The following is a 111812-nucleotide window of genomic DNA, read 5'->3' as shown; positions in this document are numbered from 1 at the left end:
ATATTTTGGGTTTGTGAGTTATCGTAAAGGTCCTACGAGATTGAAGATGCCCGATCAATGAAACTATAAAGTGAAAATAAAAATTGGGTATAAAAATGTAATTTACTACGCCTGAAAACAAGAGTAAATCGCATAGACCGTAATAGCAAGTCGATTTCGATATAAGCTATTGCCGTATAAATGCGAGTGATCACACAAATTTCCATGTCTAATGGCAAATTCGATGTAAGTTTCGATAATGAAAAAAGAGAATGATTGAAGAGCTAGGAGACTTGACGTGAAATGACTCATATTTGTTGTAAAATATCTCTCGAAAATTTATTTATTTTCTTATTTTATACCGTACAATCGAATCGTCGACGGGTTCATTAATACTGAATTAATATTGAAACTGTAATTGTTTCAAGTGCAAACAAAAATATCTATATGACAATTGTATAATATCATACATGTGACATTATTGATTGATCACATTTCAGAATCCTTTTCCTTGGTTAAATTTTCTTTCTGAAATTTTTTCCACTTTTCTCGATTTTTCAAGACTTTATTTTTTGTATGTTTTTCTTTTTAATTTTCCAAGATTTTTCTTCTTTCACATTGTAATGTATTCATAGTTAATTAATTTTTGAAGTAGATTCACTTCTGCTGCCTGTCCACAGGCAACCAACCTAATAATTTAGATTTACTTTTTCAAATTTATCAAATATTTTTTTTGTTTTTTAACAATAGGTATAACACAATATACCGAAGGTTATAAAAATGTTGATATATTATACCTATTGAAATGATCGATATAGATCGGATTATAGCGTCGACATAGACATTTCATCATAAGGTGTTCGGCCACAATTAAGTTCATGAAAGCTTTTATTCATAAAATAACATTGCGATTCCCGCCACATACTTTCAACGGACTTCTACACTCTTGCCAAACTTAGTTGCGTCGACAACTTAAAAGATGGATTGAAAAAAATGCTCGCATTTTATCACATTGAAATTGGTACGAATACAACTAGGTAATACCCATTGAATCGTACTTGTCGGTTGAACTCTTGAAATTCCATACCGGCTTTTTCTTTGTTGGCGAATTCAGACATAGGCGACAGCCACCCCGACATATTCGATAGCAATCGCGTGTTTTCTTGGATCGTCGTTCGAGTCGATTCCCAGAAGCAACATTTTAACGTGCTGTGCGGCAGTCTTGAAGTTTCCAGTCCACCGCACGCATGCATACATACGTACTCAAGTGACTCGACAACGCATTTGGCCTACATAACTCATCGAGTCAGACAAAGGCAATTCGGGCTTTTTCTAGACTAACGATAAGTCACCAACGAGCATTATTAAGAGCGTTTTGGCTTGAAGTTTCGAGAGAGCAGTTTTTGACTGGAAGTCGAAGGGCGAAGCCGTCGAGATCTTTCTCCATAGTTTGCGCGCAACGTTTGCAGTGTAAGTGTGACACCCGTGCCAAATTCAGTAACTGTATAGACAACCGCAGGGATTCATTAAGAAATTTGTTCGATTTTCGACGTGTGATATACATATCCATACAATCTGACTAAACAATATAGGTGAATTTGCGGTTTTATACTCAAGATTTGATACCAGGCTTTCTCTATTGGCTTAGTCACACTGCAATTCTCGTCACGATCATTGTTCTGCAGTTTTTGGATTACGATTGCAAAGCAGGTTTGCATTTACAAATTTTTAATTTCTCAAAGTGTAACTATAAAGTTTTTCATACTTAATTTTTTTTTTAGTCAGTCATATTGCTATAAGCAACATCTTTTAGAGCTATTCAAACTTGCACCATTGACTTATATTATTTGCTTGCAATATGAATCAAGTTGTTACTTCACTAAGTCATTCGTATTGTGAATGGCACATACAGAAGGAAATTATAAACGCAAACGGTATAATTGAATCTCCGATTTTTTTATGTTCACGGAAGAAACAGTGGCAATTTGATTTGGATTGGAATTACCATTCTTACTCAAAAAATTTTATGAGATTAAAGCTAAAACGTATTAATGAAAATGATACAGAGGATAAAGTGGATAATAATAAAAGTTACATATGCGTCATTAGTAAATTAAACAATGAGAAAGAGAAACGGTCACTTTTTGAAAATACGTATCACGAGTTTTCTAATATCTGTCAAGAAAATCTAGGAGAATATTTATGTAATGGGCTGTTAAAAATTCGTTTTTTAATTGTTACTAAACTAAAAAACAAAAGGGGTACACTCTCCGACTTGCCTTCTTCAACTCTTTACAACAATTCTTACTTTTCGGATGTTCAACTTTTTGTTGGTGATAAATCATATTACGCTCATAAAGCTATTTTGGCTAATTGCAGTCAAGTATTTGCGACAATGTTTAAAATTGATATGAAAGAAAAGAAGGACAATATAGTAAAAATTGATGATCTTAATGCTGAGACTGTTGAGTGCATGTTACAGTTTGTTTATACTGGTAAAGTAAATACATTAGATGACAATGTAGTGTTTAGTTTGTTAATGGCTTCTGACAAGTATCAAATGGAGCATTTAAAAGATTTTTGTAAAAATTATTTGTACGACTCAATGAATTTGGACAATTGTATTGAAATTGCTGAGTTTGCAGATCGATACAAAATGGATTTACTTAAGTTTTGGGCAAAAAATTTCATTGCTGTAAATATAAAACAAATATCAAAATCCAAAAAATTTACAGAACTAGCAAAAACTAATAATGACTTACTTTTGGAAATTGTTAGCTATTCTTTCGATTACAATTTGTAATCATGATAAAACATTTAATTAATTCACAAGTTTAATTTTATACTTCATTATGTGATTATTCATGTAATTTGCAATATTATGTTTGATGTTTAAAGTAATTCAAAAGTGTCATATGTATCAAGCTTATTCGTTCAGTCCGTTGCCCATGTGTCACTTAATAGAATCAAAGAGTTAATTAATCAACATATTTTTGCATAAAAACATAGATGTTTCAGCTATTGAAAAAAAATGTTATTAAAGATAAGATTTATAAGAACTAATTTTGATATTCAAAAGTATATATTGATTGCTTCTCTTTTGTTCAGAATTGTTAATGAATATTTTTATGAAAAGATAAATAAAGTTTTGCAGCCTAAGGAGTTTAATCGTTATTTTTGAATTTTAATAAATAAAACATGTATTGTGCATCATTATTGAAATTTGATCAATTACATGGTTACAATATATCATTCATTCATTCAATCAACAATTTGTTGAAAACTTTTATATTATTGAAGAATTATATACCATCCAAATTATGAATATAGAACTGGTTAAATTGTGTTAAACGTTATACACTTTACGTGTAACTTGCAGAAGAACTCATTCAATATCTAACTTATTCAATACACTAATAAGAAAACAGCTTCAAGATGATAAATATTTTTATAAAGACAAACTGAGAATTCATTTTGCGTTTGTTACAAAAGTACAAGATGAAATGAATTTTACTTTGATATCGGATTTACTTTCTTCAACTATTTTCACCAATTCTGACTTTTCTGACATCAATATTTCTGTTGGTCATGAATAATTTTATGTTCATGAAACCCATTTAATATATAGATAATATACTTTGACAAGAACGACAAAAATATTGTTTGTACTAAATGTTCAATTATTTACAACAATATAAAAGTTTTTGAAAAAAGCATTAAAGTTCTGTAAACTTTTTCAATTTTTATTCAGTTTTGATCAGCGTCATCTCATTCTCTTGAGAAATTAGTTGTCTGAAAACGTAAAAAATTGATAATTTGAAATCACAATTGTAGACAATTGATTTCTTGGAAAATGAGGGATCACTGATCAAAATCGAATAAAAAAAATTGAAAAAGTTTACAGAAATTTAGCAAATTTGTCAAAAATTGCTACATTATCGTAAAAAATTGAGCCTTTAGTACACAAAATATTTTTTCTAATTCTTGCCAAAGTATATTATTAATACATATTAATATTAGTATCAACGGATTTTAACGCAAAAGCGGTAGCCATAAGAGTCTCAAACTATTACCAAATTCAGAACCAGAGTCCAAAACGAGTTTTTGAACCACAAGTTGCAAGATAATTTGGTTCACATAATCGTAAACTACGTTGAATTCTCAACAAATGTGTGTAGATGTGGGTGTTTTTTTGTCATAAGATGTATCGATTTATTTTGTTTTAGAAGTTTACATTAATTATAGCAACCCTTCTCATTTTTTTTTTATTTTGATATTCTGTCTTCGCGGGACTGCCTTTAGGCATTACTTCGCGAGGAAAGGGTTGAAGCATCATGTGTGCTTATCCCTATAAAGACTTGGGAAGCGTCTTCTTCTTACCTTCCTCTGCGACTCTTAGCCCTGTTACGACAAACCGGGCGAAGGAGCTCGACTCGCTCGCGAGCATGAGTCCGATAGCGTTTTTAAATAATTTTCGATGATTATGAAAATTACTTTTTGTCGACATCGTAAAAATTATAATTTGAGTTTAATAGAACGAGAGAAAAATAAAACGTGTTATATATAAAATTGATATTTCAAAAATCAAGTTGTTTTTAACATATTAACTTAATGAGCGTAACGAGGGCCGTTTTTATACAGATACTAAATAAGTTCGTCAAAACTTCATTATATTTTACATTTACAGCATGGGGCAGTAGAAGTGGAAAATAATTCACAAGGTTCCAAGTTATTTAGTTCTATGTGGTCTCGGTTTTTTTCTTTGAACCATTTTTCCTTTATTTATGTATATTTCATTTAATAATAAAAAGTTTTATTATTCGTTTCATTTAGCCACAGATGAAAACGCCAACTAAGCATACAATTGGCTTTAACTCTTGGTACTAGCATTAAGTAGAATGTGTCGTACATAATTTTTTGATCGTTTTTAAGAAATTCATTATACTTAAGTCTACATGCAGTCAAGCAGTTATAGGTCTCTATCGCGCTCACTTGCCACGACATGCCATGTGCTTTCAGTGTCATCGTGGCTCGATCAGATGGATATGCTTGCGCATCGCGTAGTTTTTCGAGCATCGTCCACGTCACACGTACTCGGTACATCGTATTATATAGTGCAGTACAAGTTACGACGCCGCAGCGTAAAGAACGAAGGAAAATCTCGTCGATTGCAACTAGTAATTCTGGTGAAAGGATAAATAATTTTCAATTATAAACAGTAGCCTTTCGTGCGTGAGTGATCAGAAAAATGTCCGACGTAAGTCTCGATGACGAAAAAAGATCAGAAAAATTATTAGAACAAAGAAAGATGTTGAGGTACCTACGCGGACATGCCAATTGGGAGATCGAAGGTTTCAAGCACGAATACAGACAGGTCAATTGGGCGATCGAAAAAGAGCGACGTGAATATCTTCGTTCATTTTATATTACGGTCAAGCTTTGGAGAGGCCAACTTCCAAATCTCCGGGAAATTCTTCGGGCCGAAGAAATCGATTGGCTTCTCTTGGAGGCTGTAAGAGACAATTACAAATACGAGGATAAAACAGGATTCGTCCAGTTTGTGGCTCGCACCGGCTACAAGGACGAGCCCAAAGTCGATAAAGACGGCAAGCCATTGTTGAATCGCACCACACCAATTCATCTCGCGGGTAGAATGACAAATTATGATTATATGGTTCATGTGCTTTTTGAAATATTCAATAGTGACGTGAACTACATCGACGAGTTGGGCATGACCCATTTTCATGTGGCCTGTCAAACTTACTGTTTCGATGAAATGAAGAAATTTCTCGATTTAGGACAAGATTCCAATTGCCAGCCTCCACCGCTGCACTTGGCTGCAGCCGCTGACCAATGCATGGCGATCAATTATCTACTGAAACGCGGGGCCGATCCGAATTTGGCCGATGCCGAAGGACTAACTGCTTTACATGTAATATGTAAGAGGTTCACCTCCGGAATCACCTCGGCAAATATCTTATTCAGGCTTAGCGACGAGAAAAATCAGTTGGTGAATGTTAATGCTCTGGACAAGTTCGGTCGGACACCACTACACTATGCTCTGATGATTACATGCTACCAAAAAGCCATTGTCCGAGTGCTGCTGGATAGAGACGCCAACCCGAATTTGGCTGATATCGATGGATTCACATCTTTGCATTTAATTTGCCAAAAAAAATACGACGAGGACTTGGTGGCGCTATTTTTCAAGATCTGTGACGAAAAACATCATCTGGCGCCGATCGACCCCCAAGATAATCGGGGTCGAACACCACTATATTACGCTGTGGCGAATCTTTTTCCAATTAATGTAGATTTTCTTTTGAATCGAGGGGCTGATTTATCTAAATTCGTTTTCCCTACTGAGAGTGACTTCGACGAGGAAATAAAAGTGTGGCTAAAGCAAGATGGGTATAAATTGAGAATAGCATCTGGCGCTATGGGTGTCGTGGAAAATCTCGAGAAAGGAGGATACAAGCTTGACCGAAGCGACGCTCTGATGATCATGAAATGGTACGCCAAGTATGGATTGTTCGAAAAGTCGGAGGAGCTTGAAAAATGTTTCGAAGACGAGGAGTTCATGAACTTCGCAAGAAGTAAAGCGAAACATATGATGATTCGTACGGGTGTGTCGCCTTACGACAAATGTTGCGTTGTTGATGATGATGACGAGATGGCAAGTCCTAGGCTGTCGCTCTGCGACCTGATTCAGTTACAACCCGAAGAAATCGAAAAACTATTCTCTTATTGGGACTACGGCCATTTCGCGCACACTTGTAGCAGTATGGCAAGTAGGTGGGGACTCGCTGATAGGGCCATTCAAGCTTGTGTTGTTCATCTGTGTGAGATGATGTCCAGGAGATTTTTTCGACGATGGGCAGTCTATCCTTTCTGGGATCTTATTCACAGACGTCTTCCGCTTGAGGTCTGTGAGATGATCATAGTGCATCTGACGAACAAGGATTTATATCATATTTGCTTGGCAGCTCAGGACCAAAGCTCGTGATGCCCCATTCATTTTTGTAAATATATCATAACTTTGAATGAGAAAAAATGTGTAAAACAGTTTAAGAAGTAAATATAAAAACTCGAGCTTTGATGATTTGTATTACTATCAGAAAACAATAATAATAACATTTGATGCCTTTATATTACTATCAGAAAACAATAATAACATTTAATTTACAACCGAAATAAATATAAAATAAAAATTTAATTCGTTTATTTTTTTTTTTTTTTTCATTTCAACTTTTCTGAGTTCCAATTGTTTTACATTTCATATGAAGCAAACATCTTGGATTTGTGAGTTATTGTAAAGGATTGAAGGTGTCTGATCAATACAATGAAATTATAAAATTAGTGTGTAAGTATAGTGAATAGTAAAGAAATTATTTTTTGTGTAGATGTAAGCAGAGGAGAGCTTGTGAATATTTGTTGTAAAATATCTCGTGAAAATTTATTTCTTTTCTTATTTTATACTGTACAATCGAACTCGTCGACGAGTTCATCAATACAGAACTTGTACTTTTTTTAAATACAAACGAAAATATCTATATGACAGTTGTATATCTTTTATTCATCTACAATATTTTTTTTTATTGATTTATCATCAATCATCATGAGATTCCTGAGCAAAAACTAATTTGTCGTCATTTTACAACTCATTCAAGTACAAAATTATTACTAATTTTATTTTTAACCTACTGTTGTAACTTAATCGGTAGTAACTTATTTTACAAATAAATATTTCTAATTCTAGGTAATCAAGTGTTAATAATTACTCCTCAATTAGTCTTCAAGTTAATTAGCGAGTAACTGCACGCCATTAAATTTATAATACATGATTGTCACTGATTTGATAAAATTCATTCACATACTGGACAATGTATAAAATAACTATCACAGTAAATAAAGTACTGTTTAGATGTTTAGATATCAACAAACTTTAACATCATTTTAGTCTTGTTTTTAGATTCAGTCATTATTTCTAAACACTCATATCGCGATTCCATCTCCAAACAGTGGCATCATCGCAGACGCACAGTAGTACCTTTCCATCTCTACTCAAACTGGTCTGTCTGATTGCAGATGTGCACTTTGGGTGTTGTAAAATAAAACATCTTGCTTGACTGGGCTCTTCGACGTCTAGATCCCAGATGTATGTGCGACCTGCCTGATTGCCCATGGCTAGAATCTTTTGATTGAAGTCCATGGAAAACCGAATGAACCAGATGTCACATTGGCTAAATTCAAATCTATGCAATACAGTGGCACTAGTCTCATTTGGGCGCAATTTTGTTTCACCCAGCCTTCCTGGTTTCCAGCAAACGATGCAATTTTCACAACTTTTGCTAAGAATAAAATCCCCAAGCCATTTGACACAGTCGACATAATTGCGATGAACATCCCGAGTCGTGAAGTCAGGGAAATGTTGAAGTACAGAGTCAAAAGGGCGACGATTAGAACTCCAAGTATAGGACCGCTTAATGGCGTCAAGCATTTCAGACTTGTCAAGGTTCCACTGCTTTAAAGCGTGATCCATACCACATGAGATGATGCGAAATCCTTCAATGTCAAAATCAGCACTAAGGACTTCATCACGATGACCCTCAACTCCTCCAAATATTGCAACACACACATCTGATTTTATATTCCATAGGCGTAAAGCATGATCTTTGGAAGCAGATAAAAGGAGATTTGGATCACGTGGGTGAACTTTAAGTTCATTGATAGAATGACCATGCCCAATGTAATGTTTAACACAAGTCATAGTAACTGGGCTGATAATACGTATGACACCTCTAGAACCAGCTACAGCTAGTAACGGCTTTCCAGAATCATCGTGGGTCCATGCACATGTGTAAAAGTTTTCTTCTGCATCAGGATCAGCGTAGCATTGTCGTAATTTCACTCCACCTTCTTCGGGGCATTCATAAATGCTAACACGATTACTCCCTACTGTGGCAAACACCATGGGTTCACCTTCCTTTAGGTGATGATTAAACTGTACACTAAAAAGAGGTTGATTGTGATCCTCTTTCACAAAGTGACAAAATTTATACAAAGATTTTTCTACAACTGGTTTGAGCTTTGAAGGTTTGCTGCTGCGTCTACGTCCTTTTCTTCTGCCTTTACCACGACTGGTAGGTGTATCACTGCGCTGAGTGCATCCTGTAGAGTTACTACCAATGCTGCCTTCAGTCTCATCAGACTCATTTTCACTATCTTCATGACTCGAACTGTAAGATTGTGGTTTTGCATTATTCCTCTTCATGATGATGGTTCGATTATTGAGAGCTTCACCAATTAATAGTTTACAAAGAGGTCAACACGTTCAAGTCCACAATTCCACTGTGTACTCCCATTAATGCTTCAGCCAAGCACAAAACCCTGCTACCAATCGATTCAAGGCCTTCTTTTTTCTAAAATAATCAAATAAATGCATGTACTTCGATGACAATTGGTCGTCGTTCGAGCGTCAACAAAAGTGTACTTACATGCACATCGGCAGAGAAGAGCCGCACACAATACTTCTCGCGTACTTTTTGGGCCGCGTGACAGTTCAAGTCCGTGCCGTTGCTGCCGCCGATGCAATTCACAAGGCACACGCGTCCAGAAATGATGAAAAATTCATCCAACAGGCCGATGTTCCTCTCTACCTGCGCAACATAAACAAGAAACCAACGACGTTTTTTAAACCGCATAACCTATAACTTGATCGCCGGCTTCGACTCAACGACGCGACGAGCGTTGGTATATATATACGTCGGCGTCCCAATGTATATACAAAAGTATAAAAAAAAAGAACCCACCTCGTGTATCTGATGAGCGATACGGCCGTTGAACGCGAATACGACAAAGTCCACCTGGAGATTGGGCTTGAAGTGCAGAATGTCATCGATGCTCTCGGACTTGTGGATCGTGATGCGGTAGCCACGCTCCTTCACCGACGCACGCAGCTGCTCGTAGATCAGATCGCACAGGTCGCCGGGCGCCACGATCTACATGCGAAAACAAGCGAGAAAGAGAGAGACAGACAGTGCAGACAGCGCGGCACGCAACCTGACAGATCGTGAGGATTGGCCGAAGCCGCCGCCGCGGCGACAGCGACAGCGACAACAACAACAGTAGCACGTGATGGTTTCGTTACATACGTTATATCGTTATGAGAATTGCAATTAACGAATCGTGTATTAGTCAATCTAAATGAAGAACTTACGAGCACCGAAATGATGGCGTTGACGTTCCAATTGCCGCTACATCGCAGAATTCCCGCCATTATTCGACACGACGTATGATGCGACGACGTTTATTATTGTCGGGATAGCCGAGCCGAGAGACTACGCCACAAACGGACACTGCGCAAAGACAGCAGCAGGGGCCAGCAGAGCCGAGAAACTGCACACGAGCGAATTTGTCACTCGACGATTGGCAACATTGAGGTCGGTAACCGCGTACAATTAATCGAATATTTTGGACGATTTTTAAAAAGCACCAACGAAGACGTTGATGTTGCGTCCTCCTCGTCGCAGCCGTCGTCGACTGGGAAGAAATGATTTTCTATGTTACTTAAATCGATGAAAATTTCGAATTTGCGCACATCGTCGGCCAATGAGTCTCCAGTACATGTACATACCTGTCACGTGTGGCAACAATGCGCGAAAATCTCATGGTGGGGTATTCGAATTTGTATTTATTTGGGTATATGTATAGTTCGAAAACTCTTTGTAACTTTCATCCGAAGAGAAAAAAGAGAAATATGTCAAAAACACCGAGGCTTATTTGTTTGATTCGTGGGAGTACTTACGTACGTTGGATAGCGAAATTTTTCGGGATGGTGAGTTATGGAGAAAAAAGGGAATCGAATGATAATTTTTATGATTTCGCGGATGATGAAAATTTTATAAATTTCATTTTATTTACAGACTTTCACAATGCAAAGAGATTAGTAAATCTATACAGTCATTTCTGGCTGTCCATTAGTAATTTCAAAATTATTCATTGCAAGTTCAGAACGAAAACTTCGATCTTTTGAAGAAATATCCGCAATTATTTGCAATCTTACCATAAACTATTTCAGTAAAACAATTAACAGTTCTGAGTGCTTATAAATAATTTTAAACTGATTTCCTTTGTCAGTAGTAAGATCATAGTTCTATTAAATTCTTTAGACTATTCATTGAATGACTATTGTATGTTTGTTATCAAGAATAATAAAAAATGGCCTAGTTCGGTTAACGACATTTCCAATGATTTTCACAAAGATATGAAATTGATAGAAAGTATAAAAAACTAATTAGTGACAGATTTATTATAATCGAAACTTGATCACAACGTTTTTTTTAACATTTATAAACTCTAATGACCATGAATGGTGCAAAATGTGGATGCTATGAATGAAAAATTATATTAAAATGATATATTGAAGAATACAATGAAATGATGAAAGATAACTTCAATAAAACTTTTTTTAACACACAATGATGTAAAATAAAAAAAAAGGATCATTTATTTAATTATTGTTTTCTCGGAATGTAATGCCTTACTCCCCATTTAATATTTGCATCTTTGTCCGTTTTTACAAAAGAATATACTGGGCCGTTGATTCCAACATTATTTAGCTTAATTTTCCAGTCTGGTGGAGACGCTAAAAAAGATGATTAATGTAAAATGCAGAAATAGAAAAATTAAGATTACTCACCCTCTAACAAAACAGAGCACGATACTATTAAAATGAAACAAATTATCGAAAACGTGGAAAAATTCATGGCGAACATAACATTGATCGTTCAAAGTCTAGAGAATACTGACTCAGAGAAAGCGGTATTGTGGATTTATAAAATATTTTTGTATTACTTGAGTGAATTAGTAACAGTAGTTTCATGTCGTATGCAGTCTATTAGTTTCGGCAACTTTCACTTTAGAAACGAGGTCAATTTAACGAAGTGTTAAATACACCTGGACTTAAAACTAGATTAAGAAATTCAAATTGAAACAAAAAGAAATGACTAAACATTTTTATATAAATAAACAATTTAATTAAAAAGTAAGGAATATTTAGAAAAAATTTATTCATTTTGAATCAAATATAAGACAATTGTTAATTTATATATATAATATATATATTTTTAGACAGTTTCACTTCTATATGAAAAAGTTGTGCCACACATTCTCTCTTTATCTTATTTTGAAAAAACGTTATAGATAATAGATGCTTCAAGTAACAATATCAACATAAACATCTAAATCTTTTACACTTTAAGTGCTAAATTCTTCAACATGTATTCCTTGTACTCTATTTTCCATCGTCTTTTTCGTACGTTCATACTCTTTTACATTATTCAGGAAAGTTACTTTTTATTTTTCGTTATTTTAAATTCATTATTGCGCTATTACATAATAGTTACAATTAATAATTAAAACCCCCATTTAAATTCGATGTGTGTCCACACAAACAAAAACATACATCTGCTATGCATACAATTTAATACAATAAATATATTTTCACGTTACAAAAAACACCCATAATCCAGTCTATTACAATTTCATTTGTTTTGCGTTGTAAATCGCAGGAGACATAAGTATTTATTTAGTTTCACCATTAAAGTGGTAAATCTTACAGAAAATGCAACAGGCGCGAGAAACATAATCGCGAGCCCTTTGCATTTTCAACACATTTATTATGCTAATAAAATAAATTAAGCTTTCCAAGAGCTTTAGTAATGTTCATGTACACTCCACATTCTATTTATCATTGACGGTACTTAGCGATTTTATTGCAACTTCGAGCCTTTTAACGCTCTAATCGCTGACATCCTCGTCAGTAGTAAATTCTGACTGATCATCTCCGCCTTCTCCATCAGCAGCGGACTCTTCGTCAGACATTTCCCACTGAGGATGATCTACAGGAATCGCTGCAGCTTCTTTCACATCGAGCTGTAAAGTGAAAAAATATGATTAGTTTTACTTTTTTTTTTAAATAACTAGAAATAAAAATTGAACTCTACCTTTAGATCATACAGTTGATCGAAACCCATGTAGGAGTCACTCCTCAGGCAAACAGTAAAAGTGTAAACATTAGGCCACATAGGTGCGGTAAACTTGAGTTGAACTTCTTCAGTGTCAACAAGCGAGGTAACGTGCACCGGTGCTGCAAGCAGAGTCAAACCTTTTCTATCGCAAATATAAACCCACCAGTACTCTTGTTTAACATCGGGAAAATATGGACAATGTACGCGATGAGATTGATTGGTGCGGCCATCAAGGAAACGATCGCGCTTCGACAGTCGCTGTTGGAATTTGTTCCATTCGTGATCGTCGTCGTCGTTGCCTTCCGAACTTTTGTTCTTTTTATTAGTTTCTGGTGAACTATCTTCGTCATCACTACTGTCGCTCTTGTCACCGTCAGTTCCAGAATCAGAATCTAGGGATCGAGACGCAATTGTAATTACACAAACGTTTGTTGGAAAAAAATGTATTGAATAAAATTAATTCGATTACAAACCTTGAATTTTTTCTTCTTTATCTTTAGCATCTTCTTTCTTTTCTTTCTTAACTTTTGGAGATGGGTTGACTTGTTGGCCAGGACCACCATTTTCAGTCGCGGCTGAGGTAGCTGTTTTATCAGCTACTGTAGGTTTCACAGCAGGACCTTTTTTAGGTCCTTTTTTGTTGTGGGCTTTTTTACCTCCCTTCTTTTGCTTCATCCATGCAGGCTTTTTAGCTGCTTGGGAAGCAGCAGATTTTTCTTCTTCTTTTTCACCCTCACGATTTTCATCCTCGACAACAGATTTCTGTTCCACAGTTTCATCACCAAAAAGTTCGGACATATTTTTACGTTCTAAAGTCACTGTCACTGTAACGATGGCACCAGCTGTGATTACAGTAGAATTTTCATCGTCCATGACTTCTGATCTCACTTTGAACTCTACATAAGGCATATTTCCTAAAACTGTCATCACATCCTCAAATTCACTATCAGATAAACCACGTAAAATGGATCTTCTATCTTCACGCTTCAGTTGAGCATACTCTTGAAGAGTTTTTACCTAAAATAAATTTAAATTAGTCATACTGCATCATAAATTGAAGTAAAAAGGAGCAGATCATTTTACAACTGAATTCCAAAAAAAAAACTCATTAGTTTTAAGACACCAATATATCGTTAAAATAAGAAAACCTAAACACACCATGATTAATAACTTTAACTACCTTTTTGGCTTTGAAGTACTTGAGATGATCTTCAGTAAGATGTGGCAATTGCAATAGTGGGTTTCTAAATTCCCAAGATGCTTGAACAATCATTGTACATAATTTCATACAATTTTCAATAGTTGTGATGGTTGGTAAGTGTTGTACTGTAAAATAAAAGTACTGTAAATAAGAAGTTTTTCAATTTATTGATGAAATTTCAAATAATAAACTAACCTTGTCGAGCGTAAGCTAAAACAATCAACTGATTAACACAAGTGATCATTTCTTGGATCAAATAAGGACATTTTTTTACAATATACTGTCTATCTTTTTCTAATGTTTGAGGATTCAGATCAAGTCTTGACAGATGTGCATGAATAATAGCTCTTGCTTTGATTGAGTACATATAACAAAGTGGATATTCTCTATTTTTTTCACTTAAATAGGGCAACTGGCGAATAAGCTGCGGAATATAATTTTTATGCTTACAACCATGTTGAAACATTTTAAATATCTATCAAGAATTTAAAAAATACTCACTGCAGGAACTTCGTCATTATCCGATTCTCTTTCAACAATATCGGCATTATGTTTCTTTTCAAATTCATATGATGCTGCAAGAACCATGATTATTCTTTTCACCATCATAGTTGGAGTATTATGGAAGAAAGCATAGTACATTTTTGTTGTTGCCAATAATACCTGAATTTGAATTATGAGAAAATGAAATTTATTAATATCGTGATACACAAATATTAAAAAATTATATAAAAAATTTTAGGTCTTACCTGATCACCAGTATATTTAATGCTACGATACCACCACATTCCTACAGCTGTGGGTAAAGCTAACATGAAAACAAGGGCATATGCACCTAATACCAACACTGAATTTTCTTTTTCAACGATCCATGACGGTAAGGCAATTCCAAAGCCCATGGCCCCTGGGCCATCAGGATTACCATACTTTTCCCAATTTGACATAGCTTCTTTATCAGTAAGAGCTTGATAAGCTGAAAATTTCAAATTATTGATTGAGATATGGGCAATTGATAAAAACTTAAACTTTTGTAATAAGTAAATGAAAAAGATTAAAAGAATTATTTACTAACCTTTTGTTAATCTCATAAAAGCTTTTTCGTTTCCAGTCTCTTTGTCAGGATGGAGAATAAGAGAAAGTTGTCTGTAAGCTTTTTTAATAGAGGAAGCAGAAGCACCCTATGGAAATATAAAGACACAAAACTCAACATTTTTTCTGTACTAGATAACTTGATTTGTATGAAAAAAAAATTATATATATTTCTACTTACAGGCGATACACCCAAAATTTCATAAGGATCAAAATTGGACATTTCATAATCGAATTGAGATACTTTGTAAGCTAATAGTGCAAGAATCAGCCACCCAGTGACGATGATGCTTTTCCTGTACAATTGTCAAAAGTTAATTTTATGAGAAACAATATGGAGCGTCAAAGCAAAATGAGAAAATGCAGCAACCAAGTTTTACCTGAGAAAGCATTTGGTATTCTTCCACGGATCAATCTTCTGCAAGATGATCTTCTTCTTCTTACACCCATCGCAATTGCACTCTGCTTGTTCTTTCTCAGCGGGATCTGAAATTGCAAAATTTTCGATCGAATTACTGGTCACGCTTTCGTTCGATCAACTGCACACGCACACACGGTCACGACATTCGCGACTCATCATCGCGTTAATGCGACACGTGTGAGAACGTGCATTATATACCACATAGGCAGAGCGCTCGATAATGAAAATAAAATAAAATTATCACAGGAGCACGTAAAAAGCACGGACGATGAGAAAGAGAAATTTGGCTGTTTTTTTTTGTACCTGGTTTGGGCGCTCTCGGCCAGAGGTAGTAGGTGCCCGGCACGAGCAGCAGGGCCAGGAACGAGAGCAGAAAGTAAAAAAAGGTCCCGCCGCTCTCGTCGTACTGGAACTTTTGTCCGCTCATCGTTGTCGATTATTCATCAAGTCGATGATGTTGTGTTGGCGATGCCTCGGCCGTGTGCCGTGTGATATGTAATATCAATTATGCTGCCACTATCAAGCGCAGCGCACGGCATACAGGCGGACTGGCTGTCTGGCTGCTGCTGCTGCTGCTATATACGACGAGGTAGAGCAGTACCCTATGTATATACTCGATACATAAATCGCAAACAGCTTTGGCGATCGTCGTCGCGTGTACACCTTATAAACTGTACGTAATGTATGAATACGCACGCAGTCGACGGAGACTCCGCCGCGCGCTAGCAAGAGAGAGAGAGAGAGAGAGAGAGAGAGAGTGAGAGAGAGCTCGCAACCACGTCAGCTCTTCTTCGCAGACTTACTCTTCTCTCTTTCTCGCGCGACGTTGTTATGTGTGTTGACGTTTGGGAAAAAAAGTCTCTCGCTGCTTCGCCGCGAGAACTGACAATGTTGCTGCTCGGAACACGGTACGCACGCACACTTTTTCGCGTATTACAATGATTAAAGATACAATAATGTAATGTATTATAATACGCACACGCCACGCACCGGAGCGCGTTTAATACGCGATTCGGTGAGACGAGCGTACTTATATTATATACACACGATGTGCCACACTACGCGATGTGCAGTTGAAAAGGTTAAATTCGCGGCGCACTGTGTGCCGGAATTATTCGAGCACACATGTATATTATAGACAGAATGTGTGTGTTTGCGTGTGTACACTTGACACCCCCGATGTCACTGACACAGTATAGGTGTGTGTGTGTGTGTATGCTTCGATGCCGCCGCGCTTGCTTGCTTGTTGCTGCTGTTGAGCGTCTGCAGCCAACTCGGAGCTCTGTGCGCGTTCTGCTGCGTTGATTTCTTTTCTTTTCCTTTTTTTTTTTTTTTTTTTTCAAGCTCTCGTGACTCGTGTCTTACATATAATGACAAACGGCCGCCCGCGCGCGCGAGCTCCGTATACCGAGTACTGACTGTGTGCCTCTGGTTTTGTAAAATAATGCCACTTCGTTGTCTGTGCGTATCGTATAAATGTATATGTGTAACCTGTCAGTGGTCGGCGGCGTGTCGTTTTCCGTTAGGAATGCCGCCTATGGAGCGCGATTTCAAAGACGCGCACTGGTGCACTCGTCGCGTATATTAAAAATTCGGCGATTCCTCCTTTTTCTTGTTTTTTTNTTTTTTTTTTTTTTTTTTTTTTTTTTTTTTTTTTTTTTTTTTGGAGTTCGCGTGCTAAACTTGCTTACTTGAAAACAGCAATTTTGATGGAAAAAAAGAAGTAGTGTCAATTCTGTCGATCGGAGAAAAGAACGCGGTGTATACCGAGTTGTGTACGGATTCGCAATTATTGTCGTCTACTCCGCCTTTTTTTTTACCGTTAAAACGTTAGACGACGACTTTATCGCACGCACGCAATACAAAATGACGAGCGTTTATAGAACGTCATGCCGCGTCGTGCGCAAAATATCGAATGCAGATTTTGCAACGTTGGTACGTCTCGTGCCTCGTTACGATTAATGATTATTATATATGTTAATCCGCGAATGCTCATATGCTATCGCTCACATGGCCTAGTTCGATGTGCTTTTAGCTTTATTGTATACACAGTCGATCATCGCGTATCACTCTTACTGTCTTTGGTCGATTGCGTGCGTATCTGTATGGTTTTTTTCGCGTCTGCTCAAGACAATTTTGTTTAATAAAAGCGAAAAGATCGGGCGTAATTGAACATTATTATTCCATAAGAAAAAAATTAAATACAAGCAAACGATTTAGCTGCAACTTTGACAAAGTTTCTTAAAGTACTCTCACGCTCACCATCGTCTAGAATTGGATGAGTTTTTTCGTCGCGAGCGTTTTTCAACCATAAAATCAAGACGGTTATTTATTTGTCAATTAATTTTATTAATCAAGTAAAAAATTCAATTACATTCCATAGCATCAGACATTGAAAAATGTTCACTGGATGCTTTCCTCTTGTTTCCATTCTTCTCGTGACGGACAAAACGATTGCAATGATCGCTTCACAGTCCATCCTCAGTTCCAGCGGCCAAGCAAACGTGCCATAAATCTTCGTTCATCAATTTGCCAATGATCACTTCGCAGCAGAGAATGGGCAGTTGGTAGCGCGTCAGCTCTACCAAAGGATCAAGCGCCCATCGCTGGAAAAATCCTCTCGACAGTTTCTCGCACAGATTCACGGCGCAAACCTCGCGATACCGTTCGGGAAGCTGCCACAATTTATTCGAGCGCGCCAAATCGAAGTAGTCTCTGTACGTGAGCAATTTTTCCAGCCGTTCGGGTCGCGACCGCATCAGGTCGAGAAACGACAGACTCGGAAGTATCATCAATTTTTTCGCTTCCCTCGCGAACTTCTCGTCGCCGTATCGAAGTTTTTCGTCGTCGGCCGATTTCGCGAACAATCTTCGCTCGGCAAAAAATTCCATGACGGTCATAGCGTCGTTTCGGTCCAATTCGTATCCTTTCTTCTCGAGACTGTCGACGACCGCCATGGCGCCAGAGCCTAGTCTCAAGAGAAAATCGAACGTAGAGTCGAATCGCCACTTCTCCAATCCCAATCCGAAATAATCGTTGGGAAAAACGAAGCTGGACAGATCAGCCCCGCGAGCCAAGAGTACATCGACGGTAATCGGCATGCATCTCGCTACTGCACATTGAAGAGGTGTTGCGTACAATCCGTTCCGGGCATCAACCTGTACCGTTTGCCGGAGATCGTCGTTGGTCTCGAAAAATACCTCCGCTAAATCATCGTCGAAGTTGTCGCTCGTGCAAATAACGCGCAGAGGAGATTCTCCGTGCTTGCTGGCTAAATTTGGATCCGAACCTCTTCTCAGCAACAATTCGACCAGTTTCTTCTTGATATTTTCGTCCCTTTGGTATTTCCAGTGCGCGACCCACTGCAGCGGCGTCCAATCTCTATTCTTTTCCCGGGCATCGACCCGCACCACCTGCCCAAGGTCGTCGTTGAACCTCATGAAAGATTCCACCAGGCCCTCCGTGTACTCTTCGCCCTCTAGGCAGGCGGTGTGCAGAGGAGTCATTCCCTGGGCGTTGGCCAGGTTCGGGTCCGCGCCGTGTCTCAGCAGCAGCTCGACCACCCGCCTGTTGCCGCGCGTCATGGCCGAGTTCAGCGGCGAATCGCCGCTCTCCGTGGCGAGCAGATTCGGATCCTGCCGCCCGATCACGAGGAACCTCTCGGCGATCTCGTAGCATCCCGACTCGCAGGCCGCGTGGAAGTGGGTATATCCGCAATCGTCGACGTAGTTCGCGTCGTATCTGTCGTAAATGCGAAACAGATTGCCGACTATGCGCTCGGTGTGCCACTGCGAGGGACAGAAATTCGCCGCGAGATGCACCGGTGTTGGGCGTCGCAAGATCACCTCGCCGTTCTCGTCTAATTTAGGCCGGTCCTTGTAACCGGTGCGTGCCACGAACCTGACGAACGGTTCCTCGACGTAATTATCCGCGTTGCCAGCTCGGTACTTGAGAGAATCGAAGAGAAGACGCTCGAACACCTCCTCGCGAAAAACGTCGCGAAGATTTGGAAGTCGGCCCGTCCATCGTTCGATTATGGGTTCCAGTTGGCGGAGAAATTCGTGTCGCTCGTCCTCCAGCTCCCAGTTGACGTTGTCTCGTAGGCTCGTCAATTTTGCCAAGTTGAGCCGACCGAGATGATCGAATTCGTCGTCGTCGAGGGACATCGTACTGCGCCGCCCACTGCGCTCGAACGCACAATCGCTTAAAATGTATAAGAACCTGCGTTTGAACGACTTTTTCGAGAATCACTCGCGATTCGCAACGGTCGATGCGATTTTTCTTCGTCGTCTGTGCGCGTTGCGGCGTCGTAAAGAGAACTGAACAACTGCGGATAATCGACATGCTGCTCGGTAACGCCAACTATACAAATACACGAGTCGTTCTTTAATGACCGCCGCATTCTCGAAACAAGTCGAGTCAAGCAAGCGCTAACGGCTAAACATGTATAAACAAGATGTGACGTTTTGGAACGCTTCGAACAACGGCCATCGCTTGATTTTATTTTGCTGTTGAATTTATTTCATGCTCAATAATATGTTCAAGTATAAGTCCATTGTAAGTAGGTGCTGCCAAGAGGGATTTATCGCATAATTCATTTCACAATTCTACTGAAGTAAAAATATTATAATTTTAGGATGAAGAAAATCTACAAAGGCCAGTCATGGACTATGTTTGAGCAGTCAATCACTTGTACAGGCAAGAAGGAGAGAGAGAAAGCGAGTCGATTTCTCGCGTTGCTAAGGGGGATAAATTTGTTTACGCCGGCCGGCTCGCGATCTACTCACTTCTGTTCTCGTCTTTGAACATCTCGCTTCGCTTTCTCTCTCTCTCTCGATCTTTTTCTTGCCTTCAATAAAAGCTCAGAGCTTTTTTTCCTTTTTCACATCTCTACTCACAATAAATTGGGTTTTTTATGCCTTTATGGCTTTTTCCCATAATTAATCGTTTTTATTTATTTATTATTAATAATATCATAGTATAATAAAATCGTTAACCTCGGAACTTCGGCACGAAGCCGAAGTTTTCGACTAAACAGACTATGGTAGATATAAATCTTATAAAGAAAGGATATTTTTAATAATTAAGTGCGGCTATCTATTATCTCTGAAAGAAAAATATTAAAAAAGTGGAATGATTTTAATCTGTCAAAATTTCATTGTGATTTCTGTTAAACTAAATAACAGCTCACAGTGGCCCTCGAAACTTAAGATTTTTTAGGTTCAAGATCACTAATAAAATCATAGCTAATTTAAAATTTTTTTTATTCATATTGATATTAAAAACGTGCAGAATTACATAAGACATTGATAGGTTTTTAATATATAATTATAATCTTATTGATTCATTTTATACATTATCTTTGAGACTATAATTATTTCCAACATATTTATCGTAACTTAATCTTAAATAAATAATAAACTAAATAATAAACAAAATAAACTATTCGGCTTCTTTTAATAATTTTATTACACAAATGAAAGAAATATTCACAATCTTCACTATACAAAATCTTGTAGCTGTTTTGAAGCTTTCTTAGCCCTCGTGGATCTTTTGTCTTTTGTTGTTACATTTTATTAAATTTGTGATTACATTATTTTCATTGGTTTTATTACTTTGGTCCTGAGCCGCCAAGCAAATGTGATATAAATCCTCGTTCGTCAGATTCACTACGATCATCTCACAGATCTCAAGTGGAAGACGTTTGTGAATAAGATCCCAGAAAGGATAGACTGCCCATCGTCGGAAAAATCTTCTGGACCTCATCTCACACAGATGAACAACACAAGCCAGCCTGGCCTTATCAGTGAGTCCCCACTTAGTGCATGTGTGCTCAAAATGGTCGTAGTCCCAGTAAGTGAATAGTTTTTCGATTTCTTCGGCTCTTAACTGGATCAGATCGTAGAGCGACAGAATTGGACCTTCCAATGATTCTTCAGCTTTTTTCACTACTTTTTTCGCTCGATCCTCGTCCTCCATCTCATCATCTTCATCGTCATCATAGTAATCATCATCATCACCAACGCCATAATAATTATTACAACATTTGTTGTAAGGCGGCACACCCGTGCGAATCATCTGATTTTTCGCTTTGTTAACAAACTCCTCGTCTTCGAGACATTTTTCAAGTTCCTCCGACTTTTCGAACAATCCATACTTGGCGTACCATTTCATGATCATGAGAACGTTGTTTTGCTCTAGCTCGTATCCTCTTTCCTCGAGATTTTCCACGACACCCATAGCACCAGACGCTAATTTCAGTTTGAAATCATAATAATAACAAAACCATATTTTAAATCTCTCGTCGAAGTCACTCTCAGTAGGGAAAACGAATTTCGATAAATCAGCCCCTCGATTCAAAAGAAAAGCTACGGTATTAGGCAAAAGACTCGTCACAGCATAATGAAGTGGTGTTCGACCTCGATTATCTAGCGGGTCGACCGGCACCAGATGATGTTTTTCGTCACACATCTCGAAAAATAACTCCACCAAGTCCTCTTCCTCGCAATATCTTTGACATATTAAATGCAAAGGTGTCAATCCATCCATGTCGGCCAAATTCGGGCTTGCGCCCTTAATTTTTATCAGCACTTGGAGCATCATGTTTTTATACGATTTACTCATCAGAGCATAGTGTAGAGGTGTCCGGCCGAACTTGTCCAGAGGATCAACTTTCACCAATTGATGTTTCTCGTCGCTGATCATGAATAACATACTTACCGGGTTAATTACGGAGGTTAAATGTTTACATATGAGATGTAAAGGAGTGAGTCCGTCAGAATCGGCCAGATTCGGATCGGCACCGCCTTTCAGTAGATAAAGAATCACCCTAGTATTGTAAGTAATTATAGCCTTGTGTAAAGGCGGAGGATGGCAATTAGGATCTTGCCCAAATTCGAGAAATTTCTTTACTTCGAAGCATGTATACATGCAGGCTATATGAAAATGTGTTAGGCCTAACTCGTCGACGTAATTCACATCGAATCTATTGTATATTGGAAAAAGTTCACGCACGAGCTCATGATATTTGTTTCTCGCCGCTCTATGAACTAGCGTGGTGCGACGCGGTGATATATTTCCGTTCTCATCGACGTCAGGCTCGTCTTTGTAGCCGGTTCGTCGCAAAAAAGTTACGAATGAAAAAAGCCCTGTCATGTAATTATCGTACGTTGCGGAATTGAAAGACTCTGTGAGTAGCCAATCGATTTCTTCGGCCCGAAAAATGTCCCGGAGATTCGGAAGTTGGTCCGTCCAATCTTTGACCAAGGGATAAAGTTGATTGAGCAGTTCACGTCGCTCGTCTTCGATTTCCCAATTGACATTTTTTCGTAGTCTCTTCAAAGTTTCTAATTTTTGTTGGTTATCCAAACTTTCAATGGATTTGTCATTGGACGTGGCCATTTTTCTACGCACAAACTGACAAACACAATCACTTTTAAATTAAGATTTTTCCACAAAAATCACTTGTCTATGAAATTTTTCTTCCTTCTTTACACGGCGGCGTCGTAACTCGTACTGCAACTTTGTAAAACGTACAGAACACTTAACACGTGGATGAATCTGAAAAAAATGAGAGATGCGCGAGGCATGCGTATGATGCATCGTTTGACCGAGCCATCCACCACGAGCCACGAGGTGGCATATCGAGTCAAATAAAACGATAGAGAAAGTAAATTTGAAAATTTTGAAAGTAAAAAATATTAAATACAGTTTTTATTGAGATTATTTTTAGGATTTATCATAAAAATAAATGATGAGTGAAAGTTAAAGTTTCAAAATTATTCCCGCGAAAGAACAAAAACGTTTGAAATGAATAGACATCGGCGTTCGTTCATTCAATTTAAGAAGGCGCGCGCAGAAACTAACCGGCGTGACTGTGCCGGTGTGTGCTATACATGCATGTGTGTGTGTGTCTATAACGTGTGTTCGTTCATGCATGTTTTCAGCCGTCCAATAAACACGAACTATATAGGTAATTCAAACGTCCACGACGAGAGCCGGTGGCGCTTGGCCCACTACACAGTGCACTGCTGCTGCTGCTGCTTCAGCTTGACGTTATTCTTCTTTGGTTACGGAAACGCGCGCGCGTTAGTTTGCTTGCGCTGCTGTTCAATTTGTTTGGCAATCAACTCTACAGCTTTGCCCGTTGAATCGTTGAAAAGTACGCCGGATAGCTGGTGAATCTCGACTCGATCGAGTCAACGACGCTCTTGGTTAACGATATCGCACATCTTCTCTTCGGATTAATCCGCAACAAACATGGATTTCTTGGAGTATCCCGATATAACCGCTGAGGTTAAGGGCGCCATGGTAAGTGTTCTTAAGGTTTTTTTAATCTGAATGATGATGTATATTTCTTGGTACAATTGTATTAGATGGGAATGGTAGATTTCCAACATATGTTTTTTACAATAAAGCAGCACTAAGTAACAATTTTGATTTTGTGGCTTGAAATGGCAATGTTACTTTTGTTTGCAACAACAATCCTATGTACATTCAGACTATCAAAAATATGAGTTTTAATGCAAGTGTTGAATACACATGCTTTAAAACTGATGCATTACTATCATGATCATTATGATTGTTCAATATCATAAATTGTCATGTAATATCTCTTTTGATTGGTCTTAAGAATAGTCAACTATATGATTAAATATACTGATTAATTTTTACTTTTTAGACGCCTGGAAGATTGAAGCTGACCGATCAGCACTTGATCTTCAAAAACTTGAAAACTGGAAAAGTTGAGCAAATTCCAGGCTCTGATATGGAAATGGTCAATTTCCAAAAGTTTGTGGGTACTTGGGGACTCAGGATATTCTTGAAGAATGGAACTTTGCACAGATTTCGAGGATTCAAAGATAGTGTATGTAATTTTTTTATTGTTTTATTTCTTTATTATTACCATCAAATAATAGAAGTAAAAATTATAATTTCAGGACCAGGAAAAAATTGCCAAGTTTTTCAAAACCAACTACAAAAAAGATATGTTGGAAAAAGAGCTGAGTTTGAAGGGTTGGAACTGGGGCACAGCTAAATTCTGTGGTTCAGTATTGAGTTTTGATGTTGGTCATCATACTGCTTTTGAAATTCCTCTTTATGACGTTTCACAATGCACTACTGGCAAAAATGAAGTTACACTGGAATTTCATCAAAATGATGATGCCCCTGTTAGTTTAATGGAGATGCGATTCCATATTCCAGTTAGTGATAATAGTGAGAAAGATCCTGTTGAAGAGTTTCATAAAGAAGTTATGGAGAAAGCGTCTGTCATCAGTGTTAGTGGTGATGCAATTGCTATCTTTAGAGAAATTCAATGCCTTACACCTCGGTAAACAAATTCCCAACTTTGATATAGTTTTTACAACCTAAGAAGTATATTTAATTGTTTTTTAATTATTTCAGTGGTCGCTACGATATTAAGATTTTCAATTCATTCTTCCAACTTCATGGAAAAACCTTCGACTACAAAATCCCCATGTCTACTGTTCTCAGGCTCTTTTTGCTGCCACATAAAGATAGCAGACAGATGTTCTTTGTCGTAAGTATATTGTTCTATGTAAAAAAATTAATCAGTATTTTAAATTTTCATTTAAGAAATATGTAAATTTTTCAATAAGAATATCTTCTCTAATTCATTTTTACATTATTTCCTATACTACAGGTAAGTTTAGATCCACCAATCAAACAGGGTCAAACAAGGTATCATTACTTGGTTATTCTTTTTAATCAAGAAGAAGAGACATCCATTGAACTACCTTTCACAGAGTAATTATCCCTTTTAACTAAAGATACATGTTTCACGTTTCAATTTCTAATTTTATAATGTTATTTGCAGGAAAGAGTTGTCTGAAAAATATGAAGATAAGCTTACTAAAGAAATTTCAGGACCTACTTATGAAGTTTTAGGGAAAGTTATGAAAGTCATTATTAATCGAAAACTTACTGGTCCTGGATCATTTGTTGGGTAGGATGAATGTGCATCACATACTAGATATAATTTTTACAATTAAATCAATATATTTTTCCATTTCAGTCATTCTGGAACTCCAGCAATTGGCTGTTCATTCAAAGCTGCTGCAGGTTACTTATATCCATTGGAAAGAGGATTTATTTATGTTCACAAACCCCCTATTCATATTCGATTTGATGAAATTGCATCAGTGAACTTTGCCAGAGGAGGTGGTTCCACTAGATCTTTCGATTTCGAAATTGAACTGACTACTGGAGTTATTCACACATTCAGCAGCATAGAAAAAGAAGAATATGGAAAACTTTTTGATTTTATTAATAATAAAAAACTTCGCGTTAAAAATAGAGGCAAAAGTGTAAGTGACTTTTGTGAACCATGTTATTTTTCAATTTTAATTTTCAATTTAATTCTAATTTATTTTTTAATTGATTTTGCAGGATAAACCAAGCTATAATGATGACTTTGGTGGTAGCGATCAAGAAGATGAGCCTGATGCTTATCTAGCTAGAGTCAAAGCTGAAGCTAAAGAAAGAGATGATGATGACGATGACGATGATGAATCTACTGATGAAGATTTCAAACCTACTAATGTAATTAATTTTTTTATAATGATGCATGATTTGCAACATCTCAATTTGACTGATTATAATTTGAATTTTAGGAAGAAAGTGATGTAGCTGAAGAATATGACAGTAATCCTAATGATACATCAGATAACAGTGATGCTTCAGATGCATCTGGCGGAAGTGGCAAGAAAGAAAAAGAAAAGAAGAAGAAGAAAGAAAAATCTGCCAAGACAGTGGTAAGAATCAAATAAACTTTCAAATTCAAATTGTTATGTATTGCTTCTTTATATTCAAAACGAAATAAAATCAAATTATGTATTTTTAGTCAGAGAAGCCTAGAAAATCTAGAAAATCTAAGAAAGAAAAAGATGAGAACAAACCAAAACGACCTCTGAGTGCTTACATGATATATATGAATAGTGTAAGGGATGAAATCAAAGCAAAATATCCTGACAAGAGCATGATAGAAATTACCAAGAAGGGTGGTGAAATGTGGAAAGAATTAAAAGATAAATCAAAATGGGAAGAAAAAGCAAAAGAAGCAAAAGAAGATTATCTCAAAGCCATGGAAGAATACAAAGCCAATGGAGGAAGTAGTAGTTCAAAGAGTGCAGAAACTAAGAGTAAACCAGCCAAGAAATCATCATCGTCATCATCATCTAAGAAGAAAGACACGAAAAAAGATTCCCCAAAAGTTTCATCATCTACTGGCTTTAAGAGTAAAGAATTCATCAGTGATGGTGACAGCAGCAGCGATGATGATGACCCCAAACAAGTATGTAATTTTATATCAAAAAAATTTGCTGTATAGATTTTCCTTTTATTAAAATGTATTTTAAAATTTTTAGAAAAGAAAACATTCTTCCAGTGAAGCAGACAGTGAAGAAGATAAAAAAGCTGTAAGTATAACTACTTATTGTATATTATTCAAAAAATGATCAATCATTTTATTTTTATTCAATGAAATTATGTTTTTATACATTAAAAATTGAGTGGTTACACGATTCTAGTTATAATTTACAATATGTGCATTTTGATTATAGGCAAAGAAGGTGACGAAAAAAGCGAAGAAAGAAAGTGAATCTGAAGCTAGTGAAGAAGAATCTGAAGCCAGCAGTGGAGCTGACAGTGACTAAGACTTTCTTTATATGCTGGATGTATAATCAGAGTATTAGTATAACTATTATCATAATGTACAAAGTTGTGATTTAAATTTGAAATATTTTGATTTCAAATTGTAAAAATCTTCAGTTTTTTTACCTAATTTACGTATTTGTGTATTTAAAATACTTGTGTATTATTAAGTTCAATTTCAATTTTAATTTTCCACAGTTAAAATGGAGTCTTTTCATAGGGTTAATAAATGTTAAAAATCGGACATAATATGGTTTCTTATTACAATATATTTTATAACAAAGCAATTCTGAAATTTGTCTACAAAAAATTACTATTCTACTGTTTATGTGATAAAAGTAATATACACGAAAATATGTACAAATGTCTCATCTCATTAGCACCAATTTTTACATTAAACTCAAAATTAACACAAATTAACGTTTTAAAAGTATTTGTATGAGCACAGAAGTTCTTTGATAATTAAATTATTATCACATTTTTATGTAAAGGAGAGACACATGAAATATTTTGCTGCCAATAAAACATGATGATTCATATTTATAGTGGGTTTTGAAAAGCCAAATTGCAATTGCGAATGTCAGCTTTGGGGCACCTTTTCTTTATCTGTCTCCAAATGATTGATCTGCGCATCATGTAATTCAATATTATGTTCTTTCATGGCTTTCTGAAATGAAAAAACAAAAGAGCTCAGATTGTGTATCGAGATACTACAATGAAAAGTAAATTGAATCTAAATCCAAGTGAATATCAGTGCTTTACATTGTCTGCATCTGTCTTACCTCAACACATTGCTTATATACTTTTAGTAAGTACGAGCATTGAGAGTCATTTTGATTGCCTTTAAGAAATTTATCTTTGAACCAACTATTGAAACAATCGTCATACGTTTGTTTTAACTCTTTGCAGGCCTCCATTGCGATTGCACTTACAAAATTTGATTCATAAAAAACCTAAGGACAAGAAAAAGAAACAATAGTATACCTTTATGCATTGCTGGTAGACACTGTAAAAAGAAGCGCACATGGAGTCATTCGTGTCACCTTTCAGGAATTTGGTAGAAAACCATGTGTTAAAGCACTTGTCATACTGGTTCTTGAGCTCATTGCACGTGTCATTGAGACTATTCATGTGTTCTCTGTGATCCATTATTACTGGAAGAAGACATAAGACTCCAGTGGCAGTAACATTGAAATTATAATTATTGCAACTATGGGATGGATCAATTAAAAGTATTTCATCGGTGGCGACAACTCAAATTTATCAGATAGAAAAAACAATACGACTCTGTTCATCGGCGATCAGTCAATACTTAAAATTAATCCATCGGCAACAAAAAATCATATGAGTAAATATAAACAAGAAAAAAAGTCTCAGAATGGTGGAGCAAGTAAGCAAAAATGAGGTTAGATCCCCTCGATATAGTGCACACCACAAGTGTTTCTCGGTACTCACTGATATGTTTCCGTCAACTCCGAGAGTAAAAAGAGGGGAAAAAATAAAACTCGACGATCGCCGATCGAACCTTCACGCGGTCTTGCGTGTACACAGCAGTTGCCTTAACTAATTAACTATGTGTGTATATCAAAGCGAGACTTTTATACGCGCGTCAAGATCGACTCGATATATACAGCGATGAGCCCTATGTATAAAACGCGGAGGCGCAGTCCGTAATGTGTTTCACCTACTTGTCATCGGTCGCGAGAGAAGCGCGTGCTCAGCACGCATACACCCACACACACACACGAACACGAAATATATATTATACCTAGTTAAAGTACGTACATTGGCCTCTAGTGCGATACATACGTGTGTATGTATATTAACACACCCACGCGATACCCACAGCTCGTATACAGAGAGAGCTCTTACGGTGATTAATTCGAGGCGATGATCCGCCGTCTGCTGTATGTGTGCCCAATTGTGCTATTACGCGACCTGCTTTTGGAATTTTACGTTTGGACACAACAGTCTTGCGATCGCATCGACGCGAATGCCATTTTTATTTTTTTTATGGCGCAGGAAAATGTCGAAGGGAGAAAAAAATCCAAGCGATCTCATTCACTCGTATACGATATTTCGTTTGCTCCGAGTCCAAATGTTCATTTTGCCTTTACTCAAATTCGGTCATCGCTCCCGCGCGTCAGCGGGGATCTCTTTATACAAATAAAAAGCCGATCGAAAACGCGGATCTCGTCTCTCGGCGCGCGCAGTTTTCTTATATACATTATATACAGGCCCTTATCTATTTTGACAGGAGCTGCTGCTGCTGCTGATACCCCCCTTCGAAAAACAGCTCGCTCCGAAGCTGCTGCTAACTGCCTAGCAGAAGACAGCTCGCGCGCTCGACGCGACTGTTGTACTCCTTTTTACTGGATATATATATACCGAATTGTTGTACGCACGTTTCTATACGTTGTCGCGAGTATATCATAGCGATTTGCATCGGAAAAGCTGCTGCACCTTCGAGTAATAATAAGGCGAGTGCCGTTCGAGTGCACGCAAACCCAACGAGTCGAGTGCGGAGACTGGGTATAGAGTAACCGCAAAGTATGTGCCTGCGCCGCCGCCGTATACATAGCACAACACGATCAGCATAAAACTGCTGCTGCTGCTGCACGACCAAGACTCGGCCGCGGGTCGAGCGCCGAGGAGAGGGCTTCTTATATAACGCGTGTGTATATACTCGTCGTCCTGCCTGTGTGTGTGTATATATACCTATATAGCGAAAGCAGCCATTGGCTGCATCATGCGGTATTATTACTTTTTTTTCTCGCGTGCGTAATAATAGCCATTATAGACGCGCCGATGCCGCGACTGGAAGGTACATACGCCTCGTATTGTATATAGTATTGCTGCACCGCCGCTCGTCTCGTTTATATATACCCGTCCATCGTCGTCGGCTATTGCGAGCGATGCAGCTTTTATAATGATAATCGACGTTGTTGCGCTACAACGACGACGACGACGACGACGACGACGTCGACACCACATTCACCATCACCATCGTCATCATCGTCGAATGGATGCAGCAGCAGCAGCAGCATCGCAGCTGAATAAGAATATTATAGATGCAAAAAAGGCGTCGTCCGGATTTTGTACTGGTGATATTCTCTTGTAAATAAAAACAATCGTGTGGGTGCTTTTGTGCGTGTGTGTGTATTTACAACAGCAAAACAACAACAAAACGACTGCGTTTTTTCCAGTGTTTCGATGATCGCGTATACTAACTGTGCTACTCCTCGTCTTTGACAGCTCTCTCTCTCTTTCGGTTCTGTAATCGAAAAACTGCCTGGAGCTGTTCAACGCAATTAATAGAATCAATTTTGAGAAGCGACACTGCGACTACTGCTCTCGCGATGGCTTGCAAGTGAGTAACGATAAACGACGATATATCGTATTTTGTTACATGCTATATACTGTGATAATGTGTACGGAGCACGACGAACCCACGACTCACGTACGCGGGCGTTGAACATTGGTATCGACCCTACACATGCATTAATTGCATTTTATCTATAATTCGATTACATATGCGCAGTTTCGCGTGGGGGGGTAAAGTAGTGCAGTATAAAGTATAGAGAGTGGAAAAAGTCCACTTTACATAAACAGTGTGCCTTTATGAGTTTGGGCCGAGAAAAGTCGATACCAGTGAAGTTTTACGAGTCACGTCGACGGGTCGTTAATTTTTTGTTTTCAACCAATTTACCGTTGCAATATTATTATATACTACACCCACGCGCGATTCACGCGGACGACCGTGAACGCATTCGATATAATACTGCATAACATCAGAATGTGGACGACGGACGATGCCTCGATTTTCAAGCGCGATAAAAGTACCGATTACAAGATTGCGTGAGTTCTCGACTTTATATCACTTTCTCACTCCGCTGGATATCGATAAGAAGACAATCAATTCTCGCGATATACGTGCGTGCGTCATTGATTCGAGCTTGTGACATTGCATATGGTTGATTCTCCCGAAATCTGCTTTTTCGGGTATGGAAAACGAAAAAATGGTGAAAATTTTTTTGTCATATTGAACGGCGCGAACTAGTTTACCCTTTTTTAAACCATAAAATATGAATAATTATTGAATCTGGGGCTTTGAGATTTCGTTTTACGAAAACTATGTCCGATTTTATGCTTAAAATCGACTATTTTCGGTTACGGAGGTGACACACACGGAGGTGACAAATCGCTGCTTTGATCAACTATGTAAGAAAAATAAGAAACGCACAAAATTTTCCGCACAACCCGAAATTTGGTCATGAAAAACGAGTCTTTTGACGGGGCGAGCGGTTAAAAAGAATGATCATAGCTCGAGATATTCATGTCCACGGAGGTGACCGTTTTTTTGACACACGTGAATTTTTCAATAGAATAATTATCGCAGCATCGATAAAATGTAAAATTTGAACCCGCAACCTACACCAATCGAAAGCTGGGCTATAATACTTGACATTTACGTATCTAGCGACATCAAAAATGAGTTAGCGACCCAAAGCAGGCGGTATGTTTGAAATTATTCAGAAGCATGATTAAAATCCGAGACATTTTTCAATTGCGTGGGAAATTTTTTTAAAACATTTTTCAAAGCCCTATAATAGACTTAAACTTTATTCTGGATGTATAGAAGCTGGTCTCATAGTTATTATAGGGTCAGGTGCTAATGAGAATGCATGGTACATGCAAATAGAGTTGATTTTGAGATGTAGACATGCCACGGAGGTGACATTTGGCATGTATATCTTCACGGCAAATTTAACTGACCCTAAAAAATTGAAATATTTATGTCCTATCATGAAGAATACAACAATATTGAATGAATGACCGAGCCAGTTTTGGCTCATCTTCACTAGTTTAAGAATATGGCATAAAGACATGCAAAAAGCAGATTTCAGGAGAATCAACCATATATATAGGGTGTTGTAGTATCCGCACGAGCCGGCGCCTACATGTAAGCTTCCAATGCACACCGATCGTTTCGTATTGTTGTACTTTTTTTCGGCATTCAGCTGGCTCAAGCCGGTTTAATCATTGCAAATATATATGTGTATCTGTCATGGCTTTTATTGACGCGATGCCCGCCGAACGCTATCGCCTACTGTATTACTATTGCGCGGCGAATTTATGCGGATGACATTCTAATTCTTGTGAATGAAAATGTATGTATGTAACAATGTTGTTTGCTCGATTAATCGCGTTTGATTAGCGCAATGTTTATCAACAGTCGCGAAGCCAAAGCCAATTATGCAATTGCGCATGCAATTACGAGTCAGGTTCATTGATTTCGCATTGTGAGCTGAAGTCGAACTTTGGATGAAAGTTTCTGTAAAGGGTTTTTGGAGCTCGACTGATCTAGACATAGAGTCAAAAATTACTGTGGAAATTTTATTCAAAGAGCATACATTGAATATTTTTCTATTTATTCAATAGTGATTGGGACCTAGCTTATTGATTAACAGATATTATCTAAATCTTATCTAAAAGTATTTCTTCGTATCAATAATTTCTCAAGATTACCGACCATTCTCAGACCATAAACTTCAGTCGATTATTACTTACTTACTTCTTGTATGACGTTGAGAATGGCAGATTAATTGTTTGACGCACTACGTTTTCTTTTGTTTTCTATAAATAAAGCTTAAATAATGCTAACAAAATCATTAATATTGTATATTATCAAGGAGACATATGTTTTAAATTATATCCTGAACTATATCATAGTTATTCTGGGTAATATAAAAGATAACTCGAGTGATTTTCATGACATAATTAATTAAGACGTTGTACACATGGTTTGAAGCTATGAATCTAAAGTGCTTATTGAATTTTTTGCAGGGAGATGATGATAGTGTTCGTTTACGACACCGCAAGGTGTTGTAAAGAAGAAGATGATCCAGCCGATGCTCTTGTGTACTTTCATCCAGCATGGGTTTCTCCGACACAAAGATTGGCATTGGCTAGTCAGTTGATGGGCGTGCAACAATTCTTATCCACAAATTTCTCTCCACCGTCTATGATTACATTGCAAGGAGGAAAATTTGTTCTGAGGAGGTTTAAGAGCTACACATTGGTGAGTAACTTGGATACTCTTTTGATTTAAAAATTAGCTCTTTGGTAATACTTATAGTTTTTATTATTTAAATGGTATTTATTTGTTGTCAATGTTGTAGGCAGTAGGAACGGATAGAAACATACAAGACTGGATTCTGAAGCGGCGTGCTGTCATATTAGATTCATTGCTCAAATTTTTCCACTGTGATTTTGATACGATATCAGCATCATTCAATAACGATAGAAATAAATTTACAGAAAAGTTGTATCAAATATTTGAAACGTACTTGCCAATTTTGCAATATAGTGCCAATTTATTTGCAAATCTTCCACTGCTAAAACTTCCTAGGGTGTGTTCTTTTTTTCATTCAATCATTATGATTAAAAGCAGACATTAGAATTTTCATAGCATTAGAATTTCATTAGCGTAGCTAAACGAGTCTCATCAATTATTCATATCACGTTTGTAATTTCAATGTTTCAGTATTTAGCTACAATATCCATTAACTTGCTATGCAATAATTTCATTGTCTGTTTTTAAAGTCGTCGCAATATCTTTGACAGCTGATCGTCACGTTCTTCTCTCGTTTTAGAGCGCGAGCAATGTATTTTTGGAGGCAATGCAGATCATTCAGTACTGCCAGGAGACTAACGGTATTCTCGGTGGTGCTCTTTTTTACAACAACAAGTAATTGCCAAGAATTTTTCTCAAAACGCATGTCTTGTGCATTTAACGACAACTGCATTAAACGAACTATTTGTAATTCCAGAGTCGTCGCTTCGCAATTAAATACCGCGTTGGCCAAGCAGTTAGTCATAACCGATCCTTACAGAATAAAGGTAATTTATCTCTCGCCGTACGAGCCACGCACGCCTACTACATATATATTATCTCTCGTCGACCGATCAATTCGTTATTTATACATATGTAATATAATTTTTTTTTTCTCCATACAGGCACCAGCGGACAGGGTGGCGACGAATTTTCAGCTGCCCGCCGGCGTCCAGTTGCTGCGCGTCTTCATCGAGCAGAAGCAGCTGTCGCGCATGATCGTCGACGCGAATCTGGAGCGCGGCCACAGCGCGAATCTCGACTCGGCGACGACGAGGAAAGCCAACAACACGAAAAAGGTATACGCGCCCCCGCCCGTATACACTTTTATAATATTGCATGTACGCGGGGACTTACGCAACGCACTAAAAACACGATTTCCATCGTTAAAGGAAAAACGTGCAGCGCGCGAAACTTACGTAACCGCGGTGATCGAGTGCCGCGCAGGTGCCGCACTCGTGCATTTTGCATCTCGTTAAGCTATATATACCACTACTCGTTTGCTTTTTTTTTTTTACGAAACGATATATGGAGTTTTTCACGCGTGTATATGAAAATTGATCATTACAGAAAGCTGGATCGAAGGAAGCCCAGCAACAGCAACAATCCTCGCAACAGCAGCAGCAGCAACAGCCGCCACCGCCCATCTCGATGATGAAGAGGGACACGTCGAGGATCTTCACCGTGCCCGAGGACGCCGAGCTCGACGCGACCCACTACAACATGACGCAATGCATACCGTCGTTGCATCACGCCGCGTCGTACAATTCGCCCTCGAAGCGCGCCAAAGAGAGCACCAACAGCGGTAGCGGTAGCGGCGGCAGCGGAACCGAGCCCGCGAGCAACGGCAAGCCCAAGTACGTTCACCCGCTGACGCCGAGCGTCTGCTCGACCCCGCTCAAGGACGTGAATCGGGTGCTGCACGACTTCGTCGTGTCGATATGCGCCACCAGCGAGGAGAACGAGAATCCGGAGGCCACGACGACGACGACGACGACGACGACGACAGGTCACGCGGACGAAGCCGATGCTGCCCAGGGAAAGTGTAGCGACGTCGACGATATACCGGACGTGGTGAAGGAGGCGCTGCGACAGAAGCGCATGAACAAGCTGCGCCAGACCCAGCCGAGGGAGCAGCTGATGCTCCGAGCCAGAGAGCGAAACGTCGTGAGCCTGAGCCTGACGAATCTCGTCGAGCAGCAGCAGCTGCACCACGACGGCCGCGAGACGGCGGCAAAGTCGACGAGAAACATGTCGTCGTGCCCGGTCGTGCTGAGGAGCTACGGCATCGGTATGCCGAAGATGAATTTCGACGAGGACGACGACGAGACGGCAGCGTCGCGCTCCACGAAGAAACAACGAGGAGGAGGCAGACGCAGGGTTTACAACACGATCGCCGATCCGTTTCATTTGGTCTTTCGCAGTGACGGGCTGCCGGTGTCGCGCGCCCTCTACGACGACTACATAGCCAGCCATTACAAAGAGCTCGATCGAACGGCTTGCCGATCGGAGTTGGCAGCGACGAGCAGCAGCGGTGCTCCTCCCGCCACGACCACCCGCATCATCGCATCGACGGCGTCGTCGTTGCCGAATCCAAAGTCCGTCGCCGAGAGCGACAGCGAGAAGGATAAATCGGCCAAATCGGCGGCGGCGGCGGCTCTCGACGCGAAGAAGAGCCGACAGGAGTCGTGCAAGCGCTCGATGAGTCTGCCACTCAAACCGCTGAGCAGCCTGACCGCCGATCAGGACGACGACGACGCCTCCGCCGGCAATCCGAGGCGCAAATCCGCCTGCTCGTCCGAGAGCAGCGGCGTGTTCGAGCTGGGGGGTGGGCCGCCGACGGGCGGTGGTCGGCGAGCCAAGCTCGAGGGCCTCCAGCTGACGCCGCTCATGTCGAAGCTCAGCCTGCTGGCCGACGAGCGCACCAGCGGCTTTTGCAGTCGCGACACGACCCCGAGCGAGTTTCGCGATCCTCTCTCGTCCACGTACTCGCTGGTGAGCAGCAGCGCGGCCCAGCAGGCGGTGCGCTCGAGGCTCGAGGCGCTGCACAAGGAGTGCTGCAGCGACAACGACGACGACGACGAGGAAGAGGAGTCGACGGACAACAACGCCCAGGAGCAGCAGCAGGACGCCGTGTACGAGCGAGCCGAGCTCTTCCTGTGCGGCTATCAGAACATGGTCATGTTTTTGCTGATGGAAGACGGCACGGGCAACGACGCCGACTTGATACACGGACTCGTAAGTCGTTTTTTTTAATATTGTTATATAGCTCGCGTGCAAATTGAATTGCGTGTTTATCCCCTTGTTCTCGCGCAGTGGGAGACTTGCGCGGCCTTGCTGAGTACCCTGGAATTGAGACTGCAGCAGTGCCTGGAGCAGCCCCTGCCCGCCAACGAGAGCAAGGAATTGTACAGCGTGCTGAGCGTCGACTCCGAGTGGGACACGACCTACCGATCGGGCCTGTGGGGCGTCACCGAGCTCGATCTCGTCTCGTCGATTCACGACCGTTTCAAGCGCAACAACAACGTCACCGACGTGACCATCAGAACCGAGGACACGGTCGTCTACGGCAACCGGTGCGGCAATCACGAGGTGTTTTATCAGCAAGCCGTGCCGCACAATACGCTGGGCGGACTGCCGACGCCGGCCGACCTCATGGGAATAGTGCCTCTGAAAGCCAAGCGACGCCTCGAGAGAGATCACTCGATCGTCATGCTGTAAACGCGATGCGCGATCGATTCTTTTTTTTTTTTGCTTTTTTTTACAAGGGTGCGTGCAATATTTTTCTAGGATTTTCGTCCTGCTTGCGTACGACAAATCGAGCAACGGTGTATTAATAATTGATTAAGGAGGACGATTGTTGTTTTAATGCAAAAAGTCCGATGATGAATAACGAGTCTGTCCTTTGTTGTGCAATTGAAACGTCCTCAGTGTAGTATGTATAACGTCCAAGGAAAGTACTTATTGTATTGTGTATATAGATGTTCGTTGTGAATGTAATATGATGTAATGAGAAAAGAACGTTTTTTAATTATGTATCGCGACGGTATATATTTTTACTTCTCATTGTTTGGATATCGCGCAAATCGTAGCGTATAATGATATATTATTAGAAAAATAAGTGGTCGTTCCGTTATAACGATAAAATTGTTTGTTATTGTGCTATTGTTTAATGAATTCTCGATGTTAGCGATGTTTTTTAATCATTCCGATTTGTAATAGATTATAATTAATTATTCTTTTTTATGTATTTTTAATATAGGACGTAATTTAAAAATAAATAAGCAGCGGCGAACGTAGATTTAAAATTTATTAGGGCTAAGCATTTTATCATTTGTTATATTTTTATTGAAATTAACGTTACTTTGGTTAATCAAACGATTAACGATTTGCCATAAATTTCACTGAAACTCATGTGTTTTGAGTTTTAGATGTAGAATTGATCAAAATCAATAAATCTCAATGTATGAATTTTCTAAAAATGTTTAGCAATCTTTAAAAAAATACAAACTAGATGAAAATTTGCTTTAAAAAAACAGATAATATGTTGAGCATTCAAACTGCTGAATTTATTTGAAGATAAACTATGAAAATTACAATAGCGAAAAATTGAGAAAACGCTTTAAGTAACGAAATAGATGCGTTCTTGAATATAATATAATAGTTCAAACTAATTCAATACACTTTATGTGGACCAGCGCAGACGATTCATTCTGTGATCACATCGACTATTGTTATCGTCAAAAATTGCCAAAATAGTCGTGCATCTCACTATCACGTGTACTTACGCTTGCTTCTTTGCAATAAAAATATTTTTGCCATTTCTCGTATTTTTAATAAAGCCGAAGAACGAGTTTATGCCGATCGTTACGGACGAAGTGAGAAACATTTGATAAAAAAAAAAAAAAAAAAAAAAACAGATCGAATAAATAATTGATGAAGCATTTTGAATTCACTTGCATTTCGTATTTATACGATGATTTCGCATTTCGACAAAATCATATCACGTGTAATAAAGTGTAAATTTTTTCAACGATAGAAATCTCATGTGGTATTTACATATTAAATAACAAATCGTCATATCCAGTAATATAAAAATAAAAGTAACGTAAACACTAATGTTCTTAAAGTAAAGTAATAGACTAATCAAGTGTACATAAGAAAAAGTAACGATCTATTTTTGTTGAAAATATTTCTCCATACTTCAATTGGACAGCCGTCACGTATTGTCATTCCACTGATCAGTATTGTATAAGAAATCGCTGTTATTTTTAATTTTTTCGTACGTTGCGAGCCATGAACCAACGAAATTATATTGTAATTGTCCAACGGATAAAAAAAACTTCATCGTCGTTTGTATCACAGCAACAATAAAAGAAAAATTGAAACAAGTCGATTTTAAAACGAAACTAATTTTATTTCCCTGCAATTAATTGTAAATCAATTGAAAAGTCGCGTTTATTATCCCAGAAACATCCAGATCCGATTCAATGACAACTGCGATCCGATGGCGAATAAATAAAACGAGCGAGAGGCGAGCCTCCCAGTCCGACGGGCTGATTATCATAATATTCGCATAATAGTCGACGCTCGACGAGATAAATATATTTTTCACCGAAAGGATTTTATTTTATTTTTTCCCTCCCTCCCCGCCGCCTCCCCGACGTCGCGTGACTTATGGGTATTATATATTTATTCAACGTTTTGCCATACGAGTCGCTATTTTTAGAATTCAGAAATAGTCGTAACTGATAAAAGATTGTCAAAGTCCAATTAGCCTTTCGTGCGAGTGATTTCCCTTTGCATATACGGAGAATCGTTCGGAAAGTTTCACGAGCGAATTAAACTGGATATACCATTTTTTATCCAAAAAGTAAAAATCGCTGGCCCATTACCTCGAGAGACGCAAAATTTCCACGGGGACGAGCCTCCATCGCGCGATCACGCTCCGATGTCATGATGTCGCTCTTGCCCAACCCACCAAGCCGATCGGTAAACATACGAGATATAGAGAGAGAAAGAGCGAGAAAAATAAAACGTCGACTTTACGTTCGTACCAGTCCTGTTTCGAGTCGAGAACGAGAAGAAGAAAAAGAAAAAAAAAACAGGAGAAAAATTATGCAAAATCAAAAGCATCGCCGCGATAATAAACAAGCCTCCGTGGCTTCGGCCAATCGGCGCGAGCCCGACGTCGCGTTAGAGCCGAGTTTATTTAAAGGCGAATCCAGCGTCTCGATCGCAATAGTATCGAATCGATTTTCACTGGAAGGCAAAGAAGAGCATCGAGAGGAGGATCATCGAAGCTCCTCCGTTGGACAGAGAGAGAAGAAAAAAAAATGGTAAATACACGTTAACGCACCACCCACGCGCGCAAACAACGCAGGAACGAACCGATTTTTCCTATTTCCAGACGACGTACACCGACAAGGGCCCCAAGCCGATCGCCGGGAAATTCTTGTGCTTCGACCATCTGACGTTCTGGGTCGGAAATGCTAAACAAGTAAGTGAAATCGTAAAATGTTTTCAAATTTTTTCAAAAATTTTTCAACGATCTTTCTAAGGCTGCCAGCTACTACTGCGCGAGGATGGGGTTCGAGCCCCTGGGCTACCGTGGTCTGGAGACTGGTTCGCGGCGTAAAGCATCACACGCTGTTAGACAGAATCAGATTGTATTCGTATTCGAGTCGGCTTACGAGCCTGACGACGAGGAGATGGCGCTTCAGCTTGGTAGACACGGCGACGGTGTGCGCGACATCGCCCTCGGGGTGCTCGACATCGAGGCGATCCTCGACCACGCCAAGTCCCGCGGCGCGGAGGTCGTGCGCGACCTGTGGCACGAGGAGGACGAGCACGGCCGCGTCAAGTTCGCCACCATCAGGACGTACGGCGACACGCGGCACACCCTCGTGGATCGCAGCGAGTATCGGGGATTCTTTCTGCCAGGTTACAAGAGGCAGGCAGAGGACGCCATCGTCGAGCTTTTGTAAGGGCGAAAACGACAAAAAAACATTTATCGTAACCAACGGTAGTAGCGTTGTATACAATTGCCCGCATTTACCACAGGCCGAAGGTCGACTTGAAATTCATCGATCACATCGTGGGCAACCAGCCGGATGGGCGGATGGAGCCGGTGGCCGAGTGGTACGAGCGCGTGCTGCAGTTCCATCGCTACTGGTCGGTGGACGACGAGCAGCTGCACACCGAGTTCTCGGCGCTGCGCTCGATCGTCGTGGCCAACTGGGAGGAGACCGTGAAGATGCCGATCAACGAGCCGGCCCCGGGCAAGAAGCGATCCCAGATCCAGGAGTACGTCGAGTACTACGGCGGCGCCGGTGTCCAGCACATCGCCCTCAATACCGACGACATCGTCGCGGCGGTGAGAGACGCTCCGCTTGTATCTTTTCTACTCCATATACATTTGTGACTCGTTGTGTCGTTATTACGCTTCATAGATCACGAATCTGCGCAAACGTGGCGTGGAGTTTCTCGACGTGCCCGACACCTATTACGAGGCGTTGAGGAAAAAATTGCAGGGCAGCCAGGTGCGAGTTGTCGAGGATCTCGACGTGCTGCAGAAGCTGAAGATTCTCATCGATTACGACGAGCAGGGCTACCTGCTGCAGATCTTCACGAGAAACATGCAGGACAGGCCGACCTTGTTCATCGAGGTCATACAGAGGCGCAATCACAACGTGAGTGTCGTTTGGTTCAATTTGATACTCGGAGGAGCGCAAATATTATTATCTTGTATCCTTTGCAGGGCTTCGGCGCGGGCAATTTCCAAGCTCTGTTCGAGGCCATCGAGATGGAGCAAGCGAAGAGGGGTAATTTGTAGAAGCGCGAATGAAAGCGTCAATGTGAATTTGCTCATTGAAAAAAAAAACAAAAAAAAAACAAAAAACCCAAGAATAAATTATTGTTAAACTTATTTATTTTTATATCCTCTTAGCGCTGTTACGTAAGCAGCATCGTATAAAAAACAGTGTTATCTAAACAGGGATGCAAACATTACAATAATATGTACTCGACATTGAAAGATCGGCGTTTTTCTTTTCTTATTTTTTTTTTTTCCTCTTTTTTACAATGAAAGAATTAACTTGCTCATCCACAATTACTTATTATTTTTTCTTTAATAATTCATCTGCTATCACTTAATATCAGTAACTGGTCTCCCTTTGTTTTTTTTTTTTTTTATCAAGAGCTCGGCGCTGAAATTAATTAGCTCACATTGTGTTGTGAATGCCCAGGCGGAAAATGTCGTGTCCGCAGAAAAACGAATTTGCTAATGGTTTCAGCACAAAAGTTTGCGAGAAGGCGTGTGGTGGATCATCATCTGCCTATAAATGAGAAAAGAAATCACGATTAGTCGAGTTACAACTTGCTAAAATTTTAATTCATTAATGAATGTTATTAATAAATTTAAATTTTGCTTTCAAGGGAAATAGAACATTAATAGTATTTATAATGTTGGACATTTTACGTGGAAATACATTAGTAACATTAGTATCGTAGTGTCAGGTTTTAGGTTCAGGCATACAGTATTCTGAATTTCAATTTAAAAAAAAATCCTAATAGTCAAAAACCAAGGTAAATTTCAATATTTTCAAAACAATTGATCACATGCAATCGCACATTCTATCTTCTCCTTTTCATAGAAATTCAAAAAAAGCTGACTTAATATTCATTGGGTGTGGCCATTCACGCGAGACAAAAAATTATTTTAGCTAAGCAAGTGGGTTGTACTGATAAGCAAAATACAATCAGCAGATAATTTTTTTTTCTGCGTTTACCACAGTGTGAAGATTAGCAGACGATCAAACATTGTTGTCTATATTGAGTCGTGCAGCGCGAGCCTGAAGATATCGTGCTGCACGAAAAAGCTGGTGCCAATTGGCGTCAGGACAAATGTCTGGATGTAAGCATGAGGCTGATCATCGTCAGTCTATCCAACCATGAATGAGCACTCAGTTTTCCATTATTGATGAAGATTTAAAGAGAGATAGTCGCTGGACACTTGTCAATCAGCTCTACTCAACATAAGAAAGTATACAGCAATCAAATTGACTATTTTTTTTGGTGTCTTGATGACATGATAAGAATTATAGAAGAATAAAAATAAAAAAAAACTATTTGATGGCTGTATGCAAGTTTCTGCGACAAAATCTCCCATAAATCTTATAGATCTCTATATTATAATATTAGTCTTGCTTTGTAGCATGTATAATAATTTACCTGCAGCCTTCCTAATACATTAATGAGTACGCCACCGTCGAACATTGGCTGTGAATCTATAGCTGTTATTATCCTGTTGATTTTTTGGAAAGTCAGACTCTGCACAAATAACAACAAAACCATCGGTTTAATCATGAGAATTTCAAAAAACTCTTGTGTCGCTCGCGTTGAAGTGTACTCACGTTAAGTTTCTCCATAATTTTGATAGCACCCTGAATTTGCTGTCCTTCGAACGTCATAAACGAAGATTCAGTCTGTAAAAATCAATGCATAAATGAGAAATTCATCGAGTACATCAACGGCCGATGCAAAAGTCAGCCGAACCGGCGCGTTCGGCGTCGTACGTGCACCAGTTAGTCCGGTACGACCCGCACGAACAACACACACTTACGTTGTACATATTGATGAGGTTCGGCCTCTGGGCAGGATCGTCGAACATGGCATAATATTGCTGAACGAAACCCTTGCCGATGGCTTCGTACGAGGGATTGAGCGCCATTTTTTAACACAGTGTTCGTTCGCGCAACGGGCAACAACAACAACAACAACAACAACAGAGGAAAAAAAAAAGGAACGAGGTGTGTGTGCGCGAGAGAAGGCCACGGCCAAGTAACCCCAGTGCACGAGCGAGGTTATGGCTGCACGAGACGTGTTTTAACGCCGCGGAATCGCGCACGAATAGCACACCGAAACTGTGAACTATTGATACTCGTACCAGCCGAGAACCGTTGCCGTTTCACACACTTTTTTTGCTCTATTACAAAAAAAAAGAGGCAAAAGTAAAACAAAAATACGATAGGAGCTTTAAAAAAAGAAACGTTGATCTCGCACACGGCGCACAACACTTGGCTGACGATATCTATATATATGTATATATTACGGACTTCTTAATTCTACGTGCGTGTACAGAAATCCAAATAGCAGCAGCAGCAGCAGCAGTAACTATGCGCGCGCGCGCTAACTCACGGCATTCGTTGGATACACACGATATACATATGAAATATAGTCTTATTTGGGAAGTCGCGCGGTGAGCCGCTCGGTACTCGCTCCGTCTCTTTTTAGCTCGTGGACAAGCCTATATATATAAGCAAACAGCAGCAGCAGCTGGAGAGCAGCCGCCCGAATATCGGAGCCGCCCGAGAGACCGCGAGAAAACCCTAGAATAAACGCGTAATTACTATATATATACACGCGGCGGCACGCGGTACCATTCTGGAATTCGCGCGTTTTATTTCGCACTGCTGCTGCTGCTATAACCGCTGTTGCATTATACACATAGCGACTCGAGGTCGGTAACGTTACCCTGTGAATTCATTTTATAACAAGCGCGCAGATACGAGTTAGATTTGGTTTTTGAACTGATTTATGAGTAAAATTTCTCGCTGAATCAAAAATCATCATTTTCAAAATGTTGTTCGGATGAGTTTTTTTAGTTTTGTATCAAAGTAACATTAAAAATGAGCAAATTTTTATTAATTCTTAAATAATTGCTTGATGCTTCTTTCGGGCCACATATCAAGCTCGGAGAAATCGATTATATCATGCTTATATCGCGTATAGCGAGCAGATCTTATCATTGGCTCGTAAAATTGCAATTACACTATTAATGCGTTGACACATAAATAATGCCGGTGTATAATTACCCTCGGAAGCTTCCCGCACAAATCGATGAATCGTAAAAAGAGGCCATTTCTTATACGTCAATCAAAAGCCCTACATGCGTGCCTACAAACGTTTTCGCTCGTCTAGCAGTAGGATCAGTGACGCGATGGCTTTTGGCAGGATCGGAGCGTCACTGCTGGCCTACTGCGAGAAATCGAACGTTCACGGCTTGAAGTACGTCGTCGCCAAACATCATCACTGGTCCGAGCGGTATATACACAAGTCGTTCGAAAATTTTCCCAACTGTATAAAGATCTACAATTATGTATCGAAAACAGATCGTTGTGGTGGCTGCTCTGCACGGCGAGCTGGTCGGCGGCTCTGGTGGCGCTCGCCAGCACGATCGGTTTCTACGCCATCATTTCATCACCGTCGACACGGCCGATCGCGACTGGATCACGCCGTATCCGGCGATCGGCATCTGCAGATTAGCACGTGCACGTGAGGCTTTCTTTTTTCCCGGTATATAGGCCGGTATACGATTTTACATACCCCGGGGCCCGAAAATAGCAATATCTTGTTTAGCGCATCGGCCGGGAAATGCTACTTTCGGGCCGCTGGTAAGTACGTAAAAATTAATACGCAGGTAAAGCCAAAGTGCGACGAATCGTTGACGAGCCGCAAATGGCTGGGCGTCGAGTTCGATTGTTGCGCGGAATTTTACCAAACAATTTCATCAAAAAAAGGCTTATTATTTCCAGTCTCGACTCGTCGGCTCTCAATGTTGAATGCACATGCATCTGATCCTGAAATTTTTGTAATAATATCTATAGGGTGTTGTTATCATATCTATGAGTGCCGACCAGTCGCTGCTCTCTCAGTTCAGCTGCGTCGAGTTACTTATGCCTTTGTCACGCCCTCACGATATGTAGTATTTGTCTCGCTCTTGTACAACTGCGCATGTGTTGGACGTTGGTATGAGTTGCTCGGGTGACTCGGGTCAATTTCCTAACTTTCTCTTCGCCCACATGTTCGGTGTTCAGTGCGTTTGATATATTCAGTACGAATTACGACGTGGCAGCGTAAAGAAGGAAGAAAATAATCTCCTAGACAAGTGATTTTTGTGGAAAAATCTTGATTTAAAAGTGATTGTGTGTTGTGAGTTTGTGAGTAGAAAAATGGCCACGTCCAATGACAAATCCATTGAAAGTTTGGATAACCAACAAAAATTAAAAACTTTGAAGAGACTACGAGAAAATGTCAATTGGGAAATCGAAGAGGAGCGACGTGAACTGCTCAATCAACTTTATCCCTTGGTCAAAGATTGGACGGACCAACTTCCGAATCTCCGGGACATTTTTCGGGCCGAAGAAATGGATTGGTTTATTATAGAGTCTATCAAGTCCGTGGATTTTAAGAATTTCAGGGTTTACATAGTACCATTCGTAAATTTCCTGCGCAGAACCGGCTATAAGGACGAGCCTAAATTAGACGAAGATGGCACGCCACTTTGGCGGCACACCACACCACTAAGCAGTTATTATACCAGACGCGTCATCTTTGAACTCTTTAAAATATACGAAAGATATATAGGCTGCAATGACTACCATTTCATTTCCGTTCGAAGATTCCTCGAGCTCGGTCAGGATCCCCATTGTCTCGTACGAAAAACAGGCCGATCGACGCTACACATGGCCCTGGCAGATGACAACAGATTATTATCCTCATTGCTACTAACAGAAGGCGCTGATCCTTTATTAGCAGACGAGGATGGATTAACGCCTCTTCATATTGCTTGCACGGTACTCCGCACTGAGTTAATAATCAAAAGACTCCTCGAATATCCGATGGTACAAGTCGATGCTCTGGACAAGTTCGGCCGGACACCTCTACATTATACTGTGATGGTCGAGTATAAAGTAGTACAAGTACATATCCAAATGTTGCTTGAAAATGGTGCTAATCCGAACTTAGCCGACTTGGATGGATTAACACCTTTGCATTTAATTTGCCAGAGAAAATACGATGTCGAATTGATAGAGCCATTTTTTAAGATCTGTGACAAAAATCATCAACTAGTGCAGGTCGACCCTCAAGATAATCGGGGTCGAACACCACTATATTACGCTGTGGCGAATCTTTTTCCAAATAATGTAGATTGTCTTTTGAATCGAGGGGCTGATTTATCGAAATTCGTTTTCCCAACTGAAAGTGACTTCGAAGAGGGAATGAAAGTGTGGCTAGGGCGACATTATGATTATAAATTGAGAATAGCGTCTGGGGCTATGGGTGTCCTGGACAATCTTGAGGAAAGAGGATACGAGCTAGAGCAAAACAACGTTCTCATGATCATGAAATGGTACGCCAAGTATGGATTGTTCGAAAAGTCGGAGGAACTTGAAAAATGTCTCGAAGACGAGGAGTTTGTGAGCAAAGCGAAAAATCAGATGATTCGCACGGGTGTGCCACCTTACCTCAGATGTTGCTATGCTGAATGTTTTTATTATTATAATGAAGTTGATGATGATGATGATGATGATGATGATGATGATGATGACGACGACGACGACGACGACGACGACGACGACGATGATGACGATGATGATGATGAGGAGGAGGAAATGGTGGATGAAGATCGAGCAGAAAAAGTAGTGAAAAAAGCTAAAGAATCATTGGAAGGTCCAATTCTGTCGCTCTACGATCTGATCCAGTTACGAGCCGAAGAAATCGAAAAACTATTCACTTACTGGGACTACGAACATTTCGCTCACATACGCATGCGTAAACTCACTGATAGGGCCATTCAAGCTTGTGTTGTTCATCTGTGTGAGATGATGTCCAGGAGATTTTTTCGACGATGGGCAGTCTATCCTTTCTGGGATCTTATTCACAAACGTCTTCCACTTGAGGTCTGTGAGATGATCGTAGAGAATCTGACGAACGAGGATTTATATCACATTTTCTTGGCGGCTCAGGGCCAATGCTCGTGATGGACTTTTTTTTGACCATTCAATTGCATAGACATGACATACTTCCTATATTAGAGCTTTCTTTTCCTTGCCAGATAACAAAACATTTTCAAGTACGTATCAAGAACTAGAAAATTGGAAATGACATCAATTGAAAAGTTAAAATTACGATACATACTACATAAATAAAACTAGAATAACGTTAATAAAAACATATCAATATTTCACACTTTATTATTTCTCAATTTCTGATGTTATTCTGTAGAGTTTAAACACGATAAAAATTAATAAATACATTTCAAAAATGAGCTCTGATTTTTATTCAAACGCACCACGATCATGAATGTAAAAGAGCTAAAGTTTTTTAATGCACTCGTACGTCACCCCAGATATTATTACAAAAATTTCAGGATCAGATGCATATGCATTCAACATTGAGAGCCGACGAGTCGAGACTGGAAATAATAAGCCTTTTTTTGATGAAATTGTTTGGTATTGTTACTGAATGTGTCGTTATTTTTTGGAAGGATTCTAAATTCAAGATAAGCGCTACGCATGCATACTATATCGACTACTCAGGCAGAAAATATTCACAATTATTCAGACGAAAGTTATCGGTAAGAAAACATTCATAAGCGTCATACAATCATAAAACTATGCCAGGCTTAACGTACGGAACTGTTTCATAAAGACTACTATGCCAGTAACGCGCCGCGATGAGTTTTTTTCCAGGATACAAGACTTTACACAAATGTCAATTTTTCAAACGGAATCAAGTCGAATCTTGAGAAGGATCGTTCGAAGAATCTTGAAGCTCAAGCAGCTTGCTGGAGGAGAAGGCATCGCTGCATCCAAACCTCTGTGAAAGTAACGCGAGATGGCCAAAGCTGAAGTTTCGAAAAATTCAATGGAAAGGGGACAAAAAATCTCATTCCCAAAATGAGATAAAATTTTTTTTTCATACCAGTGACCCGAAAGTGACTACTGCTGCGCAAAACGGAATCGAGAGCTATTTTCGGGCCACGCGGTATGAAAAATAGTATACAGGCCTGGGGGCACGTGTTTATCGTTTATTGGCACCAATTACACGCACCCTGAGACTTTTTGGTTTTTCGCGGCCTAGGGCATTAATAAACTATTCGATTTTAAGGTGTCTTTCTCCCCTCAAGTCACATGAGAAAATTAAAAAAAAAAAAAAAGTGTAAATCTGAGTTACAGACAATATTTTAAATTTTATATCAGCATGGCCCATGTCAATTTATAATGATAGTTGTATACAGTATAATTCGTTGGCTACAATGTTTATTTACATTATATCCATTTTACTGCCGAAAAAATTCGGCTTTCTATTCAAAATTTCACATAGAATAATCCTGTACTTACATGTATATTATATTTATTAGGATTACTAAAAATAAGCAAAACGTATGATATTTATCTTTTCACGTCATAAGATGCGTTTATTTATAAATCATTGCACATACATATCTATCGGTGCACATTATCCATCAAAGACAATCACCGCCGAGCAATTATACGTTATAAAAAATTTTATTCGTTCGATAAAAGTCCCATAATCATCGTGACTTGGAACGAAGGCGCATATTAATACAATTATTCAAGATCACTAGACTCATTATATCCTACAATTACATTTGTCGTCCCTCGATTAGTAGATAAAAACAATCAGATTGCGTCATCGATACTGCACAATTACATCATAATGATAAAAAACGCATTCAACAACAACAACTATAACAACAAATTATCTATAAATTCCTTCTCGGTATCTATCTCGGTGCAAATCGACCGATTAACAAAAATAGTAAAAAAAAAAATAATAATAATAACACTAACAACAAAATAACGCTATTTACAATTTTACGTAACGAGATTTCGAGACACAGACACATACACTAATGCATTGCAGATAACAGAGAGAGAGACACCTGTCGAGCGCTCTCGCACACGTGTTGCGTTGTGCATTAAAATCGAAAAACGCTGCGTCTCGCGCTCGCGCGCGGAAGGAAAATCGCGAGAGATCGGTAGAATTTTTTCCTCAATTATCCGAACGTCACGCAGCTATAATAATACGCGCGCGCGTGTAAGTGTGCGCCTGTGTATGTGTGTGTTGTTTTTTCTTCGCGCGACGTGCATTACATAAGGTAACGCACATTTATCATCGTCGTCGTCGGAGAATTCCACGGGTTGTGTTCACTGCTGCTGCTGTTGATCGTCGTCGTCGTCCGGCAAGACGATGGGCTCGTACTCCTTGGGCAAGTCGATCCTCTCGAGATAATCGATGTACTCGCCGAGTACGTCGTCGATGCGGGCCGCGTACAGCGGGTCGCTCTCGTAGATCTTGACGATCTCGTCGTTGCTCTGCCTGAAGACGATCCGGTCGTTGATCTCCTGGGCCGTGTAGCTCGACATGATCCTCTTGTCGATGCAGATCACGGGCAGATACATCAGGGCGAGATACATGGCGGTGAGCCGCAGCTCCTCGTACTCGGCGCGGACGTCCTCGAGGCTCGGCTTGGCCGCAGCTGGGCCCAGGCATCGCGTCAGCTCCCGATGATAGACCTCGAGCACTTGGCTCTCGTGCGCCTGGCGGGTCTCGCGTCGCGTCGACAGGTAAACGAGCTCGGCCAGGTCGATGGTGCGCGGCCCGTAGCGGCACAGCTGAAAGTCCACGAGGCAGACTCGGTCCGGCGATCCCTGCTTCACGAGCATATTGTTGGGCCAGGGATCGCCGTGGGTGACGCAGCGCTTCATCGGCCTCGCCTCGTCGCTCCAGCGATAGGCCACGGCGAAGCCCCGATGCACCGCCGACCTGACGCGGCTCGGATCGCGGCCCAGCTTCACGGCCAGCCGCTCGATCAGGTCCGCGGCGAGATCCAGCCGCTTGGTCTTGATGGCGGCCTCGGTAAAGAGGATCTCGGCGAAGGCCCGGGGATAGAGCTCGCGCAGCGGCCTCGAGCCGCGCAGATCGGCCAGCAGCCCGGAGGCGTGCAATCGGGCCAGAGCCCGGGCCGCGGCCTCGAGCTCGCCACGGCCGAACAGCTTGCTCTCGCGCATGGCGTAGCCGCGATCGCGCAGATCCTCCAGCACGAGGATCTGGCCGTTGGCCAGGTAGCAGCGCGGACAGAAGTCGTCGTCGTCGTCCTTGATGCCCCCTGCCTCGCGCAGACTGCGCCTCAGCAGGGGCGCCACCCGATTGAAGAACTCGGCCTCGTGATCGAACAGGCCGCCCTCCACCACCAGGTCCGGGGCGTTGGCCGAGGTGTCGTCGCGCGCCGGCAGCGTCTTCAGGAAGAAGCTCTTGGACTCGACGCTCGGACTGTCCGCCGAGCGACGAAACTCCACGACGAGATTGCGATGATCGCCCATGAAGCCGACCTTGCTCGACGAGTGCGCCGCCAGCGACGAGGACACCACCACGAAGTCGTCCGTAGCCGTGCCGAGGTAATTCCTCACGATCGCGCGGATCTCTTCCGGGCTGAACTCGTACATGATATTGGGCCTGCGGGACACTTTTGGCACACGGAAACGCACACGAAGACAAGACAAAAGAACGAAAAATCGAATAGGATCGGTCTCGCTGCTTTGCGCGTACTATCTACAATCAACTACTCACTACTGCGACGAGCACCACCACTGCAATATGCCTCGCACTACACTCGCGGCGGCCTCTTATATATACATATATCGCGCGTCTGTCTCTTTATTAAATAATATACCCGCGCTACGGAGTGTTGTACGAGCGAGATTTTTATTGCACACCAGGAATGACTCGGCTCGATCGTACTCTGTATGGTAGTGAGTAATGAGCAAAGTGAGACGCGACGTCCCGTGAGCTCTAACGTGTCGTCTAATCGCTCGATTTTTGTGGCCTTTTTCTTCGTCATTGTCAGTTCGATTAATCGTAATTATCGCGTGAACGATGAAAAAGATAAGAGAGGAGGAAGGTTCGGAGGCTCAGCGACTCGTCGAAAGAACATCTACGCGCGAAATTCACGATAAGACAATCGATCGTGATTTTTTGTTCTTTTTAATGGTGCGCAAAGATTCGTCTATATACGCGAGTCTCGATTCAGGCGTGGCGCGTTGATGTAATACACTTTGTTACTGGCGAGTCGATAATTGCAGTATATACGTTGTATCAGCGCGAGGAAGTATATCGTAAGTCATCGTGACGAGTTGGATTATTTAGTTCTTTTTTTTTATTGTTGTTTTTTGGGGTTTCGTCTAATTACTCGCTCAATAAAGTCATTCAGATTTATGGTAGAATTCTTATTCTCTCGTGTTTTCGTTCTCTGTCTCTTTGTTTTTACAATTAATTTTAACAAAATTCTAGCTATATCGAATCCAGTTGACTACGTACAATACATAGATTTACAAATATTACACAACACAGATATGTAAAGATCAATTAATAAACAATTACGGGCAGGTTTCTTGAATTTTCCCACCCTCCTGCGACTCGTTCTTCCTCTCTATCTTTTATCAAGATTCGATTCAATCAGGCCGACCTCTGGCCCTGCCACCTCTTCTTCAAGCAGCAGCAGCAGCAGCAGCAGCTGGGCGAGGCCCCGGGCAAGTTCTTGCCCTCGTGCCGCTTCGTCCCGGGTGGCTTCAATCTCGTGCCGCACGTGTCGCGTCTGCTCGACGTCGCCGAGCTCGTCCAGCTGAGCACGTCGCGCAATCAGCGCCGCTGCTACGAGTCCGCCATGCTCGAGGACTACCACCGGACTCTGTGTCGGGCCCTCGAGGAGAATCAACGGGAGGACTCGACGCCGCTGCCCACCCTCGAGGACGTCCTGGCCGAGTACGAGGCGGTGCGCGTCGCGGGCCTCTACCTGGCCGCGATGCACATGTCTCTGCCGCGTCGCTGGAGCAGTTGGAGCCGTCGGGAGCCCATCGGCGGCCACCAGAGGGTCGAGCATCCCAACGTCTATCTGTGCCTCGGGGTGTTCCATAAAAATTTTTATAACGTATAATGTAAATAAACATTGTCGCTATCGTACCATATTATACTACTTTCAAATTCTTTGTTGACGTTCTATACAATAGAAATATCCACGATTAGCCGAGAACGGTTACAATTTTGATAAACTCGGTAATAAAATTCGCTTCCTTTTTAAAGCGATAATTAAAAGGTTATTGACAAATTTATTGTTCATAACTTATAAAATTCATGAATTATCATTTTTAAATATACTTTTTAGTATACTTAATTAGTTTTTATTTTTTCACTTTCACGGTTGACGCGATGTAACTCAGTATACAAAACGATCTGATACACGTATATAATATTTATTTATTTTTACAAAGAAACCCGATGAACGCTCGAAAGATACAACATTCAGCGTCCGTCGCGAAGTTTGAACTTTTGAGCTTTCGAACGCTTTGAACTTTTTGAAATTCTAAACTATAAAGTCGAGAAGAAATTATTGTTTTTTTTTTCTTTTCGAATCAATCCCAACGAAATCTCCCGATCAACGAACAGTTTTTAGGGACGTTCTGGAGATTAAAACAAAAAAAATCTTTCCCAACCATCGCGGTCCATGATGTAATGAAAAAAGTCTTCGCTATCTTGTTACTCGCGAGCTTTAATCACGCGGACTCGTAATACGCGAATGACGCGTCGACCTCCAAATTAGACGCAGCTATATGACAAGCGTATTATTTTATACATAATCCGACGAAATATTGTCTTTCTCGCTGCTGTATTATTTTTCCGCGCTCGCTATCGCGCGAATCGATCCGTCGATTCGTCGTATTTAACGATACGAGCAAAAAGTCGGGAATCCCATGTGTCGGATGCCTCCAAAAAAAAAAAAAAAAAAAAATAAAAGAAAAGAAAAACACGCAATAATATGCCGAGTTCTAGAAAACAAGACATTCGCATTGAAAACACGACACGTTGTATATTGAATCCACTGCGTACATCTTGTCCGTGTGTGTGTGCGTGCGTGCAGCATCTCTCGTCCGTCTCTTTCGAGCTCCTATATATATTACGCGTTGCAACATCATGATATATATATTTAACGAGGGATCGTAGCGCGCGGGGTTCACCAGTGCGACTTCAGTGCGCGGCCGAGCCTCTTCCCTGCGTCTATGTGGGCTATCCTATAGATATATATACATCGTTCCACTCGTGTAATGCCTTCGAGTGCGTCGCTCTTTTGAGAAAAAAAAGGAGGGCGAGAGAGACAGAGAACGACATTTTTTCGCTCTTCTCGTGTGATTTCGTCGTCGTTGAAAAAAAAATAAATAAATAAAAGAAGAAAAAGAAGAAAAATTGCCAAAAAAATCGTTACTGATCGGGGATGAAGCTCATTAATATCGGCTTGCTGATGCTCATTTTCGTTAGCCTGATCAGCGTGGCCGCTCTGGCAACTGCTCATCCAGCTGGTGATCCCGAGGCCGTGAGTATTATTATTTTTTTTTTCATAAAAATAAAAGACCAAAAAAAAAAAAGAAAGAAAGAAACACGAGGCCTCGCGTTCTTCGAACGCGATTTATCGTCGGGGCCACCGACCTCTCTCCGTCATCGATCACTTTTTTTTGTTGTTGTCGGGGGTAATGATATACACACAGTATCCGCATACCGATCTTTGATTTTGGCCCGCGAGGCCGAGCTCGGGTACGACGCAGCCTTCTACGTACGGCGTCGAGACTCGAGCGAATTTTTCGTTTTTGTTTATTGTTACACATTTATACGATCGCATTATTATTATCGTCGTCGACGTCGTCGAGCGATAAACTACTATATAACGTCCGTTTGCCGATCTTCTTCTTCTTCTTCATCTTCTCTACGGCTATCATCTCGCGCGCGAAATCTGGGTCATTCGCAATTTAGCGCGTTACAATAATAACGATATTCTTATCGTCGTACGCGTGTCAAACGCGCTCTCGGGTATATTATACGTTCGCGAAACTTCGCCCGCGATCGTCGTCGCAAGCTCTTCTCCGAGCCGCGTGTGTGCTCGAGTTGCGCGCAATTACGTAATTAGGCTTTTACCTAGAAAATAATAAGGAGAGAGAGAGAAAACTCGAGACCGGACGCGCGACGCATAATAACCGAGACGATGTGTTTTTCGCGCGCCCGTTATGATGAATCCAGTCGTAACCGGTATATCTGAAATGCGATTGCGACTCGAGCCGCAAGCTCTCGAGAAACAGCCGTATCTGACTCGTGAATAAACGCTCTGTTATACTTGTACACTTGGAAAGATAATCAGTCCAGTTCGATGGGTTCATCGATCCGGAGATTTTATTGAAGCACATTTCGGTTTTGTTTCATCGTAAACGCAATTATCCAAGCTCAAATATCTAAAAGTACATCTCAAGGGTTTTTCGTCGGACAGATCGTTTCTAGGATAGGTGCTCCGAAGGCCTATACACACATACACACGCGCGTGCAAGTGGCGATTTGGAAATTCGCGCTCGAGAGCGCCTGACCCCTTATTAATAGTTAATATTGACACAGTTTCGCGGTCACGCGTATAGCTTGCATCCGATCGAGCTCGGCGAGCAGCTCCGCGCTTAAAAAATAATCGCGCCGTTGCGAATGTGCGTCGTCGTGACGAAAAAATGTTCAATTCAACTTATTTTGTCTATATAAAAAGCTCTACTATACCAGCGAGCCGATCGCTTTCGGTTTTCGGAAATACGGGAATTGATACATTGAATTTTTTTTCCTGGCTTCACCCCATCCCCCTTACTCAAAAATAAGTATAGCTATATGAACGAATCGAATATTTATTGTTTTTTTTCTGGTTGCAGGCGATCGAAAACATGAGACAGATACCGCAGTGGCACTGCAAGCGCTACAGGAAGTTCGATCTCGTGCGACGCTGTCGGAATTATCGCAACGGACGCAAGCACTGACACACGAGCTCGCTAGAGCGTATGCATATCATATGTGTATCATCGAATCGTGTATGGGACGTCATTGACGTCGTGCCCCGTTTTTCTCCCCCCCGCCGGCTAGGCAACGGAGAGAGAGACCACATATAGATTATAACGAAAAAAAAAGGGTCAGGCAGATCTCTCTGCCGTTATGCCGCGGTGGCTTCGTCCGGGCGGAGGCGTCCGCGAAGAGACGCGATTACTTATTTTAGGCGAGACTGCACAACAACAATTAGCATCGTCATCGGTTCGATCCTTCTTCGAACGATTGTTTGGATTTTTTTTTCACGTAACATATTTATTGTGTTTTATAATGTATATCAGTATTCAGTATTTATAAATATTCGTCGCTGTATCGGACATCGCATTGTATCGATTGCTAATTTTTTTTTTTTTTTTCTTTTTGACGTTGACATGTTTTTCCATTGTTTGTCGTTAGGCGTACGAAAAAAAATATTTATCTAGTGTACGGCTCGTCAGCCTGAAAATACTTCGTGCATTGCATTTCAAGATGATAATTATCTAGAATTGTTTTTACTTTATACGGTTTAATTAAGTGCATTGTATTGTATATTTAAAGTTATAATAAAGATTTACATTGGAAATATTTAAATTTATTATCTCGAAAGAAATTCGTCATCCTGAAAACCTTCAACCATATGTCATCTTCTAAGGTTTTTCATACTTGACTTCTGATCCGTTGATAACTCCTATTTTTTTTCAAGAAATTGCACTGCATTCTATTCCCAACAAAAGGATCGTTGTATAGGTAACACTGAAGGACTTACAAGGAGCTTATGAAATAGTTTGACTTTAATTTTTTTTAGAAAAAAATTTGCTGAGTAATATCTTTATATATAAACGTTATAACACATCAACATTGTTTTATAAACATAACTTTATTACATTATACAAAAATGATTTTCTTATAAAATTCACAGTGCTTTCATGAATGACATCACATGCCGCATTTTGTTAAATAAATATTGGACATTTTTAAAGAATAATATAATTTATTTGTATTAGTTGATACGTAAAAAATATTTAATTACAACCATTTTTACGAAAGAAATTACGTATATTCGTTCTCTCGATTATCACGTTCAAAACTTAAGAAAAGCCACGATCAATTCAAATCGGCCGCTCGAATTCAAGTTGGCAGTCGTGCCGCATCAGCTGTCGTCGTCTCCGCAGCCATGTGCACACGCCGCGAGGCCTCCCGATTCACGAGTCTGCATCTCTCAGGCTGCAACAGAAGAAACATCACTATTTCGAGTCGATACATTCATTTCTCACCGGGTGTATCGCGTAGTTTACACGTCGTGTGGATAAAGCTTATGCAAAATGGAAACGGCCGGAGAAGGAGCGCAAGTGCAAATTCGCTTTGTCACGAAACAACAGCAGTAAGTGAAAATCATAGGCAATTTTGTTTACAATGTTTACACGCGTAGGTTATGTGAAGTGCATGAGTATTTAATTCAATAAAAATCTGTTGTCAGTGCGATAAGAGCACGTTGAACGTTGCAGCACGTGTTCTTACCTATAGTTGGCTTGGTTTAACGTTGTGTCATTTATTAAACGTCATTTTTCAGATATGCTGTTCCTAATTTTCCATTGTCAGTTCCAAGTGAGTCTCCAGTGACAGAGCTGAACGCCCTTGTCAATGAATTACTGAAGGGTAAGTCTATTATTTCAGCGTTACTTTTTATGGAATGAGAATTGCCATTAATGAACGTTTAATTTTTTATGCAGAATCTAATGATCAGAAAAAGACCGTAGAGTTTGACTTCCTTGTCAATTCAGAGTTTCTTCGGACAACTTTGAAAGAACACATAGCAGAGAGAGAAATCTCTTGTGAAAATGTTATCGATATTGAATACATTGAAAAGCACCCACCACCAGAGCCACAAGATTGTCTTATACACGATGATTGGGTATCAGCCGTTGCTATGCAAGACAAATGGATTCTTTCCGGTTGTTATGATAATACACTTCATATATGGACGGCAAAAGGAGCCCATCATTTAAATATTCCAGTTTATCATACAGCAGCAATTAAAAGTGTAGCATGGATATCGATGGATAATGAATCTGCTACATTTGTCAGTGCATCACAAGATCAAACGGCTGTTATTTGGAAGTGGGATATTTCAAGTAATTCAGTTGAGATCGTTGCTGTTTGTAAAGGACACGAAAGAGGTTTAGAAAGAGTAGGTGTAAACGCTTCAAACAATCTTATGGCTACTGGAGCGTGGGACACAATGTTAAAAATATGGTCATCATGTAAGTACACTTATAAAGTTGATATAATATTGTAAAAATTGAGTTTTATGTAACAATCTATATATTTGTTTGGTGTATCAACAGCCCTACATGATGATCAAGAAAATGGTGAGCCTCCATCAAAAAGATCCAAATCAGATCCCAGTAAAACAAGGGTAAGTTTTTTCTTTACTTGTGCATTGAGTATTTAAACTGTTTTATCTCATTTCAAATGGATACAGTCAGCTAATTTAATTTAAAATCATTGATCATTATTTAATGATTGATTTTTAATTCCTTTTTCTAATAATGGGTAAATTATAATTTATAATTTTTTTATTAGATGCCAATTAGAACTATCAAGGCTCACAGAGAAGCTGTAAGCGGTGTAGTCTGGTCAGACAAAGCAGAGCTCATCACAGGCTCATGGGATCATTCCATTAAAATTTGGGATGCCGAATTAGGAGGGATGAAACATGAAATTCCAGGAAACAAAAGTTTCTTTGACATTGATTATTCTCCTCTGAACAGAACAATTATTGCTGGATCAGCTGATAGACATGTTCGGTTATTTGATCCTAGATCTACAGGTTTGTGCTATATTTAATAATTTTTTATCCAAATTCTGTTGAATCAGTTGGATGACAATTGATAGAAACATTTTTACTGATAAAAGCTTTTATATGATGAAAGTCACCCGAATTCCATAGCTCACCCATTGTTTAAAAAGAGACAATGGTACATGATAAATCATATTTGCCCTCCGTTAAGGTTTTCTATACTTGATACAGTTTCCTTAAATGGACTACATTAAAGTTGATAATTATTAACAAAGTTTCTCAAAATTGATAAGTTTAATCTACATCTTTGGATTTAAGTTCTCATTAGTTTAACAATATGTGTCTTTGTTTCAACAGATACTGTAGTTAAAACACAGTTCACATCCCATTCCTCGTGGGTCTCCGCTGTTTCATGGTCGGCCACGGATGAACATCTATTTTTATCAGGAGCCTATGACAATCAAGTCAAGTTATGGGACACAAGAAGGTGAGTCAGCCGTGTCACCCTACATCAATCATCTCGTGAATTCTTCAAAAATTAACGTATTTTTATTTCATCTTTTTTTTCTAACAGTTCAAAAGCGCCACTGTTCGACCTATCTGGACACGAAGACAAAGTATTATGCTGCAACTGGTCGAATCCCAAATATCTGATATCCGGTGGAGCGGATAACACAGTCAGGATATTCAAATCCAAACACGCTGTGCATTAATTCTAAGTATTTTGTTACAAAGTTTTTAATCGCTGCAAAGGATTTTGCAGAAAATAACACAATGATGTATAGATAATTTTTATATATAAAAAATCAACTGTTATATTAAGTCGAGAGCGATCCTTCTTCTTTCCTCCCCTCGATTGTCCTCGGTAAATAAGTTCGACTTCCATTTCTTTTTCTCTCTTACATTTTTATAGGGAGTCACGCGTAACGAGCGTGAAACACCAGCGAATCGGAAAGGAATTTCTCGTCCGTTGAGCTTGCAAGATTATTTGCCGCCTTAAAAAGCCGTGACCTCGAGAGGCCCGGCCAATGAATGTGTCTAGAAACGAATGACGCATATAATATAATAAATGGCTCCATGTCCGTCTCTCCCTCTCTATCTATCTCTTTCTCGATTTAAATGCCTTCGAAGCGAGCAAGCAGCAAAAAAAAAGGGCGTGCGACATTGCAAACAGAGAAAGTTCAAATGAGCACACACACACACACACATCGTGCGTATAATCGGCGCGGTCAGTGTCACCTTGACACTAATCCCATATTTTATGCGCGCCGCAGAAATTGACCAGACGCACACACGGGGACACACACGCACACGTGCGAAATAAATGCTGGAAGAAAAAAATTTCGCTAAAGACGTGAATTATGCAGGGACACGAGTAAGAAGCAAGTATGAATCAAATGAGAAATTTCCCCACGTGCGCACTACGGGCCTATATATATAATATACCGATAGCGCCCAATCGTTACAGATACATGATATTAATAAATATTTACATTATTCATGCGATACGGTATTTTAAAAAGCAAAAGATCGCCTCGCGATTCTCTCTCTCTCATCGATCGATTGTCCGATATCGCTGAAATAATAACGGTCGCGTCTGAGTCTCGTCTCTTAGTAGTTAACGCGCGCGTGGATCGAATTACCCGCGCGGGAGTCGTGTACGTATAACGTTATGCATATATATATAGTAACTATATAGTAAAGCTGCGCTGCGTGCGCGAGAGACGGAGACGGTAAATAAAATTTAAAAATTTGAAAGCTGCACCTCCACCACCGCCGCACGCGCAGAACGACGATCGCTGCGGACGACGGCCGTTTGCCAAGCGAACCGTTTGAACGTATAGGCAGCAGATTCGGAGCGCGTTTCATACGGCGCCGTACGCACTGTGTGTATATGTATAGTTTAGCGAATCGACGCGCGAACCAATAACGAGCGCCGGACATCTCGGCGAGGAAAAAAGGGAAGGAGAGTGGGAATTATATACAGGGATAGTAATATAATAGCGCGGGCCGCGTATCTATATGTGTATATAGGCACGTATTGTAGAGTAGACGTATACACGAGCATTAAGCAACAGGCACAACACATTTCGTATACGGATTTATATACATATAGGACGAGCAGCATCAGCAGCAGCAACAGCTAAGCGGCCGAGGCGCAGAAGGCAGTTGGTTCGCGCGCGCTCTCTCGTCGACGCTTTCGCACACACACGCACATAGACATGCTATATAACCTTTCGCTTTTCGCGTTGCGTTAACGTTCCCAAAGAAGAGTCTCGTTCCGTATATATGCGCGTATAGCCGCCGCCGCCGCCGCATTATACATGTAAAGCTCGAGCTTCTTCGGGGGTATATAACAGTTTGCAGTTTTTAGTTGATACCCGAAAATCGCGCACGTAGCGCGCGCCGAGCTCGCTCTCTCGCAAAAACGTTGATCGAGTTTTTCAAACTGCTCTGCCTAACGTCTGGCAGTCTGCAGGAGCGAGCGAGATAGAGACGTTGTCGTATGTAGCAGCAGCGCCACCCCGTATATACATACATAAAGCTGCACAAATTATTATTTATATATACGCGTGAAAAAAATTAGCGAGTATATAGTGTGCACCGTGACCATTCGGCAATTCGACTCTCAAAGTTCGCAGTGCAGTGCTAATTGTGTGTCAGTGTGTGTATCGTTGGTGCAGCGTGTGTATATATAAATACATGCGCATGTCGTTATAAACGTTATACGTTGAAGCGAGTCGACAGAACTCGCGCGCGCGATGCTGCGCTGCGCCGTGCAGCGCGCACACACGATAAAACGATTCAAGTAAGTAGTGCTAGCGTGAAACAATAATAAAAAAAAACAAGAGTAAATCCCGCGAGTGCAGTGTGCAACGCAACGCGACGCGACGCGCCGAGCAGCAACAGTCTCGTTAACTATATACATAGTACACATTATTATTATTAACGTATATACAGCAGCAGAGACAGAGAGAGAGAGAGAGATAGACCTTCTCTCTCGTTCGTTCGCGCGCTCGCACGGGGTATAACATATACACGATACACATTATTGTGTGTATCCGCACACGCGAGAGAGAAAAAGAGCTGTGCTGTTGTGTGTGCCCGCGTCTCTGGTGGAAAACTCTCGGAGAGGCCTTTTGTCAGCAAAAAAAAAAAAAACTGATATACGCGCGAGGCGTATGATATAGTTGGTCGTATTATATATACAACGTCCAGGTATATATATAACGAGTGCAGCAGCATATCGTCGTGAGGTGCGCGCGTGTTGTGAAACTGCAGTTACGAGAGGCATATATCGCGAGAGCAGCAGAGTCGCTTGGTCCTCTCTCGCACTCTCGTCGAGTCGTGTCGTCGTCGTGTGTTCAAAACCGTCGCTTTTATATTTATATACATATATAATCCAGTGGTGTGTGTGCGTGCGTATATATACGTGTGCGCGGCGCGCTTCGGTTCTCTCTGTGTTGTATTATATGTGTGTGAGTGTCCGTGTCTCTCTGTGCATCTCTCGCTCTCTCAACGAAAAAAGAAACTCGAGAGCTGAAAATTCCGTTGAAGACACGAGCGGCAGGCGTCAGCGGTGGCAGCTGTACTTGTATACCGTGTAACGCACAACTTAAAATATACCAAAATAATAATAATAATCGTACGCGACGACGAAGACGAGCAGTACTTGGTCCTGTATAAAAGTGCGCGCGTGCGAAAGTGGTGTAAAATCCCCGTGTGAATTTATCAACCAACGATTCCGAAAGTGTACAAAAAGTGAGGTGTCAAATGTTGATGATCAGGACGGCGGCGCAGCAGCAGCAGCAGCAGCAGCAGCAGCAGCAGTTGTTATTATTACCGAGATCATCGATGCCGAGAGGCGAATTTTTTCGATGCGACTCGCAGCGCGTCGGCCGCACCATTGTGGACTGCAACGACTACTCCGTATCATTATCTGCCCCGACGGATCGTCGTCAGCATCCTCGTCGTCGTCAGTAGAGATAAGCAGCGAACTACAGCGAGGCGAGGCCGCTGCCTTAGCCGCCGCCGATTTCGCCCGCACGAGCTGACCTTAAACGTAAGCGTGTTTTTTTTTACAAGGCGATGATTTTCTTTATTTTATAATGAAAAAAATGCATTGTGCACTCACGCGCGCGCATGTGTGTGTGTGTACATTGTTATCGTTACCATCGTTCGTTGCGTATTTACATTATACATATCGTATGCATTCGCACGCACTGTATGCGTGTATTATATTTAGTCCTATTACACTCGAGTACACTCACGCACACAAACTATACCTACATGTCCGTGCGTGCGTGTGTGTGTGTGTGTGTCTGTTTTGCACTGCACTATACACATACAATACATGTATATATATTTCGTATACGCGCGAGAAAGAAAGAGAGAGAGAAGCGAAACGTTGTACGTTTGATCTGTGTGACCGTCAGCCTTTTGCAATGATTGGTTATATGCCATCTAACGTCGAGATCTTCCGTTGCTATTATACATACGGCTCGACTCGCAGATTTTTTTCTTCATTCATTCGCACGGACGACTTTTCCTACGTATAGAACACGTAAAGCAATCCTCTAGCGCCTATTATTTTTTATTTTTTTACCGTACACGCGCGCGTCCGAGATACAGTTTCGTTGCAGAGAGAAGAGAAAATCGGAGCGCGCGTTACGTCTCGCAGGCCGCGGGCTCGGCTGCTGCTGCTGTTGCTGGCGCCTTTTTTTTTCGAGGGAGAGGTATTATATATACATACGCTATGTTAAAAACGTTTAACGAACGCAGCAGCAGCGGCATAGCAAGAGCACACAATGTCTCGCAGGATACGAGACACACGCACCGGCGCGTTCGATATACATATTATAATAGGAAAACACCCGACAGGTTTTTCAACATTCGTTCGTGTGCCTTTATACACGCGCGGGCGCGTGTAGTATAGCCATAGTTTGTATAACGTACAGTGGAGCAATTTTTGAACGTGATGTCATAATGCCCGCGCTGTGTGTGTACGTATCGCGCAAACACACGCGCTCGCTCGCTTGCTTCTTCTTCTCGCGAATCTTCTCTCTCTCTGTATCTATGCGAGATGGCAGTATTTCGTTACACGATATAGAAGCAGAAAAAAATAAAGAGAAAAAAAAAAGATTCGAACCTTGAGAGATGAAAAGAAAAGAATAATTATTGTGCGTGGCACGCGGAGATAAATGTACGTATAGTATTCCGGGGGCCTCGAATGTGACTTTTATTGATGTGCCTTTTTTTCTCTCGCTCTCTTTTTCTCTTGATTTTTTTTCTTCTTTATTTTATTACCCTCGGCGAGATCGCGTTGCTGCCGGTACGGGTTGCTCGTGATATTAGGAATGTTGGCGCGCGAACGCATTATATTTGTTAACGTTATACGTTGTGACACGCGGGCGGCGCGCGGTTCGATTAAATATATACAGAACTATACGTAGAGGCGCCTGCATGCTTTTTCCCGCTTTAATATCGACCTATACAGAGAGACGACCAGATGCTTCTCGAGCCGGGCCTGTATAATAACGTGCGCGGGACACGTTTTCGGAGTCGCTTTAAATGCCGCAGTATGCGCGATGCTTATCGAACGTAATGTTATTTACCTCCAGAGAAAAAGAGAGAACTGTCACCTGCCGCAGCATCACGCAAGGCACACTTCGGATAGATTCACTGATATTACAACACGCCGATGATACAGAGACGATGTATAAAAACGCACTCTTGCAATTATTTTATCGTCTTGGTTATTGACGAAAATCGCACAGCTTGGCGTGACACTTGACCGGTCAAATCCGCGCATTTATAATAAATGCAGTATAATCGCGACACGTTGTCTGCTCGCCACCGAAGCTCGTCGAGCACTGCGGATCGCGATCCTCGTCGGCTGCGGTCAACGTTTTATCGCAACAATGTATAATAAACAACATTATAATATTATTATAAGATAACCGAAACAATGTTTCGAAATAACAAATTTTGTTGATCGAATCTCGGAGCAATCAACGATCTCTCACGTTTCTACCGTTGCCCTCGTTCAGTGTCATCAAGATGTGACATATTATTACAGAAATCGAGAGAGGTACTCCTTGCCCGGACTTTAATCGGACACAGACGCACACACACTTACTCCTCGTTCATTTGTTGTGCCGTCTTTTTTTTGCGATTAAAAAGCTTAAAGATTACCGCACGATTGTTATCACTCCGAGTGCCTGTTGACATTTGTCGTGTGCCGCCGCGCATATTCATTGTAATTCGGCATAATACATTGCACATTCTTGGCAGAAATTTCTCGCGTTCCATTACTGGGTATTATCATTTGTTCCCGTGACTTTATAATGCACACACACACACAGACACGCGACGACGATAAGCGATCGGCGCGCGACACCTCTTTTTATGTATTTTCATTGGAATTACACTTGACTCGGTCGGGCGCTCTTATTAGGAATTAGCAATAACAATAAAGAGCGAGAGAGAGAGAAAAAAACTGGGAATACCGAGTACTAATGTGAATATTATTTTGTTTACCTCGAGTCAATAAAATAACATTGTTCGAGAAAACATACGACTCTTTTTTTTACACAATCCCAGAATGAAACGTTTGCTACTGTTATTATTGGAAATGACCATAGTGCTGTCGCGATCGTGACATACCGACTTGCGATTTTCGATGGAAATTTTTTGCCCAGGATGCCTATGGATGCGAGGCCCTTTATATATTATCGGTAATAGAACTCAATAAGCTATGTGGAGTGTATTAAAATAGAGACAATTTTTCTTCTTAAGTGGGAAGCGTCGCTTAATATACTTATCGATGTCAGCAGAAATGATCGATTGTTCGATAAATCAACGTTCGATTTTCGAGTACTTCCGTGAAACATCTTTCCAGTTTCCGGAAATAAGTGGCGTTATTTATAAATATTTTACCTGCGTACGTGCATCATTACATAGACCCGCTGAATTTCTTCTTTTTTTCGAGAGAGAGAGAGAGAGAAAAAAAGAAGCAAAAATACCGACTCCACTGTCAGCGACTGTGTACGTGCGCCCACTAGCCTCGTTGTTATCACCTTTTTCTTCTTTCTCACTCTTCATATTTATAACGTGGGCCGCGGGGGAGACATTGAACTTGTTTCCACGCGTGAGATGGCGCGGAAAAATTTTGAATGACTGCCAGTAATGTGTCGCCCGCGCGAACGAGGGATAGTGTCCAAAACGCTTTTCTGCATTATATGTCATTTAATACGCGTGTATATAAACAATAAACAAAACTTCTGGAATTTTTCATATTCATAAAAAAAATAAAAAAATAAAAAAAAAAATGTGCGCTCTAATTCCTCTGTACTCATCTCGCTCGCTCGTAAATATTTTCGGCTCTTCGCTCTCGATGCGCGCAAAACAATTTTGTGCAGCACATCGGGGGATTTTATGGCCGAGAGAGAGATGCGGTATCGAGATCGGTGCGCTCTATATTTGAGTATATTATTGTTGCGGATAACAAGAATGTCATCCGCATCGTTGTGCATGCCTGATGCACGCACCTATATATCGCGCGAGACTACAATTACTGTGTAAGCCGCGCGCGTCCTTCACTTTGTTGTCTTTTTTTGTTATTGTTGTTACGCTCGCGAAAGAACGATATCTGCTCGATTTTGGCGCGTAGCTTTCGCGCCAATTGGTTTGTATACAAATTTCACGCGATGCGCGTAAAAACACATGCTCTCACTCGATTCATTAAGCATTCATTCATGGATGCAGAATTACGAGCTAGAGAGGGGCCCACGATTCGAGCTTATCGGAATCTAATCGCGCCGCGAAATCGTACGAAATTTTAATGAACGAGTGCATTGGCCCCTTATTACGCCCGAGCTACTTACTACGCGCGATCGCGGCGAGGAAGGAGAAGTAGCGCATCGAAGCTACACAATGTGCATCAGATGCCGGGCGCGCGCGAGATTTAATCTAATAATTAATGTAAACATTAGCCTAATATCTGTGATTTTTTCACCATTGCCTGCAGTCTCTCATCGCGAATTGACGAGCGGTCCTGCGCTCGTGCACATTACACAATATTAGATATACTAAAGTTTCGGGTCTTGAGTTATCTCGAGCTGCAACGATCCATGTATCGAGATTTGTCGGGAAGCTGTGCAGCAGCACGTAAGTGTTTTTTTTTTTTTGATCTCCGGTGAATGAAATTTTTTTTCTGAATCACGCGGCGAATGCTGAGATATTACCGTTTCACTTTCATCTTCTTCCTCCTCGGTCGGATTTGTTCTCTTTCTCTTGGAATTTCGGAGTTTATGTAGATTTTTTCTTCGCTTTCACTACTTTCTGGTCGGATGCGCGAAAGAAGCGCAATACAAACAGCCGCCGCCGCTTATACACATGTCTTTATGACGCAGATGCATTAGAAGAAAAATATGAAACAAATTCAATCGGGACTTGTGTAGCACACTCCCTCTCCCTCTCTCTCTCGCTATGCGAAGTCGTGAGCACGCACCGGACGCCGTGCCCTTATAAGCTCGGACTTCGCAATTCTTCTTCACGGATAAACCGAACACTTGTACGTTGAGCAGAAAATAACACAATGACGTCGAAGAGATTTGAAAAGAAAAATGTTCAAAAAGAAAAGCTGTCGCGCGGACACCACACGACGAATAGAGGATGTCTCGCTAATCCGGCATTTACTCAACATCAACTTCAACAACGCTTAGCGAATATGATATATTTTTTCGATCTCTCTCTCTCTCTCTCGCTTTTACACCGTTTCGCCAAATATCGAAAAACAGAATGTATGTAAAGTTTTGTTAACGCCTCGGTGGCGACGAAGCTTGTCAGCGTATGTATATGGCCGGCTTAGTGCTAAGATAAATATACGAAAATTTGTCATCGACGACCATGGCGAGAACGACGCGTGCATGTGTGCTCAAAGCATTAGAGCAATACCAAGAGCAAAGCAAGAGCAAAAAAAAAGAAGCTTTCTGGAGCTTTTTTTGAGCTTTTTTAATGTCTGTCAAGATTATTATCTTATCACAAGATCGCGCATCGTTGAGTTTATTGTGTAATAATTCTATTACGCGACAAAAATACTCTTGATCGTTGATTAATTTTGATCGATCTTAATGGCTATCACAAGGGTCATTAAGGAAATGAATCGTTTATTTTTAGAGGGTTCGATTTTTGAAAATATTAAATTTCTTCTTTACATTTCGAAATAAAAAAAAACTGCTCGATATCAAATTATTTCTCCCGATTACTCTATAAACACTCTCATACACATACGCGAATTCTCGGAAAATTTCATGGAAGTTTTCTATCGTTCTCCAAGACTAGACATCAAAAGTATATCTTCGAAAAATGACGAAAAACATTAGTGTGTCGAAGCGATCAAAGTGCGTAATATAAGTCGCCGCGCATTATTAAAACCCACCTTGTATCTCATTATCAAATCGTCATCGTAAAAAACGATTTAAAAGTCTTGTATAAAAAACGATTCACATGCTTTCGATTATCTCCACATCCTCCCCTTTTTTCTTTAATTGCGCAATCGCACCATAAACATAATTGATTTCTGTTTTTGCTAATTTTCTTCTCGTCGTTTTCTTTTTCCAGACTCGTGCCAGGTGTCAAGTGTAAACACGACGACGACGTCGTCGTCGCGCGCAACAAACCGCCTACGGGCGAGAAAGAAGAAGAAAAGTTAGCCGGTGGGTCCGTCGCCACCGACTTCTGGATTTCCGTCGTCGTCCAGCAGCAGCAGCAGCCGCGACATGACGAGCCACAACGACACGGCGATGGACATCGGTGGAGGAAGCTGTGCCAGCTCTACCACCGACGAGGGACACTATTATTACACCAACAATTGTAAGTTGAGTCCATCGATCGATCGACGTTATGTACATTTGACCGGTAGCGTCTAGCAACGAGAGAGGTATAAATTCCACGGGTTTAGAGTCATGGCTTGTCTATAACGTGGATGGCGGAATTGGTATGGTTCTCGCCTGAAACATAGAGGTGGCTCCGGGTTCGAATCCCCGTGCAGGCCGGCTGACTTTTCTAAACAAAGTGTTGCGTGGACTCTCCAATATGATCAACCGAGTTTCATGAACTATTCAATGTTTCAGGTGAAACTTTGGTACTTGAAGCTCGGAATATAAAAGGTCATATTTGCCCTGCGTTAGAGCCCTCAGTATCTAATGCAGTTTCCAAGTTGACAACATTCTTTTTTTTTCAATAATAAATTGCGTACAGGCTCTCTTGGATTGTTAATGAAACGTTACGTTAGAAGCTAAAAAATCTATGTTGTTACGAAATATATTTAACAGTGAATTTCAAAAACGACATTTAAATGGAGAATAGAATTTTTGACAGCTGTATCCATTTTTTCAGCTGTCACGCTTAATTCGTGTCTTATCTTCATGTAGGTTTCTCTCGTAAATCGAAACGATCGACTGATCGGACGGAATTCATACGATTTTTGAGAAATCCTCGATATGCAGATGTGCTACTGCTGCTGCTCCGGGGCTCTCGATTTCTCTTCATTATTTTTCCGTGCGACGGATTATACGCATATTTTTATTTTGTCGGAGCAGCAGCGTATTTACTGCGTCTCGCTCGTGCACGAGGTGTATCGCGTGACTCTTATACTCGTGAGTCTAATGCACACATGTGTCGGTGTGTGTGTGTTAGCTGCTGCTCCGATTTAGCGCTTACGAGCAGGTATAGATACAAACGCTGCCGCAATGATGAGTTGAGAAAACACGACTACGGATGAGATTTTGATTTTATTCTTTTCATTTTTTTTCCAAAAAATTCACTGGTTCGAGTCTGCACGTGTATAGGCCACACAACAACAACGACAATATATATACAACGCGCCCGTGTGAGTGTAGCAGTCAAAGCAGCAGCAGAAGTGAAGAATATCGGTTTGTTTATTTTAGGAGGAGAGCTATTCTTTATATGCATGTTCAAATCTATATATTCACTCTCTCTCTCTCTCTTACTCTCTCCCTCTAAAATGGAACACCAAGTTTATTTTGGATAGTTGCAGGCGCGACTTTGAATATATATCTCTATATCTATATTGTGTGTGCCGAAGCTTTCGTCAGAAAAAAAGAACAACAAAAAACAAAAGGAAAAACAGAGCGATGTACATTCATTGAGCTGATCTATTGGAAAAATGTTCCAACTCCGCTCTTTACAATCCTAACAAATTATGTCATACGATATGATCGTACATCCGGTCGTGCACACATAGCGTACGTGCGCTACTCCGCGCCAATCGCTGATACTAAATTTGAAATAACGCGCCCGAAGTTGCGTAATAATAATCGCGCTTACGAGCAAATTCAAATTTTTAACTCGCCGCGCGCCGTTGGCGACGCGCGTGCTTTTCGTAGCTCTCATCTCGAGATTCGTGCCTCGTTATAACGAGTACCTGCGCGTCGTACATTATTATTATCACGACGAGCCACAAATTATTACGTCGAGCTTATTTATATTATCTCGTACAACGAGAGACGTTTATCAGCTCGTCGCCTCTCGACATTATTATATATACAATGTGTATTACAGCACGCGTATATATGTCATATATACCCGTTTATCAAAAGATAAAATGTATGTGTACAACGCGAATCGCGCGCCGCGTTCCTTCCGAGCACATGCGTCGCGAGAAAACATAGATCGCTGATAAACGGTGCGCGGCAAAAGATGAGCAGCAGCAGCAGCAGCCGGCAAAATGCGGTACAGACGACTCTTTGTTTTTGCTGTTTGGCCGGTGGTGACCTTGACGGCTGCGCCGGGCGTACAAACGCGAGCCCGCACGCATCTAACTGTTATCCTCGTCGCGCGTTTAGTGTACGACGACCGATGTGAAGTTATACGGGGTGGGGTCATCGTCGCCGCACATCTATCTCTCGATATTAAGTTAGTTTATTCGTGGGGCGCCGCCGGGGGTATACGGCACTCACACACACACGCACGCACTCGATGCATTGACGCAGTTTCGCGCGCGCGGCCGCCGAGGATCATCAAAAGCTCCAAAAATTTTCGTTCAGTGCGTGTTTGTGTTTCTGCACGAAACACACGCACCGACTGCCTTTGATCAATTATGATCTAAAAGCGAGAGGAGACATCCGCTCGTTTAAAACAATCTCGTCGTCTGTGTCTCGTGCGTGTCGTGTATAGTTGTATTTGTGTCTGCTCGTTTATTTATACGTTTGTGTGTGTGCACGCGAAACTATAATTGCCAATATCCGCCATCGTCATGCTGTAGTAAACGTAAAATTAAAAATTGTACGCTATACAGTGTAGTGGGCAATTAGCAGTTTTGAAAGTATTAACTGTACCCCCCTCTTCAGGGTTTTCATGTTAATACTTGTGATATTCCGTCTGAGAGGTAACTCGTTTCAAACAGCCTTACTTGTCATTTGCTTTCCAATGTTTATACTGCTGGAAATTACTTGTAATAAATACAACAAATTCGTTAATTTTTAAATTATTCAAATAACTGAGATCGACTGATAGTCATTAGTTCGCACTCATTGGATAAAAGTTTTGTGATGTAGCGTAAAAAGAAATGTGCCTCATTGTTGCTGTTTGTTTTGCAGATTCTACGATACCTCGTAAAAAGCGGATATGTCTGGTTGGTGTAGCTAACGATAATCCTGCTCTGGGTGCTGCAGCTCATCATTTTGATGTCCCTGTTCTTAAATCTGAGACTGGAGTGGAGCTCGTAGATGATACCACATACTGCACCTATTTTATTCTCACAGAATTTGAGACTCCGATATTCGATGTATTATATAAAAGTGCACACCGGTTAGTAGATTTGGTTCTTTTCTGTTATTGTTTTCAAATGTTCTTCTGAAAGATTGCAAAAACTAATTAATTTCTTTCAGGATATTGGGTCCAACGGCTCTGTTGCAGCTGGAACAGAAAAAAGAACCACTACCCAGCAACAATAGACCAATGTACACTCGCTCCATGTTTGGTACAGCAATTGTTTTTACAGGATTTAGGGAAAAAGAAGAATTGGTAATTTATTTATTGCATCATCATAATAACAAAATATAAATACTCATTGATATAAATATCTTAATTTTATCACAGACCAAACTTATTAAAATAATCCACTTCATGGGAGGTAGTGTAAAAAGAGACATGGGCACAAAAACAACACATTTGATAGCAAAGACTTGTGGTGGTGAAAAATGTAGATATGCAGATACGTTTAGAGTTCCCATCTTGAAACCAGGTTTTATTGAAGAATTATGGGCTGACCGGGACAATCTAGATAGCCATTATGATCAGGAAGAGTTGGCAAGTTTTAAAACATATAATAATTTAACTTTATGATTATCAATGAAGTTAATTGGCTATTCCATTATAGATAGTCAAATATCAAATGTTACCATTTACTGGTGCACGGATCTGTTTTCATGGTTTCACAGCAGATGAAACGAAGCATATGGGTGATATGCTTAAACAATATGGAGGGCAAGTGGTTGATTTAACAGATTCAAATGTCACTCACGTGGTAAGGATCTTTATCTTCAATGATATTGTAGTAACTTTTGCTTTTTTTTAAATTTGGCTTTTCTGTTTTTCTTTTCATTTTTGATATGCACTATATCCATTGGTACAAATTGTTTGCACATCTAATACAAGGTTTCTGATGACCCTATTCGCTCCTCTCTTTGTTTACCCAAAGTTCCTAAAATAACTCTACCTCGCTTGATTATACCACCACCTCCAAGATATTTGGAAGGATCTCTAACAGTGCCAACTCCAAAACAACGCAGTTCTATGCTACATTCATTTGCCTCTTACAATCCTTCTTACTCTAACACAACTGTATCGTCGGAAAACTCAATTCTCATGGAAGACATTAGTGAAGATTCTGCTATTTTTATGGACATATCAAATGATCTAGCAAGCAACTCATCTATCAACTCACCCTACTCTAACAGTGTTAACGAGAATGACTCCATGGACATTGATTCTTATTTCGAGCCGGTTTTGCGCAAAAAGCACAAAAAATTCGAGGATCATCGTGTTAACCGCAGCATGTGTGAAACACCAACCAGCCATAATCGCTCCTGTGGAAGTAAAGGCAAAATATCAACGCCCAAACGTTACATGCGATGGCGACGATCGGTAGGATCCTGGACCTCGCCCCCGATGGTTCATCAACCGCGTTTTTCCTATCAGTCGAGGAGCAATGCCAGTGAACGAAGTTTCAGTGAAACACGCAAACGCTTGGGCAGGTGCTTGCGACGTAGCTCTCAGCTGTTTTCAAAAATCAGCGAAATAGTTTTTCCATCGAATTTCAAGCAGTACACACCGGTATCTCCGGGGGGCAGACGCGATCACCATCAGGACGAGACACCTACTAATGCCAAGCAAAAGTATACTCCACTGCCAAGCCCTATTCTTGGGCCTGCTAGGACAGCTCGCTTTAGAGATAATAAAAATAATGCGAAACCATATAGGTGTCAGAGAAGACCGAGTTTACTGGAAAGAAGGATAGCTAAAAGATGTCAAGAAAATTCTTTTTTGGTAGTACACATTAATGCTACTTTTGATAAAATGTTGGGTTACCCAAGGTTTCCATTTTTCATCGTGGAAGAATGATCGTATTATGGTCTTGTGAACTCGTTCATGAGTGTTTTTCATGACTGTTATGTCTATTTCAATCGGTGTTATCGTCGTTTATGAATGAAAATCCTAAACCTAATCGTTTTTTACATTGACATCATCTAATCTATACCTTGCAGAGCTTGCGTTTGGAGTGAAACTGTTCATTTTACCTTCTAACTTTTCCCTGATCTTGTGTTGTACATTTATTGTTTTAATTTTATAACTTGCACGTTTATTTTAACAATTTTTATAAAGGATAAAATATGTCCTTATAAATGACATAATGATGGAAAGCTATTATAATCTTGATGTATTTTTCATCCATAGGTTGTGGACGAAACTCAAAAGAAGATGCCTGACGTTATTTCGGAAAGAGCTTGCGTTGTCAAGTCAGAGTGGTTTTGGGCTTCCATACAGAATCTCGTCGTAGCTGATGAAAGAGAATACCTTTTCGCAAATGTATGTGCACTTTTTTTAATTAAAATTGTTTACTATATTACTGATATTATAATATTTGCTCAATGAACTATTTTAGCATTTGGAAATCACAAAATCAACACCATTAGTAAATCGTGAAATTCCAACACCAGATACGGGTACACCGTCATCTGCGTCGAAAAGGAAGAGAAAACGTCTGGCAGAAACACTAAATTACAATAATGGTCAAGCTCCTCCAACACCTACAAGCGTTAATAAACGCCGATCGAGCCTTAGCGATGTCCTGAGCTTAAATGGTAGCTATCTTGACCGAACAGTCAGTCCGGATAAAAAGTATCTTGATGGTAATTTATTATTTTTTAACAGATATTATGGCTTTTTGGGTATTATTTGAAATCTAATTTAATTAAAATGAATATTTATTAATTGATAGATATTTCAGAAGTTGAAACGTCCAATACAGATGCTGTGATAAAAAATTTGTCCCCTAGACATCAAGTGTTTCTTGAACTCCTTCAAACAGAATCCAATTATGTTGGCATTTTAAGCACAATTATGACGGTATTTTATTGAATTTTTATTGAAAGCATACACTTTTTCAGTATATTTTATTATCACACAATTGCTTGCAGATGTTCAAGTCGCCATTGGAAGCCCTCATAGATAGTAAAAATGAATTATTAAATGGTACGGAAGCTAAAATAATTTTCGGCAATTTTCCGCCGATTTACGAAGTTCACAAAAATATGTTGGATGAACTAAGACACTGCGCAAATCACTGGACCGAAGATACTTGCATAGGCGTTATTTTTCTCAAATATGTACCGGATTTGATCAAAGCTTATCCGCCATATGTGAATTTCTTTGAAAACACAAAGGAAATGCTCGATCAGTGCGATCAAAATAAGCCTCGGTTTCATGCCTTTTTAAAGGTTTGCCAGACAAAGCCAGATTGTGGCAGACAGAGTTTGAAGGAATTACTTATAAAGCCCGTTCAACGACTTCCCAGTATTAGCTTATTATTAAACGGTATATTTTCAATTTTCACAATCACGTTTTTATCCTTTATTTGGAAGTTTTATAATCGTTGTATTTTTTTCAGATATACTTAAGCATACAAGTAAGAGTAATCCAGATCATAGTGCCTTGGAGAAGTCATTAAATAGCATTAAGGAAGTAATGACGTATATTAACGAAGATAAACGTAAGACTGAGGGTCAGTTGGCTATGTTCGACATATTCAACGAGATCGATAACTGCCCACCACATCTCGTATCATCACATCGTTCATTCATCGGCAAATGCGATGTAACAGAAGTGCACGAAGAGCTAAGCCGTCGTGGAGACCATCTCGTTTTATTTTTGTTTACCGATACTTTGGAAATCTGCAAAAAACGATCAAAAGGCATTGAAAAGATGAAAAGTCCAAATTCTACGGTTCACAGTGGTTTTCACACGGTAAAAGTCGACAAGGGCAAACCTTACAAGCATATCAGGATGCTTCCGTTGAGCGCCATCAAAAGGGTCGTTGACATTCGCGAAACTGATGGTAAATGAATCCCAAGTGATTATAATATTTCTTTTAAAATGAGGGATTAATTTCATTTGTTTGTTTTCTTAGATTGTCGTAAAGTATTCGCTCTTATGGTTCGCAATAATCAAGAGCTTAAAGATAAATTCTACACGTTCGCTCTACTTGACGAAGAGGTGGACAAAACCAAGTACCTTAAATCGTTGTGTCGACAAATGGCCAATACTATTTGCAAAGCTGATTCAGTAAGTTATCATGTCTGTGCAACTAAAACGATTTTATATGCTACTAGCTGTTGCGCATAAAACTAGACCAACTTTGTTAACAATTATGAAAAATCACTAATTGTAAGATTTTCTTAATGAAAAAATGTTAACTTTTACATTTTCCATATAACTTTTTTCAGGACTCGTTCCTCATCGAGCTTGACTTTAATCAACTTGAAGGTAGCAATAGTGAGGTATCAGTAGGGACACTGAGCAAAGCATTTAAGTGAGTATCGATTTATTTCATTATTAATTAATTTTATTAACTACTACTTTTATAATTCAATTTTTACATGCATTGTTCAAACTTCTTATTTCTATTCTTACATTTTATCAGTCTACGATTATTTTAGAATTAGTTAAAATTTTCATTATAAAAGACAAGATTTCTTCTTTTTCAATAATTTCAAGTTTTTTTACACCTTGATCACTGCGTCAATATTATTCAATCAATTGTTTTTCTTTTTCTCGCTGATTGCATGTAAACTGTCAACAATAATGGGCCATCCATGCGATTGATTACAGGAATCTATTTCGTAATTTTAACCTGGATGATACGGATTCGTACGTGTTTCTACTGAATTGCATGTTTATAACTACATTAGATGTCCCACTACAGTCAGTTTTCACACTAAGCATTTACAAAACTTTCTTTCTGTACCTGCTTTTGTCCTCAGTCCTCATCACATATGCTTATGACTTCATTCATTTTTTTTTGTTTAGAAATAAGTTCTAATAAGTTAATTCGACAATAATTTTAGTATAATTTATATTTATTGGTTTTTATTAAATAATTCTAAAATTTTTAACATAATCAAGAATTAAATGCTCGTTCGTTGTTTGAAAAAAATGAGACCAAATATTTCATGAGCAAACATGTTCTTGTTAAAAAAAAAGAGGAATTCTATCTTTTTAACCATTGAAGTATGTCTCACTTTGGCAGAGACATTGTTTATGTTTGCAAATTGCATTTAAGCCATCAGCGTTTAATAAAAAAAGAATAAATTAAATTGAAACCTACTAATATTTTTTTTTGCATTTATTGCAGGTTTGCAACTCGTACTAGAATGAAAGTAGGTAGGGCATTTAGCTTCAACAAGACTCCCAACAAGCTGAAACGAGCCATGTCGACGATGATGTCTCCATTTGGCTCGACTACTAGTCTCACTCCAGCGAGTCGTCAACTAGCACAAATGCGACTAGCCAGCTGCAACAACCTAAACGTTAGTGAACCATAATCCTGATATGCCAAGCATGAAAACTCTTCTTTTTTGTAGTAACCTTTTATAATCGTCTAAAGAAATGCTTTATTTAACATTGTCAAACTCTTGGATTGCAAATGGTAACATTCCTATCTTTTTTGCTTCTTGCTTATTTACATGAAGTTTAACTCGAGCAATGCAGAATGCATGTCATTGAAAGAAAATGTTAAAACTTTAATCTTAAACATATTGCATATTGAGCAAAATATCCAATCAAATATTTTGTTCGCGTATGTTTCATTGTTATTTCAAAATTGATTGTAATTAGATTTTGTAATGTCATCATTTCTACCAAAGTGAATTCGAGATTTTTTTCCTTGTAGTTAAAACTTTACTAACAAGCAATGTTTTTACGGTTATCACACTGTATCATTGTTATGAAACGTTTTTCTTGAAGCAAAGGAGGACATAAATAATCACTTACGTTTTTCTTTGCGAAGAAGTAACTTTCAAAGAGCCGATGATTACGATCATCGTTGAGTGTTGATAATACTTTACATTATTATTGTTTAAATGTAAATTTGCCAATAATTGAATAATTAATGGATATTTTAAAATAAATACTGTTTTCGTGTGCTTTTTTCTTTCTATTTTGTTTGTTTTGTTTTGTATTTTGTTTGTTCTATTTTTGTTGTTGTTGTTTTCATCTTGATTAATATTATTTAAAATGTTGTCTGTATCTAATTTCAATTATTGCATGTTGCATGACCAGAAAAAAAGAAAACTTAATATGTAGAAAGGTAAAATAATGATCTTGACTAATGATGAAGAAATTTGAGAATTTTCCGTTACTCATGATTTTTGTATATGTGTATTACAGGAACTAGGATCGAGTACTCAGTCGACACGCGACGATCTCCTCGTTGCGCCAATGTCAGTGCAGCCAACGCGGAAAGCCAAATGCAACACACTCTCCGTGGCTGCGATTCGCAGGTGTTGATTATATTCATACATTCATCGTAATCCTTTAGCTGCAATGTTCCCGAAACCAATCATCATCTTCATCGTCATCTTTACACACGTTGGCTTCGTCGTCATCCTTACTAATAAATAACGAAAAATAATAATATTGTTAATGATAATATTAATAATAGTTAGTACAAGCTTAATGCGTAATGTAAGTTTAATCGGCAAACGATGTACTATTGTATGCGTTCAATACAATACGATCAAAGCTTTTATACAGGCTTTATCATGAGAATCTCCTTGATGATATATTAGTCGTGTATAATTATTAACAAGTACAACACAGTATGAAGATTTTGAACGATGAAATTTACGTTCAATAATTAAGCAGTGTTTGTTGTAATACTAAAAAAAGCTTCATTTTTTAAAAAATGTATCGATTCAATTAATACCCGCTTTTACTGCAAGTTTAAGAAGAATAATAAAACTACTTGAATCAAGTATTCGATTCAATAATTATTATTACGAGTACTTCACTCCAGTTGATGGATAAAATTAATCTTTGTAAACTTGCAGTATGCTGCCATAATAATAGCGTTTCAGTTGTTTGTGGCTGATGAATTATAAAATTAATCATGGATTTGAATTTAATGCATATTAAAGGCTTTCTTTCTGCTGGAATATTAACAATTTTACACGACTAAAAAATTCACTCGATAGTTAAGCATCAATACTTATAAGTAAATAATAAGTTTAAAACTTGAAGTTACTTTTTGAAATTAATCATAAGTATGATAATATATAGCCAAAATTTATTAAACGTATAAGCATACATGACTGACAGCGAATACACTTCCTATAATATTTTTTATAATAATTGGTTTAAATTCGCTGAAGATTTATATAGTAAAACCTTAGTTTATGAAACTTAAATAATTGGATAAAATCGATCCCTTCCATGATTTTCACGAGCTTCGTGAGCTACGTGAAATACATGTTGAGTAAAAATTATTAAATATGTTCATTATCGACATTTTTTCCCCCTATATTCTTTGAATATAAGATATTGTTAAAAAGAATCTTGTTTGTTATATAAATTGCGCAACAATTTTTTATCGGCAAAATAAAAGTTATTTATCCAAGATAAAATTTAAACACAAACATGTCAGTTGTCGATTTTTAAAAAATAAAATTTTCTTCTCACCCGCAAAATCATGTTAATCAAATCATAATTTTTTGCTTGTCACATTGATAAATTTTATAACATAATTATTAAGCTCCGAGTAATTCACTGACCGTTTCAATCATCAAGGCTGAATTAATTACATCAATGGCTTTTGCTTTTTTATCTTTCATTTTAGAAATGGTTCGGACGAGGCCATAGAACGCAATGCCAGAAATGGTTCGGAAGAGGCCAAAGACCACAGCGCCGATTCGGATTGAGTTAAAGCCCTATCTATCGATAACAAGCTTGTGAGACGCTCACGTTTCCTAGGATCTTAAATATTGGGTATAATGTCCCGAGAAACGGATAGTGGGACCAATTATTCAAGTTCTTAAACTTCAATGTGCCTCACGATGTTAACTATTTTTTTATGGATATTAAATGCAAGTTCTGCGTAGTGTAAAACGTTCTTGAAGACAGTGGTGATGACTCTTACTTCGAATTAAAAAGAGCCTACATACGCAAGATGAACGATTCATTACTCTTCGAGTTTCGTCGCCTTTGAAGATTTTCAACCAAAACTGTAAAACTTATGCATAAATGTACTTCCATTAATCTTGCGTTTAAAAAGAATTATACGCACGGAAATGTGACTGATAAACTTAAAAATTGCTTAATGCGAGATAAGTTGTAAAGGCCTGTATTTTTTCAATTATAATTCGAAGCGACATCATTAATAAGTTTGAAGTGAAAAATTTTCAAAGTTCTATGTGACTGTGATTGTTGCTGTGCCAATGAGTTCGTATACAACTTTGATGGTTACAATTGATCCAAAGCCTTGAGACTGTAACTTCGAAAGTTGTTGCATAATTTAATATCATAATCAATAAAAAATAGTATTAAGCCCCGATACTAAAAGAAAGTTGATTCTTCATGAAACAGGATGACAAGCTTATATGGTTGTGTATTTTGATTTTTGAACTGCTTTATATACTGCGAAATAGTTAAGAATTATTTTTTTATAAGTGCGTACATTTCTTGCTCTAATTTCTCCCGAAAACTTGTAAATAAATTGTTGAAACTTTTTTTTTGTTTTGCACGCGAGTTTGCCAGTGCTTAATATAGCAAACACGATCAAAATCATTTCTAACCATCAGAATTGTAAAAGTACAACGAACAATGGAAAAAGAAAAGAGAACAAAAATCGAATAGAGTTTGATTAATTATTGCCTGTAAATAGACACGTTGTTATTATTCCTATTAAGCCCCACATTTGTTTTTGTAACTGACGAAAAGTTTTTAATTCAAAATTAAAACAAAACTGATGAAAGACAAAAAATAAAAATTAAGAGAGTCCGATTTAAGGATATATTATTTATTGTAATTATTTTTAACTAAGCTTAAGTTATCGTAATAAAAAATTAGCTAAGAGCTTTAATATGCAAACGTTACAAAGAAACTTCTACGAATTTTTTCATTCACACATCCCCCGACTTATATTCACGCAATCATAACTAAATCAATGTTTTAAATTTACATAATATGTCATTTTGAATTATACTTTTTAGCTGCGCAACTATCGACATCGAGACAGAGATGGTGTCGCCATGCAGTTCGTACTCTATTTTTTTTAATATATTCTCGCGCACACGCACGTATACGATAACGTGCAACCATGGTAGACCTGAAAACACGCACTTGGACCGTAGCCAATTTCATGAAATATGCATTCGATATACATTTTGAAATGTTGAACGACAAGCCGCAAAAGCCGCTTGTATGTTACACATACTCGCGCGCGCATTATTCATTTTCCTTGACTCGCTCGTCTTTGCGGGCCCTTACTGCATCGGAGGTGCGCAGATTGTCGAGTGAAACGCAATGAAAAGTTACGCCGATCTATACACGAATACGGAATCAAAAATTGCTCTTGGATTTGAATTTTATTTTTTCCTGTCCGTCGAATCTAGATTCGTAGTCAAAATGCATTGAAAAAGGATCTCGAAAGCGCACGCAGGAGCACGGACGCAAATTCGCCCATGCTAAATTATTCCTGCCCTTTTTCGGCGCGTAGAGTATAGTCGAGCCAACGCGATCGTTAGTGCACCACTACTGTACGCGATGATATTTCGCTATACGTACGAGTAGCCCAGGCGATCTTTAATTAAAATATTTTTCGGCGCCGTATAGTACACGTACCCCTTTTGAAGCGTTTACATGTGCGAAGCACAACATAGCTCGCAGCGTCCGTGCGAGTGCATTAACGCTCGAGCGCGATACATTAGTCATTCTCTCTTTTTCCGACTTTATAACTTCGTTCTTTTTCACGAGCGAAAAAACTCGTAGGTACGTCGTCGTATATATGGTCGGCTGCCCTTTTCTATTTTGGGTAATTTTTACAAAATTATAAAGCTCGCAGCCGCGCGAGAAAATGAGAGAGAGCTGGTTAGATTCTTTGATCAACGCATACTGCAGAGTGCGGAACACGTGTGCGGAGAGCGAGAAGGGCTAATCTCCGGACGCTGCCCTTATCATTATATTCTATATAGGCTACGCAGAGTTGCGCGCGTTTTCCTCGACCGTCCGGAAAAATTCTCTGTGAGCGATGCGAATGGCGCTGTGCCCACCGACAGCTGCAAAAAAATAAATAAATAGAAAACAATCGCTTCGGGAGGGGGAGAAAAAAAAGACGGCTTTAAAAATATGCACGAACGAAAAAAAGATTCGTCGTCGCGTTATGTACCAGAAGTTGCGAAGGGAGGGTTGTTTACGTGCCCAATAAACATTGATTAGCGTCTCGTTTACGCCGATACGATTTATAACCGCGTGATTTCGTTCGGAGAAAAAGCGCCGCCCCCCGTGCGTAAATTTTCATTCTCACGCAGTTCGAAGATCATTGACGTAATATTTTAGATTGAGAAAAGTACTAAGATGAGGATAAAACAGTCGTGATCAGAGAGCTCTTACTAACAATTTTTGGCTTAAATTAAATTATTAAATGGTTTCACTTTAGTTTTTTCGGTTCGTCAGCATATTCATGAAAATCTTTCACTAACGCGCGTTTGATCGATTCAGGATCATATGCCATTTCGTGAGATTTATCTGAAATCCAGTAGCCAACTAAATGATCGCCCCATTCGAAGTTTTGAAGAGGACGTTAAAAATCTCTGGAAACCAAAAAAATGCACCGGCGGAAGTTATAAAGGTAAAAACTAAAAGAAACAAAACAAAAATGTACAAAGGTATATTAAAAGTTGATATGATGTAAGACTCGATCATTTTGGCACAATTTGTATTAACATTTTAAAAATATATATTTAGAAATATCTATCTATAGATGTTTAAACTTGTCCATTATTATTTCTACTCGCTTGTTTCAAACTTGTTCCTTGTGACCTTCGTGTACAGTTATTTGGTGGTAGAGCAAATTAATTTTCTCCAAATGCCTTCTCGCATTTGTCACGTACGTAATATTGACGACCTTAATGGACTGTTATTTGGTGCTTCAACAAATGCGCTTTATGTCCAAATTTTTTCTTGCATTTGTCACATGCGAAATTTTTACAGCCTTCATGAATTATTTTTTGGTGAACGAGCAAATTCGATATTCGTCCAAATTTCTTGTCGCATTTGTCGCAAGCAAAATCTTTTCGACCTTCATGAACTGTCTTTTGGTGCAAAAGCAAAGTCGATTTTAGTCCAAACTTCTTGTCGCATTTGTCACATGCGAAATCTTTGCGACCTTCGTGTACCGTCTTTAGGTGGGTGAGTAAAGTCGGTTTTTGCGTAAATTTTTTCTCGCACTTGTCACATGCGAAATTTTTCCGACCCTCGTGGACTGTCTTTTGATGCTGAAGCAAAACCCATTTTAGTCCAAACATCTTGTCACATTTGTCGCAAGCGAAATCTTTCTGGCCTTCATTATCGCATGCGAAATCTTTGTGACCCACATGGACTGATTTTTGGTGGATGAGCAAATTCGTTTTTTGTGTAAATTTTTTCTCGCAAATGTTACATGCAAAATCTTTCCGACCTTCGTGTATTGTTTTTATGTGGAGGGCCAAAGTACATTTGTATCCAAATTTCTGCTCGCATTTTTTGCATGTAAAATCTTTGCGACGTTCGTGAACTGTTTTTTGGTGCAAGCACAAATCTGATTTCCTTCCAAATTTCTTCTCGCATTGGGCACATTCGAAATCTTTACGACCTTCATGAACTGTTTTTTGGTGTCTGAGCAAACTGACTTTATGTCCAAATTTGTTCTCACATTTGTCACATACAAAATCTCTCCGAGCTTCGTGTACAGTCTTTAAATGGATTAGCAAATCTGATTTTTTTCCAAATTTTTTCTGGCATTTGTCACATGCGAAATCTTTCCGACCTTCGTGGACAATCTTTTGATGCGAAACTAAAGTCCATTTTTGTGTAAATTTTTTCTCGCACTTGTCGCATATGTGATCTTTGCGACTTTCGTGGGCTGTTTCTCGACGCTCCAGCATATACGATTTACTCCCTAATTTATTATCGCACTTGTCAAATGCAAAATCTTTTTGACCTTCATGCACTTTCTCTTGATGGACAGGGAAATGTGATTTTTTCCCAAATTTCTTTTGACATTTTTCGCATGCATGATCTTTGCCACTCGTTTGAACTGTTGTTATATGCATGCGAGAATTCCGTTCATTTACAACTTTCTTCCCGCAATGATCACATAAGTAATCTTTGAAGATGTTGTGTCTTGTCTTTAGGTGAAAGAGTAAATGCGATTTTTTTCTAAATTTCTCTCCACACTTGTCGCACAAGTAATTATTGAAATCTTCATGAATTGTTTTTATGTGCAAAAGCAAACTGTTTTTATTCCCAAATCTTTTCGCGCATTTTTCACATAAATAATCTTTAAAAACTTCGTGGAATATCTTATTGTGTTTGAGTAGAGTTGATTTATTTTCAAATTTTCTCTCACATTTCTTACATGAGAAATCTTCGCGATTTTTGTGTACTAATTTTTGGTGCGTGAACAAACTTGATTTTTGCACATATTTTTTCTCGCACTGGTCGCATGAAAAATCTTTCCGGCTTTTGTGAGCTGATATTTGGTGTCTACTCAAATGACTTCGGAACTCAAATTTCATTTCGCACTCGTCACATGCGAAATTTTTTTTATCATGGTGAATTGTGTCTCGGTGTGCTATCATACTTGATTCTAGTATAAATGCCTCCTGGCAAATATCACAAACGTATTGTTTGTCGTCAGAAAAAACAATATCTTGTTTAATTAAATTGTCTCTTGAGGCAACTTCATTGAAATTCTTTTCGTTTTCATCCATTTTGGTGCCTAATATCAATGTTTCACTTCTATTTATTGCCACAGAAATTTAACGAATAACATTTATCTGTTTAGTTTTATAGCTAGTTTGATCGGAAAATACGTTTAAACTAATTTGTTTTTACTGTAAACATGATCAGTGTGTCAAACGACATTATACAAGTCGTTTACGATCATATTGTATACAATTATAAGGTACCAATTAATCTGTTTATGCAAATTCTTACAATATTTGAAACAACGAAGTGCTTCCATTAGAATTCATCCTAGAATTCATTTTTTTTAATTTATATATTTGAATTATACATAAAATTTGCAAAATGAAATAACACCAGAAATTAAATTCTTAATATGCTTCTCGCATTCGTGTGCTTTAATTCGTAGTAGCCAAGCAAATGTAAACCATAAGATATAAACTTTTTCACTCCTTTTTTTATTTTCACAACAAGACTAAAAAAACCAATTATCACCAAAAATAATACCAGAATAATCCTCTGATTATTCTGGTCGAATCGAAAACGATTACGAGAGCTTTTACTAATTTTGGAGAAATTGAAAGAAATATTTTTTGGTTTCAATTAAATTATTAAATGATTTCACTTTAATTTTTTCGGTTCTTTAGCATATTTATGATAATATTTCACTAATGCATGTTTGATCAATTGTGAATGTTTGAGCAAATGGGGCCATGTGCCATTTCATGAGGTTTATCAAAAATCCAGTAGCCAACTAAATGATCGCCCCATTCGGAGTTTTGAAAAGGACGTTAAAAAACTCTGGAAACCAAGTAGCCAAAAAATGCACCGACGGAAGTTGTAAACGTAAAATCTAAAAGCAACACAACGAAAATGTACAAAGGTATATTAAAAGTTGATTGCTTTCGGCACAATTTATATTAAAATTAAAAAAAAAACATATTTAGAAATATCTATAGATCTTTAAAATTGTCAATTAATGTCGCATAATCTGTGCGACCTTTGTGGATTTTCTTTTGGTGTCTGATTAATTTTGATTTTTCTCCGAATTTCTGCTCACACTCGTCGCATGCGAAATCTTTTCGACCCTCGTGAACTATCTTTTGGTGTTTGTATAAATGCGGTTTATGTCCAAATTTCTTCTCGCAAATGTCACAAGCGAAATCTTTGCGACCTTCGTGTACTACCTTTTGGTGCTTTATCAAATATGATTTTTGTCCAAATTTCTTTTCGCACTTGTCGCATGCGAAATCTTGGCGACCTTCGTGGACTGTAATTTGGTGGTTGAGTAAATGATGTTTGTGTCCAAATTTTTTCTCGCATTTGTCGCATGAGTAGTCTTTCCGACCTTCATGGACTGCTTTTTGGTGTTTTATCAAATTGCCTCGTTCCCCAAATTTCTTTTCGCACTTGTCGCATGCGAAATCTTTGCTACCCTCGTGGACTGTTTCTTTGTGAAAGAGCATATTCCATTTTAGTCCAAATTTTAGCTTGCACTTATCGCATTCATAAACTTTCAGACCTTCGTGTACTGCCTTTTGATGCCTTAGCAAATCTGATTTACTTCCAAATTTCTGTTGGCACTTGTCACATGCAAAGTCTTTGCGACCTTCATGAGTTATTTTTCGGTGTACAAGCAAATTCGATTTTCGTCCAAATTTCTTGTCGCATTTGTCGCAAGTGAAATCTTTTAGACCTTCATGGACTGTCTTGTGGTGTAAGAACAAAGTTGATTTTCGTGTAAATTTTTTCTTGCATTTGTCACATCCATATTCTTGGCAATTTTCGTGTACTGCCTTTTGGTGTCTTAGCAAATCCGATTTACTTCCGAATTTTTTCTCGCATTTATTGCATGCGAAATCTTTGCGACCTTCGTGGACTGTAATTTGGTGGTTGAGTAAATGATGTTTCTGTCCAAATTTTTTCTCGCATTTGTCGCAAGAGTAGTCTTTCCGACCTTCATGGACTGCTTTTTGGTGTTTTATCAAATTGCCTCGTTCCCCAAATATCTTGTTGCACTTGTCACATCCGTAATCTTTACGACCTTCGTGTATTATCTTTTGATGCTTTATGAAATTGCTTTTATCCCCAAATTTCTTCTCGCACTTGTCGCACGCAAAATATTTGTCACGTTGTGTGCGGTCTTTAAATACGTCGTGTAATGTCTTCAGGTGAAAAAGTAAGTACGATTTTTTTTTAAATTTCTCTTCGCATTTGTCGCATGCATAATCTTGGCAACCTTCATGTACAGTCCTTATGTGCACAAGCAAACTCCATTTATTTCCAAATCTCTTCGCGCACCTTTCGCATAAGTAATCTTTGAAAACTTCGTGGAATATCTTATTGTGTTTGAGTAAAGTTGATTTATTTTCAAATTTCCTCTCGCATTTCTTACATGAGAAATCTTCGCGATTCTTGTGTACTAATTTTTGGTGCGTGAACAAACTCGATTGTTTCACAAATTTATCTTTGCGGCTTTTGTGAGCTGATATTTGGTGTCTACTCAAATGATTTCGGAACTCAAATTTTTGATCGCACTTGTCACATTTATAATTTTTCTGATTATTGTGAATTGTGTCTTGGTGTGCTATCATACTTGATTCTAGTGTAAATGCCTCCTGGCAAATATCACAAACGTGTTGTTTGTCGTCAGAAAAAACAATATCTTGTTTACTTAAATTATCTCTTGAGGCAACTTCATTGAAATTCTTTTCGTTTTCATCCATTTTGGTGCCGAATATCAATGTTGGGTCCTTCTATTTATTACCACAGAAATTGAACGAATAACATTTATCTGTTTGGTTTTATAACTAGTTTGATAGGAAAATACAACATTTAAACTAATTTGTTTTTACTGTAAACATGATCAAAGCGCCAAGAGACATTGTAGAGATCGTTTATAATCATATTGTATACAATTATAAGGTACCAATTAATCTGTTTATGCAAATTCTTACGATATTTGAAAGAACGAAGTGCTTCCAAACCAAATCACAACAGGCAATATAGAGTTCACACAGAAAACATGGAATAAATAGATCCTTATACACATTCATAATAAAAAATTTTGGTGATCCCCTTGCTACTGAAAATTGTTCATAGGTGTGAATATTGCTTATTTTGATTTTTTTCTTCCGAAAACTAAGCAGGTTAGTAAGTAAATACGGATACTTGAAAATTATGTATCAGGTCGGGTTTTTCCTTCGAGTTCGAATTGAGTTTTGGGCTGACCCGAAAATTCTGAAATTCAGGCGGTAAAGAAAATAAATAAAATTTTAAGCAATTGTAGAATTCATTTTTTTAATTTATATATTTGAATGATACATGAAATTTGCAAAATGAAATACCACCAGAACATTTTGAAAAAACATATTTAGGAATATTTATAGATGTTTGAAATTGTCCATTAATGTCGCATAATCTGTGCGACTTTTGTGGATTTTCTTTTGGTGTCTGATTAATTTTGATTTTTCTCCGAATTTCTGCTCACACTCGTCGCATGCGAAATCTTTTCGACCCTCGTGAACTATCTTTTGGTGTTTGTATAAATGATGTTTATGTCCAAATTTCTTCTCGCAAATGTCACATGCGAAATCTTTGCGACCTTCGTGTACTACCTTTTGATGCTGTATCAAATACGATTTTTGTCCAAATTTCTTCTCGCACTTGTCGCATGTGAAATCTTTGCGACCCTCGTGGACTGTTCCTTTGTGAAAGAGCATATTCCATTTTAGTCCAAATTTTAGCTTGCACTTATCGCATTCATAAACTTTCCGACCTTCGTGTACTGCCTTTTGATGCCTTAGCAAATCTGATTTACTTCCAAATTTCTGTTCGCACTTGTCACATGCAAAGTCTTTGCAACCTTCGTGTATTATCTTTTTGTGGGTGAGCAAATTCTGTTTTTTCGTGAATTTTTTCTCGCACTTGTTACATGCGAAATCTTTGCGACCTTCGTGGACTGTCTTTTGGTGTAAGAACAAAGTTGATTTTCGTGTAAATTTTTTCTCACATTTGTCACATTCATATCCTTGGCAATTGTCGTGTACTGCCTTCTGATGCCTTAGCAAATCTGATTTACTTCCGAATTTCCTCTCGCATTTATCGCATGCATAATCTTTGCGACCATCGTGTATAAGTTTTTGGTGCCTCAACAAATCTGATTTTTGTCCAAATTTGTTCTCGCACTTGTCACATCTGTTATCTTTGCAACCTTCGTGTACTGTTTTTTGGTGTTTGATGAAATTGCTTTGAACCCCAAATTTCTTGTCGCAAGTGGGGCATGCGTAATCTTTCCGACCTTCGTGGACTGTCCTTTGGTGATTCAACAAATCTGTTTTTCTTCCAAATTTCTTCTCGCAATTGTCGCATGCAAAATCTTTGCGACCTTCATGGACTGCTTTTTGGTGTTTTATCAAATTGCCTCGTTCCCCGAATTTCTTCTCGCACTTGTCACATCCGTAATCTTTACGACCTTCGTGAACTGTCCAGTCGTGCTTTGACAAATCTCGTTTAGTTCCAAATTTCTTCTCGCAAATATTGCATGCAAAATCTTTACGACCTTCGTGGACCGTCCTTTGGTGCTTTAATAAATCCGATTTTTTTCCAAATTTCTTCTCACATTTGTCACATGCATAATCTTCGCAACCATCATGTACAGTCTTTATGTGCACAAGCAAACTCCGTTTATTTCCAAATCTCTTGGCGCACCTTTCACATGAGTAATCTTTGAAAACTTCGTGGAATATTTTCTTGTGCTTGAGTAAAGTTGATTTATTTTCAAATTTTTTCTCACACTTGTTGCACGTCAAATCTTCGCCATTTTTATGTACTAATTTTTGATGCGTAAACAAACTCGATTTATTTTCAAATTTCCTCTCACACTTGTTGCATGCAAAATCGTTGCAGTTTTTGTGTACTGATATTTGATGTCTACTCAAATGACTTCGGAACTCGAATTTCTCGTCACACTGATCACATACGTACTTTTTTTGTCCATTGTGAATTGTGTTTCGGTGCGTTATCATGCTCGATTCCAGTGTAAATTTCTCCTGACAAATATCACAGATGTATTGCTTGTCGTCTGAAACGACACTGTCGTGTTTACTTGAGTTATTCATTGGAACGATTTCCTCAGATTTTTTATCACTCTTATCCATTTTGGCGCTTAAAATAAACGATGGATCCATGTGCCAGGAATATTGAATGACTAAAATTTATCTTTCGTTATTATGGATTGTTTCATCAAGAAAGACAACATTCAAACTAATTTGCTTTCGCTATAAATATGATCAGTGTGTCGAGGAAAGATGTCGAAATCGCTTATGATCATATAACAAATAATACGGGGAAAATAGTCCAAAAATTACAAAGCGTACTTGAGTTACTTACTCCCAGTTGAAAATAGTTTCCTGAATTTCCACGTCGAATCAATGATAATCGGTCACGGATTAATCTGCGTGAAAACAGCCTGGATATTACTGATTGAGGAGGTTCGGGGGTCTCAGAGGGGAACTATGAAGTTTCTGAGAGTCCAGTTTGGAGCAGACCAGGCGTTGGTTTCTTCGGTAAAAACTGATTGTCATTATCGATCTTATCTCTCTTAGCCGAGAGTAAGTTCATCAAAATCGTTCATTTGTAGATGTTTAATTAGTTCCGCATATCTTCGCGTGAGGTTTATCAAAAATCAAGTATCCCACTAAAAGTTTGATCCTTTCACCGCTCCTAACGAGACATAAACAAAACTATTTCGACTGATCTCGTTGCGTGAACAGTCGCAAAAACCAAAAGACCAAATAATAAAAAGAGAGTAGTAATTAGCAGCATGGGAAATTTCGTCTAGTACAAAAATAAAGCACCACCACGACAGCGAACAAAGGTGTAATGATCGTAATTATGAATGCACAAAATTAAGATAACATTTATTTATATTGGCACAATTTATAATGACATTTTAGAATAACATATGTATAAGTTCATACACATTTACAATTGTCAATCGTCATTTCGACCTGCATGAGCTGCCATTTGGTGGGCAAGTAGATGCGGTTTTTGTCCAAATTTCTTCTCGCACTTGTCACACCCGAAATCTTTCCGACCATCGTGGACTGTCCTTTGGTGGACAAGTAAATTCGATTTCTTTCCAAATACCTTCTCGCAATTGGCGCATGCAAAATCTTTCCGGCCTTCGTGCACTGTTTTTTGATGGAAAAACAAATGTGATTTTCTACCAAATTTCTTCTCGCAATTATCACAAGCGTAATCTTTGCGACCTTCGTGTACCGTCTTTAGATGCATGAGTAAACTCGGTTTTTGTGTGAATTTCTTAGCACACTTGTAACATGCGTAATCCTTTCGACCTTCATGAACTGTCTTTTGATGCTGAAACAAAATCCATTTGTGTCCAAACTTCTTCTCGCATTTGTCGCATGCATGATCTTTATGACCTCCATGTATCGTCTTTAGATGGGTGAGTAAACTCGGTTTTTGTGAAAATTTTTTCTCGCATTTGTCACATGCGAAATCTTTCCGGCCCTCGTGGACTGTTTTTTGGTGTACAAGCAAAGACTGGTGTTGTCCGAATTTTTTCTCACACTTATTACATCCGAAATCTTTTCGACCTTCGTGTACTGTCTTTTGGTGTTTATTCAATTTCGATTTTTGTGCAAATTTCTTCTCGCACTTGTCACATACGAACTTTTTGCGACCTTCATGGACCGTCATTTGATGGAAAAGTAAAGTCGATTTTTGTCCAAATTTCGTCTGACAAATGTCGCATGCGTAATCCTTACGACCTTCGTGGACTGTCTTTTGATGCTGAAGCAAAATCCATTTTTGTCCAAACTTCTTCTCACACTTGTCACATTCGTAATCTTTCCGACCTTCATGGACTGTTGTTATGTGCGAGACTAACTTCGTTTTATTTCCAAATTTCTTACCACAATTGTCACATAAGTAAACTTTGTTGACTTTCAAGGTGGAAATATTTTGACCGTCGTGTACTATCTTTTTGTGTCTTAACAATTTCAAATTTTGTTCGAATTTCTTATCACACTTATCGTGCGCTGTCTTTACATGTAAGAGCAAACTTCGTTTATTTCCAAATCTCTTCGCGCACTTTTCGCATAAATAATCTTTGAAAACTTCGTGGAATATTTTGTTGTGCTTGAGTAAAGTTGATTTATTTTCAAATTTCCTCTCACATTTGCTACATGAAAAATCTTTGCAGTTTTTGTGTACCGATATTTGGTGTCTACTTAAATGACTTCGGAACTGAAATGTCTTTTCACATTTGTTACATACGAAATCTTTGTTTTCACTATGAATTGTGTCTCGGTGTGTTGTCATGCTTGATTCTAGGCTAAATACCTCCTGACAAATATCACAAACGTATTTTTTGTCGTCTGAAAAAACATTGTCGTTTTTACTTGAGTTATCTTTTGAAACGATATCCTCCGGTTTCTTCTCCGTTTTAACCATATTGGTGCCTAAAATCAACGATGGATCTTTTTACTTTGTTTATTGATTGAATAAAATTGATCTTTGGTTATAATGGATTGTTTCATCGAGAAAGACAACATTCAAACTAATTTGTTTTTGTTATAAACACGATCAGTGTGTCGAGGAACGATGTCGAAATCGCTTATGATCATGTGACCAATAACCCGGGGAAAATTGTCCTAAAATTACACAGCGTACTTGAGTTACTTACTCCCAGTGAAAAATAATTGCCTGGATTTTTACGTGGATCAGCAACGTCGAGTCAATGATATAATCGGTCATGGATTCTGCGTGGAAATAGCCTGGATATTACTGATTTAGGAGGTTCGGGGGTCCCAGAGGGGGACGAAGTGTGACCGGATGGGCTCCTCGGCGAGTCCGGTCGGAGAAGACCAGGCGTTGGTTTCTTCGGTAAAAGCTGATTGTCATTATCGATCTTGTCTCTCTTAGACGACAGCAAGTTCATCAAAATCGTTCATTTGTGGATGTTTAATCAGTTCAGCATATCTTCCCGTGAGGTTTATCAAAAATCAAGTATCCCACCAAAAGTTTGACCTTTTACAGCTCCAAACGAGACATGAAAAAAACTATTTCGAATGATTTCGTCGCATGAACAGTCGCAAAAACCAAAAGACCAAATAATAAAAAGAGAGTAGTAATTAGCAGCATGCGAAATTTCGTCTAGTACAAAAATAAAGCACCACCACGACAGCGAACAAAGGTGTAATGATCGTTATGAATGCACAAAATTAAGATAACGTTCAATTATATTGGCACAATTTTTAATGACATTTTAGAAAAACATATGTATAAGTACATACACATTTACAATTGTCAATCGTCATTTCTATTTGCATTTGTCTCAAGCAAAATCTTTGCGATCTTCATGGAATTTCTTTTGATGACGGAAAAAACTTGATTTTTGAGTAAATGTTTTCTCGCATTGATCGCATGCGTAGTCTTTGCGACCTTCATGGACTGTCTTTTGGTGCAAGAGCAGAGTCGATCTCAATCCAAATTTCCTGTCACACTTGTCACATGCAAAATCTTTCCGGCCTTCGTGTACTGTTTTTTTATGGAGAAGCAAATGTGATTTTATACCAAATTTCTTCTCGCAATAATCACAAGTGTAGTCTTTGCGACTTTCATGTACCGTCTTTAGATGGATGAGTAAACTCGGATTTTGCGTAAATTTCTTAGCACACTTGTCACATGCGTAATCCTTACGACCCTCGTGAACTGTCTTTTGATGCTGACGCAAAACCCATTTCATTCCAAACATCTTGTCGCATTTGTCGCAAGCTAAATCTTTTCGACCTTCATGGACTGTCTTATGGTGCCTAAGCAAAGTCGATTTCAATCCAAATTTCTTCTCGCAATTGGCGCACGCGTAATCTCTCCGACCCTCATGGACTGTCTTTTGGTGCAAAAGCAAAGTCGATTTTATTCCAAATACCTTCTCGCACTTGTCGCATGCGAACTCTTTGAGACCTTCGTGGACTGTTTTTTGGTGTCTGATCAATTTCGATTTTTCTCCAAATTTCTTCTCGCATTTGTCACATGCGTAATCTTTGCGACCCTCGTGGACTGTACTTTGGTGAACAAGCATTTGCTGTTTAAATCCAAATTTTGTCTCGCACTTGTCACATGCAAAATCTCTCCGGCCTTCGTGTACTGTTTTTTTATGGAAAAGCAAATGTGATTTTTTACCAAATTTCTTCTCGCAATTATCACAAGCGTAATCTTTGCGACTTTCATGTATCGTCTTTAGATGCATGAGTAAACTCGATTTTTGTGTAAATTTCTTAGCACACTTGTCACATGCGTAATCCTTACGACCTTCGTGAACTGTCTTTTGATGCAGAAGCAAAACCCATTTTAGTGCAAACATCTTGTCACATTTATCGCAAGCGAAATCTTTTCGACCTTCATGGTCTGTCCTTCGGTGACTGTACAAATGCCCACTTTGTGCGAATTTCTTCTCGCACTTATCGCATGCAAAATCTTTGCGACCTTCATGTATTGTTTTTTGGTGTCTGATTAAATCAGTTTTTAGACCAAATTTCCTCTCACACTCGTCGCATGTGTAATCTTTGCGACCCTCGTGGACTCTTTTTTGGTGTTGGAGTAAATTTTGTTTATACCCAAATTTCTTTTCACACTTTTCACATTCGTAATCTTTCCGACCTTCATGGACTGTTGTTATGTGCACGAGCAAACTCGGGTTTTGTGTAAATTTCTTCTCGCACTTGTCACATTCAAAATCTTTCTGACTTTCGTGGACTATCTTTTGATGTTTTAACAATTTCAAATTTCGTTCGAATGTCTTATCGTCCTTATCGTGCACTGTCTTTACATGTAAGAGCAAACTTCGTTTATTTCCAAATCTCTTCGCGCACTTTTCGCATAAATAATCTTTGAAAACTACATGGAATATTTTGTTGTGCTTGAGTAAAGTTGATTTATTTTCAAATTTCCTCTCGCATTTGCTACATGAAAAATCTTTGCGGCTTTTGTGTACTGATATTTGGTGTCTACTCAAATGACTTCGGAACTCGAATTTTTGTTCGCACTTGTCACATTTATAATTTTTCTGATTATTGTGAATTGTGTCTGAGGGTGCTATCATACTTGATTCTTGTATAAATACCTCCTGGTTCATATCACCAACGTGTTGTTTGTCGTCAAAGAAAACACTGTCATGTTTACTTGAGTTATCTTTCGAGACAATATCTTCGGATTTATTCTCACTTTTATCCATTTTTTATTCTAAATTGAACGATGAATTTTTCTATTTAGTACTACGGAAATTATATCAAGAAAATTATATTTTGATGTTATGGCTTGTTTCATCGGGAAAGACCACATTGAAACTAATTTGTTTTTACTATAAATATAATCATTGGGTCAAGGGAAAGTGTGAAGATCGTTTATGACTATTTTGCTTACATTTAAGGTACTGATTTATCTGTTGTTCTTACAGCATTTGAAACAATTTAAAATTTTATCTTGGTGATGATTTCTTCGAGAATTTTTTTTGCTTTACAAGAACGAATTTCTCAAAACAAAAACTACTGACAGACTACATCGAATTCGCGTAAAGAACATCGAATAAATTTATATGACGATATAAATCCAACACCACTCGGACGTCGATAAATCATCTCTTCTCTCTACTCGATCGAATTTTTCAACTTTCGCACCTCGCGCACAGCTAGCCAAATAAAGACGCTCAAGGTACAGGGAATCTTATACGCATAAGTACATATAGATAGGAAAGCTCGACTAATGAATTTCATTTAGTTTCGCGAGATCCGGTGCATAGCGCACGTGAACCATGTGCAGCTAGCAGAATCTCAGGCTCTGGTCTCCTTCGCGCGCACGAGTGGATCGGCCGAGAGTGTAGTTAGGTGCAGCTGTATATATATGTTCCACGTGTATCAGCGAAAGTTTCCGCCGTGAAAACTTGCCCGAGGAATTAATCATCAGCGCGTCGAGTTTCAAAAGGAGAGAATATGGATTGATTCGCTCGTACAGCAGTACGAGTTAGGTTTGATGAAATCGTCGCAGGAATATGTATACGCGCGAGCATAAGTATACGGAAGCCGTCGAGTAGTACAATTCATTCGCTTAGTTTATTATTCCATTTTTTCGAAAAATCAACGACGGTAAAATCAGCCTAGATCGTTAAATATTATAATATGTAATATCGACAACTCGATGTGCGACTGATTTTTTCCTCTCTCCTCCCACGTCGTAACTTAATTTACGCATTATATGGCTCGTAATCAGGAAAACTCTGTGGTGCATGGTAATAATTCATGTATACACAACTCGATGCACGGGTGGGTTTCCCGCGTGTACTACATGCGATACGTTGTGCGGCATTTTTCACTCGAGATTATTTTTTGAACGAGGGACAGCAGCGAGGGATGCATATATAAACATAATGCTGATTTATTGGGCACGTGATATATTTAACGCCGGTCCAGAGAGCCCTCGTGTGCATTGCATTAAACGTTTTATGTATTACGAAGGAGACGGAGCGTCGATCGAGGGTTTACGCGATTTTTTGGCACACTTCCGAGTTCATGCTATATTGGAACGCTGTACAGGCCACGATTATTAGTATTTTTTTCAAGTCTAATATGATGTCGAATTAGTCGAGTGCGAGCGATGATGCTGCGGAGTAATTTTTAATTTTCAACAGAAAAGCGCGATAAATCTATGATTGAATAATCCGTAAATAAATTGAGTTTTTCATATCAGGGGCCCGAAAGTGACTACTTCCCGCGGCAGCTGCGCAAAACGGTAAGAGCTATTTTCGGGCCACGGGGTTAAAAAAGATAGTATACGTAAAGGGTCACTTATAGCCCTTGTATCGTGAAGATACTATATTACACATGTGTCTATTCACTCGATATTTTTTTGCGAACTTGATGTTATTTGTCAGGAATATGATTTGAGTACTTACATAGTTTTAAAATACCTGTTTTGTAATTATTTTGAATGTTGTAAGAATAACGTATAAACAAATAAATCAGTACTTGAATTGTAAACAATATGATCATAAGCGATTTGGACATTGTTCCTTGACACACTGATCATGTTTATAGTCAAAACAAATTAGTTTGAATGTTGTCTTTCCCAATGAAACAATCCATAAAATCAAAAGATAAAATTTACTTGTTTAACTTCCGTAGTGCTAAATAGAAGGATCTATCTTTTAATTTAGGCATGAAAATGGATGAAAATGAAAAGAAATCCAATGAAGTTGCCTCAAGTGATAATTTAAGTGAACATTACGTTGTTGTTTCAGGCGACAAAAAATATGTTTGTGATATTTGTCAGGAGGCATTTACACTAGAATCAAGCATGTCAACACACCGAGACACAATTCATAATAATCAGAAAAATTATAAATGCGAAAAGTGCGATCAGAAATTTGAGTTCCGAAGTCATTTGAGTAGACACCAAATATCAGTACACAAAAGCCGCAAAGATTTTTCATGTAGCAAATGTGAGAGGAAATTTGAAAATAAATCAACTTTACTCAAGCACAACAAAATATTCCACGAAGTTTTCAAAGATTATTTATGCGAAAGGTGCGCGAAGAGATTTGGAAATAAACGAAGTTTGCTCTTACATGTGAAGACAGTGCACGATAAAGGCGATAAGACATTCGAACAAAATTTGAAATTGTTAAGACATCAAAAGACATTACACGAGGATCGCAAAGATTACACATGCGACGATCGTAAGAGGAAATCTGGTCTAAAAACTGATTTAATCAGACACCAAAAAACACATGAAGGTCGCAAAGATTTTGCATGTGACATTTGCGAGAAGAAATTTACACAAAAACAGGGTTTGTTTAAACATCGGAAGACTGTACACGAACACCGCAGAGATTTTGCATGCGATCAATGCGAAAAGAAATTTGGACAAAAAGCGGATTTGCTAAAACACCAAAGAACAATTCATGAAGGTCGGAAAGATTTCGCATGCAACAAATGCGAGCAAAAATTTGGATACAAATGTGCTTGGATTTTGCACCAAAAGACAGTACACGAGGGTCGTAGAGATTATGCATGCGACAAATGCGTAAAGGAATTTGGACAAAAAGGACATTTGCTCTTACACCAAAAGACAGTACACGAAGGTCACAAAGATTACGTATGTGACAAGTGTGCTAAGAAATTTACACAAAAGCCGAGTTTACTCTACCACCAAAGAGCAATCCATGAAGGTCGCAAAGATTACGCGTGCAACAAGTGTGAGAAAAAATTTGGAAAAAAATCACATTTGTATTTCCATCAAAAGACAGTACACGAGGGCCGCAAAGATTTCGCATGCGATGAGTGTGAGAGGAAATTTGGATTAAAATCGGCTTTGCTTGTACACCAAAAAGCAGTCCACGAAGGTCGCAAAGATTATGCATGTGACAAGTGTGCTAAAAAATTTACACAAAAGCCGAGTTTACTCTACCACCAAAAGACAGTACATCAAAGTCGCAAAGATTTCGCATGCAACAAGTGTGAGAAAAAATTTGGAAAAAAATCACATTTGTATTACCATCAAAAGACAGTGCACGAAGGCCGCAAAGATTTCGCATGCGATGAGTGTGAGACAAAATTTGAATTTAAATCGGCTTTACTTGTACACCAAAAGACAGTTCATGAAGGTCACAAAGATTACGCATGCGATCAATGCGAGAAGAAATTTGGCCGAAAACAAAATTTCCTCCGTCATCAAAAGACAGTTCACGAAAACCTCAAAGATTTCGCATGCGCCAATTGCGAGAAGGTATTTGGAATGAAATCGAATTTACTTGTCCACCAAAGGACAGTTCATGAAGGTCGCAAAGATTTCCCATGTGACAAGTGCGACAAGAAATTTGGATTGAGATCGACTCTGCTCTTACACCAAAAGACAGTCCATGAAGGTCGCAAAGATTTTGCATGTGACAAGTGTGAAAAGAAATTTGGATTGAAATCGGCTTTGATCGTACACCAAAAGTCAGTCCATGAAGGTCGCAAAGATTTTGCATGTGACAAGTGTGAGAAAAAATTTGGACAAACATCTAATTTGAATACACATAAAAAAACAGCACACTAGGGTCGCAAAGATTATGCATGCGACAAATGCGAGAAGGAATATTCACAAAAATTTAATTTGCTCTTCCACCTAAAGATGGTACACGAAGGTCGAAAAGATTTTGCTTGAGACAAATGCAAAAAGAAATGACAATTGACAATTGCAAATATATATGTACTTATACATATGTTTTTTCAAAATTTCATTAAAAATTGTGGCAATATAATTGAATGTTATCTTCATTTTATGCATTCATAATTACGATCATTACACCTTTGTTCGCTGTCGTGGTGGTGCTTTATTTTTGTATTAGATGAAAATTCGCATGCTGCTAATTACTACTCTCTTTTCATTTTTTGATCTCTTGGTTTTTGCGACTGTTCATGCAACGAGATCAGTCGAAATGGTTTTGTTCATGTCTCGTTTGGAGCTGTGAAAGGTTCAAACTTTTAGTGGGATACTTGATTTTTGATAAACCTCACGCGAAGATATGATGAACTAATTAAACATCCACAAATGAACGATTTTGATGAACTTACTCTCGGCTAAGAGAGACAAGATCGATAATGACAATCAGTTTTTACCGAAGAAACCAACGCCTGGTCTGCTCCAAACTGGACTCGCAGAAACTTCATAGTCCCCCTCTGAGACCCCGAACTTCCTCAATCAGTAATATCCAGGCTGTTTTCAGACAGATAATCCATGACCGATTATCATTGATTCGACGTTGCTGATCCACGTGGAAATCTAGGCAACTATTTTCAACTGGGAGTAAGTAACTCAAGTACGCTGTGTAATTTTAGGACAATTTCCCCGGTTTATTTGTCATATGATCATAAGCGATTTCGACATCGTTCCTCGACACACTGATCATGTTTATAGCGAAAGCAAATTAGTTTGAATGTTGTCTTTCTCGTTGAAACAATCCATAATACCAAAAGATAAATTTCAGTTATTCGATTTCCGTGACGCTAAATAGAAAAATTCATCGTTTAATTTAGTCTAAAAAATGGATAAAAGTGAGAAAACATCCGAGGAGATCGATCCAAAAAATAACTCAAGTAAACATGACAGTGTTTTCTTTGACGACAAACAACACGTTGGTGATATGAACCAGGAGGTATTTACACAAGAATCAAGTATGATAGCACCCCCAGACACAATTCACCATCATCAAAAAAATTATAAATGTGACAAGTGCGAACAAAAATTCGAGTTCCGTAGTCATTTGAGTAGACACCAAATATCAGTACACAAAAGCCGCAAAGATTTTTCATGTAACAAATGCGAGAGGAAATTTGAAAATAAATCAACTTTACTCAAGCACAACAAAATATTCCACGAAGTTTTCAAAGATTATTTATGCGAAAGGTGCGCGAAGAGATTTGGAAATAAACGAAGTTTGCTCTTACATGTAAAGACAGTGCACAATAAGTGCGATAAGAAATTCGAACGAAATTTGAAATTGTTAAGACATCAAAAGACATTACACGACGGTCAGAAAGATTTTGAATGTGACAAGTGCGAGAAGAAATTTACACAAAAACCGAGTTTGCTCATGCACATAACAACAGTCCACGAAGGTCGGAAAAATTACGAATGTGAAAAGTGTGAAAAGAAATTTGGGTATAAACATCATTTACTCGAACACCAAAGAACAGTCCACGAGGGTCACAAAGATTATGCATGTGACAAATGCGAGAAAAAATTTGGACAAAAGTCAAATTTGATCAGACATCAAGAAATAGTCCATGAAGGTCGTAAAGATCTCGTATGTGACAAGTGCGAGAAGAAATTTGCACTAAAACATCATTTGCTCTTTCACCAAAAAACAGTCCATGAGGGCCGGAAAGATTTCGCATGTGACAAGTGCGACAAGAAATTTGGATTGAGATCGTCTCTGCTCATACACCAAAAGACAGTCCATGAAGGTCGCAAAGATTACGAATGCGCCAATTGCGAGAAGGTATTTGGAATAAAATCGAATTTGCTTGTCCACCAAAAGACAGTCCATGAGGTTTGCAAAGATTTTGCATGTTACAATTGCGAAAAGAACTTTGGGTATAAACAGCATTTGCTTGTCCATCAAAGGACAGTCCACGAAGGTCGCAAAGACTACGGATGCGACAAGTGCGAGAAAAAATTTACACAAAAGCCGAGTTTGCTCAAACACCAAAAAACTGTACACGACGGTCGTAAAGATTTTGCTTGAGACAGATGCAAGAAAAAATGACAATTGACAATTTTAAATATGTCTGCACTTATACATATGTTTTCCTAAATTGTCATTAAAAATTGTGCCAATATAATTGAACGTTATCTTAATTTTGTGAATTCATAACGATCATTACACCTTTGTTCGCTGTCGTGGTGGTACTTTATTTTGGTAATAAACGAAATTTCGCATGCTACTAATTACTACTCTCTTTTCATTTTTATCCTCGAAATTGGGCGACTCCTTCTTGGGATCGTACTTTTTGCGCTGAGCCAGCTTGGCATTGAGCTATTTGGCGCTGATCATGACGATGCTGTGATCGCTCGAGTCGTTCGACAGGCTATACCGTTGCTCATGCTCGAGTTCTGAAAAGAGGCAACATTTTTTTATCCCGTTCGATTGGGTCTCCCGAGTGAAATCAAAATTGATCGATCAGGCCCGAATCAGGACCGTACACTGAGAAAAAAAATTCATTGATTCAATGAAAATTTAATTAAATACAATCTATGAAATTATTTCAATATTTAGTTGTTTTTACCAAAATTTCATGAAACTAAGGAAAAAAAATTATTGCAATGAAATTATTTCATAGATTGTATTTAATTAAATTTTCATTGAATCAATGAATTTTTTTTCTCATTGTTGTACTACACGCCAAGTCAGAGCCAGATAATCCGCTCAGATTTAGTTTTCATAGTCAGGCAGTTACCACACACAACACCAGCTGGTTTATTTTTTTTATCCCATTCGACAGACAAATCATATAGTAAAGTGACTATAGTAGCGATGACTGTGAAAAAGGCCAAGCCGCGGGCCATTCGGCGCACTCAAAAACAGAACCCTCCAGTGTGCGCGTAATTCTAATTTTCATGAAGATGTAATTTTAAATATCTATTTATAAAAATAAAAATATAATTACCACTCTAAATATTGTGTCAGCAATTGTATTTTTAATTTAATAAATGTCAAAAAAATGTTACAATAGATATTTAAGATTGTATCTTTACGAGAATTTGAATTTCGCGCTTACCGGCGAGTTGATTCTGTCGGCTCAGATTCTGTCCGAATTCCGATGGAACGCCGGAATTTCACACATGCGCACCATGATGCCACCGGCCACGTGATCTAAATGCCATATGAATCGTCCGCTTCCACAGTTTCACCGTTCACGGCGTCAATGAAACACGTGTTTAAATTCGCTTGTCAAAAGTCAAAACGTCGCTGAAGTATATAATAAAAACAGATCTTGCTACATTACAGTAAAACATGACTATCAACGAATCCACGGCACCGGTTCTGTTTTCAGACCTACAATTGTCCGCAAGCACATTAGAAGGGTTGAACGAGTGCAATTATCGCCAGCTAACTGAAATTCAACGTAGGACAATCGATCATGCACTCCAAGGACATGACATTGTTGCTGCAGCTAAAACTGGAAGTGGAAAAACTTTGGCTTTTTTGGTGCCTGTAAGTGTATCCATCGATTGTCCTGACTTTTAAATTGTAAACAATATTAAAATTTTCAATTTTTCAAAGATTATAGAACATTTACACAATGAAAAGTGGGAGAAGGATCATGGACTCCGAGCGTTGATCATTGCTCCTGTTCGAGAACTGGCCCAACAAATATATGATGTAATTGGTAAGGTGGCCAAATACCATGACGTTTCAATAGGATTGATCATCGGTGGAAAAGATTTGCGCAAAGAGAAGAAAAACATTGATCGGTGCAACATTCTAATTGGTACACCAGGTCGTATTCTACAACACATGGATGAAACTTTTATATTTAATTGTGATAATTTAAAGGTACGTTAGAATTTTAAACTTAGACATTTATTTTGTGTAAACAACATTTTTTTTTATCATAGTACTTAGTTTTGGATGAAGCAGATCGATGTTTGGATATGGGCTTTAAGCAACAGATGGATTCTATTATAGAAAATTTACCAGCTGAACGTCAAACACTATTATTCTCTGCCACTCAAACCAAGTATGTATTAAGAGACAAAATTGAAAAAAAAATTTTAAATTTTATTTGTTGATAATTAAATTTTATACGTTTTTGAATTGAAAAATGATTAGATCTGTTCGAGATTTAGCTAGACTCAGCTTAAAAAAGAATGCTAAGTACATCTATGCTCATGAACATGCAACTAACGCTACACCAGATGGCTTGCAACAATTGTACATGATTTGTAATTTGGGTGACAAACTTTCTTTATTATGGTCTTTTCTAAGAACACATCAAAAACACAAAATTGTTGTATTTTTTACAACCTGCCATCAGGTATGTACTTTTTAAAATCTCCAATGAAATAAATATATCTTCTCAAGTCTTTTTAAAAAATATCATATTTAATTGTTTTCTAAGGTCAAATTTGTGTATGAAGCTTTTCGACAAATGAAACCTAGATTGAATTTGAGTTTATTGGCTCTGTATGGAAAACGTCATCAGGACAAAAGATCAAAAACGTGTGCAGAGTTTGGTAGAAAGCAACATGCAGTTATGTTTGCTACAGATGTTGCAGCTAGAGGACTTGGTAAATATTAGTGTTGACTACGTATCAACTTTTACATATTAATGTAATATATTGGTGTTAAACTTTTCTATATTGATGTATTGTATTGATACTAATTTTATTTAGATTTTTCAAATGTGACCTGGATTGTACAGATGGATTGTCCAGAAGATGTCAAAGCCTACATTCATCGAGCTGGAAGAAGTGCTAGGATGAATAAAGGTGGAGAATCATTATTAGTTCTTTTACCTAGTGAAATAAAAATAATTGAAAAATTGCAAAGCAGTAATATTCCCATCAAACAATCTAAGTACGAAACACACCTCATTGAATGTTTCTATGAATATTTATATTTTTTTTAAATATCTAATGACAATTTTAAACTTTTAGAATCAACCATAAAGAATTACAACCTATTCAAAAACAGTTAGAAGCATGGATTGGAAAATATCCAAATCACAAAGAATCTGCTCAACGAGCTCTACAAACCTATGTTAAGTCAATGATCAAACAGAAGGATAAAAATATTTTGAAAAATTTAGATACTGATTCATTTGCAAGGTGATTTGAAATAATTTACATAAATTATTAAATGACAGTTTTGATAGAAAATAGAACTATTTCTTAAAAAATATTATCTCGACATTTTCACAGATCTCTTGGCCTATCAGAAACTCCGAGAATCCGAGCTTTAAAAAGAAAAGAAAAAGAGGAAGCAAAAATAGAGAAATCCAAAAATGAAGATGTTGAATCAAGCGACGAAGATGTGAAAAAGATTGATATCAATCATAAAAACAAAATTTCAACATGTAAGTATACTATTTATATAAAATCAGCACTCTCTATGAAACTTGTTTTCAATTTAAAGTCAATATTTTATTGATCAATATAAGCAACTTTTGAAATATTCAGCAATAATTTTTTCTAAAAATACATTCTGAAACAGCTAATTATGAATAATTTATTTCAGTCCACGATGACGACGATGACAGTGATGATTGCCTTACCATCAAAAGGAAAAATGTCCAAATTGATGATAATGAAGATTTAGAACTGAAAAGTACTAGTGTTTCTAGAAAAGTTCTCACCAAAGCTGCTGCAGCTAAAAAAACTTTGAGAAAGAACATAATTCCTAATAAAAAAATTAACTTTGACGAAGAAGGACAGGTAAAAAATCATACTAAAAATTTACATCATTGTTTTCTTACAATAATAAATGATTTAAAATTTTAGGAAATAATCGATCCTGCTAAATCAAAAGTGTCAAATTTAGGAAAAGAATATGAGAATGAAGAGACTTCTGGTATTAATATTAAAGTAGCAAAAGAAATTCTCAAAGAAGAAGACAAAGTAGATAAATTAAGATATCAACAAAAAATTAGAGAAAAGCATAGAGAAGAAAAAATGAAACGCAAAGCTTTGAAAAAAGGACAAAAAGATGAAGAAGATAATGATCATGCTGATGGATCTTACGACTCTGGAGAAGAGATCAGTGAGTCTGAATCTCTAAACCAATTGATAAGTGATTTACCAGATCCTGATAAGATTTATGGTAAAAAAGAAAATGCTTCAGATGACGAGAGTGATGATGATGATGAAGATGTAATTCACAGGTATCTATGAGGCTTCAATTTTATTAATATTATTCATAATTTGAGAAGACTTATTATTCTGTATTTTCATTAGCTCAAAACGAAAACTTATCACACTGGATGAAATCAAAAATAAAAGACGAAAAACAGATTCGTCGGATGACGAAGATAATGACGAAGTTCAGCACAGTTTAAAAACGGACGAAGAGCTTGCTTGGCAGCTTATGCGGGGATGAACGATTTTTTTTTTTGATAAAATAATTATTAAATAAGTATTCAATGAATTATTTAAAATATATTTAAGAGAGGATATTTGTATAATATAATCGTCAAAAAAAAAAGTAGAAAGGTATATACATTCAATGTATATGTGTAATTATTACTATATGTATGTAAATATAAAATGTTGTTTTAATAAAAAAATTTGAAAAATCTATAGGTTTTTTTGTGTTACATCACTCATTATATATACCACTAGTATGTTTCAAACGCGCTCCGCGCGTGTTAATTTTTTCACTCGTTTTTTGAGGTTATAGTGACTTTCTGGCACGCTTCGCGCGCGTACATCTTTCAGTCAGTTTCGAAAAAGTTGCTATTTTGACCGTAGATGTCACTTTATTACGTTTCGACTCGAGTCAAAAGTCAGTCGACCAATCAGAGGCCGAATAGATTGGCTTCACTTTTAGGTCCATCTCTTTTTTATAAGTTAGATTAGATTAGATTAGATAGATTAAGATTAGATCATTTCTACACTTCTTGTAGGTTCTAAGCTTAGTTTTATAATTAATACAATCTCGATTAATATTCGGGACAGCAACGAGGGATGCATATATAAACATAATGCTGATTTATTGGGCACGTGATATATTTAACGCCGATCTAGAGAGCCCTCGTGTGCATTGCATTAAACGTTTTATGTATTACGAAGGAGACGGAGCGTCGATCGAGGGTTTACGCGATTTTCTGGCACAGTTCCGAGATAAACTGTGAACTTTTCATCCAATATTGGAACGTTGTACTGGCCACGATTATTAGTATTTTTTTCAAGTCAAATATCATGTCGAATTAGTCAAGTGCGAGCGATGATGCTGCGGAGAAATTTTAAATTTTCAACAGAAAAGCGCGATAAACCTGAGTTTTTCTCAAAATGTATAATATACAAGCCTATATTTCTCCCTTTGGTTTGGGTCAGATTGTAGAACATTAGAAAAATATCAAAAGATGTAGTTCCAGTGCTCGAAATATTATAAGTTCTTTTTACAGAGAACTTTTTGACTTTGCTGTAATTTATTATACTTTTATTCTAAGAGTAATTCAAAATAAGCAGAATGTTTCGTTTTACACTCAAAAATTCATTGACTTTTTTTAAAACTTAGACTCTAGTTTTACGCATTGAAATTTCATAGGTATACTTCTTAGCATCTTAACAGATAAAAATTTTTAAATTAATTTACTAAACAAATCGTTTTTGATACAATTAAATAGTTTATAAATTTGTCAGTTTTTAATGTGCGAGCGACACGCCACATCCATGTGCGCATGTTGAGTGAGACTAGTTTTATTTCTCTATTTTTTTTTTTTTTTTTTCATATACATCGAATCCGTGAACGATACCAATATGGGCTGCATCAATGTGGATTTTGAGATTTTAGCCACTATTGGAAAAATTACGCTTAATCGTCGCGTGCGCGCGACTGACGCAAGTGCCAATACGATACAGAGGCTCATCTGTCATTCCCGCTATATAATAGGTGTACCGCAATGCGCTCGAATTCTCTTTCGCTTTTTTCTTTCCTGCCTTTCGTCGTGTCTTCGCGCTCGCCGACACACACACACACACACACACACACACACACACACACACACACACACACACACACACACACTGCACTGCACCTGGGGCATTGCGCGAGAGACGATATAGGTAGTTTGTATGAGGGTCGCGGCTGTAAAGGCACGTTTTCAGCAGTATCGCGACGAAGAGAGTCGCGAAACGTTATTATCGAAGAGCATATTTTTCTTATTCTTTGTTCGTTTCCGTATGGCTCGATTGTACCTGAGTATTTGTCCAAATTGACAAATAGCTCAAGCTGTAATATTGACTGATTGAGTATGTCTATGTTATTTTTCACTGGCCTCAAAGATACCCACAAACACATTCTGATTTACAACAGTCTTTTTTGCCTTTTTGTTCAAAATTTCGGAATCTCTATATGTTTATAAATCCAAATTTAAATATTTTTTTTTTTAAGCGAAAAATCACCGCTATTGCGATGGCAAGAGATGTTTTGATACATATACGTATTATATACCATAATAATTTCCGTACTTTTTATATTGTACTCACGTGTGTAGGGTATTGTTTGAAAGCTATTAACATATTCTTTAATTTTCAAAAAAAAAATTTGAAGTATTTTCAATTGTTATTATTTTTGTTACAACTTTGTAAATGGTTTTTTGAATAAAATTATTTATTAAAATTAAGTATTTTTTCAATTTGTTTGTCTCATTCCTTTAAAATAAAGATGAAAAAATAATTTTGGAAAACTCTTACGTAATTTGTGAATGATTTTAAAGATTTAATAAGTTAGCTCTCACCAAAAGTTATACGATTTTAAAGTCTAGCCTTAGTCCTAGTCCTAGTGGATTTTGGGCATGTGATTTATGTCTTAAAAAGAAAAGAAGAGTTAGAAAAGAATTTCGAACTATTTTGGCACTATTAAAATACGGAATGAGTAGTCATATTACGGTGAAAACATAAATTATCTTTTTTAAAAACTGAATGGCTATAGCAAATATATCCATGAAATTTTCTATAATTCACAAAATTTTCAATTTGGTACAATTTTCGCCGAGCTTTTTTACATTATTTTCTTGTAATTTAGAATAATTTAGAAAAAGTCAGAATCTACTATTATATACTTATGAAAAATATGCAACACAAGGCCATAATAGCGCATTTTGATGCATCTATAAAAACATTTTACCGATCAACCCATGACACCCAACTAAACATTAATAGTTAAAAAAATTTCCCTTCAAATTGTATTTAAAGAAATGAAAATTATGAGTCTTTGAACATAGACTTGACATTGTTAAAATGGTCTTCGTAAGGTTTAGCTTGAACATGTAAAAATTCATTCTAGAGGTCGCAAACCAAAAGCTACGAAGAGGCGAAAACCGCAAACGCTGAAACCGCGAATATCGTAGTTCACCTGTATCATAAAGTGAGTCGTGTATAATGGAAAAATAAGAATAATTTCCGGCGAGAGAAGCGATCTTCACTGAGATGGGAGATGAGTACGATTCTGGCTTTCGTAAAGTAATTAAATTCGAACACATGTTATCCGACCACGTGTTTCGATCTAAGCGCTCGCCGCAGCTATTGTTGTTGACACTTACACTCGAGAAATTACCGTAGCTCTGGTTAGACGCTCCGCACTCGTTAACGTGAATCAACTGTCGCTACGTCTATTCTCTTTTAATTTTCTTTTCTCACTCACATCGGCTGCAGCGGACTGCACATGGTTGCCTAGTCAGTTTTGATTGGGACAGCGCAGGACTCGCATCGATCGCAGCGAGTGATTTTCGTGAAAATAGTGAAAAAATATTTCATATTACAAGTGACCGTGTGCTGTGTACGCCTGTAATAAATTGCAGTGTAATAAACTAAAAACATGCTGTCAAATGTTACAATTTTGAAGCGCTTACGCGAGAAAATCAAGTGGGACGATAAAAACTCACTGGATAAGTTTGTGCTTCAAGTTCAGGATACAATCAAGAATTGGAGTGGAAATCTACCCACTTTGGAATTTTTTTGGCCCAAAGATATCGACCAGCTTCTTTTGGCTTGCGTTGAGCAAGGCGACGCCGAGGAAACCACTCCGGGAAGAGAATTCATCCTGTTTGTCGCCGCCACCGGTTACCAGCATGTGCTCGAGCCCGAGGACGACGGCAGTCCACGCGGGCCTTACACCACGGCGATTCATCGCGCGGCTAGACTGATCGGCACTCGTCGGTACTCGACAGAAACCATACAAGCTTTATTCCGCATTTACGGAAATTTTGATGTTATTTACGAAGATGAGTCGGGCTTGGATCACTTTCACGCGGCTTGTATACTCGGTTGCGATTTCGCAGTGACGGAATATCTTCGACGAGGTAGAGATCCCGATCTTCTGTGGCAGGAAGGAGCTAAAGCTCCGATTCATTTAGCTGCGCAGTACAATCACGTGCTCGTATTGGAATCGCTGTTGTATTACGGCGCCTGTCCAAATATTCAAACGTGCGACGATTTCGAAACTCCGCTGCACGTGATTTGCAAGCTTTACGGTGACCATGTAGAATTATTGGCGAAGAAATTTTTCGAAATCAATAAAATGTATGATCTCCAGTACGTGGATATGAACGTCCGAGACCGGAGAGGCAACACTCCACTCGTCTGGGCGCTGATACGCGAGAGTTGGCCGATGGTCGAGCTGCTGCTGAGAGAAGGCGCCGACCCCAACGCCGACGGCCAAGATGGATGGACACCACTTCGTGTCCTTTGTGAGTCCTGGAGCCAGAACAAATTATTGGTGCCTTTCATCGAGTTGAACAAGGAGCTGGGCAATCGATTGCTGATGGACGCCAAAGACGATATAGGCAGCGCACCGCTGCATTTGGCCCTGTCTCGCTGCGACAGACACGCCATACGAGTCCTGATAGAGAACGGTGCCGACCCCAATCTGCCCAATCGCCTCAATCGTACCCCCCTGCACATAATAGCTATGAAAAGGAAGGACGACGATTTTTTGGATTTCTTCCTGTCTCTCTGTAAGGGGAAAAAAGTCGAGGTGAACGCGATAGAGAGCAAATGTGGAAAAAGTCCATTGCATTTCGCTGTGCAAGATGGTCTCAGGGAGGTCGCGGTCAAGCTGCTGAGACTCGGCGCGGATCCGAACATGCCCAACGCCTACGGAGCGACGGCCCTGCACTACATTTGCAAGAGTCGTCAACAAGAGCGCGACGTCGTCGAATTTCTCAAGATATTTTTCCGCGTCTGCGACGAAATGGGACACGAACTGCTGATCGATGCCGAAACGGATGAACGAGAGTCAGCCCTGCACTTGGCCGTCGCGTACCTGTTGCTGGAGCCGATCGACCTGCTACTGGAACGCGGAGCCGACGCGTCCAAACTCGTTTTTCCCAAGTCTCTCCTTTCTCGCGAGGATATCGACTTTAACAGAAAACGCCATCTCACCGAGCCATTGAGGAAAGCATCTCTCGTGCTCGCCATCCTCGAACGACTCGAAGAAAGGGGATACAAGCAGACTGTAGAATGCGCCCAGACGATCGTGACATTTTTCGAGCGAAACTCGTTGTTCGAGGATGGCAATAAACCGAAAGTCGAATCGCTACGCGGCGAAGAAATTAAGTGCAATGCATCGAGATACGACGATGCAGAGGACGGTTACAATGACGATCGGATGGAGTACGATGAAGAAGTGGATATCGATGAATTGTTGAGATATGATTCAGAATTCATCGATCTGACGCAGCAGATAAAGTTCGCTTCGAGTAAGCCACTCGACGATTACGACAAGCAGGTGGAGAGCACGATGCAAGATGTGCAAGGAGAAAGTCGATCAATGCGCAAGAAGCAAAAGTCGAAAGATGATGCGGAGAATGAAATGTGGTCACTTTACGACGTTCTCCGTATGCCAGCAGTAAAAGCTGAAAGACTGTTCACCTGTCAAGACTACCTCGAGTTCGCTCGATCGGACAAGTGGATCTTCCTGGATGAGGAACAGAAGACAGCTTGCGTCAAGCGCTTGACGGAGAAGATGGCCCGAGGATATTTCAAGCATTTAGCCATGTTTGCTCTCATTAGGATGATTCCGTTGGAAGAATTGGACATCTGCGAGGTAATTTTTGAACCCCTAAGCAACAAAGATTTAAGCTCGCTTTTCTTGGCTTTCTATCCACCAGAACCAAAAATAGACTATGCAGAATCAGAGACATAACAAATACCGGAACAATTATTAATTTTTTTTTTCGTAATCGTTGCCTCCGATACGAATAATTTACTATACAAAAATAAGTATTAAAAGGTTCGATATTTGTATTATTATGCCAACGATAATAGCAATGACGATCGAACTGACGCTCCGAAATTTCTTTGTTAAATTAAGTAGGGAGCATATTTTAAATGATTTTCTTCTAATGGTAATTATGCAAATTTTAAACAGTTTTATGATGCGTATATAAATTTATATATTTCTAATTTTATGCACACGATCTGCGGTTTACAAAACTTTATCATTTTTATTTTTAAAGTTTTAAAGAAATAAAAAGTCATCGAAATGTATCATCTGTAATCTTTTTTTTTTTGTTTCTTTTCTTTCCCCAACCCAATCAGATATTTACGTATACTTGCATCATTTCTGTGTCAATTTCTCAAGTACAACATTGTTTTTGCCTATTAAGTTAAAGTCTATAATATACAATTGTTGGATCAACGACAGAGGCCAACGAACTCCGAATCACAACATATTTTTGCGCGAGCTGCGGGACTCACAATGATACAGGCTTGCTTACGATAAACTCGATTTACAATTAAATATCTCGCGTGACAATTAACTTACACGAGATGCTGAGGGAAGGATCTCTGCGTCCTTCGACAATGACAACACTTTATTTCAACATAAATGAAAATCATGTTACATTGTATCGTAGATAAAATATTTTATCTATTCAATTGCAAAGCAAATAGTTATGATTATCGGGCCTCGTTGAATAAGTAGGCAGAATCAAACTAAGGCATAGTAAGCGAAGAAAAATTTAATGACGAGCTCGGGTAGTCGAGAAAAAGGGGCAGAGTTCATTCATATTCTGGTTAAACATAATTTTTACACTTTTCATCTTAGGTATTCTAATGAAGTTTCTCTGCAGAGATGTGCCTCTGCATATGGTTTGCAGTTTCCCCACTCTCAGTTGTGGGCAGCGACGTTGAAAAAATAAACAAGCAAAACAAAAGTATCAATTATTATTTTTTACACTTTTTTCAGAGTAGTGTATTTTTTTTTCTCTTTCTACTGGATTTGTTTTTATTTCCAAAAAAGCGCCACCACACGTGCTATTATTTGTTTGTTTTTTTTTTCATGAACTAGGTTCACATATCAGCTAACGAGATAGCGGTGCGTTTAATATCGTGCAAGATAATTACTTGACACCACAAAACTCTGACGCTGGTGTAAGTAATAAGGTATAGGTAATAAGTAACCCAAGTAAGCAAATTTTCCCTTAAATTGTTCTATTATGAGCATTAATAACATACATTTCAACACATTGCATTAAAAGTGCATATAATTGCATTGCGCAGAGAAGACGCTTGGTTCAGCATAACTACAAAAGAGACACCCAACCATCAATTAGATTTAGAATTTAAATGGTTCTATTATTTATAATGAAAAGTATTTTCTATGATCACGAGCTTGACTCGCAGACGTTATTCCTGAATACTTGGTTTTGCGCGCGTGAAGCGAGCGAATCAAAATTAGCTTTCATACGTGCACGACGCTGCACATTATTATACGCGTGGAAAACTTTTGGAGGTGGCGATGCGGAGATGTGTGTGCCAGCCGCGCGATCGTCTATACGACATGCAAGTGTGCGTAATACATGGCTGATTCTCTGTGAAATGGATTGATCGGAAAATTAATTTCACGACTTTCGTGAAAAACTTGACATTGTTTGATTTCATTATTATAAGTTCAACTAAATTTTACTCGACGATAAAAAGATAACTTCGGGACTCTGAGAAAGAGAGATGGTAAAAAAAATATTGATAAAATTTAGGCACGCGTGCGATATGAACATCAACCACATTTTTACAGCAGCAAAAACATCATTCTTGAGCCTTTCGATTTCGCAGAGAATCGGCCATATGCCAGGTAGGCGTAATTATGCCAGTCTCGGCACAATATGCCATTCACGATCGCACTTCATAACTGTCGCAAAGTTTTCACTCTCTCTCTCTCTCACCTGCAT

At 38.9% G+C, this 111812-nt stretch overlaps 15 protein-coding genes across 27 annotated transcripts; 9 read left to right on the top strand and 6 right to left on the bottom strand.

Annotated features, from left to right (window-relative positions):
* Window positions 1–1225: 1225 nt before the first annotated feature.
* Window positions 1226–3122, top strand: LOC106656440 (speckle-type POZ protein-like). Its single transcript, XM_014377410.1, has 2 exons — window positions 1226–1689; window positions 1761–3122. Exon 2 carries the CDS (start codon window positions 1838–1840, stop codon window positions 2780–2782), a length of 945 nt encoding a protein of 314 aa, XP_014232896.1. The 5' UTR covers window positions 1226–1689; window positions 1761–1837; the 3' UTR covers window positions 2783–3122.
* A 4285-nt stretch (window positions 3123–7407) lies between these two features.
* Window positions 7408–9265, bottom strand: LOC106656418 (polycomb protein eed-B-like). The gene has a single exon (XM_014377371.2). It carries the CDS (start codon window positions 9251–9253, stop codon window positions 7967–7969), a length of 1287 nt encoding a protein of 428 aa, XP_014232857.1. The 5' UTR covers window positions 9254–9265; the 3' UTR covers window positions 7408–7966.
* A 2-nt stretch (window positions 9266–9267) lies between these two features.
* LOC106656419 lies at window positions 9268–10499 on the bottom strand. Its single transcript, XM_014377372.2, has 4 exons — window positions 10199–10499; window positions 9792–9980; window positions 9477–9638; window positions 9268–9401 (listed from the first exon to the last, which is right to left on the bottom strand). The coding sequence occupies exons 1-4, from the start codon at window positions 10256–10258 to the stop codon at window positions 9294–9296; spliced, it is 519 nt and encodes a 172-aa protein (XP_014232858.1). The 5' UTR covers window positions 10259–10499; the 3' UTR covers window positions 9268–9293.
* A 1580-nt stretch (window positions 10500–12079) lies between these two features.
* Window positions 12080–16148, bottom strand: LOC106656420 (translocation protein SEC63 homolog). Its single transcript, XM_014377373.2, has 11 exons — window positions 16025–16148; window positions 15681–15786; window positions 15482–15596; window positions 15284–15389; window positions 14961–15184; window positions 14713–14874; window positions 14407–14635; window positions 14191–14336; window positions 13484–14027; window positions 12987–13402; window positions 12080–12915 (listed from the first exon to the last, which is right to left on the bottom strand). Exons 1-11 carry the CDS (start codon window positions 16146–16148, stop codon window positions 12781–12783), a joined length of 2307 nt encoding a protein of 768 aa, XP_014232859.1. The 3' UTR covers window positions 12080–12780.
* Window positions 16149–23660: 7512 nt separating this feature from the next.
* LOC106656416 (FACT complex subunit Ssrp1) lies at window positions 23661–27748 on the top strand. Its single transcript, XM_014377369.2, has 12 exons — window positions 23661–24031; window positions 24402–24587; window positions 24661–25052; window positions 25127–25262; window positions 25386–25489; window positions 25560–25688; window positions 25758–26049; window positions 26132–26284; window positions 26356–26496; window positions 26586–27035; window positions 27109–27159; window positions 27304–27748. The coding sequence occupies exons 1-12, from the start codon at window positions 23981–23983 to the stop codon at window positions 27394–27396; spliced, it is 2178 nt and encodes a 725-aa protein (XP_014232855.1). The 5' UTR covers window positions 23661–23980; the 3' UTR covers window positions 27397–27748.
* Window positions 27749–27838: 90 nt separating this feature from the next.
* On the bottom strand, window positions 27839–29294 carry LOC106656456 (TP53-regulated inhibitor of apoptosis 1-like). Of its 6 annotated transcripts, none has more exons than XM_023460052.1 (4): window positions 29180–29281; window positions 28419–28548; window positions 28177–28347; window positions 27839–28061 (listed from the first exon to the last, which is right to left on the bottom strand). In XM_023460052.1, exons 3-4 carry the CDS (start codon window positions 28309–28311, stop codon window positions 27975–27977), a joined length of 222 nt encoding a protein of 73 aa, XP_023315820.1. In that variant the 5' UTR covers window positions 28312–28347; window positions 28419–28548; window positions 29180–29281; the 3' UTR covers window positions 27839–27974. The 6 variants fall into 6 exon arrangements, with proteins under 6 accessions (XP_023315820.1, XP_023315819.1, XP_014232933.1 ...); XM_023460051.1 differs by having other exon boundaries at window positions 28438–28548; XM_014377447.2 differs by lacking the exon at window positions 28177–28347 and having other exon boundaries at window positions 28379–28548; window positions 29180–29294.
* Window positions 29295–29697: 403 nt separating this feature from the next.
* On the top strand, window positions 29698–38680 carry LOC106656455. Of its 2 annotated transcripts, XM_014377446.2 has the most exons (9): window positions 29698–30527; window positions 30601–30764; window positions 33242–33476; window positions 33577–33807; window positions 34051–34145; window positions 34228–34297; window positions 34415–34588; window positions 34860–36527; window positions 36606–38680. In XM_014377446.2, exons 2-9 carry the CDS (start codon window positions 30754–30756, stop codon window positions 37008–37010), a joined length of 2889 nt encoding a protein of 962 aa, XP_014232932.1. In that variant the 5' UTR covers window positions 29698–30527; window positions 30601–30753; the 3' UTR covers window positions 37011–38680. The 2 variants fall into 2 exon arrangements, with proteins under 2 accessions (XP_014232932.1, XP_023315804.1); XM_023460036.1 differs by lacking the exons at window positions 29698–30527; window positions 30601–30764 and adding an exon at window positions 31187–31252.
* Window positions 38681–39423: 743 nt separating this feature from the next.
* On the top strand, window positions 39424–41325 carry LOC106656412 (4-hydroxyphenylpyruvate dioxygenase). The gene is made up of 6 exons (XM_014377363.2): window positions 39424–39628; window positions 39700–39789; window positions 39851–40272; window positions 40353–40665; window positions 40742–40981; window positions 41050–41325. Exons 1-6 carry the CDS (start codon window positions 39626–39628, stop codon window positions 41122–41124), a joined length of 1143 nt encoding a protein of 380 aa, XP_014232849.1. The 5' UTR covers window positions 39424–39625; the 3' UTR covers window positions 41125–41325.
* Window positions 41203–43489, bottom strand: LOC106656413 (probable nuclear transport factor 2). Of its 2 annotated transcripts, none has more exons than XM_014377364.2 (4): window positions 42913–43469; window positions 42704–42775; window positions 42522–42620; window positions 41203–41626 (listed from the first exon to the last, which is right to left on the bottom strand). In XM_014377364.2, exons 1-4 carry the CDS (start codon window positions 43018–43020, stop codon window positions 41513–41515), a joined length of 393 nt encoding a protein of 130 aa, XP_014232850.1. In that variant the 5' UTR covers window positions 43021–43469; the 3' UTR covers window positions 41203–41512. The 2 variants fall into 2 exon arrangements, with proteins under 2 accessions (XP_014232850.1, XP_014232851.1); XM_014377365.2 differs by lacking the exon at window positions 41203–41626 and adding an exon at window positions 42087–42231 and having other exon boundaries at window positions 42913–43489.
* A 1812-nt stretch (window positions 43490–45301) lies between these two features.
* On the top strand, window positions 45302–46617 carry LOC106656396. Its single transcript, XM_014377348.2, has 2 exons — window positions 45302–46549; window positions 46603–46617. Exons 1-2 carry the CDS (start codon window positions 45302–45304, stop codon window positions 46615–46617), a joined length of 1263 nt encoding a protein of 420 aa, XP_014232834.2.
* Window positions 46618–48525: 1908 nt separating this feature from the next.
* Window positions 48526–50765, bottom strand: LOC106656417. Its single transcript, XM_014377370.2, has one exon. The coding sequence runs from the start codon at window positions 50603–50605 to the stop codon at window positions 49307–49309; it is 1299 nt and encodes a 432-aa protein (XP_014232856.1). The 5' UTR covers window positions 50606–50765; the 3' UTR covers window positions 48526–49306.
* Window positions 50766–53062: 2297 nt separating this feature from the next.
* Window positions 53063–55601, top strand: LOC106656435. The gene is made up of 2 exons (XM_014377398.2): window positions 53063–53523; window positions 54884–55601. Exons 1-2 carry the CDS (start codon window positions 53425–53427, stop codon window positions 54986–54988), a joined length of 204 nt encoding a protein of 67 aa, XP_014232884.1. The 5' UTR covers window positions 53063–53424; the 3' UTR covers window positions 54989–55601.
* Window positions 55602–56198: 597 nt separating this feature from the next.
* Window positions 56199–58658, top strand: LOC106656427 (ribosome biogenesis protein WDR12 homolog). Its single transcript, XM_014377387.2, has 7 exons — window positions 56199–56412; window positions 56602–56687; window positions 56762–57292; window positions 57377–57447; window positions 57615–57861; window positions 58189–58318; window positions 58406–58658. The coding sequence occupies exons 1-7, from the start codon at window positions 56354–56356 to the stop codon at window positions 58542–58544; spliced, it is 1263 nt and encodes a 420-aa protein (XP_014232873.1). The 5' UTR covers window positions 56199–56353; the 3' UTR covers window positions 58545–58658.
* A 1320-nt stretch (window positions 58659–59978) lies between these two features.
* LOC106656448 (protein ECT2) lies at window positions 59979–79507 on the top strand. Of its 6 annotated transcripts, none has more exons than XM_014377430.2 (18): window positions 59979–61894; window positions 67456–67707; window positions 70455–70665; window positions 70746–70881; window positions 70957–71166; window positions 71237–71383; window positions 71515–72405; window positions 72814–72945; window positions 73022–73268; window positions 73367–73485; window positions 73557–73953; window positions 74027–74473; window positions 74546–74700; window positions 74862–74947; window positions 75247–75285; window positions 75770–75944; window positions 76804–76916; window positions 78251–79507. In XM_014377430.2, exons 2-18 carry the CDS (start codon window positions 67614–67616, stop codon window positions 78330–78332), a joined length of 3681 nt encoding a protein of 1226 aa, XP_014232916.1. In that variant the 5' UTR covers window positions 59979–61894; window positions 67456–67613; the 3' UTR covers window positions 78333–79507. The 6 variants fall into 6 exon arrangements, with proteins under 6 accessions (XP_014232916.1, XP_014232915.1, XP_014232917.1 ...); XM_014377429.2 differs by having other exon boundaries at window positions 73358–73485; XM_014377431.2 differs by lacking the exon at window positions 75247–75285 and having other exon boundaries at window positions 59980–61894; window positions 73358–73485; window positions 78251–79506.
* Window positions 79508–100837: 21330 nt separating this feature from the next.
* Window positions 100838–104084, top strand: LOC106656395 (probable ATP-dependent RNA helicase DDX10). Its single transcript, XM_014377347.2, has 11 exons — window positions 100838–101134; window positions 101204–101476; window positions 101539–101660; window positions 101753–101957; window positions 102042–102210; window positions 102316–102499; window positions 102580–102750; window positions 102844–102998; window positions 103160–103356; window positions 103423–103802; window positions 103876–104084. Exons 1-11 carry the CDS (start codon window positions 100934–100936, stop codon window positions 104015–104017), a joined length of 2199 nt encoding a protein of 732 aa, XP_014232833.2. The 5' UTR covers window positions 100838–100933; the 3' UTR covers window positions 104018–104084.
* The last annotated feature ends 7728 nt before the right edge of the window (window positions 104085–111812 follow it).

This window comes from Trichogramma pretiosum, unplaced genomic scaffold (assembly GCF_000599845.2).
Source record: "Trichogramma pretiosum strain Unisexual culture from Peru unplaced genomic scaffold, Tpre_2.0 scaffold10, whole genome shotgun sequence".
Lineage (NCBI taxonomy): Eukaryota > Metazoa > Arthropoda > Insecta > Hymenoptera > Trichogrammatidae > Trichogramma > Trichogramma pretiosum.
Note: the sequence above shows the minus strand (reverse complement) of the source record. Positions and strands in the feature narration are given on the sequence as shown.

What these genes read in the sequence shown, in the direction of transcription:
- LOC106656440 (XM_014377410.1), top strand. Translation starts at nt 1,838, where the DNA reads ATGAATCAAGTTGTTACTTCACTAAGTCATTCGTATTGTGAATGGCAC.
- LOC106656418 (XM_014377371.2), bottom strand. Translation starts at nt 9,253, where the DNA reads ATGAAGAGGAATAATGCAAAACCACAATCTTACAGTTCGAGTCATGAA.
- LOC106656419 (XM_014377372.2), bottom strand. Translation starts at nt 10,258, where the DNA reads ATGGCGGGAATTCTGCGATGTAGCGGCAATTGGAACGTCAACGCCATC. An exon ending in TCGCTCATCAGATACACGAG is followed by an intron (nt 9,639 to 9,791) that starts GTGGGTTCTTTT and finishes TATGTTGCGCAG; the next exon opens with GTAGAGAGGAACATCGGCCT. An exon ending in TCTTCTCTGCCGATGTGCAT is followed by an intron (nt 9,402 to 9,476) that starts GTAAGTACACTT and finishes TGATTATTTTAG; the next exon opens with AAAAAAGAAGGCCTTGAATC.
- LOC106656420 (XM_014377373.2), bottom strand. Translation starts at nt 16,148, where the DNA reads ATGAGCGGACAAAAGTTCCAGTACGACGAGAGCGGCGGGACCTTTTTT. An exon ending in AGTACTTCAAAGCCAAAAAG is followed by an intron (nt 14,028 to 14,190) that starts GTAGTTAAAGTT and finishes AATTTATTTTAG; the next exon opens with GTAAAAACTCTTCAAGAGTA. An exon ending in ATCAACTGTATGATCTAAAG is followed by an intron (nt 12,916 to 12,986) that starts GTAGAGTTCAAT and finishes TTCACTTTACAG; the next exon opens with CTCGATGTGAAAGAAGCTGC.
- LOC106656416 (XM_014377369.2), top strand. Translation starts at nt 23,981, where the DNA reads ATGGATTTCTTGGAGTATCCCGATATAACCGCTGAGGTTAAGGGCGCC. An exon ending in TTAAAAATAGAGGCAAAAGT is followed by an intron (nt 26,050 to 26,131) that starts GTAAGTGACTTT and finishes TTGATTTTGCAG; the next exon opens with GATAAACCAAGCTATAATGA. An exon ending in GTGAAGAAGATAAAAAAGCT is followed by an intron (nt 27,160 to 27,303) that starts GTAAGTATAACT and finishes TTTTGATTATAG; the next exon opens with GCAAAGAAGGTGACGAAAAA.
- LOC106656456 (XM_014377447.2), bottom strand. Translation starts at nt 29,201, where the DNA reads ATGTATCGCACTAGAGGCCAAT. An exon ending in GTATCGCACTAGAGGCCAAT is followed by an intron (nt 28,549 to 29,179) that starts GTACGTACTTTA and finishes GTCTTCTTCCAG; the next exon opens with TAATAATGGATCACAGAGAA. An exon ending in TCTACCAGCAATGCATAAAG is followed by an intron (nt 28,062 to 28,378) that starts GTATACTATTGT and finishes TTTTCATTTCAG; the next exon opens with AAAGCCATGAAAGAACATAA.
- LOC106656455 (XM_023460036.1), top strand. Translation starts at nt 31,191, where the DNA reads ATGTGGACGACGGACGATGCCTCGATTTTCAAGCGCGATAAAAGTACC. An exon ending in AGTACCGATTACAAGATTGC is followed by an intron (nt 31,253 to 33,241) that starts GTGAGTTCTCGA and finishes AATTTTTTGCAG; the next exon opens with GGAGATGATGATAGTGTTCG. An exon ending in GCTCTTTTTTACAACAACAA is followed by an intron (nt 34,146 to 34,227) that starts GTAATTGCCAAG and finishes TTGTAATTCCAG; the next exon opens with AGTCGTCGCTTCGCAATTAA.
- LOC106656412 (XM_014377363.2), top strand. An exon ending in GACGCCATCGTCGAGCTTTT is followed by an intron (nt 40,273 to 40,352) that starts GTAAGGGCGAAA and finishes CATTTACCACAG; the next exon opens with GCCGAAGGTCGACTTGAAAT. An exon ending in TACAGAGGCGCAATCACAAC is followed by an intron (nt 40,982 to 41,049) that starts GTGAGTGTCGTT and finishes TATCCTTTGCAG; the next exon opens with GGCTTCGGCGCGGGCAATTT.
- LOC106656413 (XM_014377365.2), bottom strand. Translation starts at nt 43,020, where the DNA reads ATGGCGCTCAATCCCTCGTACGAAGCCATCGGCAAGGGTTTCGTTCAG. An exon ending in ACCTCATCAATATGTACAAC is followed by an intron (nt 42,776 to 42,912) that starts GTAAGTGTGTGT and finishes TGATTTTTACAG; the next exon opens with ACTGAATCTTCGTTTATGAC. An exon ending in ATGTATTAGGAAGGCTGCAG is followed by an intron (nt 42,232 to 42,521) that starts GTAAATTATTAT and finishes ATGGTTGGATAG; the next exon opens with ACTGACGATGATCAGCCTCA.
- LOC106656396 (XM_014377348.2), top strand. Translation starts at nt 45,302, where the DNA reads ATGGCCACGTCCAATGACAAATCCATTGAAAGTTTGGATAACCAACAA.
- LOC106656417 (XM_014377370.2), bottom strand. Translation starts at nt 50,605, where the DNA reads ATGTACGAGTTCAGCCCGGAAGAGATCCGCGCGATCGTGAGGAATTAC.
- LOC106656435 (XM_014377398.2), top strand. Translation starts at nt 53,425, where the DNA reads ATGAAGCTCATTAATATCGGCTTGCTGATGCTCATTTTCGTTAGCCTG. An exon ending in CAGCTGGTGATCCCGAGGCC is followed by an intron (nt 53,524 to 54,883) that starts GTGAGTATTATT and finishes TTCTGGTTGCAG; the next exon opens with GCGATCGAAAACATGAGACA.
- LOC106656427 (XM_014377387.2), top strand. Translation starts at nt 56,354, where the DNA reads ATGGAAACGGCCGGAGAAGGAGCGCAAGTGCAAATTCGCTTTGTCACG. An exon ending in TTTGTCACGAAACAACAGCA is followed by an intron (nt 56,413 to 56,601) that starts GTAAGTGAAAAT and finishes GTCATTTTTCAG; the next exon opens with ATATGCTGTTCCTAATTTTC. An exon ending in AAGTTATGGGACACAAGAAG is followed by an intron (nt 58,319 to 58,405) that starts GTGAGTCAGCCG and finishes TTTTTCTAACAG; the next exon opens with TTCAAAAGCGCCACTGTTCG.
- LOC106656448 (XM_014377429.2), top strand. Translation starts at nt 67,614, where the DNA reads ATGACGAGCCACAACGACACGGCGATGGACATCGGTGGAGGAAGCTGT. An exon ending in ATTATGATCAGGAAGAGTTG is followed by an intron (nt 71,167 to 71,236) that starts GCAAGTTTTAAA and finishes ATTCCATTATAG; the next exon opens with ATAGTCAAATATCAAATGTT. An exon ending in GTCAAGAAAATTCTTTTTTG is followed by an intron (nt 72,406 to 72,813) that starts GTAGTACACATT and finishes TTTCATCCATAG; the next exon opens with GTTGTGGACGAAACTCAAAA.
- LOC106656395 (XM_014377347.2), top strand. Translation starts at nt 100,934, where the DNA reads ATGACTATCAACGAATCCACGGCACCGGTTCTGTTTTCAGACCTACAA. An exon ending in TTAATTGTGATAATTTAAAG is followed by an intron (nt 101,477 to 101,538) that starts GTACGTTAGAAT and finishes TTTTTATCATAG; the next exon opens with TACTTAGTTTTGGATGAAGC. An exon ending in TAAAAACAAAATTTCAACAT is followed by an intron (nt 102,999 to 103,159) that starts GTAAGTATACTA and finishes AATTTATTTCAG; the next exon opens with TCCACGATGACGACGATGAC.